A 144,179-nucleotide genomic window follows, 5' to 3' on the forward strand; every position below is an offset into this window, starting at 1 on the left:
TTTACATGGCTCCACGAAGAAAGATTTAAAAACTCATGAGATTTCCATTGATTTCTGGTCCTGTTACTGTCAGACATGCAGAGATGGCACTTTGTCATTGCAGTATTGAAGAAAATTGAGGGCAGGAAAGTATAAACTCCTCCTGAACTCAAAATCCAGGTTCTGCTTTTGCTTCTCCTTTCCTGACATACACAAACACACATACCACACAGACACAGAAAATCTCTTTGAAGGTAGTTGGCACATAATAAATATCTTTGTTTTCAGGTGTCTACAGTAAAACTTGAATCAAAATCTGTTTTGAACAGCATTATTTAGTACATAAAATTCAATATTGGCACCAAATGTTCTATTTCTTCAAAATTTGCATTTTCAGTTTTATGATATTCTATTTTTTCTTTTGGCAAAGTGCTTAGGAAAGCATAGCTCAAAATGCTGGATTTTTCATTTTTCTAGGTTTGGGTTTATAGCAAAAAATTCAAAGGCAAAGCTCAGGTCATATTCCCAAAGGTCAGACCTGATGGTTTCATTCCCTACCACAGAAATACAATATCTTTTATATTAATTATCCTTATCTCCCGATCTAGAAGCAGAGATAAACAGAACATTTTAACAATACTGCTCTGCTAAACCTGCAGCCAATGGGATCAAGGAACAGATAAGAAGCTTCTCCTACATACAAAAACCTGAATATTCCTGCATGGCTGTTGGCTCTTACTTGTCCATCTACTTTCACCTCAAGAAATAAAGTTGTTTCTTCTAAAGGACCAAAGATTTTAATCTAAAACAAAAAGGTTTTGATAGCTCTGGAACCATAGTTTATCTAGGCTAAGATTTATTTTGACTTGTTTTCCAGACATGTATGAGGAATGCTTGTTGTAAGTTTCAATAAAAAGAGAAAGGAGAGGAAGGAGAGGAGAGGAGAGGAGAGGAGAGGAGAGTAGAGGAGAGGAGAGGAGAGGAGAGGAGAGGAGAGGAGAGGAGAGGAGAGGAGAGGAGAGGAGAGGAGAGGAGAGGAGAGGAGAGGAGAGGAGAGGAGAGGAGAGGAGAGGAGAGGAGAGGAGAGGAGAGGAGAGGAGAGGAGAGGAGAGGAGAGGAGAGGAGAGGAGAGGAGAGGAGAGAGAGAAGAGAAGAGAAGAGAAGAGAAGAGAAGAGAAGAGAAGAGAAGAGAAGAGAAGAGAAGAAGGAAGAGAAGAGAAGAGAAGAGAAGAGAAGAGAAGAGAAGAGAAGAGAAGAGAAGAGAAGAGAAGAGAAGAGAAGAGAAGAGAAGAGAAGAGAAGAGAAGAGAAGAGAAGAGAAGAGAAGAGAAGAGAAGAGAAGAGAAGAGAAGAGAAGAGAAGAGAAGAGAAGAGAAGAGAAGAGAAGAGAAGAGAGAAGAGAAGAGGAGAAGATGGGACCTTTCCTGAGGTCACCAAATATTCAGGGGTCACAAGAATCCTGCAGTATGAGCTCTCACATAAGAGAGTTTAATATTTTTTAAATCTGTGTGGGAGAAAGAGAAATCCTTGCAGAAATACGAATAGAATTTTTCTGTAGTGGATTCAAGTGTTAAGGTTCATGTTCATCCAGAAAGCCTTAGCACACTCCATATTCCAATTTTACTTTTTTTTTCTTCTAAAAGTATGTTCACTCTGCTTTATTGCATGTTTCATGCTTTGACTGAGCAATAAACAGCTGTAGGCAAAGAAACACAACACAGCATGAGCTGGCAAGGCCTTGACAAAACAGTTCTGCCACCACAGCTAATAACAACCAGTCAATAAAAATCCCATGCCACCAGCTCTCAGAACTAAGACATCACCTCTGCTTACCTCCAGCCCTTTCACTCCTAGAAAATAAAATTTTCTGCAGCATTTTACTTATTCTTTAGCAAGATTCCGCAGTAAATGTTCCTGGTTTACTGTCTCAGTTAATATCATATTATTTAGACTGAGGCTCTATAATAATATCTGAGATTGAACTTGTGCCTTGTACAAATTTTATGGAAATCATCAAGTCATGGGGCTGATGGGACCCTTAGACATCATTGTTAACAGCTATGAATTCCTTGACAACAAGTGAATAGGAAAATAAAGTTACACTTGGATAATCAGAAGAGACTGTAGAATGTTTGGAACATACAGCATTTATTACTGTATCTACTGGCTTTGTAATGCTGGGTTGTAAAACAGCAAAAACATTTAAAACAGATTTAAAGTTTTATTCGCTGCTAAATCTACTCCTCTGTTTAAACAGCAAAAAAGGTTTAATAAAAAAAAGATTATTTTTCCCTCTAGATTATCACCAATGCAATGACTGTTTAATTTTGAGGGTGGAAGAAAGAAAAGGCAACATTGTTTATTATATTTAAAATATTAATTAATTTTTTGCTCGATGTGGAACAATACAGAAATGCTGGTACTGCTTTCACCTTTTTCTGCCAAGTCCACAAAAAGGGGTTTGTTTATAAAAGGGTTTGTTTATAAACTCCCTGGCAGAGCTTTGTTGCACATGGAATTGTCACACCAGGATGGGTGTGAGAACAGTGACCCTTGTCACCTAAAGCACAGGACAGGCAGAATACAAAAACAGGATGGGATAAATGCTTGGATACCTTTTCAGAATGGATCTGCTCCTTTGGGGTTGGATGGGTTTTCAATGGATTTCTGGTTGAAATTTACATTTTTACAGCTCACTTTGAAGCACTGGAATTCTTGCTCTCGTCATTTCTGGGGTTTTCCTTTCCATCTCCTCCACCCTGTGATCCTGGCTCTGCTAAAATCTCTCTTCTTGCTCTATTTTCTCACAGATTCAAATTCCCGCTCTCCCTTTTTCTCCCACCGGTATTCCTTATTGAAAATAACATTTCTCTGCCACACCTGAGCTCCTCTGAGCCACAATCCTGCACCCAGAATTCCTGCAAACAGGAAACCTTTTTCTTTGCTGCCGACATATATTGACTTTTTTAAAGTCCAGGTGTCTCTTAAGAAATAGGCATCTATCAGCCCCTAATAAGCAACAATGTGGTATTCAAAAGCTTCTTTCCCTCAAAATATTATTTAAACCCTTTCCTACCAAGGCAAAAAAAAAAAAGTGTCCAAGTGGGAATCTTGAAAGAAATCAGAAATCAGAGTTTTCTCTTGATGGCAGGAGCCAGCAGAGACTCCATTAGAGAGTCTCTTGTGATGGTTTATTTCATTTCACAAGAAGGAAGAAAGAGAAATCCATGAGGCTGCTCTACAGTGAAGGGGAATACACTCTCATATGTGCACCACATTTGAATTTTCTTTTTACAAGTGGCAAAATGCCAAGAACCAGAGTTAAATTCTCTCCCAGCTCACTCTTTCGTCACCTACCACCATATAAATCAATTTATTACCAAGTCTACACAAGGTTAAGTAAGTACATGCAACTCAGGCTCAGGTGTGAGTTCAGATGGGTTTTAATCCATTTCACAAATCCAGCCACAGCTATATTGGTTTCACAGCCTAAAATACGACTCGGGAGAGGAGCTGATGAAAGACTACATTGACTGATTATCTCGCTTTAGTTCAGTCCATGTCATCTCCCTCACATCTCCAGCTCCCATCAAACGAACCAAGATGCAATGGAAATAAAAATAAGCATTTGAGACCTGCTTCTGAGAGCTGCAGGCCCAGTGGAGCCACAGAGAGGTCGGTGCTCACTAAGCAAAGCATTATTCAGAACATCTGCCCATCCAGTGCAATGTGAGCTCCTGTCACTCAGCCCTGACGTGCCCAGCTCTGATACCCCAACAGAACCTCATTATCTTTCATGAGAATATGCTAATTTCTTTTTTATCCCTGATACACACTATCCTCTGACATCCCCAACATGTTCTGGTGTGATGTTTTAATTCAAGATTAAAAATAAAAAGAAAGAACTGTGCAAAGGCAGTGGTAAAGGCAGCATATAGCTGGTAAAAGTGGATTAAAAGAATGAAATCATTCTCCCAGTAAAATTATTTTCCCCATGTAACAACAGAATTTTTTTCATCACTCTCACAGGTGCTAAGACTCTACCTGATAGCCAGATTTTGGGTTATTAATTAACAGCAAGGCACATTATTAGCTGTGCTACTCTGTGGCAAGTAAAATTTTAAAGAGCTTTATCTTCCTATTAATTTCTATAGAACACATCGACTAATTAGCAAAATAACTTCTCCCCAATTCAATTATGATTGTGTATTATCAGACCACAAAACACAGACATTTCTGCCAGCATTTTCAAGCAGTGAGTGACTGTAATCACAGGTACTTGATACACATAATTACAACACATTATTCTACAACTAAGAACGAGCAGGTGGGACTTTCACAGAGCCTTCTTATTATATTTTCTACAATGGATCCCTTCCTTTTCATATTTGACTTCTCTGCCCTTCACCAATGTCCTCAATGATTTCTTCCACCAAGTGCTTCTCTACTTCACCTCCCCTAATTAATTCTCAACTTCAAATTCTCCCCTGACCCTCACATAACTCTCTGTAGATACAAAAGCTTTGAAACCAAAATCCTCAGTGAGCAAATGTTGGTCAGAGAGATTTTCTTCAAGCTTCTGCAGCTTTCAGTCTGATCACGCAAAATGCAGCCCCAAATCCTGCTCTGAGCAGCACGTTACACTTTTGTACCTCAGTGGCATTTTCCCATTGTTGGACTCCAGAAAAATCACAAAATTAGGCTCTGGGTGTGGAGATAAACCTGCAGGTTCACTCTCAGCAAGGAGACTTTGCAAAGAGAGAGTCTCCTGAAATTCCAGCTCTTTTTTCCTTCACTTGCCAAAAAGAATCCTCCTCCTCCTCCAGCATATGTGTAAGCAGAGAACACAGAATGAAAAGTGCTCAATTCCAAAACTTGGCTGAACAGATTTCTAGTTTTACTTCGCTATCTTTAAGAAAAGATTTTTTTTAGAAAATCCCTCAGGTTAAGGGGAAATTGAGAACAGCTGAGATAGACACAGGATGGTGAAAATTACAGCGTGAACAAGAAAAAGGCACCATCCTGTCTAATTCTGCTTGATTTACAATCTCTGTCATTCCTGAATTTAACCTGTTGTACAGGAACAGGCAGCTGATATTGGAGGCAGTTTTGAATGATACTTGAAGGACCTTGGAATCAATCAAAAAAAATCAAACCAAACCCAGCCCAAACAAAATCAACCAGCTATTAAGTCTCTATAACCTATATCCAAAGTTAGAGTTCAACTGACACCTCAGGGAAAGACAGAAATATTTTTTCTCCCAATTTGGTCTCTGGGCACTGTCATATCTGGTACAATATCTGACTCTTTCAGAAATGACATTTTCATGTCATAGAATCTAATTGATAGGCACTTCCAAGTGCTATATTTAGAGATAACATCCAAGACTAGCTAATGCAATGCACTAAGAAGTTTATATGAAGTTAAATCAAGCTGTCCTGTCTGTGTTCAAGTTGTGCTTTTCTTGACAATAATAATAACAGCAGCATTCCTCAGATTGGGAGTTTCTGACCCTCATCTTTGCCTCAACTGTGCTTTCACTTGAGACAATATTTACCATTGACTTAAAAGCCCAGAGTTCTCCTGTGCCAGGTAATTTTTGTGTTTTGTTTCATTATCCTGGACCCCCCAATCTCTGGATGATTTATCATTGTGCAGTTGATACAAGATCAGATCAGTCCCATTTTCTGTGACTTCAGAGTCAATTTTCTCTTTTTTTTGGAGGAGCACACCAGGCTGAATAAAGACAAATTCTATTCTGGGCTTACTTCAGTCTTTCACCTTTCACAGGTTTATCCTCGCATTTTATGCCAGATTTCACCTTTTCTCTCATTCCAGCAGGAAACTTTGATACATAATTTTTACTTTTTATCCTCAAATGACTTCAAAAAACCTGACTACAAGAAGCCTTTTACTACAAGGCAATAGAGTCCAAAAAGTGAAGTGGCTCTGCCTCATTCACCCTCACATGGCTCAGGTAGGTTTGTGGCTTCTTCCCTCATGAAATCTAAGGTCAAGTTTCTTTCATGGCTTTTTTTCCTGATTTTTCTCGCTGTTTGCATTGTTGGTGCGTTTGTACACCTGCCTGTAAAGATTCCTCACACAAACTGCAAAACATTTAGCAAACAACACTAAGCTCTTGATGTGTCAGATTTTAAGGAAAGTTATTTTTGATACTTTGAAAAATTAAATGAATAGCAAGCAATATATCTGCCATGAAGTGTTTTCTACTCTAGCATAGCTTCAGAAGCCATCCCTCTACAATTGCCTTGAACCTGAATAAAAGAATTACAAATAAAAACACATAAACTTTCCAGCAAACTTAAGTTGACTGACTTTAAGCCCATTGACTTTTGTTTAGTAAAGAGTCAGTCAACATAATTATACCAAGGAGTAAGGAAATAATGAATAAACTGATCCTTGTGGAATTTTTCTTGCCCTAAATATCTTTAAGACATTTCAAGTGAATTAATATTCATAAGAGCATTGAAAGTGAACCTTGCAATCTGATCATTTTGAGAAGGTAAATAAAAATTCAGATTTTTGTTGTTGTTATCCCAATATTGGGAATCTCCTGATCCACTCTGATCACACAAAACAGACATCCTGACAACTTCTATTAACTGATTCAGCAGGGATAATTCCAGATATTCATTTGCTCAATAGGAATGGCACTTTTCAGGGTGCCCTCCTCTCTTTGGAGGTGGATCCACACAAGATCCCCAAATTTCTGTCCCACAGACCCACAAGCCAAGAGCATCAGCAAGAGCCACCAAGAATATTCTTCCAGTTCCTCCATTATCAAGTGTCTTCAAGCATATTGTATCTGCATCACCTCTTCTCCATCCCAGCTACCCAAAATAAATTGTTAAAACAAAAACCAGACTTTCACCTCACTTAAAAACCACTTTCACCTGACACAGAACCAGAAGGGGCATCCTGATGGCTCAGCTGGAGTTCTGGAAAGCAATTTCCATATGGAAATACAAGATACTGATGTTAGTGAAGCTCCAAGTCCATGTACTCCTCAGCTACTTAATAATTTCTCCCAGATTTCATTAGAAATAGGATCCAGACAAAAAAGTCTACTGAAATGTGAGACACAAAAATGGTTTTGGAAGTTCTAATCACACATCCATAGCAGGACACATGACAAATGATTCAGCAGGATGTCAGGAAAAAGGACATCACAGTTAACTTCCTACTGACCTAGAATACAGAATTTTCCACCAGAACAAAAGTAGGAGCAGTAGTTTTAAGTCAAGTTGACAGATCTAAGTCCAAATCATCACAAACTTCAAACCCAAGTATTTAAGGGTTAAATATTAAATAGCCTCAAGAGAGCTCTCCAACACCTTCATCCTTTTTACAATTAGCAAATTGTAATTTTGCCGAGGGAAAATGCTCATACAAAAATAAAATTAAGAAAAAGGCTTAAATGTGCACATTATACTGGTAAAAAAAAAATAAAAGAAGAAAAGCAAACAAAGTCATGAGGATAAAAGTGTCAAACGTAGCCTGAAGTTTGGCAGCTGACAATAATAACCTGTAGGGAAGTCATTTGGGAGCTCTCCAGATTCATCCTGGCACAGAGCACTCCCTTTAAAATGGCAATTCACCCTAAGTTCAGCTTTCCAGCCACTAGTTGGAAATATTTATCACACTACAAGAAATAAACAAAATTTTACCTAAATCAACATAAATCATTGAGAACAGTGAAGCTGCAGTTCATGGACGTGACCTTGCTAACAGATATATATTTTTTCTGGTTAAATGGGATATATCTCCCTAATGCCTTGTCAGGGGCTCTGCAGTTCTGGCTTATCTGAAATTCCACCCTTGGACTGGCTGTGAAAACAAGAATAAACTGATATAAAGTCAATTTTCATTGTGTTCCAGCTCTTCCTTTGGAAAGGTCGGTGCCCCTGCAGCATGTTAGTTATGTTTTTAATTTGTTAGCACTGCTATTCAAAAATAAGCCAATTTCTTTCACACAGCTGCAGCAAGCACCAGAAATAAGACCAATAAACAGATGGCAGAGCACAGTCTAAAGGTTTGGTTCAGCTATTGTACATGGAGGTATCTCCATTTTACATATCTGGCTTCAGATGTCCCAAAAAGTTAAAAGGGGTTGGTTTGAATTTTAAAAACATTTTGTCTGCAGACATAAAACTCCAGATCTACTCAAGATCCAAACTCTTCAGAGCCTTGCTATGCTGCACTTTCTTGTTAATATCTTTAGTGCTGATTTTTGAAATAAGTAAGGATGTAAGTAGGGGTGAGAGGAGTCATCAGAGCACATGAGTTTCAGATTGCAAAGCTTGCCCTTGATGGTGTTAGAGAGAAATCCATTTCAGCTGGATTTCTTTATGCTAACACAAAGCCCCTAAGACAAACAGAATTAAATATAGACAATTCAAGAAAGAGTATAATGCTATTATCCTAATTTGAAAATGAAGCTGTCAATAAAAGAGAAAAACCAACTGGAATGAAATCAGAGTAAGAAACAACAAATGAACTCTGCATTTTTATTTTCATCTGCTCTCCTCTATGGTAAAAAGGGTGAGAATTTCTTTTATTGCAGTTGGAACACTTTGATAAAGTGTTTTCACTTTCTCTCGTTCTTCTTCTAGAAGGAAAATACCCAACCCACTGTGGTTTCTCAGGTTTCTCAGGCTACAGATTCTTCTGCCCTGTAAGTTCCTACAGCTACAGAAATAAATGGACACAAAGAACTTGGATATCACTGAACAAATCTTCACTGTTCTATGTCAGCCCACTCCTGGCAGCCTCTGGCTGTGCCTCACTGTACATGGAGTGACTCTACAAAAAGGAGAACAGAGATAAGAGACATAAATAGAAAATGCAGCATTGGAGAATGTGAATTACAGATCTTTATTCTCCTAAGGGCCACCTTATTGGCCACTGGTTTGTATTCAACAGCTGAAATACTGAAATATTGTGTAATAAGGAAAACACTATGTACTAAGAAATGAGCTTTGTGTTTGCCACCAATTACTGCAAGCTGGGAGCAGAAGCCTGTCAGCAAAATCTGTGGGGTTTTGAAAGGACAAAGCAAAACTGCAATGGTCTTCTGCCTTCCTGAGATCAGCTGAATCAGTTCGGATATTTAACCAAGGTTACCTTAAGAAAAAATGAATAGAACAGCCAAAAAACCCAACAAGATCAGCTCATACTGGATGTACAGAAGTTTTCTGTGCACCAAATTTAGCCCAGATAAGGGCTAAATTTAAGAGGGTGTTTAGAATCCCTTCTGATAACCTGCACTGTGTGCATGCATCTACTGGGCCAGCCTGCCACGAGCAGACAATTAAAGCACGGCAAACTTGCAGGATCAGCCTTCTGTCCTCTCCACATCTGAGGGAGATCTGGGTTTGTGCCTGGTCAGCACTTTGCTAATTAACTCCATTCTGACTATTCTGCAGAAATGATGTTTTAGTTTGTAGTGTTTCAGATGAATATCATGGGCAAACAAACTTACACTGTCAGCCTGCTGCATCTTACCCTCAGAAGGAGCCCAAAAGTTGATTATAACAATATTATGCCCTCTCTCAATATGAGGAATTTGAACTCGTACCAGAGCTTAGTATTTGAACACACTATGAAATCTCAAACCAAGAAAATTAAAATACAGGTGTCTAATGAGATAAATGCAATGAAAATCTCAGGAGTAAGATGAGTTTAATCCAACTTTCTCCAGGATTCTCTAAAAACTTGTCATCAGTTTACTTAAAAAGGAACATGCCTTGTGCTTGTAATTCCATGTAATTCACAATCAGAAATATAAAATTCATTGGACATGTGTTGAAGCAGGCCCTTCAGGACAGTTCTGACTAAAACTTACTGTTTTTTGCTTCTTCTTCTATTTTATTGGCTCAGAACAGAGGCCAGTACATGAGGTAAAGCTATTTTTCTCCTTTATCTGGTACAGTCTTTTATCATATTGTAGTATGGTTGTAAAATAATTCTTCACCCAGTGCTACTGGCTTTGTCTATTAGGATTCTGTGCTAAAATTTCAGAATATAAAAAGGTGAAAAGAGAATTTCCCACATTTGAAAGCAGCGCAAACAATCTTTGCAGCGAGCTCGTACAATTCACTGAAAGCAGAAACAAAACCCTGACAGAACACAGGGGCTGGAAGCTGGAGGATAAATTATGCTTGCTGTGTTTTTCTGAATTGAATCCTGCCTGCATGATCAGCAGCATTCAGACTCCCAGCAGGAAGCCTCCAAAAGAGAGGCAAAACTAGGCAGGAGGTTTAAAGAAAGCCCAGAGAAATGCACTGGAGGAAATGCACGGAAGGAAAATTCTGGTTGAGAAGTGAAATTGGTTAAATTGCCTACAGCAAGTCTGTGCAGAAGAAGGGTCTACACTGATTTCCCTGCTTTGAGGGGTGGAGAGAAAAGCTTTGTAGAGCATGAAAGGCAAAAGCCTGTATGGGAAACTTGTTCATTATGGACAATTTCTTTACAGATAATCTGTTTTGGAATGGGACAGAATGAGGGAGACACCAAAGAAACCACTGAGACAGAGGGAAGGGATGTATTTGAGGGAATCAGTCAGCAAAAGAACCACAAAAAGCTGTGAATACAAGAACAAACTCCTGGGACAGAAGATTCACCCTCGTCTGGGCCTGAAAACAGGATTGGGAATGGCAGAGTGGGAGATTCTCCCATCAGTTTACCCCAAAACCAGGAGTCATTTCTGCTTCATCATTACTGGCCAGCAGGAGCTTGGAAATATTGAAGGCTGGATTAATTATGAATTTTTAAAAGTCAGATCATGACTGGGAGGTGGGAGGAGTAAGCTAAGCTCAAAAGCAGCTACAGAAGGAAAATGAGCAGCAGCCCTTGGCGATCACTCAGGAAGAAAAACAGGAGCTGCATTCTGAAGCAGCTGCTTGTCTGAGAATTAAACCCAGCAGCCACCCAGAGACTGATCCCAAACGCTGCTCCAGGCTTTAACCTGAGAGCATTTGTTTCTGTCCAATAGATGGAACCAAGGAGCCTAAATCCCTTCAGCAGCTGAGAGAACCTCAGCCTGGCTCCGCCTGTCCAGGTGATCTGCTCCACACCACCGCAGCCTGCCTTTGTCACACAACCAGGGACTGCTCTCCCCAGATATCAGGGCAATTTTTCAAACAGCAGAATTTTAAAAGTCTGTCTTCCAGGCACCGTAAAAATGTCAGTCTTGGTGTAAGGCATAAAGTGACCAATTTGTCTCCAGGCAATTCAAGTGTACAGAAAGGGCAGAACAAATGCCTGGGCCAGAGCACACGAGACAAAATAGACTTGAGGACAGACCACTGAATTTCTCAGATTTGCTTTGTCTTCTGCCCAATTTCACTGCAGATCATATGCTAAGGATAATGCTCAGAATCATCCATTAATTTAATGAATGACACTCAGCAAGGGTGGCTCTCCTCAGAATGGAGACATCCAAAGCTTTAGGTTGGAGCTCATCTGAACCAGGAGTGTTCAGTTTAAGTTTTAATAGACCCAGAACTCTTCCTTGTGTAGTGCACAGACAGAACTTTATTCTGAACACTGAATAACTCACTAAAATTCCACCTTAAGTTCCATTCCTGTTTGTGAACACTTCTTAAAATGAAAGAAAAGCTATTTTTTCCAGGATTGGACACTAGTGACATCATACAATAAATCTGGCCTTTAAATGATTGGGTTTTTTTCAGTATTACCTCAATACTGAAATATTACTGAAATATACTCAATATTACCCCATGAGTTACTTCTACCCTGCTTTTATGCCTCTGTTTTGTGAAGAACAGCAAGAAGAACAAAACCTGAAGAATGAATCACAGCTGGGTTTGAATGTAAAGATGTCACCTTTTACAGCAAACATGCTCACTTTTAAAATCAGCTCCTCAGACACAAGATAATAGGTTTCTAATGACCTCATTAATTTTACACTAAGTGTGTTTTGCAAATATACAAAGTTAGACAGGAAATTCCTGTCTGTGCTTTGGTAAGTCATGGCTGTCTCCAAACAAATCTCTAAACCAGTGTGCAGTAATTCATGCCAGCAGTTTATTCTAATTACAGCTGAATATAACGGTTCAGCTGAGATGCCAAATTTCACTGCAAATAACACTTTGCTAGACAGTAAATAAAAGAAAATGAAAACTAATTATGAATTCAAGTTATTTTAGCTGAAACCTTGGGTGTTTTTGAAGTGCATAAAGCTACTGAAAGGTATAATGTAAGTAATGGGATTATATAATTCAGGAAATTAACATCGATTTCATAATATTGACACTCTTTTTCCTGGATTCCCTGAAATTGTGATGGGGAAAATTATCATCAGCTGAGTAAAACTGAGGTATTTGTAGTTCCCCCTCTGTGACCATGCAGATTCTGGTCTGGCAAGCTGGATTTCAGGTGTTGGTTAAGTCCTGGTGCAGAACCAGGGTAAATTGTCTTTATTCACTTCTGTATATCAAAACTTTCCCTCACCTGTGTTTAGGAACATGCCAGGGCACCCCAGCAACACAGAGACATCAAAGCAGAACAAACAAGAAATGCAGCACCTCAGACAAGGGGGTTTTCACAAGCAGATTATTTGAAAATTATAGCTTCAGGCAAACAGCAGGGCTGAATGTTAAACAGGTTTTATAGTTTTTATTTTTTAAAATGCCTCAGCAAACTTCTGTCCAAGTAGGAAAAAAAGTTTTGGAAAAAACATAACAATAAGTAAAAACTATGTATATAGAATAAAGATGTGATGCACAATAAAAAAGGTAAAAGGACTTTACATCTTAATAAATTTTAAGGAAACAAACAAATATTCTACAGGACCATGTTCATACATAGGGAGAAGCAAAGACTGAGTTGTTTTTTCTTTGTCACTTTTAGGGAGACTGAGCATTCAACATCTACATTTGAGATTTTTAAAGATTTCGAGGATTCAAAATTTAAAGACTTTGAAATCAACATTTAAATAAATAAAACTACAAAAATAAAGGGAAAATAAAAGCCAATACAATCCAAATAAAGGGAAAAATAGAATCAAACAAAACCATGGAAAAAAGCAGGTGTAAGAAGTGGTATCCAAACCAATGGAAGTATGGCAACAGCACCACCATATGTATTTTAAGCATTTTTTTAAAAAGACCCCAAATTCACTCAACAGAGGACAAGAGCCCAAATTCTCTACACTAGAAGAGTCCCTCCTTTTTCATATTGGCACCCTGCAATAAGAATATTCATTATAAAAAGGCAGAAAAATTCTGTAGGATAATATGAATGAGGCATGTAGTTAATCTAGTAAGATTCCATTAAGAAGTGAGCTGATGTTCAGCCAGCTAATTACCCATTCATTAAAACAGAACCATAAATGACATTTCCAACATATGACAAAACCCCTCTGTAGTAATATTTTCCCATCTACATCTATTCTGACATTTATATTCTATGTCTCTTTCATAATTATTTCAAATAATTCCTCTGACATATTGAGGGGAAAATAGCTTAAAAAGAGATTACTTACCACCTACCAATGGCTCACAAAGAAAGGAGCAGGACAAAGTAATTATGTTGGGGTATTAATTTAGAATTGATGTGCTTGTAGTCCCTGATAATCACTACTGTTTTTTAATTTTTCATTGGTGAAAATTTTAAGGTGCTTGAAATTATTTGCACACACCTATAACTCAAGATTGTCCCTTCCAAAAAAATGAGCAGATGTGAAACTCACTAATTTGAAACACAGAAAGTGGTAAAGATTCACAGCAAGCGCTGATAAATTGGCATTAAAAATAAATAACTCAGTCCAGAGGAGGTATTTTCATAGTTCTGCTGCTGGTGGTGCAGCTGCTGCTGTGCTCACCAGAAAAGAGAAGGGGAGAGAGGGGAGCACAGACACCTCCAGACAAACACAAATGTGGTTTTGACCGGAGGAGAACTTGATTCTCAGCACAAATTTTTGTTTGTTGTGTGTTCACTCAGGCACTCCCAGCACCTCTTTGGCTGGTAATTAGCAAAGCCACAAGAGCTGACAGCTTGCTGGAAATGGTACAAGCTCTGGGATATTTAGGCCAACAAAAATCTGCACTCCTCTGAAGGACTTATAAGTGGTTTATTTCAGCACATTTTCGTCTCAAGATTTTTGTATAAAGTTTATTTCTTTGCTGTAACACTATGACATTTTAAATTTCTTATTATGATTAATAAATAAATAACATTTCCTCTTCACCTAAGGTCTATGCTCTGCCTTCCACACTGCCCTTTGGGCAGTCTTCTCCATCTTTGCATTTTTTATCTTAGCCCTCTTTATCCCTCTTCCACTACACATTTTTCTGACTTAACTTCTAATTCATATTTAAAATCCATCAAATTTTGTCCTGATCCCAGATTTATTTCCAATCAAGAAAATGTAGCAAAAAGTAGAAAAACAACTGCAAGAAAACCAAGTCAAAGCCAGCAGAGCATTACAGCACACATCTGATGAGATAAGGACATCTGAAAGGTAAACTAGATTAAATGGCCCCAGCGCAGGTTTGCAGCCCTGCAAATGTTCTCAGTGCCATAAAAAGCAAAAGAAGGTGGGAAGCCACGGTTTTATCACGTGCTGTTTGGGATAAAAGAGGCTCCATCTGATACTGAAGCTACAGCTCACACTGCATCTACAAAGAACTGACCTACATACCCAAGAGAAGGGGTATGTAGGTCTCTTTCCTTTTATTTTCTGCCATTAAAATAATGGCATATTATTATCAAATGCACAGGAGTCAGAAAACAGATTGGTCAAGTGATTGGGACAGCTGACACATCCCTGGATAGAAAAGTGACCATCCTGACACCCCTTCAGCTGCACTGCTCAGCACCCCAGTATTTCTGGAGGTTCCAGCAGAGCTGGGCGTGGAACAAAGGTGAGGTTTTACCAAATGCCAGATTTATCTGCAGGCTGAAGTCTGGAACACCAACAATGAGGTCTGGTCACGAGAGGTGCTGGAATACAAAGAGATGGGTAAACATATGGAAAGGAAAGGGAGAAAAAAAGATGTTGAGGTGCAAAGGGTGCCGAAGGTGTCACTTCGCAAAAAAGAAGGTGGGACTTGTGCAGAAGCACCTGAACTCTGCAAACCCTCACAGGGCATAAGGAACACACTGGGAGAGGAGCCCAGATGGCATCACACAGCCACCAGCACTTATCAGCCAAATACTGAACCTTCCAAAACAGACACAAACCTCCAAAGGTCATTAACTGACCTGCTGTCCATGCTCAACATTCATTTTTAAGGGAGCTTTCTAAGGAATACAGGTGTTAAGAAATTCACACTCAGAAGTGTAACATGGACACAGATATGAAAAACACTTTCAGAACTTTGTCCTGAGTGACTTAGGCTTGATAAAAAAAAAAAAAACAACCAAAACCAAAAACCCACTACTCAAAATTTGCTGTTTGTAGTTTCCACCAAGAAAAACAAGGGGAGGCACAAAGGCTTTAATGTAAAAGAGATTTTTTTGACCTGCTTTTATGCTACATTAAATTAGATGTTAAATTAGTTGTGGCCAAGGACAATATATTGGTGGCAAGAGACAACTTGTAATGTTCCTTGATTTCCTGGTTCTGTGTAACAAAAGAGAAACATGGAAGCAGCCAAAACCTGTTCCATTTCCCCCAGCCAGCCCCATGGAAGGAGATCCAGGACAGGAAAGAACATTCTGGATTAACCTGAACAAAACTAAGAGGATACAGAGCAGCACAACCCCTGAAAATTCTGCTTCCCATTCAGAAGACATCCAAAAGATTCATGACTCTAGACAGATACAGATAATTTAACACATCTAAAGAGAAAAACACAGACAAGTCCCACAAAAAAAACTTTATAGAGAAATCTCAGAGATTTAAGCAATGCCTCACAATAATTTGTAATAGGATTATTCTCACACAGATCTCTTTTTTCTGCCTGAAAAAATATTTTACATTGGCTTTAACATATTTAAAGGGCCCCACATAGACATAATTTATTGCAACCTGTTAGGGGAGCTTTTCCTGCGAAAATGGGCTGATCAAATGTTTCCAATATGGGTCATGATCATGCACTGGTGTACTTTCATTTCCTTGGTGGGAAGCTCTCACCAAGTAAGGATTTCAAAAAGAAACCATTCTGTGGCAAAGTCACTAATAAGGAAAACAGTCACAGTGTCCTCTTTAAAGCACGTGGCATTTAGTTTACATTTTAATTACTGAAAATTCCACCACAGTAATTTAAAGGAGAAACAGTTTTCACATTGTGCTCAAGATTTTTTTTCCCCTGAATTGCACATTTGGACACAGTCTCACCGAGAACTTAAGAACAACTCTCTTCGAAATAAATTGGTACTAAACAAAATGTGTTTACTCCGTGTGTATGAAAACGCATTGTTCAAAACCAGAATGTGAGCAACTTGGAACAAATTTTAGAGCAGATGCACGGGGTAGTGCTGTTAAACAGCAACGCTTTTAAGGCTCTTCAAAGCCTCAGTCCGCAGGCAGTGGGAATGCAGCTCCAAGATAAAATAGCTATCAGTGGCACTGGAGTTTGCAGCAAAAATAATTGATGGGGAGTTGGGCAGAGTGGATTATAAATTGCAGGGTGCAGGCAGTCATTTCTGGTCAATGTAGATGTTAGATATAAAGACAGTCACTGGTGCAATAGAGGGCAGAATAACCCACTACATAGGAGGATTATATTTTATTGATTGGTAAGAGATAAAACACCTATATTATCCCAAATTAGTTTTTACTGCCTTATGAAGAAAAAAAAAATCTCTTTTTGCAAACCCTGCATCAAATATTAATCGAGCAATAATTAAATAGGATAAAAAAACCTGTCCTGATATATCACTTGCAATCATTTTCGTGGTGTGTAAAATAAGCCAAGCATGACTGAATAAAACTGCAGTACTCTAACACAGGATTTTTAAATTTTAATGTTCTGTTTTATTCCTAAACCCTTATTAGAAATACCACTTTGAACTGGTAACTTCTGGTAGTCTATGGAAGACAGTGTTGCTCATCCTCAGTGCAGTGAGATTTTAGAGCAGGACCAATACAGTGAAATGAGGCTTTAGATTCCTCTTTGGTATTACCTGAACCATTTCATTTGCACTGCAGGCTTTTTCAATTCTGTTTCTATGACAGAATCCCGAGGTCAGAGAGGCAGATACAAGAGGGCTTTTACCTCCCCTCTCAGCCAGAGTTACACATGTGCTTAAGTACTTTTTAAAGGCAAGAACTTCTTCAGCAGATGCTTGAAGGGTTCCTGGCCCACTGAGGGTGCACAATTAAGCAGTCAAGTTGCAATTATGAGCTCAGGTTCTGCAGCTTCTGTGCTGGACTCTGCCAGTGACTGTTTCATTACCTGTTAATAAATCGCTGCAGGTAGAGTGGGCTGTTAGATTAATTGTGGTTAATGGGAAGTTCATGTCTGACATCACAACAAAGTGGGATCTTTAACTTACGATAGATAAGGTAATAAATATCAGGAGTAAAGACTTTAAGAGATGCTGTTTTAATTATCCTAATTCCTTTGATTTGCACTCTGGAACCCAACTAACTCCTCCTTTTAATGCCCATGGATGCCTTGCCGATGGTACACACCCATAGAGTGACATTTGTAGATCATGTTACAAGAACAAAAGCAAAGTATTCATGATTCCAATTACAAATCCTTTAGAAAGACTCTAAGATAGAGAAGTTATAGCCTGTTACAAGTAGGTTGAGTGAGAGTGGAGCTCTCAGCCTGGTAAAGAAGTCATGGTCAGCTCTACATGTGCTCCAAGCATCTGAATTGAGAACTCATTATATGAACTATTTTTGCACTTAATCCTCTGCAGAATCAGGGTCTTAAAATGACAAATACCTTAAAGATAATTTTCAGAATTATTGGTGATGAAGGGGGGGAAAAAAAGTGCCCTAAATGTGCTTGTTTAATAATTAATTCAGAATTTGTGTCGTTTACAGAGATCACAACTGATGTCCAGCACAACATGTCCTCATCTGCACCTCAAAAACAAACTGACTTTTGCTTAGTTTGAACCTCCACCTCTCACTGTACTAAATTTAAATAATACATAAAACTTGTAGCTCTGAGAAAAGGCAGCCACGAGGCAGCAGTCAGAGCCAGAGGGATCCCCGCTCGCGGCTGAGGGACTCTGCTGGCTCAGACACCAGCAGGGCTCCCTGCAAAGCTCCAGCCCTGGCTCATGAACAGCCAAACTGGCAGCCTGACAAGATCCTGCATTTCCCAGCTCTGCACTCCTCCAGCAGCCAGTGTGCAACCTTCCTGCCCAGGGAATTCCTACAATTTGCCTTCCATCAAATCAGTTCTGCTGTGAAACATCAAAATCCTGTGAAAACGCAGAAGTTGTTTTCCTGCAGACTTGTACAGCTCTGAATTTTTCCATGCGTTACACCTTGTTCCCACCTCTGGGATCAGAGAATATTGTGTTTGGGAGTGAATCTTTCCAAAACTCTGTTATGGCTGCAAACAGATGATGCCCATGGAGCTGAACAAAGCTGCACCTGCTGCCGAGACACACCTGCACTGCAGAGGGATTTGGCTCCACACAGGCCAGGACAATTCTATTATTTCCCCCACTGCTCAGCTGAAGGCAAGCTGCCCAAAAAGCAGAAAAGTTCTCTTTAAAAGAGCAGGAAAAGAAGCAGATGGCCCTGCATAAAGATATCATACTTCAAGAAAATGAAAGTTATTAAAAATGAAAACTGTAGAGTTAAATCTGAGGAAATAAAACACTTTAACTTTGCATGGATGTAATTTAAAGGCTCCATAAAAGACTTGAAACAAACGTGGAGGAGATAAAAAAATAGGCTGTAAGCTAGTGACCAGAAACCTTCTCTATCTACTTTCAGAGCACTTAGTTTGTAGCACATAAAATATTGAGCTAAAAGAGAACTATTGATGTAGATGTAATGGATGTGTAAGCAAACTTGCTTTTTGTGTACATCTTAAAAGTAATTTAGAGCCTCATATGTTGGGAATTGCTGAGTCTAATTTTTAGCCTGGAGCAAATTTTTATAGCTAAATATCAAACTCTAATGATAAGGGTTTCTAATGGTCAGGCTTAACTACTTTTCTGCTGCCAGGTATTCTAAATATCCCAGCCTACCTTTCCCAGAGCTGATTCCACAAAACAGGCCGTTCACATTCTTCACATAAACTCGAAATTTCTGCAACTTGAAATTAGGCATTATTTGGAGACATTTAAATCTCATCTGTTTTAATGGAGAGCATGTGTTCATTTTCTTTCCAACTACCTTTGAAAGGATCACGAGCAAGTAATTAAAACTATTAGTTGACATTTCAATTCTCAACAGCTCTATCTAGAGTAAAATTGTTCTCTTTAGAAATGGTAAAGATATTCAAAACAAATAATTGCAAGTTACTGAGAAAATCGAAACTCTGAGTGCTCTTCATTCCATTCACATTAAACTAACTTCTCTTGACCTCTCAGTTTAAAAACAACACTTTTTTTTTTTGCAGTTGATGTAAAATGAAGTACAAAAGTGCCTGTGCTTTTAACCAACTGGAGGCAGAAATGCAAACATAATTTCCTGTGCCTAATAGAAACCAGTATTCACATTTGTGGTGGCCAACCTGAAATAAAAACACTGTTATTCTCTGATGTCATCATTCAGAGATAGGGGTCCTTCAGAAATGGCACTATGAAGATGTTATTAAAAACACATTGCCCATTCCACAAGAAACTGTATTTTTTTAATCCTATAATGCCTCAGGTTTTGGCTTTTATATATTTCAGGTTCTGTGCTGCTTTAGCGTGTGGGTCTGGGATTCACATCAGGGCATGGTGAGCTCTGTGCACAGAGCAGGGACACAAAACAATTCCTGCTCCAGCTGGGCACCAAGGACAAATGACCCAAATCTCAGCCCAGGAGCACAAACCCCGTGGGCTGGAGAGAGAAAAACAAGCAGGGTGGGACTGCAGGGCTAAAGCTGCAATGGGACAATGAACTGCAAGGTGCAAATGGAGCAGAGCTGATCCCAGGGACAGAGCCCGTGCCCGGCCGTGCATTTTGGGGCCATTTTGGTTCATCTTGGGTTCATTTTGGGGCCATTTTGGTTCATCTTGGGTTCATTTTGGGGCCATTTTGGTTCATCTTGGGTGCAGCCCTGGCTGGGCTCTGGTGCTGCCCAAGGTGCATCCATTGAGGAGATGCTTTGAATAAATCCCTGCTTTATTCTCTAACTCTGTCCAGCCTCTGTTCCAGGGCAGACTGCACAAGGCATCACCTGGACAGGTCAAAGGACCTGGCAATAAATCAGGGACAACCCAGGAGCAGAGTTCTGCCTTCTGCAGGCACCAAAAGACAAAACCACCCCACCAGGACACACAGACATTGCAGGATGCAAAATTTCCAGGGATGGCAAATCTTGGCTTTCCCTTTTTTTTACCTTGCTGTCTCAGGGCAGGGGCAGAACTGGAAATAAACCTAAGATTTCCTCACTGCCAGTTGTGTCACACACAGAACATTCAAGGTGTTGCCAGCTGCCAGATATTCTCTGAAACCCTGCCCTGAACACCCAAAAATTGATGAAAAACATCAGCACTGCAGTCCAAACAATCAGCTGGCATAAACTGGAATAGAATTCTTGGACTTGCATCCTCAATACCTTTTGATTTAATACAATATATTGAGCACACAGAAAATACTGCCTCGATTTTACAATTAACTGCTGTGGACTAATTGCAGTGCTATGGTTTATAATCAGCAGAAGGTCCAGTTTTAACAACAGTGTGCCAGAGCACAGCATTATACCTCCTTAACTCTTGAAAAAAAACCAACAAAACCTTATAAATTATAAAAGGACTGAATTGTATATTTTTCACTTAAATGGTTGAGACGATAAATCACTGAAATCCAATATTAACTAAAAATAATTTTAAAAAATCAGTGATTTAAGTCAGTTGATTGCCAAATTAATTGTATTTGCACAGTAATGTTTAAGTACTAGAAACTGCAAAGGAAAAATCCTGAATATCAATTATGTTAATTATGATTGCAGATCATTGGGAAAAAGGAAAAGATCAGTCTTTTTCCCCTTTATTTTATTTAGTATGTGCTTTTCTGTGCACAGTGGTGAGATGAGAGCTCCAGTTGCTATAACAACTTAACTCTCGATTATAATCAACAATCATCTAAGTTTAATTGCCATCCTGCCCTTCTAAACCAACATGTTCAACAGCAGTTGTATGAATTCCATCAATTCTGCTGCTAAAATCCATCCAGCACCTCAAAACAAGCTGGAGAATTCTCAAACATCAGAGTCAGCCTCAAGTTGTGCTTCCCTTCCTTATGGTGGCAATGCTCCATTCTAAAAGCTTTACTCTGTCCATGAGAACATGGCCTTGCACACTCTGATTAAATCCAAAATTGTAATGAAACAGAACTGAAACTCCATGAAACAAAACAAATTAAAATAGCACTTAAAAATTGAATTTTAATTTTTTTTCTGAGAGTATGAATGTCCCAATTTCGTACAAAATTCTAATTAGGTTGCAGCAAGAGTTAAGTCAGACATTAAAAAATAAAGTGATGGGAAGAGAGGATGGAGGACCCAATGAACTTTAAAATCTAGTGTTGCAAAAAGACTTAAAAGATTATTCCCACTTTATAATGAAATATGAAAATTTCTATTGTTGGTCTCACTAATGTAAAAAATCATATTTGAAATATGGGAAATTTGTTACCTTTCTTCAAATATTCTGTAATTCAGGCCCTGTGGGCTCAGAATAAAATTAAGCCTTATCATTTACCCATTAATTATGATGCTGAGCTGTATTAACAGCCCTGGTAAGTGACAGCAGAAACAGACAATCAGAGCAGAAGGAAAAAAGGATCAGCATCAAATAAGCCATGGTTAAACAGAAGATAAAAGAGGTTTTTTTCAATAAGGTAGGAAAGATAAACAAGTGATGCAGCATTAACTGAGATAATTGTTTCTTTCTGAACAGAACCAAGGCAGGCTCAAATTGCACTCAAACTCATGGACTTTTGCAGTCACTGTTTCCTGCCTCGTGCCCTACATCTCTTTCATAGCCCAGAAACTTGCAAATAATGCAGCAGCAGCCCAGAGCAACACTACAGCCATCAGGTGCACGACCTCACCTTCATTTATAGCACAAGCTGAGATCCCAGACAACGGTTTCAATTCAACACTGGAAGCTAAACCAAAGAATAAAACTGAACACAAATAATTCAGCCCCAGCCACAACTTCTGGCAAAGCAGGAATTTGTTAACTGCACCTCTCTGAGTGTGTAACAGTGAAAATGCAGCAGATGCATGAGAAAAACCAGAAAGGTGGAATTTTCCTGAAAATGAGGGTGTGGGTGCAGCTCTGAGAAAAAGAATCGTCCACTGTGCAATCCTATCAGGCAGTAGAACAATCAAAAATATGCAGTCTATTCAAGCCTTTTAATCTATTTATTTGTCTATTTCATGCCATTATAATGAATATTTACAATTAATGAATATTATTTATATAGATATAAATGCATAAGGACTTTATCAGGAAGTCACAGCACTGTAAAAACAAATTGTGCTGAAGTTTTGGACAGCGACTGAAGGGTTCTTTTACCAGAAATCAACAATTCTAAAACATAATAATTAAATAAGAACAACTGATAGTGAGGCCCACTTGGCAGAATTGCAGTATTGAAGAAATGAGCTTTGAGTTCTGTTCCAAAAAGCAGCATTTCATAACACAGCAAAAAACTGGCTTCCTTTTGATCTTAGTTTATTAGATCCAGATCAGAGAACAGAACGAACTATTTATCTTTTAAAAGTAATATCTTTTTGATTATATGTCACAGCAGAAACCTTATCTTTGTCTGGGAAGTTGGAGACTAATGACAACAACATCAGGAGCCGTGTGAACCCTGACAGAGGCTCAGCCAATTAGGGGATGAACGATGGAGATGGAAACTTCTCCCCTCCTCTGCCACGTTTCTGCAACCATAATTCTGCAAATCTAAATGGAGTCATTGCTTTTCAGCCCCGTGGGCAGAGCCATAATTCCTCACATCTCCATTCTAACTGCGTTTTCTAATAGCTCCATTCATTTCTCAATCTCCCTAATAAGATTGCCACGGAGGACAGCTTGTCTCTGGCACATTTCTCTTTTAAAAGGACAAAAAATCATCATTCAGCCTCTCAGCCTCGCATTTGGGTCATCAGAACTTGTCAAATTAAACAAACTAATATTGCAGTTGGAGATGAAAAATGGAAGAGACAAAAGGAGGCTCTGTGCCTCTGTGAGCTTCCACACTTGGTCAAGTCAAACATGTTGGAAAAGCAGCTCCTCACCTCTGCAACACAGAGGAGCATTTACCAGACTGAGGTACTTGGAATTCTCAGTTCTGGGAATTCATTGTGTGCTGTGGAAATCTGCACATTAGAACTAAAAATTGTAATCTACAACTGCACACAGTGATAGCAGAATGGAGAAAACAATGTTATGAATGAGCATGGGCAGTTTTGAGGTAATTTTTTCAGGCAAAACAGAAGCCAAAAAAGTCTCAGTTGAAAAAAAATCCCAAAAAACCCCATAAACTTTGAATATTCCCAAAAAGGCTACGGGGAAAAAATACAGTGCAGAAATAAATGCATTTTCTAGTCAAGTTAGGGAAAACTATTCTTGATTACACCAATGATCTCTCACTACAATATGTGACATTTTTAGCTCAGAGTAGCAACACAGAAATTGCTACAAACTGTATTTAAAAACATAACAAGTGAGAAGCTTGCCTTAATTTTTATGTATGTGAAATACCTCTGTCATCTCATTTCACCTAATTATTCTGCATTAACAGACATGAACCATCCCCACACATTGGTTTAAAAACTGCAGAAATTAAAAAAAAAATCTATTAAAAACCTAAAGCTCTATAACAGCTTTAATTCAGAGACTGAGAAACCAACATCAAGTGGGAAGGATCTGGGTGTAATTTTTCTGCTACTCAGTCAACAAATACATTTTCCTCTTTTAATTAGATATTCCCAGTCATTTTATTTTCTCCTAATTCCACCAAATGTGAGAGTTATTAAAGCTAAATTAACACACTTTTTGCTGTAGTGGTTTCTTTTTAAATTCTCATTTCTCACTGTGTCCAAGTTGCCATTTCAAGCAACTCTTGAGGAAACAGAAAATTATTCACATATTCTTCTACCTGCTCCTACCATGGCAAATTCAATTGCCTCACAGTTCAAAGATTGAGAAGAAAAGGAATCTTCAGATTCATTGTTCATTTGTGAAGAGCAAATGGAAACAGAAGCTGAAGAGAGGACTTGGGTTTTGATAGAGTTGACTTTCTTTGAAGGAGAGAAAATATCAGAGAGTGCAAATATTGCAGGGAGTGAAAATAGGGTCGACATCACAAGGAATGTTTGTCGCCTGATAGAAAACGTGCCTTTGAAAAGTTAGCAACAATATCAAAAGCTCAGGGATTGTCTGCAGTGCTGGTACAGGCTGCTCCAACCCAAACCATCCAATTCCTTTAAGACACTAAACTCCAATCACTTGGAATCAGATGCAGTTGACTGCAGTTCTTTGCATGACATTTTTAAATTGAGAACAAATCCTGTTTGCTGACATTCCACAGTGCCCACAGTCTGAGTGAACAACAGCGTCTGGATCTGAGAGTACAACAATATAAAACAATGGAATTCCAAATGCAGCTCTGAAGTGAAGGATTCTCAGACAGAGCCAAGGAACCAAGCAGTGCTGGGAGAGCATTTCCTTAAATAACTTATTTCACACATTACCTTGATTTTAAAAGGATCTTTTGTTCTAATGTTAATTTCTTATTTAATCAAATACTGTTTGCAAAAAAATCCAAAGCACTCACTCATTACTTCTAAGAGGAAGATTTTTTTCCCCCAAAATGGTTAAAATAAAAAAATAAATAAAAGTGAGTATAAAATACCAGAATATTTCCTGGAACTTGTGGAATAAATCTACCTGAAGGCACCTTTTTCTTTCATGAGCTGTTTGATAATTCTGTGCATGACCTGTGTATTTTTGGGCAGATGGACAGGAGGCAGGAGGGAGGCCAGGCAGGCCAGAGGGACAGTCCCTGCCATGCCCAGAGTCACCAGGGGTGGCTTTCCAGAGTCTCCCTTGCTCAAGGACAGGCTGGGCACTGGTGTCCCTGGGGAACTAGCACTCACCTGTGTTTTCAGTTGATTTTTAATTCCTCTTTATTAAACTTTGCCTCATCAAATGAGTTTTCTTTCTGTTCCCCATTATTCTCCCCTGGGGACAGGGGGTGGGACAGTGGCTGTGCCATCCTGGGCTGTCTAGCAAACCCCTTGGGGCTCCTGCTGGGTGGGAAATGCCCCTGCTGAGGAATTTGGGTGGAAACTCCCAAAAACTGCCCCATCTAGGCCAACTGGCTCAGCCAGCTTCATCCTGATTTGACTTTCAACGTTCATGGTACAAAATTCCTCCTAGCAAAGCAGAACCCAGGACAGAGTAAAAATTCAGTATATGCAGAATCATAAGAGCCAGACCACCATTTTCTATTATGCTCAAATGCACCTTTTTAGAGGAAAATGTACTGATTAAATCTGGAGCTCCAAAATAACACCTTTTTATTTATTTATTTATTTTTGCTTTGCTATATGCATTTCAGTGCTTTTGTGTAGCTACTTCCCAACTTGACAGCCACCTTCATGATATTTTTAATTAAAAGACAATAAACACTTCAAAGAACACCTAGCCAGACTCTGCAGCTTCCTCTGTTCTGCTTGGGTAACGCCAGGAGCTGCACACCACTGACACCTTCCTGGGATGAGTGGTGCTCTGAAAGCTTCCACCAGTTCCAGATTTCTCAAATTACTAAATTTAAAGTTTTTGGTGATTTTTGGTTCTTTTATTTGCTCTTGTTGGCACCAAAAGGGACAATCTTCAGAAAGAATTAATTGTTGGGTCAAGAAACACAACTGCATCAGCACAGGCATTTCACATTCTCACTTTAGGTTTAGTCTTCAAATAAAAACGTTGGTTCTCTCACAAAAAGTACATATCTTCAGTTATAAAACATTTCATTTGCTCTCAAAATGAAGAATAATTTGATACATTTCTCTTAAAGCTATCTTAATTTGTAAATCTTTATTGGCAATGTAGCCAGACACCAGGAATTTAAATTCTACACAGCAAATTCTGCAAATGGCAAATTGATTTCAGATTCAGCCCAGGTGTTTGATCCCCTCCTGCCATTCAGCCAACAGTATCAAAAAGCCATTTATAGAATATTCCCAATGACCATGGGGATAATAAGAATAATACCCTACTAATACTCTTTGCCCAAAGGTGAAGGAGGCAGTTAATATAAACCCAGGTCTTTGAGTCTTGCACTTGGAGTTTTGTGCCACTTTTGGCAAGAAGAGTGAATTCTGCATTTCAAACACTTCACCATTCTTTTTATGTTATGTATATTTTCACCAACAATCGCTTATTGAAGTATAAGAATCAATTTCTGCCTTCCCATTCTGGCTGCAAAAAATCTCCTAATTCCTAAATTACATTGTTCCTGCCCACTGCGTGCTAAAACCAGGTTAAGTGAGATTAGTACTGAAAACAGGTTAAAAATAGATTCCTACACCAGAGAGAGATGGATTTAAATGTTATATATTCTGAAGGAGCAGCAGGGGAAGAGGGGACTAAGAGGTCTCACAAGGGGGATTAGACTTTGCTACTTAATAAAATATTGAGTGACAATCAATCAAGCTGGAATATGAGGGAAACAGTTTTGCAGAACTGCTCTTTTAGGATTTGTTTTCTCCAGAATTTGCATTCCTTTCTGCATGCTTGGGAGACACACGTTTGTTGGCTTTTTAATGATTAGAAATGGCTTTGATCTTGACTACTTGAAGGAACATGAAGATATAAATAGTGTGAGTGGATACAATTAATCCCAGTCATGACAAACAGAATAAAAAATCCAAGATAAGCTTTTCTGAAATTTTCAAATGCACCTTCAGATGTTCAAACTTAAGCTTGTTCCATTGCTACAGGAATGATCTGTGGGGAAGGTCAGGAACACACCATGTTCAGGGCCCCAAACACCACCAGTGCCAATTTACCAAAGATAGGAAATCAGAAAAATCAGCTTTCTGCTTGAGGGCCGCCACTTTGCTTTGAGATGGATGAGGGAGCAAGGAAATAATTCCTACTGCAACATCACTGCCAAAAATCCCAAATAACCTGGGATGGCCAGGTATGACAATGAAAATAACCCACAGATAAAAAGAAATGCCACCAGGAGATAATGAGTGCCCAATTGGCAGGGTTTGGTGCGTATTGGTGAGGTGTGAATGTGGAAATCTTATCAGAGGAATTTTATCCAGACAGCTTCAAAAAGTGGCACTAAATTGTCACTAAAATGATGAAATTTTCTGTATCGGTGAGAGGGCACTAAAGTGAGATGAGAGGACCAGCTAATACAATTAAAAGAGGAAATTTTTAAAGGCAAAATGGAAAAACAAACCAAAAAAAACCCACAAAAACCCAAGAAAACTCTACAACACTTTAGTTGGATCTTGAGATCTTGGCAAGAGCCCAGAGCTCCAGGAGATGCCTGGCCCACAAAGTGATAACTTTGAAAGTCCTTTTGTCTTGGGACAGCATTGCTGAAACTGAGCTCTCAGCTCCTCAGGGGCATAAGATATGTAAAATAGCAAATCAAAAAATAAAAAATAAATTATAGGTGTGTATGTGTGTGTGTATATATGTGTGTGTGTGTGTGTAATCTGACCTAAATCCTCAACCTACTTCTTTTCAACAACACCTTTAATGCATGAAGTTTATTACCTCCAATGAAACTATAGAAAATTAAATGGCAAATCAGAATTAAAGAAAAAAGAATGGACCAATTGCTCCAACAATTAGAGTAAAATTTTAGAGAATTCTGCTGCATTTCTCAGTATTCAGTTGACTGAAGGACAAATTCTCCTTCCTTCCCTTATGACCTACCCTGCTCTTTTTCATGGATTCTTTGTATTCAGGTGCTATTCAGCTAAGAAAATTAACCTGCAGACTAAGTACAGTATGGCAACAAAAAAAAATTAAATAATCAATGAAAAAATTCAAAGCTCTTGTTTCAATCTAAACTTCCAAGTCATGGAAGAAAGAAAATATAATGCCATAGTGAATATTTTCAGAGCAAAACACGTGAAGAAAAAATATTAATTAATTACGTTACCTTACCCCCTTTCTACTTTTAATGCATTCCCACATTAATGACTTCAATTTTAAAGAGAAATATAAAACCACAAAGCCTACACCACACTCCTCATAAGCCAATGGATGTGTAGACTGAAAAAATTTCATTTCTTAAAATAAAATAAATAATTATTTGGACCATCCCTATGCAAGCTGTTTGTTACAAAATACTTTCACTAATTGCAGTTTGAATAGCTGTACACAAAATAGCTGTACTGGGCCTTGCTACCCAGGGAATTCTGTATTTCAGTGATATCTTTCAATACTAACCATGTTTGTACTAGTGCAGGAGCAAAATCCCTTCATTAAGTTATTTGTGCAATCTTTAGATATCCCCCACAAATGATAAAGCTTTGATCTTCTAGAAACACAACAGATAGGCAAATAAGATGCTAATATTATGGGATTGTTATTTTCAGGCCATTTGAGAAAACTTCCACCCACCCAAGTGCACACACATCAGAGAATGCTCTATCTATAAAATTAGAGTTCACAAACCATTGAGAAGATGTTGGAATACAAATTCCTCTGGTTCACTCCTGAATTCCTCCAAAGACCAAGAATTACTTTTAAATTTTGCTCTAACAGCTTCTTTTATTTGGTAAAATGGGAGGAGGATTTGTCCTCAGGATGATGCATCGCCAACTTTCTCCTTGGAATTGAAATTGTCTTCCCAAGTCTCCCTGGCTGCACTTGGACCAGAAGAGCCATTTGGTCATAAAACTGAGAATCACAAACAAAATCAGAGTTCCAAACCAAACAAGCATGCCAAAGAGGAAACTGAAGGGCCAGCAGAACAAACAGACAAACAAACAATTCCAGCAGCTTTGTTTGAGCAGCTCTTGACTTGGATCAACCCCTGGAAACATCTGGAAGGAATTCCTCTCTCTGATCCACATCCCCAGGGTTTCCCTCAGCCCAGCTCCCCAGCTGATCAGCTCTCCTGGCTTCCAGATAATGTTCCTCATCCATCTGGAACTGTCTCTACAAAGCCCTAAGGAAGTTTTGTAACATCATAAAGGGTAATTAAAAATGTTCTCCAAACAAGGAACCCTTCAGGGAGCAGGGTGAGGAGAAACTTTGCTGTGTGATGTGATCACAGGCAGAATTATACCAGCACAGGCACTGAGCAATAATAAAAACCTTCTGATAAAATATACAGAATTTACCAGAGGAGTGCACGAGTTTGCTGACCCACAGCTGGACCTGATGAATTCTCTAAACCTAAATGAGTAATTAGGGGTGCAGCTGGATGGTGTTTGAACATCCTGTGACAGTGGGATAAAACCAGATAAAGATATAGATAAAGAAAAGATAAAGATAGATAAAGAAAACCCAAGCCCTGCATTTAAGTGAGACAATGACATATTTGTGCATTTTGTCTGCAGGAAGTTTTGAGTAAATTTGAAAAGAACACAAAAATTAATACACTTCTATTTATAAAGCAAATCTAACAAAGGGAAAACAAAGCTACCAGCACCCCCCCAATAAAACCCACCCCTCAAACAGCAGATGATATAAATTAAATCACTTTTTCCTCTGAGGAATTGTGCTCTAACCGTGTTCAGGGCATGCAGAGGGATTTTAGCCTGACAGCTGACAAGGCAGGGTGCTTACCTGGCCTGCTCTCAGCCTGGCACAAAGCCCCGTGTGCCTCCTGCAGCTCCATGGCTGGCCTGAGACTTGAAATTCCCCCACTGCATTTTACAGCTTCAAAGACACAGAAATTTAATCTTTGACAATTAGAGATTAACTCTGCTGCTGGTGGAAGGAGAGGTCATGGCATGAAGGGTACAAACAAATCACGTATTATGCACATGGTGGCTCTCTAACATTAAAAGAAAGCTTCAAAACTATATATTTATAGATCTCATTGTTTGTACTCCTTGGGCTCAGGATTTCAACTATCTTTTGCAATTAAATCTATCAAACTTCAAGCTCCCAATTAAAAATTTTCAAATGCATTATGCTCCAGGGTGTCTGAAATTAAAAACCACTTTACATGTTTGTCAAGTTCTCTTGTAATTTTTCCAGTGTTGCTCTTTCTACTGCGCTAAGTGCTGCCAACCCCTTTCCATTTATGCACCACGACAAAGGAGAAAACAAACAAAACTCCTTCAGACAGCTCACTCTGGGTGATGGGGTTTTGTTTCAGGCTGCTCTGACCCTTCCCAGACACCAATCCTCAGGAGAGGCACCAGGAGGAACCAGAGGGTGTCTCCATGTGGCCACTCCTGCTGCAGCTCCAGGAGAGAGAAGCTGGTGGCAGGAATGAAATAATTTAAATTTTGATTTTATTCCACATTCTTTGGTGGAGAATTGATTAAAAATGGTGTTTGCCTGCTCATTACAGGGTCTTGATCCCTGTGTTTTCCTTGAGCATGAGGATTCAGCCAGTTCCTAATTTTTGCTAAGCATATGTGGAAAAAAAAAACAAAAAAAAAACACAACTAATTCTAAAACTGAGAAGTCACTAAACCTTTAGTTTGTTTCCTCAACAAACTCTTCTTCTGAATGCCTCCTACAATAAGGTCCAAGTAAATACGTTTATAGATAAAACAAGTTTATTTCTGGTGTGTTACTAGAGTATTCCTGAAATACTCTTCCATGGGGATTTTGTGACACGTGTCCTGCCATGGAAATGAAAACAAACTTTGGGTCTTGTGCTCCCCACCTCTCACAACTGATCAGCACAAGAGAGATCCTAAAAATAATGTGGTTTCTTAAATAAGGCTTGTGGAAGAAGACATCTATTCAAAGACAAGTTCCTCAATTCATATGAGTATAAATTTACAAAAAAAAAGAAAAAGAAGTGACCAATATTGTAATTGTCACAATTCATATGAGTATAAATTTACAACAAAAAGAAAAAGAAGTGACCAATACTGTTTAGCCAGCAGTGGACATTGAATGGAAAAGTTCCAGTGGGAGATGCTGCACAGCTGCACTGGAACTGCAGGAGCTGCAATTCCCTTTTTCCTTCCAATGGCTTCACTCACCTCTAGAGAAAGATGAAAAGAGTTCAAAACCAAAACCACTGAGGATGAGAGGGACAGAAAATGATCCAGTTGAAATCTTCCTTTGCCATGGAATAGCTCTGTAGGCAACACTTTTAATTAACTGATTTCATTTCTGTTACCTTCAATGGTTATTTTATCCTTAACACAAAAAGACAGAGACTACAGAGGGCCCCAAACTGTACTGTATTTCCTGTAAATACCAAATATTGTGTATTTAGGAGACCAATAGCACTTAAAAGAGAAATATGAATGCAGTTTATATGAAAATAGTGCAGTTCAAGTCACATACTGGGCATAAAAGTAATATGCAAAGCCTTAATTATGAATTACACTCAAATTGTATAAGGCTAGAGGCAGATCAGATTCCTTTATTTTTCTCTTTCCATCAATTATCTAAGGCACATTTTGCCCCCCAACACAAGTTACATTTTGCCAGCAATGTTTACGATCTGTCTGTAGTATTTTGCTTTCTTACTTTTGCAGAACTTCCTGGTTTGATATTACATCCCTACCACAGGCCCTTGGAAATCTAAACACGCTCAGAGAGAATACTAAATACATTTTCAGATATCTGGGCATGACTTTTCCTAGTGAGGAAGGAACTGGAAGGGATGACAGGAGGAAATGACCCGTCAGTTGCCAGAAAAGAACTTTAAACCAAGTCATGCACTTGCTGCGTTTATGATGACAGGTCAGTTGTTCCTCTGGGTTTGAGGGATGTGGTTTTTTTTCCTGCCACCAAGACACACATCTTGTATTTTAATATTATTAGACTGCATAACACAGTGCCCTCTCCCTAGTAAGGGAATTCATTTCCTGAATGCAAACGAGATTGCAGAAGAGGTTAATCAGCGGAATAGAGAATTATTCATTTCATGTAGGCTATGAATTTAACAACATGCACTTGTTTTTCTTTTTGGCTCCTATCCAGATACTCTTCTTTGTACATGAAGCTTTGGTCCCCAGCACACCAGTGAATTGTTGGAAAAAACACAAAATGTTCTGAAAGCTCATAGAAAGAGAGAAGAGCAGCACCAATTAGAACACCTTATTGAACGATCTCCTGTAGGCCTGTTCCTCAGAGAAACCAGTTTTATTTCACTTCTAGCATGACTCCAGCACAAAATGACTGACCATTGCATTAAAGGTTGCCCAAAGCACAAATTTTGGCCAGCTAATCCAACACAACTCTACATTTTTATCAATGTCCTACTGCATGATGAGCAAACTGTCAGCCTCACTGTTTTGTCACAGAAATTAAGTTTATTTTGATGATAACAACTCTGAAGTTTAGGATTATATTCTGTAAAACAAAGTCACATCAAGCAGTGGGGGAAGTTTCCCTCTGAGCTGCCTGCTCCTCACCGCAGACTGGAGAGGGATGAAATGGAGCACCAGCCTGCACTGGGCATGTCATGAGGGAGCTGAACTGAGCTCCAGGAGAAGAAAAACTCCTGCAGCACTTCTGTGCTTGCCCAGGAAAGGCAGAGAATCAACACAGCAGCAATATCTGGGGGCCTGTCCATGCTGTGCACCCAGAAGCACAAAGGAACAAACACTTCCCTCTCCCTCTCTCTTTATAAAAAGATCCAACACATTTCTTTTTATTTCAGGCAGCTGAGGAGTGTTAGAACTAAAACAACAGCTCTTTAAAACTCTAAATGTACTAGAGAACACTGGGGAACTGAAAAGCACCATATCCTTGAAGAAGGGAAAATACAATATAAATCCAAAGCTTAGGAGCAAGGCAACATCATCAAGATGATGCTGTCTTAACCTAGGTACAAGCAACTTCTTTTATTTACAACACAGAAACACTGAAATGCAGTTTTTGAGATGCTGATTAAATTCCAAGTGTATTCACAGTTTTTAAATCTCACCTCTTCAGCTGCTGATTTGGGATTTCAGCACTGCAGAGCAGCCAAGTTCAGGCGAACAAGAGAACAAATGCTTTCAAGACTTCCTGTTCTGCTTGACTTGCTCACTTGGAGAAAATTCAAACCAATAAAAGAAAACAAAGGGGTACTTTTTTTCCCAGGCTATAGTTGCTCTGTTTGACTGATTCCTGACCATCCTATTAAGAAATCTTCCAAGCTTACCAGCAAATGCAATGAACAATACTACTTCAGGAATTTGTTCCACAAACTTCTGGCCTTAAAAGTTTATCAGTAGTCTCTGGGTTGGTGAAATACTTTCAGATTTCTTTCCTTCCACATTCTTTGGTGGACAATTGCTTAAAAATGGTGCTGGCCTGCCATGATTGCTCATTACAGTTTCATCTGCTCGTAGTTGTGGTTTTCTTGGACATCAATCATTTGTCAATCCCCCCTCTCAAATCTCCTGCTGAGTTCCCACCTCAGTGGAAACCCCAGAACCAGCCCCTATTTCAGGCAGGATTTCAGGGTGCTCATGCTTTAAGGAACAAAAGATGCTGTTCCAGTCAGGCACAATGATTTGGTCACACATATATTTCACAAAATGCTTCTCTAAGGGTTGCAGCAAGATTTCTCTGCAGGAGCACATTCCTTTTTTAAGCTCCTGGAATTTAGGAACAGCTACCAGTGGGTAAGCTGTAAACAGAGGCAATTCCCATGTACTGCTTGGTATTCCCAGAGTTTTGTGGATTTATTGTCAGGAATGAGATGTTGGGAGTCCTCCTTGATGGGAGTTACAAGTAAATGTGTTAACTGATCTCATTTAAATAAATCAATATTAAGCACTTAGGTGAAACTCCTCTGTATAGTTAAAGCACAGAAGAGAGTGTTTGGTGCTATTCCCTGAAGGAAAGCAGCCAGGGAGAAGCCTGTAGCTTACAGGTGAAATTCCTGCAACATTCCACAGGTGCAGGTAGGGACAGAGAGCTGAGGCAGCTCTGCACCTTCTATAGAGCCCTGTGTCCCCCCAGAAAAGTTACAGGAGGAATTCTGTTGTTTGTTTTGCTCCTGCCACTCTTAAAGGAAATAGAAAACATTCCATTCCTTTAGAAAGAAATGAATTGCAGGAAGAAAATCCCCCAGCTTGCTGTCACAATTCCTCAGCCAAAGAAGCAGCAGCTTACACGAGCAGACAGGAATATCCCTATCCAAGCTCTGCTCTGAGCCCCAAGGGCTTCCAGGACCCAGCAACTTGTGACTTTCAGCAGGTTTTCTCATTGAGGGGAACAAATCTCCTTGCTGCAACTCCTCATCTTAAAGAGCTTGCAGGAGTTCTAGTTTCCAGGCTAAAAGAAGTGACATTTGACAAGTTATTCCTCAGTGAAGCATAACTGGCAGGGTTAGTGGGTCACTGGTGAGCTTGTTCCCTAATTGCACAGGGGACAAGGCTTGTGCTTCCTGAATGACAAACTCGCCAGCCTGGCCAACACCATCCGTTCCTCCAGGATACAGCTCTGCCCTAAAGAAAGCACCAGTGAAACACAGAGCCTGACACACAGAAATCTTGACACACTGGGTAGATTAAACTGACCTATTTGTTTTTCAAACCCTGTGTTTTCATTCCTTAGCAGTGAAACGTGTGAAAGGTAAATCCTTCCATGGAAAATTATTTAATTTGCTTTTTGGACTGAAATAAGTTCTTTCAGCATAAAAGAATTTTGCTAAATAGAAGGGTTTTTTTTTTTTTCTCTTATAGAAAATACCATTTTGTAATATTTTCTCTCATTTTTAGTGGAATTTCACCACAGATCCTTCACAGGGATGCAGTCTTACACTGCCACCTCTGATGAATGCCACAGCTGGCACAGAAAATCACAATATTGCAACATCAAATGAAAATGAAGGGAGACATGTCAGAGGCAGTGGTGCCCTATTGAAGCAGATTAAACCAGCAGCTGAAATTAGTAGCTCTGTAGAATTTATTTGTACTATTTTATCTGTTCCTAATTATCATTAACCTGAAAACTATGACATTTTTCACTGAGTGAAAAGCCATATTTTAATACCTGCTTCCTCCTTTTAGACTGACAATGCCATGTTAACGAAACAGGTTTCCCTAGTTTAGAACAAATGCAACACTTAGACTTTTCAAGGACATAAAACGCATTCAGATCTTACTTCACATTCAAAAGCCTCCATGCACACAACATCCATTAGACTGAATTCAAATGGCCATTCTGGGTGCCAGGTCAGCTGTGTCTGCTTTTGAAGTTGCCCATGAAGAATAACAATCCCAGCTTTTGTCTGCCTGGCAGACAGACTTCCCAGCACAGCTGAGCCAAGGAGCAGCTCCCAGGGTGTCAGAGTGTGACCAGCACACGCTGGGGGTGCAGCAGAGCCCCCCAGAGCCCTGCAGGGACAGCAGGAGCAGCTCCCAGGGTGTCAGAGTGGGACCAGCACAGGCTGGGGGTGCAGCAGAGCTCCCCAAAACACTGCAGGGTCAGTAGGAGCAGCTCCCAGGGTGTCAGAGTGGGACCAGCACACACTGGGGGTGCAGCAGAGCTCCCCAAAACACTGCAGGGTCAGTAGGAGCAGCTCCCAGGGTGTCAGAGTGGGACCAGCACACACTGGGGGTGCAGCAGAGCTCTCCAAGCCATGCAGGGACAGCAGGAGCAGCTCCCTGGCCAGGCTGGCAGGGGCTGGATCTGCTCTGGGATGTGGAGCTGAGGCTCAGTGTCCTGGGTTGACTATATGATGCTTTTATCCCCTATTGTCTCGTTCTGTTATGCTGAATAATAAGTTTTGTATCTTTAAGACTTGTTGCAGAGAGCGAAGGGGGGAAAGAAGTGCACAGCTTTTTTCCAGACACTGCTCTCAGTCCCCCACATGCCTGCTCCTGGCCTGTGCTGTCTGCGGATGGACAGACAGCGGGAAAGAGCTCTTCTTTTGTCTTTAGTTAGTTTAGCTAGCTGAGGCAAAGAAGTTCCCTGGACTGTGGTTTTTTCCCTTTTCTTTGGCCCTGTTTAACCTGCTCTGGCCTGAACAACAGCAGAGCACTGGCAGCTGCACCTGAGGCCCACCAGGCCGGGCCTGGCCTGCGACATTCCCAGCACTGAGGGACTGATCAGAGACTGAGTGAGATGAGCTGCAACCCAGAGACGGGGTTTTCTCAATTTGTCATCTCTTTTGGAGTGGCAAGGGCTATTATTGTGTAATATTGTTTAGGTTTTATAGTTTAATAAACAGTTTGTTTTCCACTTTTCTCCAAGGAGGTATTTTCTCCCGGACCGGTTGGGGGAAGGGGACGATTGAATTTGCTTTCCTACTGGAGCCCTTTTGGGGATTCTCTCCCAGATTTGCCCTAAACCAGGACACTCAGCAGCTGCTCAAGCTGGGTCTGCACTGCAGGGGCTGGGACAGGGTGAGCTGAGGGAACAATTTCTTGTTGTTCCTCCCTGCAGCCCACACAGGCAGGAAGGTGGGACAGGGATGTGTGATCTGAGCCCTGTGCCTCCTCCAGCTGGCAGCTCACACTCCTGCAGCTCCTGCCTGCTCTTTGTGAGCCTGGTGAACATTCTCAACCTAGTGAAAAAGTGCCATGATTCAGAGGAGGAAAACAAAAATTATCTACAAAGCTGGAGCCACTGCCATGAGAAAGCACCAGACATGAGCGAGATTAGAGGGTGGGTCACTGAAATCAGGCTAATTTCAGGTTAAAGCTGTTCTGAGAGAGGATATCTGCATATTTCCACCCAGGAACAGAAAGGAAAGTGCACAAAATAAAAAATTCTTTCATGGTTTTCAGAAAAGTTTACTCTGAATGCACCAAGGCCACCTAAATGTTACAGCTCACAAACTGCTCAGGGTTTATAATGTTCCTAAATTTCACAGGTAAGCTGGATTACAAGAGCACTGACCCCTTTTTAAACTTTGTACTTATGTAATAAGAGTATTATCTTCAATCTAGTTTTGACTGGATTTCAAGTTTTCTGTTCTATGAGCCTTACGTAGCTGATTCGTGTATTATCAGTGTTCTCCTGACCCCTATCACCCTTTTTTTCTCAATCATATTCACTCAAAATTCACAAATAATTTGGTGACATTTAGCAAGCCATATCAGCATCAGAGTGAAAGTTTTTTTCAAGAAAGCAGTTGAAAGAAAATGATAGTGGAAGGTTATCAAAAGAGAAAGAAAAGTGCTTTCAATATCCAAGAGTACACAAAACAATTCAGTCCAAACATCCTAAAATACTGAGATGCAAGAGATCAGTTTTCATGTCAAAGGAAATTGGACAAAAAGATATGGATGAAATGGATGAAGATATTTTAAGAAAGAAGGGATTTCTGGAGAAACTGGTGAAAATAGGAATACAACAAACTATTTCTGCTAAGAAATGAGCTATTGAATCTCTGTTCCACTAGTGTCCCTTTAAACAATTCTGCCCCATGCTCTCTGCTTAAAAACAGGGCTAAAAATTTACTCAGAAGGGCTGAGATAGAGAGAATGGCTCCTGCCTTTTCTCTCATGTAGGTCTAATGTTAGTTCTTTATTCATTTATTCCCCCTTTTCTCATTCAATCTAAAATAAAAGCAGCTCTGAGAGAAAGAGTGTTTGCTCAGAGTAAACCTTGTATCAGGAACTTGGTGAGGAGAAACAAAGGCTCACAGGAAGTGAAAACAGTAATAATTCATTTAATATGTGCTCCAGATCCTCTGCACAGCACATCAATATGAGCCTTTTAAAATTGAAAATTCATCATTATTTTGTATGTCTTTTCCTTTCTGGCCTGTGTGAATCATCCCCCTCTTTTGGACTAAGAAAAGAAGGCAATATTATCCCCACTTTATAGGTGAAATACAGAAGATGAAGTGTCGTGCCACTAATCAAACAAAAGCCTTCAGAAGAGCTCCTGAAGCGAAGTCTGGCACTTTAACCACATGATCATTTCCCTGTGCCAGGCATTTCATTTTTATCCCAGTGGTTCAGGAGTTCCCATTAGCACAGAATTCATCCCAGCAATGGAAGGGGAGATCAGAGCTCATGGAGGGGATCCCATCCTTCTCCTCATTCCTTGTTCTCCCTTCTCTGGGGATGGGACAGGGCTCCAGGGAGGGAGCTGAGAGGGTGAGAGGAAGGCAAAGAGCAAACAACACATTGCAGAGGCCACAGAGATTCCCAGCACATAACACAGGAAGATTTTGCAGTTTTTGCCTGGCTCTGCCTGACACAGAGCCCAGTCTGGACCTTGGAGATAATGAGAGTGAGAGACTTGAGAGTGAAGACATCACAGGAGGGGTTTCAGGAGAATTGCCACTTCATCTTGGCATGCATCCATTAGATTTTACACCAAGGTGACAGAGGGCATTAATCTGAGTTTCTAATGTTTTTATAAATAATTTTCCATTGCTATTCTCAGGCACTGAGTTCTGAGCTGTGCAACAACTGGCTTTGCTTTCCATGCTTGCCCTGAGATTGCAGAATTTTTTAAAGTGAGACTCCTGCCCTGTCCTTAACCCTTCAGGTGATGTGTATTGATCTCATTCAGGTAAAAATCTCAGCAAGCAGCAGCATAAAATGTAATATTTGACAGGGATGCTGCTAAAGCCATGCAGGGGAAGGGCAGGTCCCAAAGCACACAGCTGCACCTTGCTCTGAGGCTTTTCTCTGTGCACGTGAAACAACATCACTCCAGGAAGGATTTCAGAGCCTGATTGCAGGGTTTCCTTGACACAAGGGTAAAGGTGTGAAACACCCTCCTAAGAAACCCACTCTTCAGGAATTCCCAGGTATATGTGCCTTGGAATCAAATGAAAACCAAGTTAGGAGACTTTCCTGCAATGTGATTTTGTTATTATCATGATGTCGTTGTCTGCTACTGAAATAATCCTTCCAATCTGCACATGGATGGGGCAGGTGGTGCTTCTGCGTTTTCCAGAGCACTGTTCCTGCATGGCTGTGCATGGATTATTTACACACCTTCCTGCCTTGCCTTCTTCCAAGTCCTGTTCCCAGTTTTAACCTGATACTGATCACATCTGCCCAGAAAACCCTATTAAAAATCAAAATAGCTTCTTGGGTCCATACAGGTATGGTTGATCCCATACAAATAGAAGCTTCTCTTTCTGGTAGAAAGAAATTTTCCTTCCATTAAGTCCAGGCTTCACAAATCAGTTTTAATTTTTGAAAATGCATTTATTAATTCTCACCTGATTTAAAAGGATAGAAAAGTAATGAGGTCTCCTCAATGATTATTTCCATGATGAAGAAATAACATCAGTGTACATAAACAATCAGCCATGGGAGTTAATTTCATATTCTAAGCAAAAGTTATTTACAAGTGTTGATTTATAAACTTTATATAAAAATGTGACCAAAGTAAAACTCAGAACTGAGCAGGGATTGCCCTGGGTGAGAGAACTGTGCTAATGCCAGAGCTCACAAGTGGAATTTGGGGAGATGCCTGTGCAAATCCCAGCCTCTCTGGCTGTATTAACTGGGCCTGCTTTATGTCTGCACACACAGCACTCACTGCTGGGTTAATCTGCTTCAATGCAATTTTAGGTGGGTTTTGCTGGGGTTTAAGCAAGGTGAGCATGGAAATTGCAGCCTTTCTGTAGCATAAATCTGCTTTGCTACGTGCTATGGCCTCTGAGGGTCTTTGGGCTCAGAATTAAAGCAGCACCATTTCCCTGTGCTCCAGCTGCGGGAAGGGCCTGTGGCAAGACAAGACAAGGCTGGTGTTCTGTGAACTTCCACAGAAGTTAGTTGTTCCAATACCAGTCTCTGTGGACAGCAGGCATTAGATATTTCCAGATCAAAAAGTTATTTTTAATCTAGCAATTAATCATCTTCTCAGCATAACATGCGCAGTTAAAATCTTAATGCCAAGGTATTACCAAGTAGGCCTGCACAGATCCTCCCTGCTCCAGCAACACAAGGCCAGTCTTTGAATTGCTTGATCCAGACTTAGTGGTGCTGATACAAGAATTACTGGGATACACCTCCAGCCTAATTAATGCACCACAATATTCTTCCCTTTTCTTTACTATTCAGCACCCAAGAGCAGCAGCAAAATCAGCAGCTTGTCCTGCCATTGGCTGAAGGCAGACAACAGACAGATCTCGCTTATCCCACTGTTTATGGCAATTTTATTTCCCTCTCTTTAGGGGTTTGTTATAATATCAATAAAAGTTTAGATGGCCTCAAAAAATTCAACAGAGAAAATGCCAAAGCCAAACTTAGGGCAGAAAATGCCAAAACCCTTCCACAGGTGAGGAAATTCAGCCATTTCATCCTTCCCATGCACAGTAACCAATTTAATATTTGAAAATGCATTTAAGAATCTTGCTTCATTTAGAAGGACAGAAAATTCAGTGTGTGTCACAGAGCAGGCTGCAGGACAGAGGAGCATCTGGAGTTAATACCTGAGCACACTCATGGATGGGAGGAGGGACCTGGCAAAAGTAACACCAAAAAGTGCAACAAGAGATGCAGGAAGAAAGAATTTGTGTAATAAAATGACAACAAAACTAACAACAGTACTAAAAGTAGATGGGACTGAGGCAGGAGAATTGCTCTCCCTGTAGCAGCAGAACACATTTCAGATTTATTCATATTTAGGAAGGGTTCTACGCCCAAAGTTTTGGGGCCTTAGCTTGTATTTACCAGCCTGCTGCACCAAATATTAATGAAGACTCTCCTTGCTCTGAAGGCATGAAGGTTTTTGTGGACAGAATAGTACCAGAGAAGAGTAAACATTATATATTATCTAAACAACCACAGCTGGAGCTATTACAAATTCAGAGTAAAAATAATTGCTTTCAGTTATAAATAACCAGGACACCTCCATCCACACTGCTCAGTGGATACACACAAATACAACATGCAGAGCACACTCATCAGTGGAAAAAAGAAAAGTACTCCCTGTTCCAGGCATATTAGAAGATGAAATCAGAAAAGCACTGCAAGAAATATATTGCTATAAACACCCAAAGGCAATTGTTCCAGTATATCACTTTAACACAGAAAATGTCAGCAACAGCTGAAGTTTTCCAGATCACCTCAGAAAGTTCCTTAAAAGATGCCCTGATATATCATAATGAAGAATGACAACATCTCCATTGCTGGCAGTGGTGCTGAATATTTGCTGTGTGGTTTTGAGTGGAAATATTGAGATCCCAGTTTTCACCTGATCATATATTTTTCTGTTCAGATTTTTTTTAATATACAAATAAAGAAATAATTTAAAAAATCCAGTCACTTAGTGTTATTTTTAATTCTTTTTGCTACATGCAAACTTAATGCATTTTACTGTGAGGACTGAAGGTTCTGAGGCGAGGGCTTGTCAGGATTTTCCTAAGGAAGAACAAGAATATCCCATTGGCAAAGCTGAGATTCCTGCCTTGGGAAACAAACTGCAGTAACTAAATATGAAAGAACTTCTCAATAATTCTTTAAATATGTCCATAATTCCATTAATTTAAAATTGTAGGATTCATCAAAATATTTTAGAGTCCCAAGAACAACAGGAACAACAGCATTCTCAGGATCTGTAAAAGTAATTTAAGTTTTTGTAGCCTTTCAGTCATTTTTATCTCATTTTATCCCTGCGAGCACTGTGCTGTTGGACACAATACAGCAAACACTGCACTCCTGGGAATGGCTGGTGCAGGAAAGGTTCCACACTCACAGACCCAAAGGATACACATATAGGATTAAATTCAACAGCACAAAGGAATAAACAATTACTGGGACCAAAACTCAATTGCCTATACTATGAAATTGCTAAAGTAGTTCTGGTAGAATTATAAATAAATCCTGTATCAGAATTTAGCTCAGTCCATAGAGTATTCCCAGTGGAGTCTAACTTTTTCTAATCTGTTCTGGAAGCTCAGTGAAGTTGATACTGTGAACACAGTGAGTTCCATGCCTCTGATTTATCAGCATAGCTCCAGCCTATCAGTGCATAAATGAGGGGAGCAGGGTGGGGTGACCAACCCCAGAAAATGAACACTCAGTAAATGAGCACACATTTCACTTTACACTGCTGAATGGGGCACACCACGTTCAAAGGCAGCAGGAAACCATTGCCAGCTGGACCAGCACAGTTCCAGAAACAAGCAGCAAAGTGCCTTGAATGTAGCAAGGAAATGTCAGGAAATCCCAGAGGACCGGGATTTTCCAGCAGTGAGAGAGCTGGAAAAGCTGCACTGAGATGGTCAGCATGGATGGCTGTGCTTAAAACACATTATCAGTAATGAAGGGTGGTCATTTGTCACCCTCCACTATTGACTGCTTTGGAAGGAAATCTGGATTAGAAGGGATGTAGGAGATGCTCCCATTCCACCCCTTCCACTGCCCCAGGCTGCTCCAGCCTGGCCTTGGGCACCGCCAGGGATCCAGGGGCAGCCACAGCTCCTCAGGGCACCCTGTGCTCCTCAGGGCCTGCCCACCCTCACAGGGGTGATATTTTCCCAATATCCCATTTTACCCTGTTCTCTGTCAGCCTGAAGCCATCCCCCTGTCCTGGTCCTCCCCAACAGCCTCATCCCTCCTTCCCTGCAGGTACTGGAGGACCAGACGTGGATCTCACAAAGCCCCTCTCCTCCAGACTGAACAACGCCAGCTCTCCCAGCATTTGCTCACAGGGAAGGTGCTCCATTCTCCTCATCACCTGCTGACTCTCCTCTGTCCTCTGTCCTCCTGTTTGGACCCTTTCCATTATAAAGCATTAATTTCCTGACTCGCGGTTTTCAGAACACAAAGCTCACTCTTGCTGAGCCCAGGAGTCTCTTAACAAAGAGAACCTGACTTGAACATTCTGCAGAATCTCCCTCTAATCAACTTTTCGCTGCAGCACCCCCAGCTGCCCCCAGCCCTGCTCACACACAAAGAGCTGCTGTGTACCTGCTGGCTCACCTTGCTTTTTGCTGCCACCTTCACCGTTGTTTGCCAGGGTCACACATAATTGGGTGAGGAAGAAGCCCTTACAACCACAAATGGAATTAGAAGCCAGTAAGTAGAATTTTTTTCTATACATTTCTATATTCCCTTTCACTCCAGAAAAAAAAAAAAAAGAATAAAAAAATCAGAAAACAAACTAAAAATCACATTTTTAGCTCAAAATTTGTGTGAGGCAGGGACATATGCTTGGAAGCCTTTTGAAAAACTTAATTAAAACTGTTATATAAAAATATACTTGACAACTAAATCAGCATTAAAATAGTTTCTAGGAGATAAATAATTTACAGATTTTCACAGTTAACAATCTGCTTTCTGGAAATAAACTTCACAGTTTACTATAAAATCATCAAAGAGGGATTAGGTAGCTATTCAATTTACTGGAAAAACCTTCCACCATATCAATGAGATTGGGAAAATGACTAAGGAGCTGAATGTGTTAGAGAAAATGTAATGAATCTAAACAGTAATAGAAATTCACTGGGTATAGAGTCATTAATGTTAATTTTATGAATATTTAAATCACCGAGGGGAATAAATTTGCTGGCACTAAAGCTGATAACATCTAAACAGTCCAAAAGATTTAACTTCTTGAAAGTTTAACAGACCTGTTTTGAACTCTGGATTTGCAGGTTCTGAGCAGTGGCACTGAAGTGACTCAATAATAATGGTCAGGTTTTTATTATTGCAGTTTACCAGGAGAAATCCCATTTGGAGTCTAAATGAAACTACACCTCCCCGTATTTGATCCCTCCTGGCCATCCCAGGAAGGAATGAACCAGAGAAAAGCATGTGGGAGTGCTCCACATGAGATTTGTGATAACACAGCTGATTCCACCCCACAACAGCTGAGTGAATTTACAGGCGAAAGAATTAAGAATATTTTTTCCTTTTGATCCCAGAAAACTTAGTGCTATTCTCTAAAGCAACAAATAATAACTGGGAAATAGGAATCCTCCTGGTGTCCTGTTTATTCTTCTCCATTTTCTGTGTCTTGAAACACAGTAACAGCTGGAGATTTGATGTGCACACAATTCAAAATAGATCTTTTACATCTTAGGATTCAATACTGTCAGGGAAACTTCTTTTAATATGAGTTTCTCTTCTTTTTGGATGTGGATCTCAACAATAATTTATCACTTCTAATGTCACCTTTGGAAAATGATGGTTTTATCCCAAATTATCTTGAGTTTCTATAGGAAGGATGTTATTTCTATGTGATCATCAAAATCCTGCTTGCCATGGTAGAGGAAATTTGTTTCTTGATTATGGAAGTAGAAAGGAATTTATATCAAATTTATTAATATACATTGAAGGTGTACTTGGCAATCAGTTTTACCCTGAGAAAATGATTACTTTAGAATCTCAGAGGTCATAAAATACCAAATTTCCAACTCTAAGCTGCAAACTGAAAATTAAACAAGCACAACCTGAAAACACAGGGCCAGGAACTGTTACATACTCACACCAATGCACATTTAACCACGTGGGAATTGTGAATATTTGGCACGATGGCCAGCAAACATGACTGGCACCAGCAACAGCAAATTCATACCTGCTGATGAAACAGGACATCCCCAAAGGTGCCACTCACTCTCCTGCTGCTCCGTGCTGGGCACTGCAGTGACATTTCCAGGCAATTTACGCTGCCATTCTTTGTTCCAACAGCTGCCCCAAACCCACCGCAGGACTGACGGGTCTGCTGCCTGATCACACGTCCAAACTTTGCGATGGACTTTGCAAACCAATTTAAAAAACAGACTTTGCTGGTTGTGGACCAGCCCTCCAATATTTGCCTGACAGTCCAGTTTGTGGATCTGGTTCCATGGAGGGATGGATTTACACATTCCATGCTCAGCTCTTCCCCTCAGCTCTAATCACCCTTTTTCTCTCTTTGTCGCAGACATTTCTCCACAGAAATCCTTTCTTTCAGATTTCTGCGTCTTCGGGAGGCCAGAGGCCCCCGAAGAGAAGGTAAACAATTATTGTCAGCTGCTGTGGAATGCAATAGGATTCACCTTGATTAGCTCATTTTCTATGTTTATAATTAAGAGCCAATCACCAGTGCAAGCTAGGGGACTGAGTCCTTGGCCACAACTTTGTTGTGGGTTCTTTTCTATCTATTCTTAGCTTAGCTAGCAGCTCTGCAAAACCTCTCTCTATATTCTATTTAGTATAACTATAATGTATAATATCATATATTAATAAATCAAGCCTTCTGATCAAGATACAAGATTCACCGTCTCTCTCTCACCAGCTGCGACCCACACAGGTCGCACTAATATCTCTTCCCAAAGAATTCTGTGGTGTCTCCATTCACTAGCATTACTCAGCAAGCAAGAAAATTATTACTATTATTACTTCCTGAATAGAGATATTTGGAAATTACTTTTGAAGCCTTATTTCCTGCTTTTTAAAACTTATTATAATTCAGAAACAGCAAGTAACATACTGAAATTGAAATAGCATGCACTGAAGTGTATTGCAATGCCATGAAAGTTTCTTGTTAAACCTTTAATATTCTAAATTTATGCCACTAAAGTGTCAGCCTGCTTTCATTTCCCCACATCTTCTACTGGAAGACAAATGTGGGAAGAGAATAATTAGTTTCTATTGTAATGAACTGTAAAATTTATAGTAGATTATTAAATTGAGAAGCACAGAACAATATTATCATTAAGGATTTATAGGTTATAAAATTCAAATTACATATATTTCATAAATTCTCTCTGATTTTCATCGCTGTTATGACTTTCCCAAATGTCCTTCCTGTTTCTTATTTCCGTCTGGCATCCTCTCACAGGTGAAGGGGATCTTTCAGAGGCTGCACAGATCTAAGGACGGAAAGAGGAGTTTTTCCCTATGGAACTTTGCTGGTTTTGCTCAAGCAGGATGTTTTGTGTTGGTGCAGGTGGGATCTGCAGCTCAGAAACAAACCCCTGCCTTGGTACAGACCATGTTTGGAGCCCCCTCCCCAGAATATTTGTGATTTAGAGTCATCACAGCAGCAGGAACCTCTCAGCAGAGACAGAGAATGAATTCCTTTATCCCAGAGGAAGCAGCACATCCTGGCAGGAGCAGTGCAGAGTGGGTTTAGCTGAGCCCCTTTCCAACCCCAGCCCTTCCCACCTCTCTGGAGCACAAACAGCTTAATGGTCCCTTCCCAGCAGCTCTGACACTCCTGAGAGCAGGCAGCCACTGCCATCACCCACTGATCTCCTAAATTGCCATTTTTCTTTTTCAACTATCTCTACTATATATCTTCTGCAGAGAAAACTACCACATGAAGTGCTTCTGAAGTAAAGAAATTCACTTCTGAGGGTTTGGAGGTGTTTTTTCCTCCTATTTTTTTTTTCCTTAAACTCGTGGCTCTAAAAACCACTGACAGTTTTGATGGAAGAGGTTGCTGCCAGCAAGAAAACAGATGCAAAACTGAGGAAAACGTGTGAAATATTGAGAAGAGTAAATCAGTGCCTCAGTGTCAGAGCCACTATTTCATCATTCAGATGCAGTAGGCTGAGCAAAAAAGGATGAAACATGTCAAAATAAGAAGGAGGTTAGGATTGAAGTTCGCTGAGAAACCTCAGCATCCAAGGCTTCTGCTTTGTAATATTTATAATTATTCTCCAAAATCCTTGTGCTCCTCTGACTCACATCGTTTTTGATCAGCATACCAAAGCGTTTTACTGCAGTGTTTGTTTCACTGCACTCTCGTTTCTGCCAGCCCTGCTCAATTTCACCACTGTAGAGCTGAAGCTGCACTGCAGTGATTCAAGCCCAACACAACTGTACAGAAAAGACGATGCTGAGAGGATGTCTCATGTTTGGGAAAGTTGGAGGGAGCCAAATTTCTTTTAGGAAAACATCTAAAATGCATTGGCTGCAGTAGGGTTGGATTTGCTGCTTGCAAATCAGAGCCCACAGGGCTGAACTTGGTTACAGATGGGTGATGTCAGTTTTGTAGGAGAGAATCTGCATTCCTCCTTTTATTTCCCTTAATCTTTTTTTTTTTTTTTTTAATTAACATCATTATCATTATTTTGCCTCATGACAGAAATAACCTATAGAAGAACAGATGAAGGCTGATTTAAGGACCAAACCCCACCACAGCCCTTCCCCAGACCACAAAGTGAAGCCTGGCAGAGCTCAGCACCACCTCAGTCACACTGTACCAGAGCAAGGTTCATTTTTGTCCATTTTCTTTTACCCCAATAGCCTTCACTTTGCTATTTCCAGCAAGGAATTCTTCGGAGAGAGGGAAAAAATACCAGAGTAAACTGTAATCTACCTGATCAGTTACAAGATCTGTTCATACCCTAAAATGTCACTTCAGCTGGGTTCTGCAGTGTGTTGTGCAACTCAGTCTTAACAAGGGAAACCTTCATCACTGTACCCCCCTAAAAAAGAAATTAATTTTGTTTTGAGAGGGTGTTCATGAAATGACTTCCAAAGCTCTTGCAAGTTCACCTTAGGTTTTTAAGGTGTGCACACTGGAATGCTAATATGAATTTTTTCTATAAAAATGACAAAAAAATTCATTTTAATGTTTTCAAATTAGTTTTTCTTTTACTGTCATTCATCCAATTAATTTTCTCATGTCCAGTTTCATAGAAAAAAAAAAACAAAAAAACCAACACCAAAAATGAACAGAAAACCCCAAAGTCCTAATAAAGAAAATATTTTAAAACTATAATTGATTCAGTTCTGAATATCAAGATTTTTGTGTAACTTTCCACAAAACAACAACAAAAAAATTTAGTTGTTTGCTTATTGAATTATCTTAACCTTTGTTAGACATCATGGCAGGAACACCTCAAACTGAGCCATGTTTTCAAGAAAAACCTCAGATTCAGTAACTTGCTTTTCCAGACCTGTTATCCAACCAGCCCATTGAAAATCCTGCAGTTTTTGAATGATGTCTTCTCCTGCCTTAGTGGCCAAGTCTGCACTAATCAATACATTTTATCTATCATTTATAAATGCATTTCCAAGGATCTCTGAGTGCAGAGGTGAGGCAGCAGCTGGAACTGGAAGTTCTGACTGCTTTTCCTCCCCTAATAAACCTTGGTTATCCTGAAAGATTTCCAGCCTGACAGTAACCTCTCAATCAATCACAGGGTTACACACTGTTTATACCTCGTGAATTAACAGTTTAGAGCCAATATTGTGCATAACAATTTCCCAGTCCTCACTCCAGACAAAAGAGATGCATTTACCATTTCCAAGAGCAGTGAGTTTTATGCCAGTTTTGAAGGGAAGGGCCAGTGCCATCCTCAAACAAGCACAGAGGAAGGGAAGATGAAGGCAGGCTTACAAGAGACATAAAAAAGACATTTTTTAAAAGCATTTTCTCTTTCCCCTTGATCAATTTCTTCTCTCAAGGTGCTTTTTAACAACGAGGCAGGGCAGCGTATTTGGCTCTGTCAAAACCAACATTCCCTCAATGTCACTTGAAGAAATAATGATTTTCTACAGGAGAAAATCCTGTAGAAAGGACTCGACAGATAGTCCAGCAGATGCATTTTTCAAGGAGGACAGACAGGCTTGCAGTTTTATATCAATTTTTGGAAGGCAGTTTTATACCACGAGAAGCAGGAATACAACAGCTCAGCTGAAAATTCGACCTCTCCTCCTGGGCAGGTGAAAGCAGCAAGATTTTGGAAAGAAAAACAAAACAGAGGAAAAAGAAAGAGAAGAACCAGTAATGAACAAAATCCAGGCTGGGAGGGTTTAACAGAATTGATACCAACTGAAAGGCTGTTAGGAAACCTTCCCAGACAAAACATTTCTTTTTCTGTTCAAAGCCTCTCTGCTGCCCAGGCGATGCCCCTGGGTTCAGCGGAAGGAGGAAAGAGCTCCTCCAGGAGGGAAAACACCTCCCTTCCTGCTGACCTCCGCGCTCCTCTCCTCCCAGAGCCTTTTCCCAAGGAATCATCACAAGGAGAAGCAGCCTGGCTCCCTGCCCTCCCTCCTGGGCAGCTCCGGGGCACAGCTGAGCTGCTGAGGAGGAGGAGATGCAAGGAGAGCTTCCACTGAGTGCTTCAGCAGCTGGGAACTCCAACAGCCCCTTCCACCACCATCAAAATCCAAATGGATTCAACAGGCTCTGTCCCTGGAGCAGGCTGGCAGAGCTGGGTCTCACAGCACTCCTTCTGGGCCCAGGGAAGGAGTTTCAGAGGCACATGGCACCCCTGGCAGCGTGCACAGCTGTGCGGCACAGCTGGAGCCAAACACCAGGGGAAGCTGCAGCAGCAAAGATGAGTTTGAAGTGCTGCCCACAAAGGGACATCGTTCTCTGTCCTCAGGAGAGCCCAGCCCAGCCCTCAGGAAGGGAAATCAGGGCACACAACAAGCTCTGCTTCCCAGGAATGCTCCAGCTGCTCTCTCCTCATCCTCACCAAACCAGGACGTGTTTCCCTCAAACAGAGCGGTCTGAAGTCAGGCTGGGACCACACACTGCCTTGGCTTTGGGGATAACTGGGGAAGATGCTCTTGGAGCAGATTTCTTTGCAGCAGACAGTGAAAAACATCATTTCAGTGGTGTTATTAATGGCAAATTTAGGATTATTTAAATATGCAAAGCTTCAAAGGGTGAGCAGGGCTGACACACCTGCAGAAAACTCACAAGGGTTGAGGAACTTTTTTCCCCCTAAGGAGTTCCAAAAGCTGTTCTAGAGGTGGGATGTCCCTGTTTTTTCATTAAGGTATTGAGAAATCTATCCTATCTATATTTTTGGAGCAATTTTTCTTTAATATATGACCAGATTAAATATTGGGTGGGTGTTGGGTTGAATTGGGCTGATTGTCTATATATGCTGCAAATAATTTAACAAGCACCCTCATGATCCTTGCTGTAGGCAAACCATTCATTTTCTGCTGCTTAAAAGTAATGATTCTTTTATTATTTCCTTTTTACAACAATTTAGAAAAAAATATTTAAAAGAGTGTTTCTAGTATAATACTTTATGGAAGAGAAAATGCCACAAAACTCACTCCAGACCTCATTCCATTAAAATCAAGCTATGCCAGACACTTGGCCACCACGGATTGCAAGTTCTAATAAACGCTGGAAAAATCTATTGAGATTTTGATTATTAGAAAAGTGTTCAATGCACAAAATTCCCTACACAGAAATATGTAAAAGATTCCAATTTACACTATGCTGTCTTAACACTTAATTAATATTTTTGCTCTAATTAACATTTACTGAGTACCTTATTTGTGATTCTTTTTTTTTTTTTTTTTTTCCTTCATCAGCTATCCCCTTTCCCTCTCCATCTCTGAAGTATCAAACACTGATATAAATATCATCTTTCTGGACACTTAGAAAAAAATATTATTAGCTGTATTTTGCCCAACATAACCACCAAAAAAGTCACACTTTCATAGTGATTTTACCCACCTATATTTTCAATACAATAAGGAGTTATTATGCTCTGAAACTCTAAAGGATTATGAACTGAAAGAAAGCTAAAAGCTGGAATATACAAGATCCTCTTATGGCACAGCCCACAGTAACCCCAAGTGGTGTTTGTCTTCTTGGACACAACAAAATTAAAATGTTTTGGAAACATTGCTTTCCCCACACTCCTGTCCTTATTAAAACAAATATTCCAGTATTGAGAACACTGGAATTGAAAGTCATGCTCTGACTGCTCCAGAGGTGTAAATCAATAACCTCATTGCACTGATAGGAACAATCAGTATGAAGTGGAAAATCCTGATAGCAGAAGTACCAATGTAAATCTGATAACAGCAGTGATTTATATTGCTTGTATCTGTTCTTCTTTCACTTTGAAAACACCTTTACTTCTCACTGACAATTGCTTGTATCTGTTTACATACTTTGAATAGATAATCAATAAAGTTTCAGGATCATCTTTGGGGTGGGGAATGTTGGTTCTGCAGGGAATGAAAATAATGTGTGAGTGTGAGTTTTTCAGTGTGAGTTATTTCCCCACAGCCTGTGCCTTGTGCCACACGGAATTCCTGGGGCCGAGTTCCTGCCCTGCAGCCAGAGAGTTTTCCAGAGCAAAGGGATCCCAGTTTGAGCCCAGGAGTTCCCAGTTCCCAGAACAGAAGGATCCCATTAAATGAACAGCATTCCCAGTGAATGGCTTGGGCTGGACCTGTTCCATCCCTGGGAATGCACAGCCCAAGGAAATCACCAATAATTCCCTTGTTAGAGGCAGAATAAAAGACAAACAAGGAGTTTTGCTGTGGTTCCCAAGTTATTTGTGACCAAAATGCACCTGAAAAGTTGGTAATTAGTAAAAGAATTTGTTCTTTATAGGGCTCTTGAAAATGCCATTAAGTCTGTATTTACTTAGCATTTTCTCTAACTGCCTTATTGGAAAATCAGGCAATAGGAGTTTCAGAAGAAGTAACAACAGAATTAAAGCCTATTTTCTATTCTAGTGCCACAAGAAGAAGGGGTTGAATTCCACGGAGCCCAAATTAAAACTGGACAAATGTAGTGACATGCATTCCAGGTTCCAGCACAGAACTCAGGGCCAGAATAAATTCATTACCACATTCCTTCCAAACAGAGTCATCCACTGCAGACAGCACAATCCTGCAGCAACTATTGCCTCAGGTTTTTGAAAGCATGGAAGCACTGCTGGATTTCAATGCCCTCAGTGTGGAGGAAAGAAGCAATAGATTTGAGCCTGTGCAATTTAAGGCAAGCAAGCACAGATTCAGCCACACTGCTCTCCTTGATGTAAAACCATAAAGTCACCCAGAAGTATTCAAAAAATGCAGGACTGTAAATTCAGACCAAAGCAGAGTAATCCACTTTTCAAAGTTCCCTGATAAGAGCTGCAGCCTTTTGAATTTGCCTTGAGTTTCAGTTTGAAGATCTACAAAAAGATATCTATCTCTAAAGGAGTCTACTCAGGAAATGTCAAACGTAAACAGACTTTGAAGGAGTTAAACAACTGTTTGCAGAGCAGCAATGATCAATTTTGAAGCCTATTTGTTGTTTTAGTTTGATTTAGCAGCACAGAGCAATGCCATGCAGTGGTGTGGGAGGTGCAGTGGTTGGATGTTGCTGGTCCAGCATTAATTCTGGGGTGATGGATGTACATAAAGCCTTTTGCAGCTGGATTCATTTCCATGTGTGCAAATTCATGGAGCGCATTCCTGACAGCTGGCACCACAACCAGGTGGCATACAGGTAGGGAGAGAGGCAGCTTCTGTGAGGGGGCACCAGAGGGGAAGAAATAAATAAATAAGTTGAAAAGAGTTGCTTTTATTTAAAAAGCAGCAGGACAGGGGAAAAATAGGCCTTTAAAGAAGAACCTTTCATCTCACAGTGCAGCCTTAGAAGATAAAAATGCTTCCCAATTTTCATATATGAATATCTAAACTCAATCTGCTGACAAAAAATTGAAACAAGAGTGGCCTGGTTTCCCAGTATACCAAACACTTTCAATTCTTATGCTCTCTTTTATTTTTTATAACATGCTGGTTTCTCAGGTATCTCTAAAGTGCATATTGCAAGTTTGTTGTGTGTTCAAACCCACCAGAAGTGAGGCAGCTGAGGCTGGGTGCTGGCTAAAGGATGGATGCTGCACCCAAAATTTCACCCAGGACTTGTTGTTGTACTGGAATATCTCTGTCAGATCAGCTAAACCACAGAATTCAGAATGGTGCCCTATTTACACCTGTACATTGCTGATTAAAATGGAATATAGCATTTTATTTAAATAATGCATTTAGACGAAAAACAATCAGGAATCCACAATGGAAAATTGTTGCCCTTAAATGCAGCCTAAAGAAAACTGATGGCTGATAGAGAAGTGAATATTTTGTTGTTTTTTTTTTTTTAATGAGACAAAATAAATTCTGTTGTTCCCAATGTCAGTAAAATTTGCTAATATTCATCTAATCAATGCCAGAAAACCTATCAAGTCTCCATAAATTAACAGATCAGCTATGGTAACTATGACACTGCACTATTCTGTACTCTGAAAGAACACCAAGTGTAATTCTCTAACATTAAACCTCCCAAGCCCATACCCAAGGCTTCTTTGGCAGTGCAAAGCAAAAAGCAGGTTTGTGTTTCAGCAGACAAATGACTGATGATCATTATCAGACATTTTCCACGAGATCTACAACATCAAACCTCTCCTCTGAGAAATTTCAAAGATCGTTCCCAATGTTCCTGAGACACATTTATGGATAGTGTATGACTCTCAAAGAAATTGCACCTCAGAATTTTGTTTCTATGACAAGAAATAAGGTTTCAACTCTTTGCTTAGTTTCAGCAGACATATTAAGGGTCAATATGGTGCACATATTTAGACCTCTGGAGAAGGCAAAAAGCAAAAAGACAAGTAAATCATGTTTAAAATACTAGAGCCCAACCATAAAAATCTATTGTTTCTCTTTTGCAGTGATGGTGTTTTACCATCCAAATAAAAATCCCAGCTCACCGATGAACAGAATGATTGAAGCACCACTGTACCACACAGTTTTAATTTCAGGTATGTGAAAAGATGATACCATAAAATGATCTGGAATATTGTTGCAGCATAAATCTCCCAGCACTTTCCCTGTCCTTAATGTTCAAGCCTAAAATTGTTCCATTCTTTAGCTGACAGTGCACATTGTAAAAGTTGCAGTTTATCACTTCCCTTTCATTCCTCCCCAGCAGTCCCATTACCACATTCCTTTTTTTATTACAATCGCCGGGTGTCACTACAGAAGTGACATCACGAGGGGAGAACAAGGGTTTGCCAGCAATAATCAGAATTTCTCTGCAGTGCCAGGGAGCTCTGAATGCAGAGCAAAGGGAGAGCCCTGCATTTCAGCATGCTGAACATGTGCACTCTCAAATCTATTGCCTGTCACTGGAGTCCCTCGGACTGCAGGAATTACATCCCACAGTTGGGCAGTACAAAGGTAATTCTGTTGCCATATGTTGTGCCAAAGAGCTCCCGCCGTGACAGGGTGCATTACAGATGATGCTTTCCCATGTGATGCCAATTTTCTCCTTCATCTGTGAGGGATAAACCTTGTCTCCATTCAGGTTTTAACGTAGCCAAAATAAAACTGTACCTCCAACGAGCTGGTGGTGCAAATTCTGCTTTAAAAGAGAGGCAGAAGAAGCCCAGCAATTTTTCAGATATTGGAAATTGCTTTCATTTTGCACCCAAAATTCACTTTGCATCAAGCCCATGGGAATTCCAGTCCCAATTTAGGAAAAAAATGGAGCTAGGAACACTTTGATCGGCCTCACACATTTGCTTCATCAAACACTGCAGTGTTTTTGAGTTTCTCTGGTTGGTTGATTTTGAATGCTGGCATGGGCAGCAGCTCACACAGACAGAAAGGAAATACCAGGAGAGCAGAAAGAAAATAGGTAGAGTCCCCCAGAGCGTGTTTAAGAGATTCTGCTTGTCTGTCCTATTTATTACTGGATTTCATTACTTAGCAGCACTGAATTGAAGAGGTTGATAACATGCCACAAATTATTTCACCCATCAGTGTCCAGCTCAGCTCAGGAATCATCAGAAACCTGTAGTTCCCAAGCCTGGGCTTGGGCAGAGCAGGGAAATCAGATGGATTCCATCTTGGTGAGGCCATGGCACGTGTGAGAAAAACCCAGTGAGCACCAGGGCCTCAAAATCATCAAAAACCATTGGAATCATCAAAAACCATTGCCACAAGCCTGGGCTTGGGCAGAGCAGGGAAATCAGATGGATCCCATCCTGGTGAGGCCGTGGCACAGCATGTGAGAAAAACCCAGTGAGCACCAGGGCCTCACCTCACAGGGCAGAAATGGAGACTTCAGGAAGAACTTTGGGCATGACTACAAAAAATAACTCCTAAAGAGGGGAGAATGGGCAGTAAAACTTCTCACAATGCAGAAACTGCTCCTAGAGGTAAAAGGCTGAGGCAGAAATGCACAGACAAACTCTTCTCATGACGAAACACGGTCAGGTGTGCTCACAGCTCAGGGCTTTGGTCATTCTGGTTTTCAAACTCTTGGAACAGAAAGCGACACTCAGGGAGGGTTCTGCACAACAACAGCCTTTGGAATTCAGTGGCTTGGCAAGGGAAATCTTCAGGGAAATTTGCTCAGGTGTACAAAGCCACTGTCACACCAGTTCCTCCTCTATCCATACACCAAGAAAGACTGAGCTAGGATATTTAGGATTTCAAGCATCAGGCAGGAGTTTAAACCTCAGGCCCCTCTGCATTCATCAAGAATGCTGCTTGCAAACCCAGGACTTGAGGAATTCTCATTTTACCCACCAAAAGCAAGCCTAGGCCTGAGAGGATGCCCTCACCCTGGGGATCTCCTGCTCTCACTTTTTCAAACAATGAGTTTAGGTATTTTTTGAGGCAGTAGGCAGCCTGTAACCCTCACCCCAATTTCAAGGTTACTGGAACAAACTCCTTTTGATTTAAGGCCTTTTGCCTTCAGCTAAAATGGAGCTTATTCTAATTATCTTCATTATAGCACACATCACTGGGGGCTCCCATGGGCACTGAGGGTGTAACGAGGATGGCATTTTACATCCTCTGACCTCTAAATTAGTGCAAGCTTATTGCACCAGGAGAGAGCACCAAGGAAAATACATCCTTAGCTTTCCACTCAGTTTACAAATGAAATTTTGTGGTTTGTTGTGTGAGACCCTGTCATCTGCATTCCTGTTTCTCTGGCACTGCAGATGTCCAAGGCTGTTTTATGTGCCACTTTCATGGCCACATTGCTGTAAAGCCCAGGAAGGTTTATGGCCACATTAAAGAACATTCTCCCATCAAGCCATCCAACTTTTCACTATACAACAGCTCCTGGACACCACCCCCTCAGTAAACTTTATGGGAGACCCTCACATACAACAGGAGGCCCAAAACCACCATTTGGTCTTTTGCCATCAGAAAATATTGTGAAACCTTCCTTTGTTTGGTTTGTGGGTCCTCTCTTACCCGTGAGGTCCCAAGACAAAAAAAAAAATAATTAGAGAATGGAAAAAGTATAAAAGGTGGGGAAAATGGAGAAGAATCATTGTTCTTCTTCAGATGTGAGCTATTCTAAAAGAGAATGATATGCTCCTAGATGTGTGAATTGTTCTGATAGAGACCCCAAGCTCTCTGGAATCAGTCACCACAGTAAATAGTGATGGTGATGTGGAGAACACCTCGAGATGAAGAAGAACAAATCACATTATGTTCAGTAAACGCTAAATTTATAACAGATCAACATATCCAAATCAGCTAATCCCCTGTTCAGTTATTTAAAAAGGAATATTTAATGCCTAGAACCTGGACAGAGGTTACTACAGTTATTTCACAAATTCCACCAGGGCCTGTCAGACCAGCTGGTGCTAAGGAAATGCTGTAAGTGAAATCTGACCGGATTTGTTATTTCAGTGTTTCTCTTTCTCCTTTCAGCATGCTCCACTAGTTGGCAATTACTGCCTACTGTACAATCTATTAAATATTCATGTCAGATATTATTTGCATAGAGCAGCTTTTCTCTGATAAAAAAATATGTTATTCATTCACTGCTTAGAAGATTGACCTCAGGTCCCTACTTTAAACACACAGTTATATTGATTGTGAAAATACTCCAGGAAAATTATGTAGTTTATATGCATGCATTATTTCTACTGAGTCATCCTGAAGCTTATAATTTAAGCCTCAGTGTTTCAGGTAAAATGAAATTGCTTCACCAAGTAAGGCTGCTTTGATTTCAGCTTTGCTCTGAGCTCTGCCAGGCAAGCAGAAAATCTTCAGAGTGTGAAAGGTCTCGTTCATCTGGAATGTACAGTCATGCCTTGAGAGAGCTGTGTGCATTCAAAACACACCAGGCCTTTGTCCAGAGGTTGTTTTACAAACCCTTTTCTGTTGCTTATGGAAATAATCCCACATCCCATATTAATGGAAGATCATCATAAATGAGCAATGAATTTAGGCTTCCAAAGCACTGCAGTGGCTATTGTGTCAGACATGGAGCACAAAGAACAAAAATAAATTTAAAAAAACCCAAAAAACAACAACAACAACAAAAAAAAAAACTAAAAAAAACAAACCCAAAAATACCAGAAAAAAACCAAACAAAACACCACAAAAAACACCAAAAAAAAAAACAACAAAAAAAAAAAACCCCACCAAAAGTACCCCCTAAGGATCTTGTTTCAAACAGGAATAAAATCCCCAAACTGAACCAAAGCAACCCCAAGCAACAACAGAAAGATAAGGTAACTGGATTCCAACAAAAAAAAAGTACTCTTTATAAGTGTATCCCTTTGAGGAGGAAAATCTGATATACTCCAATTTTGAAAATATTACCTGTATGTTACTATTCTGTCCCCCTCCAAAGACAGAAGTTTAAGAGAATAAACACAGTAGGAAAAAAAGGAAAGGGAAAAAAAAGAGAAAAAAGGATGGACATGCTCTTTGCTTTCCTTTCTCTTTTGCTATTTTATTCCATCCACCTCCTGTATTTCCCAGCTCCTCTCCACATTATCTCTCTCACCTCCTTGCCTCTCACCTCACGACTTTTTGCTCCTCATTTCAGCCCTCCTTTCAAGACAACATCACCAAAAAGTCTCAAAAACCAGAACGATGGGTCCAATCCCAGTTTAGCCCTTAGAGGAATGACATCCCCCTGGCACTGTGGGTTTTTTTTATGGCAGCAGATCCATGTCACAGGGGTGCAGATGCCTTTAAAATGCTGAGCTAAACTATGGGATGAAGGATGGGCTCCCTCCTGGAACTCTGGAACAGACCTGATGGGATCGATGCTTGTCCAGAATATGAAGCCCAGGATTTGGTGTTCTACCAAATCATAAAGCTAAGAGAAAAGTTCTCTGAAGACAACTGAAATTGCTGTCCTGGGGTGCACAATATCCTGCAAGTTGGCCCAATGTGCGCCCTTCTGTATTTCACTGATGTCTTCATTTAGTGCTCTTCAGAGAGTGAAAACTTCAGCCCCAGTGCAGCTCTGGCAAATCCCTGCTGAGCTGCATTACCTGGGAAACACCCCCAGCCTCTTTCATTCATCAACAGCAAAGGGGTTTGCTAGCCCAAAATAGAAAATTCAGGTTTTAGCGAGCTTTTTTCCTCTCCAAATGCAGCCCTTCAATTCTAACACTCAATTTCCACACATGCATATCCCCTTGTTTTCCTTAACCCCCAGTGATTATTCAATTTCATTAAAAAGCTGAATGATCTAGGGAATGCAGAGATGAATTTCAACCTCTCTTTGTAAATGCAAGTGATACAGTAAAGATTTGCCATAATTTGTACTTGCTGTGACATGATAGAAAGCCAATCATCATAAACCAGGCTGGAAAACAGATGCAGAGGCTGTTGAAGGTCAGGATGGAAGAATAACAGGTAATAAAATCCTTTACCTATTGACATATTGCAGTGTGAGTGTTAAAATTTATAATAATAGCTTTTAAATTTTGTGTCAAGACTTCCTTTTTCCTTTTGTTTTTCTTAAAATGAAAGGAGGGAGAATTAAACCAGTTATTTTTGTGGAATCCTACTCATGTGAGTGTGGAAAAAGTCACCCTGACCCGTGCCATAACCTGGGCACTGCCTTTTCAAGGCATGAAGTGCTCCAGACAAACAAATCAATTATTGGAATATCTTTGTATTGTCTTCTACAGTGCCCAGAAATAGTCAAAAGTGAAACAAATCTGTTGTTAATTTGTTCACAGGTTTTGACTTTTGGCCAGTAAACCATTCTTTTCTTTATGGAATTGTTTATTAAAATGCTTCAGTACAACTGTTTCCTGAATGTGGCCACTCCACAGGACCCTCTATCAAACTAAAACTCTTCCTAAAATACTTCTCCTCAGTGGATCTGAGGCTTTTCCCTAATGTTTTTATTCAAGCCTGTTTTATAGTGAGAATGGATGTTTTTGCAATATGGAAATGAGTCCCAAGAATGAATCTCTAGAAATAAATCCATAGGAACAATTCACATCTCATCCCAGTGAAAACCTGGAATATTTCCAATACATTTCTGAAATTATCTTAATGTACAGAAGGAATAAGTAAGAGAAAATACAGAGCCTTTTGTCTCTGAGGTCTATTGCTCTACAAATAATTAATTAGTGGAGTTGCTGTGCTGCGGGCCTGCCTGTCTGACCACTGAGCAATTAAATAAAGTGATTCTAGGAGCTACAAGTGACTTCTGGAAAACAGAGGATCCTTCAAAACAAGAGAAAAGCATTCTTTACTAATTCAATTTTTGTGTAATTATAACCTAATCAATCTTTTACTGACTTTTTGGAATCACTGCTCTCTTACTGCTATAACATTTCATAATTTAGTCTAGCAGCAGCTATCTTAACAACAACGCTTGGACATGATCCAGGCACAAGGGCAAGGGACAATTTCTCCCAGATAAATTCTACATTTTGCCATTACATAATATTGCATGTAAGAAATACACTTAGAGAGAGAGATATTTAGATTTACTTCAGAGAAAACTCATAGGCACTATGATCATTAGCTAAATTTCCACCAGCTGCATTAGGGAATACATCATCATTTTGATTTCCCCAGAAAAAGCCCAAAATTCACAAAAATAGGAATGCAGGATCCTTATTTATGCTCTGCTGAGAGAAGGAATTGGGACTGCAATTCAACAGCTATCAGCACACACACAGAAATTCAGTTTGTCATCAGATATTTGGATATCCTGTCTCCAGGATCAGGTGAGGAAATTCTGATCAGAACAGTTGATCAGAGGCTGAAGAAAACTGAACTTAATTCACACCTGGGGCCTCTCTGCCCTTCTCTGGGGTTCAGCAGGGCAGGGGATTGTGAGAACATTCCAGATCAGCACATTTCACCCTGTATCTTTGTCTCAAGCACACAAGACTGTAATTGGGAGTAAGTCTCAAGCAGGGAGCAGAAAGGACTGTTTCCAGACAGTGCATGGTTGTCATTTAAAAGAAAAAATAATAAAAATCTCAGCAGTTGGGCAGACTCCACATATTTGCTTGTAGATTATATCCAGAAGGATTTTTTTGCCTGTTTCTATTGAAAAATCATGTTTAAGATAAAATGTGCTTATTGCAAATCCTGTGATACTGTATAAATATCAGGGCCTTTTGTACATTTTCCATAAACAGGGACTAAAGCTGGCAGCTCTGAAAAGTTACCATTTATAAAGTCAGGATCCCATTGCACGTTGCACTGCAATTCTAGTGGATCTTTGAGCCACAGCCCCCTGCTGTCAGCTCCAGGGCACAAACAGCAGCAGAGGGAATTTTCTCCATGGAACATCATCAAAAGGATGTTTTCCCAATTTTTCCCAAGGAACATCTGCTCCTTTGGAGCCACCTCCACCTGCAAACGTGTGAGGGAGCTCACTGAAGGCTGCAGGGGAGTCCCCATGAGTGGATTCCTTCCCTCCATCCACTCAAAGAGCCTTTCCAGCTGGCATCTGGAAACATTATTGTGAAATAATAATAAGAAATATTATCCCCCCTCATAGCTGGGATGCTCCCAGGGCAGCCAGGGAGAAGCTGCATCCCTTCCAGAGGAGCTGCAGGGCTCTCTGAGGTGTGAGCAGAGCTGATTGCTCGTCACTGGGAAGGGTTTGTTTTGCAGCCACTGCTCAGGCAGGGGTTCATCAATCCTGTGCAGATTAGGTTTAGAAAATCCCCTCCTCACTGGGGAGTGCTTAGTGCAAGTAGACAAACACAGATGCTTCCCAGAAATCCCCAAACGCTCCCCTGTTCAAAGAGTCCCGTTTTTCACATCGCCTATGCTAATCTCTGCTGTCCAAGGGGGCAGGGCTTGTCTTCAGCAGCATCAGCTGTGTTCAGGTGTAATTGGAAATTATGGGCATCTCTGCAATTCATCTCTGCCACTGAACTGGCCCTGTCACTGCTTCCAAGCAAAACCTTGGAAAATTACAAAGGAGCAGTGTGGATTGAGGGAGAAAAAAGTTTGAAAATGCAAAAGAGAGAGGAACTGTTTGCTCAGCCTTGTAACAATTACCCAGATTTCTCCTGCTAGGCAATCCTCACAGATTGTAATTGTCATTCTTTGTCTTCACTGTGGTGTTTTCATCTAAACTTCCATTCTATCCTCCTCCCTCTATGTGGCTAAATGCCATTCTTCTCCCTATTTGTGGCCTGGGGATTTTCAATGGTACTTGAGATGTCAAGGAGCTAAAAGAACCTGTCCATTTTTAATTTTGACCAGCCAAGGCTCAAAAGGAGCCATATGGCAACAGTGAGGAGCTGCCATTGCCTGCCTCTGCATTCTCAAAGGACTCTGCTGGGAGTTGTAAAGGACTCTGCTGGGAGCCATTTTCCAGGTCACAATTTCCTCATGGAAACCTATCCATCTGAACTTAACATTAAGTATAAACAGATGAAATGTTTCTTAGGCCAGGTTTTAAATAAAAAACCTTTTATTTTAAATCCAAGTGTTATAATAGTTATTACCTGTGCGTTGAGGCACACCTGGAGATTGGAAACTTGAGAATCCATTCACAGCCCTGCCCTCCCTGCTGCAAGAGCCTGTAACCTATTTACCCCATTCTGCTGGAGGTGTGAATTGAGCCTGCATGGGTTTTTCTTCCCTGTTAACAGCTCTAGCTTTAATTTTCTTACTCTTTAGTTTGAATAAACAGTTTCCCTTCCACACTCTCCTTCTCTCTTTCAGATTATTCTTTCTTTTCTCTTATAAGTAGAAAATAGGGGCAAAACATGCCAATGTCCATGCCACGTGTGTTATTTGGAAATAAAACCTTGTCAGATTCTTTTTTGGACCCTTTGGCTTTTTGCCTTTCCTTTTGACCCACAGATATATCCAAATTTATCTCCAAATTTTGGGTGCAGTCACTGCCCTGAACAGCACAGCACATCCCAGCTCACTCAGCAGCAAAAGAAGAACAGGAAAGGTAAATAAATAAATATCCACTGTTTCATGCTGAAGAGATGTGCAGATATCACTGAATACTAAAGGAGGTGTAGAGATTGTGAATTATTGAATGCCAGGTGCTTTGAACCCTAAAATGCACAGTGGACTGTGAAAGAATTTCAGGAGTTTGGAAAGGTGCTTGTGAATCTGGATTAAAAAAAAAAAAAAATCAAAAACAAAACAAAACAGCAGAAGTCTTGTTTTTTACTGGTTCCTCCATAATCATGTCTTGTATAAAGGAAGGAATGGCTCTTGTCACCTGTGGGATAACAGAGTCCACCCTGCTCTGGTTTGAGGCATGTGCTTGTGGTTTCCAGCTAATCCCCTAATCCCTGGTGTGAAAATTGCTGGGGACTTATCCAGACAGGACAGCTCAGATCCTCAACACTGCCTCATCATCTGGGATTTCAAAGAACAAGCACAGCTTGAAGAATAAACAATTAACATTTGATGTTACAGACTTAATTTAATTTAGGATAATACAGTGATATCGTTATATGATACTTATTGTAAGAAACCAAAAAAAGGAAAAAAAAAAGAGGATTTGTTCCATTCAGCACAGAAAACAGTCACTACACAGAGGGCAAAAAGAGGATTTTTTAAAAAGAATTTATAGAGTGAATGGCAGAAATGCCACTTACAGAAGGCCCTCAGCAAGCAGAGATCAATCTGCTCTCCTGCATGGCAGAGGAAATTTGGAGTACTTGCAAAGAACCCCTCAGTTCAGGCTGTGTAAGACCAAAGTCAGAACAAATGACATTAAAAATCAGGGTAAAATCAGAACAAATAGCATGTGCAGTATAAGAGGCATGCATGAAAGATTAAAATACCTTAACCTGGCAACAGAGAAGAAATAAAACAATGTAAAACAGGAAAAGAGATAATGAAATGTAAAAGACAATGAAAAGAGTGCAGACTCATGGCAGCAATTTAACATTCCCTGAGTTCCACAAATACTGGAATGCAGATAATTTAAAATCCAACTTGGCAAAGAGAAGTTTTTTATGTATCCTATCTAACCAAATAAAACTGCTTTGATTATGGAGGGATTTGTGTTATAGAATACATACAACACCCAGGCCTGCATTTATCTGTTCGTGGGACATTTTCACCTGTGTGGGGAGAAACTTTTCATGGCCAAATCTCCATGTTCCCAAGACAAAAAGCAAAGGAGAAGCAGAACAGGCACCTGGAATTCTCTGGAGGAAAATTCACTCTGGATTCCCATCAGGGCAGGCAGAGCAGGGAGCCCAGGGCACCTCCAGAGCTCCTCCAAAGGATGATGGAGACTCTGCAGACTCCTTGGGAAACTCATTCCAGTGTCAGATCACATCCACAGGACAATTTTTTCTTATGTTTAAGTAAGAACAGCTTCAGGAAGCACAGCAGCACCTGGCTGATTAAATGCAGCTCACTTCTTAAGCTGAGTTTCTCCCTCTGAATTCTCTCCTGCCTCCAATGCTCTCAGTAAATGTGGAAACCATTTCAAAGCACCATATGCTGGTGTTTTCTAAACTATCATTTCCTGCAAATTGCCATTTCATAGAAATTTAGGTGAAAATGCTTTTGTTCTTTTTTGGATGAAAACTCATTTAGGAAGATGAATAAATTCCCTGAACATGCAACTCCTGACATTTGGCTATCTCTAACAGAAGATAAAACTAGCAAGTCAAGCTCATGATTTTCTACTAATTTACCTCATGTACAGCATATTTTTCAACATCTATGCTTAAAAAATTAATGTACCTTTGAGAGTCATCATTATTGTTACACCATAAACAAGTTCTTTTGTTGGAAATGGTAATCTTCAGAATCTCTCTCCTAAGAAAATGAATTTTAAAGCTAAATACTCCGGGGAAAAAAAATAAAATTGGTTCATTGTGCTTTTGTCATAGGGCTTTTAGATAAAGCAGCCCCAGATTAATGAAACAAGTTCCTAATTTCTGGTAATTTGATTCCTTAATTGAATTAATTAACTGGCTTTTTCAAAGTTTTTACAAGGAAGAGCATGAAATTTCACAGTAATATTGGAGCAGGACTCAGAGCCTGAGTCCCAGCTGGACCAATGCACCTCACTCACCCTGAGTGGGTCTGCAAACACTCAGCACCTCAGGCAGCATCGGCCAGAGGGGTTTAACCAGGCAGCAGGAAGGGAACAAGGAGAGCAGAAAAACAGGAGAAGGTAAAAGAATCACAAAGATCACAGCACGCGGGGCCTCAGGTGAGCCATGCCACACTTGCCCAGAGATCCTGTAATTTATTCAATGGCCAAACAGGGCTGGGAGAACCAGAGATTGTTTTACTGGTTTTCCTCCAAAGGAAGTTCTGATTCACAGAGTGAGCATCTCCAGCAGTTTGTCTGTCTCACTCTGCACCCAAAAGGTGTTATCTTGTTCTTTCCCACCGCTGGATAACAATCTGCTCCACAATGCTCCACATTCCCCACAAAAGCACAGCTGGACCCTTCAGCTCTCCCTCACACAGACATCAGCACAGAACCAAAGGACACGAGATAAATCACCTGCAAAAGTCAGGTGAAGTTTGGTGATATGGTGCTCTCACAGCCTGGAAATTCCATTCCAGGGTTTCTCCCACCCTGCTCATCTGTTCATCCCTGCAGAACAGAGACTGGCAGTCTCTGCCTTCCATTTGCTCATCTCTTTGGGCACAGGAATACTAAAGAATTGGCCCTAAATAATCAGAATAAATAATTTCTAGAGTATTTGTGATTAGAGCACTATAAATCCACAGGACCTGATCAAAGCCACCCTGTATTCATGAGCAAAAATATTCTTGATTTTGGTGCCCTTTGGGTGAGGCTTCAAACCCTGACACCTGACCTGCCCCAAATACAGCCTGGGAAACAACCCAGTTGCAACTGAGAACTGAGAATTTTTGGAGTAACTTGGTTGTGCTCCAGTCTATTATTATTTAAACCTTTATTCCTGACTACCTGAGCTGCGTGAAAATCAAATTTAAACATAAAAATTGCACTCCCATATGATGGAAGAGAATTATCAATGACAATCAATGATTCTGTGTGGCTGCAACAGCTGAGACAATGAACCTCAGACCCGCAATGAAAAATAATATTTAATGCTGCCTTTTGCCATTTATTCTGATGTTCTATAAATTTTGAATTGTGCTCCATAATATCTTTATATATATATATAAATATTCCTGGCTCTCAGCCTCTGGCTCTGAAGCTGGTTCCTCGAAAACTGCCCTGAAGTATTTTTATTTCACAGAGAATGTGAAGAACCCCAGAATAACTGTCCTTTTCATGATCATCTGCTAAATTACAATTTCTCAAAAACCAGCATCATCTAGAAAATCCCACTACAAAATTCCACAGGAGATGCATTTAATTCAGAAGGATTGAATGACACATTACAGCAAGACCTGATGGTTTGAAAGAACCCACTGATTTTCAGTTCTATATTCTTAGCACAAATCCTTAGAATTTGAGAATGGCTTCAGCTGAGAGGAGCCTTCAAAGACTAATTTAAATGTTTGGGGGGATGTTGATGTAATTTGATAAAACAAGTTTTTGTTTACTTTGTTAATCACTTTTTAATTGCACTGCATTTTTCTCTTTGATAGATAAATTTGCATTATGGAACACAGTAGAACAAGAAAGCTGAATGTTATTAGTTTTCTATAAATTAATATACTTTACTTCTAATTCCACTCAACTGCTCATTTCCTCCAAAATCAAAGCCACTGCAGCTGACTCAGAGAGTCAGACCCAGTGAGGTGAGATGAGCAGGATTCACACTTTACATTAAAACACATGGCTTTTAAAATTTACTATTTAAATAGTTTGACATATTAAAAGCATCCTTCATTTCTCTCAATTAATAAGAAAATTGAAATACACACTCCTGTGTGTACTCTACCAGAGTAATTAATTTCAACATTTGCTAGCTCTGGATTACTCCAGATTTTTCTCCTTAGTTGTTGATCACGTACCAAACCACAAAACCAATGGTGATTTTTGGGTGGGAAGCATGGAATATTCAAAGTCTGAGGTGTTTATCATGGAGTCAGTTGCCTTAAGGCAAACATTTCCATAACGAAAATACAAGTTGTTATCTTCAAACTGTGATTTTTCACATGTAGCTGGTTTCAAACATAACTGGTTTGCACAGACCATGATCTCTGGGCAAAAAGGAGAAGCAGGAAATGCAATGGCACTGAGAGCTGCAGTCAGAACATGAAGGACCCTCCAGGACAAAGGCAGTGAAATGGGGCTCAAATCATTCCCAAAATCCATCTGAGGGACAAAGTTCTTTATTCCAAAAGGAGCTCAGCAATGCAGTGAACACGAGTTAGCCAGCAGAGGGACAGGGACCAAGGCAGGGAGTTGAGGCAGACATGGACTAAATATCGACAGCTCTGTTTATTTTCCACTTCACAGCTATCCAGCACAACGTGTGTTTGCTTTGCTGGAGCTTTTATTGTTAAATACCTTTAAACTGGTAAACATTTTGCCCCTATGCCAAAGGAGAGAAAAGCTATTTCCATTGCAAGTATGAACTGTGCTCCAGTGGCTGTGCCCTTACAGAACACTTCTTGTACCTGAGAACATCTCACACCTCCTGGCAGAAAACAACAAAACACCTTCAATTACGATTCCATGAATAAAGACAACCCTCATTATAAACTTTTGCTACAACACTTGCACTCACACAATTCCTTTGTTCTGAGCTGGTGTCTGTAATGTTGTAAAAACCTCTATTTTCACTCACCTGAGTGCCTTTCACATCAGCACAGATGAAGGTCAGTGCTTTTATAAGCTTTCCTCCTCTGTAAGCCCATAATAATACTCTTATGACATTAAGGTATGTACTTAAAGACTTGATTGCTGCCTTTCATTTACTTAATATCTTGGCAAGTTTGCAGTACTGCCACAAAATCTGTTTAGTAGCAAAGCACACAACTGTTCTGCTTTTTAAGCTAGGCTTATTTATATAAATTTATTCCATAGCCTGCTCATCTTATTTTAATGGCCAGATGTTCTTTTCTCTTCACTTCTTAATAAACAAATACCCTTAACTAACCAGACATTCTCAAAGATCTTCATCCTAATGGCTTTGATATTTCCAACTTCTTTCTGATTTTTTTTTTTTTTTGGCTACCTTCTCCTATGAAGATTTAGGGGCACTAAAGGTATGTCCAACATAAAAATATTCATTTGTAAGGGAAAAACAGGAATATATCAAGCTCCTGCTCTCAGAAATAGTTTACTTCAATATCTAACTGCAAGCTCACCACTTTTCCTAAAGTGAGCCTGACATCTGTTTTTGTTTACCATTTGGTAATGACATGAATTCATACTAAGAGGATGAAGCAAAATTTAAATATAAGTATTCCCTTAGATGCACTGGATGGAGAATATAACATTTCCAATAGTCTATTCATCTCCTAGAAGGGGACATGGAGGCTGCATGATGGCTTGGCTGTTTTAAAAACAACAGTTGGATTTACAGAAAACAATGCTGTGGAAAACATTTCATACAAAAAAACAAACCCAAAAATCCATAAACAAAAACCCCCTCACATAACAAAAACAAAGAAAAAGCTTCACTCTTCTAATGCAGCATTATTGACCAGTTTTAGTTCTGAATGTGAGCATTCTTTTAAGGATAAGCAATGGCTCTGCTCATTATCAAAGTCAGGCTAAACCCCACTGTGAACCAGAAAAGAAATAATACTCATGTAAAAGACAATAAAAGAGCACAGACTCATGTGAGTAACAGCTTCACAAACCTGCTATCACAGAACCATTGTCAAAATCCCAAATAAAATAGATTACAAATATATCAGACCCCATATTACATGTTTCTGTAGCACAGAGTTGTTCTCCCTCCCTCTAAATCACTTGTTAGTGACTCTGCTCTGGAGTATGTGGGTGACTGAGGCTGGGGGGATTTTCCAGAATCTCTTCCCGGCCTGGTCATTCTGCCTCTGGCCATTAACACTCACAATGAGGGTTAAAATTATGTGTGAGATGTAGATTAGAGCACCACAGTTCTGTCTAAATGGCACTGTCAGAAACAGCCTGTGTTTTGCTGAATTATGTAAATTTACCACTGACAACACATTTGTGAAGTTCCTTAAAACAACTCTGTTATGCTCCATTTTATAATTAAAATGGGAATTGAAACATCAACACAAACTGAGTTTATATAGCATCATTCCTCCTGTCCTATTTGGCTTGCACATGAACAGTGAATAGTTTTTAGAAGAGTGACTGATACCGTGCAGACAGAGCTGCCCTCACCTGTCCCATCCCTGCAGGACCACAAACCATCTCCAGCTCCCAAAGCACAGTGGTTTGTACAAACCAGGGCTGGCCCAGCAGCAGCACCAAGGTCCAGCTGCAAATCCCAGCTTCGCAAATCCCAGATTTCCCATCTCGGGCAGAATTCCAGACAACGGAATCGCCCAGCCCTTGGGGCGGGAGGCTGGCAGCATTTGGGCACTGCCATTCCCAGAGTGGTTTGTGGGGCAGAGCTGAGCACCAGGAGATGCCGCTCATCACTCCCTTCATCCCCCTGGATGCAGTGAGGGATCAAAGGGGGGAAGGCAAGGAAACAATGAACCCTATGCAAAACCAGCAAGAGCAATTTGCTGCCATTGGAATACTTGTTACATCAGAAATAGAAGGCATTGTGTGCTGCTCAAAGGTGCTGATCACACAGCCCTGGGAATCAAAGGCACTGATGTGCTTGGAAGGTATTAAACACCCAGCTAAAGTAGAATTTCCAAGTGTCTTTTGGTTTCTGAGCATCAGACAGCGTGGGCTGAAGCATGGAGTGGTACCCCTGAAATTAATAACTTGCCTTAACCATAAGATCTGAGTCTTGTAAGTCCTGATTAATGAATTTGGAACTGAGAATTCAGGAAATTGTTCAGTGTAGAAGGAGTTTAGATGAGTTTAACTCAGGATAAAGGAGTGAGGAGGGTTTGGATTGCCTGGAGGTGGTAAAGGGGATACCAAGAGATCACCAACACCAAGGGCAGCAAAACACCCAGGCTCAGCACCTGCAGTGACTCCTTGAAGCCTCTGAAGGAACATGAAAAGAAAAAAAACAGAAAGAAGAATAAATCCATTGGATCCTTTCTTTCCTTTTCACAGCCAAATTCAAGGAAAGGAAAGTCTAATATTATGCAAAAAATATAAGAGAAGGATATTGCAATCATAGAGGACCTCAAGCACTGATTTAATTCCCAACTGTAATTCTAATTACAGACTTTATAAATTAGTTTTGATTCTTCCTGAAAAGTTCTTCATGGGCTGTGTTCTGAGGTAATAATATCTGATGTAATTGATAGTGTTAGGAAAATTCCTTTACAAGTCTCATATGATTGCCTGCAGTGAGAGTAATTATTCCCTTCTAAATTTTTGATTTACAGGTCTTGTTCCAAATGAAGGCTAAAAGGTTAAAGCCAGGGCTGAGATGGTTCTGTCTCCCTTGGACACGAGGGAAATGCTCTTTTAGCCCTACTGAAACAATCTGGGATTCTCACAGGGAAGAAGACTTTTCTTAGTCACATTTTAAAATTTCCTGGCTTTGATTCGGGAAAGAAAAGCTTTCCACAGTTTGCTGATTCTCTCAAGCCCTGAATTGGTAAACCCAACAGTTAGATTGTGATTGTAAAAAAGTGAGTACAATAATCATAAATTCTTACAATGATTTGTGTTGGAAGGGACCTGGTTCAGGTCCTGCCGTGGCAGGGACACCTTCCACCATCCCAGGCTGCTCCGAGCCCTGTCCAACCTTGGACATTTCCAGGGACCCAGGGGCAGCCACAGCTGCACCAGCACCTGCCCACCCTCACAGGGAACAATTTCTTTTGCAATTTCTAATCTAAATCTCAATTATATCATTCTAAAGGCAACACACCTTGTCCTTTCTCTGCATGACTTTGTACAAAGTCCCTCTTCAGGTTTCTTGCAGGACCTTTAATTACTGAAAGGTGCCAGAAGGTTCTTCATGCTTGAGCCCTAAGGAAGCGTTCAGGAGGTCCTGCTGAGATCATTTACATTATTTAGATCCTTACAGACTTTTCTTCCCTTGACACCAGCAGATTCCCTAAGCCTGGTCCCACCTGAGTCCTTTTCCTGGATCTTTGTCCTTCCCACCATCCTGCCCCATTCTGTGTGTTCTCCCTGAAAAGTGAGAGTTCAGTGGGAAGGATTTAAGTGCTCCTTTCTCTCCAGGCTGCTGATGTTACAGGGAAAATACCAGAGCTAATTCTCTGCTTACACAAATTGTCCTTTTCATTCCTCTGCATCTAACTGATATGAATGTAATTAACTCCATTAACTTGCACGGTCATATTCTCTCCCCTCCTCCCCTTTTTCTTTATTAATACTAATGAAAGAGGATTTGGATCCTGTTTTGTGAGGCCAGTGCTGCAGAGATTGGTGCTAGGGAAGGCACCTGGCCCGGGAACACACCTATTTACAGTGCTGTCCACACCAGGAGAGTCTGCCACACTCCCACAGCCAACCCACAGTGCATTTTAATTTAGATGAACCCTTGCTTTAGAGAGGATTTAAACTATCTCAGCGATGGCTGATTGACATAAAATTAAAAGGGAGAAAGAGTGGCTTTGGAAGTGGTTGTGAATATATTTAACTTGGTGTGCACTGAGGGAATGGACGGACTGCCTCTCATGACCTGTGTGGAGAGGCAGCAGAATGAAAATGTGGCTCTGCACTTTGCCTTTCCTTTTCGTACCTGTCACGTCCCAGATTTGCCACCCTTGGATGAATTGCTGTTCCTCCCATGCATAGGGTGAATTGTTTGATGTATCTCTCAAGGAGCTGTTAAATCTGGGCTACAGTAAAGTTGTGTCATTTATCCTGAGTCAGGGGTGACATTCCACCCAGCAGCAGGACAGGGAGACACAGGAGCTTCAGTTTTGTTTATTTTTAAGGAGAAGCACCTTGCTCCATTTATTCAGTTTAGAATAAATTATTTTCCTATCATGTGTCCAACTATTTATTGGAGGCAGCAAAAAAAAAAAAAAATAAAGAGAGGCGAATTCACAACACCTACAGGCACTTAAGGGAAAATACGTGACCCACCCCTTTTCTCCTCATATTTAGATGGATTCCATCTCCACACAGGGGTGTACAAGAAAATACTGAAACGCAGCTGTCCATGGAAAGGGTTTTCTACAGGGCAGCAATGTTGTTGCCTTTAGAATAAATTCAAATTGTGCATTGGTGGGAAATTCAAAGAGAAAAAACACCACAGCACCTGAGATTGTCACATCTGAATGTTCCAATCAAAATAGTCATTCCCATGGTAATTTTCTTTTAGCCTTTAATTTTCTTTAGTTCCTTTCTTTAGAAACTGTGCCTCATGAAACAATAGTCCTTGTACAAGAGTTTGCAAGCAGAATCTAAAAAAATGTGCTGAGTTATCAATTTATTTTTTCACATCTGTTAATATTTGTGCTTGATAAGTGAAAACAGTTCTGGTGTTAGGGGTGGATTGCATATTGTCTGCACCCAGAGTTGTTTTTTAGTGGTGAAACATTCTATTTTGGTACATTGTAAGTGAAGATAAAGACAGAAATTTCAAAACAGTGCATAACAAATCTGTAAAGATTATAAACAGATGAAGCTGACTGACACCTGGTTGAATTCTCTTTACCTGACTCATCTATTTTTTCTTTACGTAAAAACAGCTAGAGAGAGCTTTTATCAAATCCACAACACTGATATATAGGACACAGAGGTTCCATATGATACTTTTACTGTTTTCAAATCCTGTAGAAAAGGCAAAAAATCCAGTGAGGGCAGAGTGCCCAGGCATTTCATGGAACACAGAGGGATTGTACCAGTTCATGTTTAGAGAAATGTTGCTCAGTGCTCTCCGAATTCTCTCTCGTGAGAGATGGGACATGGCATTTACAGCCAGAACAGACAGGAATGGCCACGCTCAGGCAGCACCCTGCAGGACTGGCAGGAGCAGAGGAACCAGAGCCACAGAGCTGCACCAGCGCCACCATCTCTAATGGTGTCTTGGGATTTGAGATTTTGTATTTTTAATGTATTTGTAATCCTGCAGCTCTTTAGCGTGTAACTCTGAACTCCACACACAGTGGGAGCTGCTGCTTCCCCATTTGGGGCAGACACAACAATTCCTCTCCAGGCCTCACTGCCTCAGGGCCCAAGAAATGTAAAAACAAGTGAGTTTGGAGAGCAAACTTGGGGTCAACGACTTCATTATCCTAAGCTATAATTGGAATATTAACCCCTAAAATGCAAATGGACCAAACTAACAAAAGTATGAAAAGCCATGACCCCACATCCATTTTTGGGTGTAGGCGGCCCTGGGGGGCCTTGTCTGCCTTAAATGTACTTGAAGGCCCTTCAATAAATATCACTGCTTTTTATTCCCTTATTTCTGTCTGGCCTCTGTTTTTAGGTAGCCCAAAAAAACATCAGCCCCACAGAGCTGCACCAGTGCCCCCAGTACCCCCATCTGTACCAGTGTCACAGCTGCAGTGCCACGTTGGAGCTGTGAAATGAGTGGAAGAGCTTTGCCCAGCACACATTTAAACCCTGCCTTAATTGTCTCACCAACGCTGTCACCCCTCAGCACAGCTCTCTGGATGTGTCCTCTGACACAGTCAGTCTTTCTAAAAAACCTCAAAGTGAAAAACGCAGGATGTAGCAATCCCCTCCACGTTAAAAGCTGCACTTCTGAGCCTTTCATTAGTATACAGAAGGTGAGCCTTTAATTACAAACCTTTCACAGTCTGGAGCACCCTAGGGCTTCCAAACATCCTGGTGAAGGCAGGAAGGATATTTCAGACTTCATTTCAATTCCCTGAAACTTTTGTCAACAGCCTCATTGCAAATGGAAACTGCTCAGCGCTGCTCAGCTGTGCTGCCTCAGCTGCTAAACCAGCCCAGTCCTGAAAAAAAACCTGCCCTCATTAAAAGAGACAGGCATGAAATAAGACTCAGCCTCAAAAACCTCTAAACTACTGCAGCAGTGAAGGATGAATATAAACTTTGAATATAAACTGAATATAACCAAATCTCACAAAGACATTTGGCCATAAATGCATTTTCTGTGCCCTGTGTTTGGTGGACAGGAGGGGAGCAGAGGTGTGGGGGATGTTTTTGGGTCCCTGCAGGGCTGCTCTGCACATTGACACCTCAGGGGCTTGCTCACACCTGCAGGGAGCCTCTCTGAAGGCTGCTGGCAGATTTCTGTCACCAGGAGGAATTCAAAATCCTCAAAATTCAACAAATCACAGCACAATGGGTTGTTCTGCAGGCTGGCAGGAAGTGATTCCAAGCTTTGCTGCTGTGATGTGGGCACTCCTTGCATCCTCTCCCACTCCTCACAGGCTGGGGTTTGGACAGGAGCACAAATCCCTGAAATCTCAGAGCAGGCTCGGCCACACCTAAAATAACCCTGTACAAAGCAGGGCAGCTCCCCCAGCCAAGTGATGGATGGAGCACGGCAGGATAAGTGATGGCTCCTCCTGGGAAAGACACCTGGGGTGAATAAATGATATTTCTACTTCATTCTTAATTCAAAGCAGATTATTACATGTGCAGTTACTCATGTTGTACTCCCCAGCTTGAAAAATGAAGGTAATGAGGTTGGAAAGCTCTTTAACCATGCCAAGGCAGAGACACACAGGTATTGCACTGAAACCAAGAAAAAGGCACTGAAACCATAAGAAAGGCACTGAAACCTTGGAAAGGGCACCAAAACCCTGAAAAAGGTACTGAAACCATGAAAAAGGCATTGCAATAATAGAAAAGGCACTGAAAGCATGGAGAAGGCACTGAAACCATAAAAAAGGCACTGAAACCATGAAAAAAGGCACTGAAACCTTGAAAAAGGCACTGAAACCATTAAAAAGGCATTGAAATAATGGAGAAGGCACTGAAAGCATGAAGAAGGCACTGAAACCGTAAAAAAGGCACTGAAAGCTTGGAAAAGGCAATGAAATCATGAAAAAGGCACTGAAACCATGGAAAAGGCAATGAAATCATGAAAAAGGCACTGAAACCATGGAAAAAGCAATGAAATCATGAAAAAGGCACTGAAACCATGGAAAAGGCACTGAAACCAGGAAAAAGGCATCTGCTCTGAGCCCTTTTCAAGGTTTCAGTGCCTTTTTCAAGGTTTAAAGGCGCCGAAACTGTGTTCAGTGCTCTAAACTGAGATTTCAAAACTTCTTTACTCATTCATGTTGACCTCCAGTGTGAATTCTCAAGATCTTATCACACTGCAGCCCTTCAGCAGGGACAAATCTCTGCCTTGTAAAAGCCCTGATGTAGCATGGACGCATCAGAATCGGCTTCTGTGGGCTTGTATAATGTTTGCTGCCTGTTTATGAAGCTGTGCTAATTAACAAGGCAGAGTGTTGTAAAATCTGCAAGCAGAATTATTTTGAACTTTTATTTTTTTACCTTTAAAAGCCAGTAAAATATTTCATAGGTGCGTGCATATGATGATGTCCGGTTAAAAAATAAGAAAAAAAAATTATAAGGCATTTTTTGTTTGGTTGGTTTGATGGATTTTTTATCTTTTTTTTTTTTCCTTTTAAATTAATAGGGCAAAAAATGGCATTGGACTGCACAGTCTCTAATGTCAATGAACTGGCTGATAAAACACCATTGACACTGATAACAGCAGCAAACCATTGTGTACTATGCTTCCTATTTAGTGTTCAGGGAAAACATGATCTGCAGCAGCTCTAAAGAGTAAATCTGACCTCTAGAGAGGAGTCTCAATGATCCCATTAACATTGATCATATTTGAAGAAGTCTCAGGCATAATACATTATTAATACAGCCCCCTTTTCTGTTTGTTTTTTTTTGTAATGGTTTAAAAGAAACAAAGGACATTAGATAGAAATGTCTCCATTAAAATAACGTAAGTGGTTGGGCTAAAACCCTCCAATGACAGGAAATCACAGGAAATTCAGAATTCAGGGCTGCTGCTCCCCCTGAATGTCTCCAGACACCAGCTGAGCTTGTGTGCAATACTTTGCAATATTGAATAAGTTCAAAACAAGGTGACTAAAGATGAGTCACCTCCTTCCTGCAGGTTTTGTCCAGACCTAATGCATTTTTTTGTGTATCAGACCAGTAACTGTCTCCTGGCTCTCACTCCCTCCACACATGGGATTGTTCTTGGGAATTTCATCTGCCATGAAAGACAATATCATGCTAAGAGTAAAACAAACCCAGAAATTCTCAAGGGATTTGATGGAAAGACTTTGCTTAGGATGCTCATCTCCCAGGATAGATGTAATGAGTACAAAAACATAAAAAAATCTGAAAACCAAAATTTATTACCTGACCTGACTTTTTTTAGGTAGTGGAATATAATTTTAAGGGACCAAGTCTGCTATTTATTCCTAAGTTTAAAGCAATCGTCATGATCCAGAGCAAATATTCAGCTAAAACCAGATCTGTTCCAAGTTTCCCAGCAGCAGTGGCCTCCTGTCAGTGCCAGGGCTGCCCTCAGGGGATGGGGTGGGAATTCAGGAGCCCTGCACTGAGCTGGATCCAGCTGAAGAGAGCCAGGCTGCTCTCCAAAAGCTGCTCTTGGAACAGGGAGGTGCTGCCTTTTCCAGCACAAAGGTGCCTGATGCGCTATCACTGAAGTGATCAGGGTTATTCAAGAGGCAACGCTCACACAGCAGGGCAGAAAAACTCCCTGTGAAAAGGAAAATGTTGAGGAAATGCTCCCCCAAATGAATCTTCCACTCTGAAATTTAGAGCATCTAGAGACTCCCAGCCAATGGACAAATCTTATTCTGTTTTTATGGCCTGAGCAGGACAGAGCCCACAGCACCACAACACAGATTGGCATCCTGGGTCACCGACTGGGACTGCCAAACCCACTGCAAATTCTTTTTGCAAGTGCTCCAAAGTAAAAGATCACTCTGGCATTGCTAATAGGTTTATTGAAGGGGCTTACTTAGCTGACAAATCAATACAAAACAGCAAAAATGCCTTTTTCTTTTACCAACAGCAAAGTTTCCTAGTGGGAATGCCACTACCCACAGAATTATAACTGTGCAGGCTTTTTGAGCACAGTAAAGTCTTCAATTCTCTTTAAAAAATGATACTTTAGGGAAAAGCATTCCTGCTTTGTTGTAAAATATCTCCTTATTTTTTATTTTTTTAAGGTGAACCTTCAAAGATTTCCACCTAGCATTTCTTCTAATGTGTGCAGACTAATATAGATGGTTTATGGTCCCTTGTTATATAAAATACAGGAAAATCTTATTTAATTTCCAATCTAGTCTAAATGATTTGGCTTTCAGTTTTCACAGTACTCTTTGTTGAATGAAAAGCAGCTTAAATATGGAATTATTCACGTGTTCACCTTGATTTCACATATGTATACGCAGGCACACAGGTATCACCACACCTGTGTATATCTACATCTAAATATGTGTAAGATCAAAGAAATGTGGTTGATAAAGTTTCCTTTCAGAGAACAACAGCAAAAACAGCAGGGGGCAAGCAGCAGCAGCGAAATGGGAACAGCTTTGGAGTGCAGAGCATGAGAAAGATCCCAAGCACATTAGAAAGAGATTTGGGTAATGGCATTCCAGTATCAGGGAAATATCTGGTTATGCTGCCTTTTGAAGGTGCATCCCTGAGCAGTTGGTATCAATTACCACTGGCAGGTAAAATTCCAGCTCTGTTTTTGTGTAAAAACACAGATTTCATTCTTTAGGGAAGGTGTTGTCTGCTTGCACCCACCAGAAGCTGTTTTCTTAAAAAAAAAATGAAATTCACTCTTTTTTTGAAAATGCAATTCAAACCAAAGTGCTTTTAGTGATAGGTAGTTTTATATTTGTTGTGTGCATATTAAACTAAATAATACAAATAGTAGATGTTTCTTCTAAGAAAACCCAAACCTTCATAACTGCATGCCCTGAAAACCCAATGAAACCCAGACACCAGAGATGATGGCAAAGACACTCATAGTGGCGTTGACTTCAAACAGCTTGATTTAAAAAGAAAATAAAAATTCAAAACAAGGCTAGCTGTGACCTACTGAATATTAAATCTTCTTGCAAGTCTTTCCCCTGTAAAACCTGCTGGCAGCTGTGGACACAGCTCAGGAAGAGCAGCCTCGCATCTCCCATGAGAAGGGAAAGGACAAAGAATGCCATGGATTCCTGGGAAGATGCATCAACCCAGGGAAGGATGCTCTGCCCTGGCTGCAGCTCCCACATTAACCCAGGAGGTTTTTCCTCACTTTTTTCTCCTTTCCTCTTTATCAGCCCACCACAGAACCTTCCTGTCCATTTCAGAACTGAGGGACAGCTCTGTTAATAAGTTGTAAACCCCTCTCTGTTTAAAGGCAGACTAATTTAAGTACTCAAAGCCCACACATCTATTTGGAATTTCCTGACATTTGATATTTTCTCTGGAGTTCAGCAAGATTAACATTTCGAGGTCAAAGTCATTCAAGTCCTCAGAAAGTAATGCTTGTAATAAAATCCATGCCTGCCTTTATGCTGGCAGATGTTAATTATGTCTTTTCTACAGCACCAGATAGCAGAAAAGGACTAGAGCCTCTTATAAAATGGTCTTGAACATTCAACACCTACCCAATTAATTTTAAATATGGAAAATGCTTTAAAAGGAATTTGGTTCCCTAGAGAGCTTCTGTGGTCTAAGCAACGCTGCATGCCCATCTCCCTACTGCCAAAGTGGGAGATGAAGAAAATAATCTGAGTATTGAAAATAAACTCTACTTTAGCCCCAAAATCTCTTTTACTTGGGAGCAGAATGGGTGGGGGTGATGGTGGTATCTGCTTCCCCTCAGCTGAATTTGAGTGAGAACTTAGGAGGAGAGAAAGGTGGAGAAAACCACAGCAAAGCATCCTCATTGAAGTTTTTCAACATCTCAAAATCACACATGCACATAAACACATGGAGGCTGGAAAGGTGCTGCTCTACAGAAAACTGAAATAATCCAAGCCAGAGATTTCTTTTTCCCGTGTCCCAGCCCTGCCACCCAGATGCATTTGGATGGTTCAGAGAGCTGAGCAGCTGAAAAACTCCCAAAAACTGATGGGAGGAGGCAGCTGCCTGTGTGAGCCAGTGCAAATTCAAGGTTATCAGAGGAAAAGGAGCAGAAGCACAGCCCCTCTTTGCTGAGCTGCATTTCTGTCTGGTTTTAGAGGCTCCTTCCAGTCCTACAACAGCTTCAGGAGTGCTGAAGCCTGGAACGGATTGCTGACCTTTGCCTGGACATTTGGTGGGTACTCAGCTTGTGCTGCTTTAATTAAATGCAGGGCTGATAGCCTGGACCAGTGGTCAGAAATTCATTAAAGTAATGAGAATGCCTCTGCAGCTACCTTCCAGGCTATCTTTGTAAACTCTTCAGGCAATATTAGAGATTGCAGGGTTGAGAACAGGTCCAGAAATCTACTAGAGGAATAAATGATGATAGGGACTCATTATCAGATGAGAGGAATGAATCCAGATGGCTGGGAGTAGGGATAGGGAAAGTTCACCCTGGTTCTGTTTATTTCAACTGAATTTTTTCCATCCCCAGCATATCAGGGAATGGAGAGAATGTTTGCCTAAAATTCTTATTTATAGATAGCTCTGAAACGTCCAGGGAGAGCATCTGATTCGCAGACATTAAGATTTAATTAAGTTCTAAATTCAGTTAATAAGATGGAAAAGTCTGAAAGATTAGACATGAATCCACATGTGAACTTCTCCCAAAAAGCAAAGTTCCTGTAACCAGAGGTTCCCCCAAGATGAGCACCCTGAGTATCCCTTCCCTCACATCCCCTGTCAGATCTCTGTGCAAAACCTCCAAAAACCCAACAAAGCCACAGAGCTGTGAGATTCAAAAATGCAAGAAGGTTTCTCTGCAGTATTGCTTCACAGCACAGGCACTTGTTAAACTCACAGTGGAGCTGGTTTTATTAGAATAAATTGTGAGCAATCTCACAAAAGCCTTTGCATTATCATTTAAAACTATATTGGCAAAAAGGCTTTTGAGCTTCCAGTGCCTTAAATTTTCCAAACAAGAGCGCACAGCTCATCAGTCCGGATGTAAAAAGTTTGCCTGGTTGGTTTTATTTCCCTTGGCATCTTTCCCTTGTCTCTTGACAGAAGACAGCTCCATTGCTGTGCTGATAAAAGAGCAGCAGAGCTACATGATACTGCCACCTCCATCAAAAATCACTCCTTGTCAAAAATCTCTGTATTATTGCTGCAGCTGAGCGTGGCTTTGGTGAGGATTCAGGGGACTGTGCTGTGACACAGCACCTGTGTTTGCACTGGGCCTTTTGCTCTGCTGGTAATTGTTCCAGGCACAGAACCCTTTACTTTTGGTCTCTGCTCTACTTGTCAACAGCTTCGTGGGCAGGCTGCTGGGAGAGCTGAGCCTTTGAGAGCCTGTTTTCCAGGTAATTAAAAGTAAAGATTTTTCCTCTTGTCTTTTCTGCTGCCCCAGGATTTTTGCTCACTTCCCCACTGAAGTGAGCAGCTCTTTCGGGAATGGCACCTCTGGTCAGCACAGCTGCACTGCTGCAGCACGGATTTCATTGTGCGGGGCTGTGTTTGGCCAGCTGAGAACGAGACAACAATTAGAATAAAGCCCTTGTAAAGTGCCTGCATTCAGGCAGATGTAGCACGCTCTTTTAAGAGATAATATGCCTGGGAGAATGAGATGGCAGAACTGAGCTAAGATGTAAGCTGCTTTGAAAAATACCCATCCCCAGTTCAGCTGTGCCCAGGGGTACCTGAGCTGCTGTCAGCTAAATAATCCCACAGGGAGCCACGACAGTGCAGCTCTGTGGCAGAGGAACAAAACAGGGAAGGAAATTCATGATGTTTTCTCTGGCAAGAACAGTTTAAATTGACCCGTTTGAGGCTGAGAGCCAGGAAGGATTTGGGGGTGAGGGTGGGGCACGTCCCAGCCCTGTGCCCTGGGCTGAGCTCAGGGAGGGGATTCTGCCCCTCTCAGGTGGGACCCCAGCCCAGGAAGGACCTGAAGAGAGCCCAGAGGAGGCCACCAGGATGCTCCTGACCATGGAAACAGGCTGGGAGAGCTGGGGGGTTCACCTGGAGAAGATTTGGGGTGACCCAATTATGGCCTCCTGTACTGAGGGGAGCCTGCAAGTGTCACAGACATCTTTTTATGAAAAATTCTTTCCGTAGGGTTTTTCCTCCTGAGAAGCTGAGAAGCTTCAAGAAGAAAATGTAAATATTGATTATCTGCTGCTGTGGGATCTGTGATTGGTCTCATGTGGTTGTTTCTAATTAATGGCCAATCACAGTCAGCTGGCTCGGACTCTCTCAGACACAAACCTTTGTTAATCATTCCTTCTTTTTCTATTCTTAGCCAGCCTTCTGAAGAAATCCTTTCTTCTATTCTTTTAGTATAGTTTTGATATCATATATATAATAAAATAATAAATCAGCCTTCTGAAACATGGAGCCAGATCCTTGTCTCTTCCCTCATCCCCAGACCCCTGTGACCACGGTCACATGCAAGAAAAATGGAGAGAGGGATAGAGTGATGGGGGAATGGCTCAAACCAAAAGAGGCTCAGATCAGATATTGGGAAGGAATTATTCCTGTGAGGGGGGAATTCCCAGAGCAGCTGTGGCTGCCCCTGGATCGTGGCAGGGTCCAAGGCCAGGCTGGACACTGGGCTTGGAGCACCCTGGGATGGTGAAATTTGTCCCTGCCCAGGGCAGGGTGTGGGATGTGTTGGGTTTTAAGGTCCCTTCCAACCCAGGTCATTCTGGGATTCTATGATGAGACCATTTCCAGCTGGATATACAACTTAGACCAAGATCAAATATTAATAAAGACTAAAACAGAAGCTCTTAACTTTACCCTGCACTGTAGCCATGATATTTTATGAAAAATCCTTTCCTTAAGATTTTTCCTCATGAGAAGCTGGGAGGCCTCAGGAACAAAATGCAAACAATGGTTATCTGCTGCTGTGGGATGCAACAGGTGCAGCTGGGATTGGTCTCATGTGCTTGTTTCTGATTAATGGCCAATCACAGTCAGCTGGCTCGGACTCTGTCTGACACACAAACCTCTGTTATCATTCTTTCTTTTTCTATTCTTATCCAGCCTTCTGATGAAATCCTTTCTTCTATTATTTTAGTATAGTTTTAATTAATATATATCATAAGATAATAAATCAGCCTTCTGAAATATGGATCCTCGTCTCTTCCCCCATGCTCAGACCCCTGTGAACACCGTCACGCTGCTCAACTCTTTTTAGGCTTAGCCTGGACCTTTTTTCTTTTTTTTTTTTTTTTTATTTTTCCCTATCTTTTCTACTTTATATTAGTCACTAAAAAAATGGAAAAATAAAAAAAAAGTACTTAAAAAAATAGAGCTGCAAATCTTCTCATGGTCTGGCCTCCCACCCTCCCCTCAGAACAGGGTCAAGATCCAGCGGTAAAGGCAATCAGCAGCCACCTCCGGAATGCCTTCATTTGTAACTTTGGGAAATGAGGTCAAGAACAACTTTTTCAAATTCAGAAATAATTTTTCAAATGATTGCAGTGAGGTTCAAGTGTGACACTTGGGGGTCAGTCAACAGGCTTAATAAGCACTGATCAGACACTGGCATGCCAGACTGAAACCCACCTTTGGCTCCATGAAATTAAGAATTTAAGGATTTGGGGACACGATGACATAATATTTTCTTTGAAAATGAGGCAAAGCACATTTAGTATTTTCAGCTATACTTCTGCCACATAAAACAGCTGCAGAAAAGTTTTATTTTTATATTTGGTGCCTTAATTTTGGCTTTTTTTAAAGCATCAAGTAATTTCGTGCCACCACAAGTAGGAACATTCAGAATTAAAGGTCAAGGTATTTCATTAGAGCCAACCCTTCTGAGCAGCAAGAAGGGAATATCTTTCAAACATCTTTCAAAATGTCTCTCAAGTGCTCTGTATTGCAAATGCCCTCTGCTGAACTTGTTTTGGTTCTGCTGGCCTTAGAGAAGCAACAGGAAATTTTTGGAGTTGTTCTGACATAAAATGTTTGTTATTGGCACATAGATCTACAGAAATGATTGCTTAGAAAAGCTGGAACTGCATTGTTTGGTGGTTAGAGACAAATGACACACTGATGTTATTTGTTACATCCTGTCATTTGCCTGATAAACTGCATTTTGGTGAATAAGCTGTCTATTATGAAAGTAAATATAATAAAAAAATAAATACTTACATATAGATAGATATAGATATAGATATATAAAGACCAGAACCAGAAAAATGACACCACTGTAGAAGAAAATCTGAGTTTTCAGCATCAGGCTAATTTAAAAATGAGTTGATTTTACTTCAGGGTTAAGAAAAAAAGTGCATGACTTAATTACTTACAAAATACTAATAAGGGCTTTAATGCTCAAAGCACCTCACAGTTATTTCAGAATTAATAATTTTGATTGCATCTTGTGTTTGTAACAATTGTAACCTCATTTAATATCCTTATACCAACTTTTCCTTTTAGATGAGCCTAAAATTTCAGCACCTAAGCCTGTCTTAAAATCAGGAGCTCGACTTTCAAAGACACTGAGTACAGAGAACTCATAATGCAGTGAAAAATCAGTAACTTTGGTCAGGTATGCAAACTTTAATAACTCATCCCAGTCTCTGGAATACCCTGTAGGACATCTCTTTTCCTTTGAAATTCATTTCAATTCAAGCTGCATTGGTCAAACTTGACCCTCACTGTCTGAAGCTGAGATATTTCTATATATCCATGTTAATTCCCATGCAATGAAGAATGAGTCACTCCAGAGCTCAGGCAGTTCTGGAGTGTGGGCAGCTTGATTGATCCATCTCTGAGAATGGTACAACATGCCCAGCTACTGTAAATATCCATAAATCCAAATCTGTTTGAAGCGGGTTGAGGCTGGAGCAGATAATTTAGAATTGAGTGGCTGTCTGCTATGAAGTTTGCACAGACAATCTAATAAATAACACTTTCAAAAGTCTAAAAATGTCAACAATTTAAGGAAACAAGAAAAAGAGACAACTTTCTCTGCCAAATATCAACTCCCTACTGCAAAAAATTAGCAGTGCCAAGTTTTCTCAAAGAAAGAAACCCCGTGGGTCTTTTCTGTTTCAACTGCAGCAAAGAACACTTTATTTCCTTCACTTGTTCTGGTACATGTGCAGAGCATTTTAGATGCTTTCTGCAGACAAAATAAAGAGGAAATATTTTCTTCACCTTGGTGGTTTGTGCAGAGAATTGTATTCCAGATTGCTGGGATTTTGTCCACTCAGGATACAGGTAGGTTGGCATTAATAATGAACTGGAAATTGCCAGTTCTTAAAGCAGGATGGTTCAGTGAAAACATCTCATACCCTGGTAAGCAAGACCATGTTTTGATATTTAAATCCATATTCATTTTGGGTTTCAGCTCATCATTTTTAGTTTTGCAAGTGCCTGAATATAAGTGAGATCTGCAGACAAAAGCAGCTTTACATCAAGAGGGGTGGAAATACAGGGGGAGTTCTGAGCCTCATCCTAAACTCCCTATTCCAGCAATATTCCAAATGCCATCTGTTGTTGCATGTGAATGTTGTTAGTCTTCTAACATTAGCTGATTAGTCTTTCCTTGTGCATCCAAAAGAATGGAACTATCTCAAAATACATTTTTACAGTAGAGACTGCACTACTAAATGGAGGGGAAAAATGGCACAGAATCAGTTCATTCTAATGAATGGCAAAGGAGAGAAAATAGCAAATTTGGCTTTCTTAATTATTAAAATGCAATTAAGTATTTGCACTCAGAATATTTAACGTATCATTTAAATCTTTACTCTCTATATATATATATAGTAGGTATACACCCCTCATGTTTCACTGTATATGATTTATGGACAGACACTTCTGGGGACAAACCTGGTATTTCTGTGGAGAGATAAATGTAAAATGACTCAATACCTAGAGATGCAGCAAGAAAGAGAGCAGCAGTGATTTGCTTCAAGCCTTGCCTGGCTGGGGTCCAGAAAGTGTCTGTCTGTCTGTCTGTCTGTCTGTCTGTGTGTACCCTGAGGGAAGCAGATTAATGTTGACCAAGCTTCCATGCAAAGGAGTGCAGCAGCGTTTGGGAGTTGTGACCCTTGCACAGAGAGATGGAAAGATCTGATTTAAAAAAAAAAATCCAAAAAACCAAATAAACAAACCCAAAAAACCGCAAAACCAAAGTCCTACACGAAAACTGCCAAGGCACAGACAGAAGGATGCTCTGGATTTTTCCACCATTGTCCACCCACAACTTCCAAGAGTCCTGGAATTCCAGGATTCTCTATAGATTAAAGCATCACCTCTTTCTCTGGAATTCCTGCTCCTTGGGCTGATTACTATAAGGAAATAGGAAGTTCAGGAAGATTTCTATTTTCCCCTCAATATTTTGAAAGTTGGAATTTGCATTTAGCATCTCTCTTTAAACTTCTGACTGTCTCTAATTACGGATGATGCATGTTGTAACACTGAGTGCCTTGCTGAAAGCACTTGCCTACAGCATCAGGCATCTCCACCTGTGGATCAATGCTAATAAACATAAATATCCTTAAATAACCTTCTCACCTGATGGCAAATGAGACAAGAAGAGACAAACAATCCTGTTTAACCCAACTACATCTTTGCCACCTGTGCATAATTGCATGCAGTATATGGGAGAGGGTGAAATACATATCAATTTTTAAAATTTATTTTCAAGATTTACAGAGAATATAATTAAACAGTTACTAATAAACTTTTTTTTTTAAAGAGAACATTATATTCTCAGCAAGATTATACTTATTTTCAATCAATGTAAGTCAGATGTGAAATTCCTTGAAATATAATAGTCCTGTATTTGTCTTCCTACTTTGAAAGAACCTAAAATACATTCATATGGTAAAGCTTATTCAGGGATCATGCAAAATAAATGCATTTTCCTGAAAGATCCATTTCAGTCTCCTGCATACAGGTGTACTGAAGTCAGGCTGTGCATATTAAACCTCCATGTAAAAAAACATCAGAGAGAAAATATTGCTCTGCCAGCACTTTGTGCCGTTTCCAGGAGTAGCTGGCTGTGCAGATGCACAGGACACTTCGGCAGAAGCAGGAGAATGTTTACATTATTCCTTTTTCTCCTGCTTCCTCTCCTCATACTACACCTAAGAATGAGAGAGAAGAAAGAACTTTACAAATGGTGCCAAATAACATTAATCCATTGAAAAGGCCATAAATTAATCCTCTCTTTTTGGGGACTAAAAGCTTGATATCTCTGAGCAGGTATTCTAGGAGCTCTTATTTCATTCCTGAATTGAGAAACCTTCATTAATTTGGGCCATTAATTGTGGAGATTCATTACTGACATATTTTCATCATTTCAGTTTCCTTTTAATGTATTCTTAATGAAATGCTTCTATTTTCACACAGGCCTTCTATAGCAGAATTAACTCGGGCAGCTTTGCAAAAGCTGCACTATAAAAAAGGCAGATGAATGAGCCATGAGCTTATCATAAACCACTGTGATTTACTAATAATGCTCAGCACTCTGGTATCAGGCACTGCATAATAAAGGCCCTGTGAATTAATTGTTTTCTGTACTGTGACAATTCTGCCCTTTAAAATACACAAATCTGTGAACTCCTGGCTTAGAAGCAGCCAATTTGTCTCCTGGGTGGTAAATATTAGTTTCAGGTGCTCTTGCCCCAGCTCTGTTTTCCTTCCAGAATTCCCTCTGGCATTAATGGGATGTGAAACATGCAATTCAGAGAGGAAAAAAGGGCTCTGCAGTGGGGGGGTGGATCCAGGAAAACCTGGATGAGCAATATCTTAATTATCTGCATGTCTCAGACATTCATAAAATATGAAAATGTATAAGAAAAAACCCCAGACAAACATGCAGCCAAACACACACATGGAAATAACACACCCACACTGAGAATGTGCACAGCCTGTTCAGGATCCTGAGACAAACATCTAACAAGGTTAATTGGACTGAAAACCCAAATTGTCTACAACAACTCCTTTCCCATTCTCTAGACCTTTCCCTGCATGCCTTTATTAGGGTGATAACACAAAGGAATTCAGATTTTATTGAGAAGTCCTTCAGGTGCAGTTGATGGCTGCAGGTGTGCAGCGCTGCTCACCTGCTGTAGCAAGGTGTGTGACATCTATCCACTGGTTTCCCAGTCTCACTGGCAAATTCAGTTTACAGAAAATACTTTTAAAATGGACTTTGTTTCATTTATGTAACAACCATAAATGTATTTTCAAATTTAATTTCACATCCTTAGCTTTACATTTCAGTTAGTGAGAGAAGTATAAAAATCCTCATTTGAAAACACCTTTGGCACTTCACTGGGATATATTTTACAGGGTTTTTTTTTCCTTCCATAGGTACATTTTTAGCCATCAAGGTATTAATTAGATAGATGTTTTCAGAACTTAATTGTCTATAAACTTTCTCAAGTCCCACTGGTGAAAGCCCAAAACCACCTGGACCTACACAAATGCTCCAGTGCTTGGTACTGGGAGTTGCATTCAGCACCCATTCCTAATCAGCACATTTTAAAATCATGTTGCTTGTATCAATCACTTAATTACAGCCCTAACACTAATGGTCCCTCAGATTCTTAGATGAGTAACCTGCACTTCAGCTTTGATTAAATTTTTTCCCCAAAATTTAGAACAGAGGAAGGACAGAAAAAAAAGGGAAACTTTGTTCACTCAACTTTTAATTTAATTTCAAAGCCAAAAATCTGCAGCTTGCTCAAACTGTAACCCAGATTTCAGAGAACAATTTGTCTTGCAACAAACAAGACTGGCAGAAACAACACAGTGTTAAATGCAATTTTTTCATTAAAGAAAAGTATTTTAAGAATATTTTTGTGTTTCACGTTCATGCCATAACATTTCATAGTGCTGAATTACTTTTGGCACAAATGTCCTTAAATGTCACCAGCTCATTAGTACAAACATACTCGCTCCTGCTTGTAATTCCAGGTTACTTCTGATTAAAGTGCATTTTTCAAATGGTACCTGCTCACTGAGGATTAATTAGAAGCACCTCCTTGAGGAGTTGATTTCTAAAAGCTGACCTCCACCAGTATTTGCACACAACAATCACAGAGCTTAAATGATGAATTCCAAATTATTTGCAGTGCAACTTCACATCAGTCCAGGTTACTAATCTTTCCTAGCAACTTATATAAAAACCAAAAAAAAAAAAGTTATCTGTGTTCTGTGTCCTTACACAGAAAGTTCTGTTTACTTCCATAGAAAAGATAAAGTTACCTAGAAAAGATAACACAGGATGGAAACTTGAATTGAAGTGGGACAGAGAAGACCACAACCTTCCCAAGACAGGAGATGATGGGTGTGAATTTTTCCTGCCAACAGAGCCACTTCTTGCTGCTTTCCAGAAGCCATGAGGTTTAGGAATGCTTATTTTAAAAAGGGCATTTCCAACTATTTCACCCAAAACCTCAACAAGATCCATCAAGAACTTGTTGAAGTTCTCGTTTATGAAGTTATTATTTAACCTGGGGTTTTTTCATGTGTACAGCCAACCTGAACTGGCAGAATTCCCTGCACCTAACCAAACTCCCGGCTCCTTGGGCTCCACTTGGGACTTTTTCATTCTGCAAGAACACTCACCCCACTCCCAATATGATTTCAGAGATCTCCATTTTCCCTGTATCGACAGAGTTGTTTGTGGCTCTCCTCGGGCACAGGCCTTGGGCCCCATTCTGCATTTATCTGCTCCCATTAAGTGGTGCCATTAAAGACATTTCCACAGCTCTCTTGGCACTCCATGAATGTTTGTGACATTAAGGCTTGAATGTCTTCAAATTTCCTGCAGCTAAATGTTGACAAGCTTGAATTCTTATTTATGGGTTCCCTGCAGTAACAAAGTGCATGTTCCTCTTTGACAGTTGCTTTCATGATGAGCTCTGCTCACAAAAGGTTGATGTTTTGAAGCAGCATTTGAGCAAAGCCCTGCATTTTAAGGACCAAATTTACTGCAGCACTAAAAAAAACCTTAAAAACACATCGGTATAAAAGGATGTAATCAGATGTTTAAATGGTGTACTGAATTATGTGGGCTTATTTCAAGCAAACAGCTCCATCAGAAAAGAAATTCTGGCTTTTTTTGAGTAAGGGATGAGGATAGAAGTATCTTAATTCCAAGCTGTATTGAAGGACAAGGCTCCCACAATCATAAACTAGCAAATGCAGATCAGAATTTTATATCACTGTCCAGCACCCACAAAAAACTCAGAATTTCCAAATTAGTTTAGTTTTTGCGTAATTTCATTTTAGATACATTCCACTAACAGTCAACCAAACAAGCCTAGCCAAGACCCGAGCTCAGGGAATTTTTTCCTAATTTTATATTAAGCTGAATGTCTTAAACAATACAGAAGAAAGCAGAGTAGTAATTTATTGTGTTCAGCAAAAGAAGAAAAAAAGCTCATTTAAGGTACAACTAATAATTATAAAGATAAAAAGAAAAAAGACCTAGAAAAAACTATGGCCAAGTTATCATAAACTCAGAATTTCCATGTTAAGCCAACATATAAAGTAGGATATATAGAAACATAAATGTTCCCTAAGTAGGTCAGAGATTTTTAATATAGACAGTGTATTGGAATATTTGTTTACACAGAGCCCACCAACCCTGTTTGCACCAGCAGATAAAATTGCACTGATGTTGTATTCACTGCTGTGCACTGGAAATGTCCAAACAAGGACCAAAAGGAGCAGATAATCAAATGATAGTGCAAAAACTCTGTTCTGTATTCATTCACCCTTGGAACATGGGTGACATGAAAATCTTCATATCCTGAGCCTGCCCGATTCCTTCAGCCTTGTGCTGCTGCGCTCAAGATCCAATCCTGGGTAACGTTTTGCTCTGGAACCATAAATCACTAAATCTACAGGTGGCAAGGGCAAGAAACAGGGTACCCAGGAGGCAGAATAAGTAATTCACAAAAGCCACAAGGCCGAGGTAGGAATGTGTTCTCCTCATTTTCTGTGCTGCAGCACTTTTCCAAAGGTTCAGAAGCAGGTATTTACAAACAAGAGTCAAGTGACTCGACTCTCATTTTTTTTCCTGTGGTATCAGCAGGATAACATTGATTTATTTGGGGACAAGTTCAAGCCCAGCATTTGTTCTTTGTAGACTGCCTTTCTAAAGGTGAGACTCATAGTTCAAGTCTTATACACCAAATAAATTCCACTTAAATCTACTTTGATGGCTTAATTGGGGTGTATGACTCGAGCTGGTCTCCTGCAGAGTGCTGAATTTCACTCTGTGTTATTTGACCTTATTGTGAGAGCAGTGTTGCATCTTTTACTGTTTGTTTTATTCATGATCCAGAGGTGAATACAATAAATAAAAGCTTGGAAAAGCATACTTGAAGCAGTCTAAGCGTTGGAGGAAAACCCTTTTTACCTTAGTGCTGGGCAAGCAATGGGACTGCAAACACCAGCAGTGCTCAGGTTAAGTGCTCACTTAGAGACATGCTTTGACTGCATTTATGATTTTATCAGCACCCCAAAATCCCAGCCTCAGTCTGCACATGACATGAGGTGCATGAAATACAGAACACAGAGAATACTCCCAAAAGGAATTTCCTTCTTTACCCAACAATTCTGCCCAGGTTATGGGAAATGGTCACATCCAAGCCAAGCAAGGGGAACAATTTTGTGGCTGGTGGCCGAGCAGGATTTCACACAAAGTGCACACCACACTGCATTGGTTCCATCAGCACACAAACCTCCTTTTGCTTGCTCTGCTGTGCTCCAAGTGAACCAATGTGCATGGAGGAGCCACCTTGTTTCATTAGAACACAGCTGGGCTGTGACCGTGTTCACAGGGGTCCCAGGATGAGGGAAGAGACAAGGATCTGACTCTAAGTTTCAGAAGGTTTGATTTATTATTTTATGATATATTAAAAGAAAATGATAAATTAAAACTACACTAAAAGAATAGAAGAAAGGATTTCATCAGAAGGCTGGCTAAGAATAGAATAAGAAGGAAAGAATGATAACAAAGGCTTGTGTCTCAGACAGAGTACGAGCCAGCTGACTCTGATTGGCCATTAGTTAGAAACAACCACATGAGACTAATTACAGATCTACCTGTTGCAGCAGATAATCATTGTTTACATTTTATTCCTGAGGCGTCTCACCTTCTCGGGAGAAAATCCTAAGGGAAGGATTTTTCATAAAACATGTCTGTGACAACTGTGCTCTGATTAATAAAGATCAGCATAGGTAACATATTAATAGACATACTAGCAACAGAGGCTTTTTTCCTGAAGCCACATTAATAGGTAAAATCTTTCAGATATGGCTCACTCAGCTGCCTCCTGGAGGGTTTTTAACTTGCCCACCATTAACATTGGGTGTGTGGCCAGCAAGGAGAGGGATCCTGGAGGAGGGTGTTTGAAAAGGCATCTCCTGTTGGCATGAGCTCCACACCAGGATGGCTCCAGGCATTGAGTCTGCATGTCCCCATCCCCCTGGCAGTGCAGAATTGCAACTGCAGCTCTGCAGCAAACCTGGGGCTCTGGCAGTGCCCCATGGCAGCCAGGACTCAGCCCCAGGCTGGACCAGCAGCAGAGCCAGAGAAATGCAGAGCCCAGGGATGCACACACCTGGATTTCTACTGCTGAAATCCACCCATGGCTTCTGCCTAAAAGGAAATTACTCAAAACCTCAGCTCAAAAAGCTTCATACAAGCCATGAAATCCTTGTACTGCTCTATAAAGTTCATGTTTCCAAAGTGTGTTCTGCTGTGCAGACGGAATTGTGCTGAGCCCTTCTGCAGGTGCAAAACAAATCTCTCTCCTCTCCTAACACTGCCCTCAACCCCACTGGTCACAGATCCTTCAATATTGACCCAGGTGGAGCAAAGGAACACGGATGTTTTTGGAAAAGCAACGTGACACAGTCCTGCTGAAAGCACTGCAGCAAACGGCTGTCAAAATTCAGCCTCAAACTCTTCCCTTGGTGCCACCCATCCCCTGCAGCCCCTCTCACAGAGCCCGCAGAGATTGTGTAACCTTGGAGGAGCAGAAAGGCTCCAAATCCCCTGATAAAAACCATCCCCATAAAACAAACACTCTGCTGCCCTTTAAGGGACATGACAGCCCATGACCCCCTGTTCCAGGAGATTTTTGTGCCTGTTACATTTTTTAAGCTACAGATACTAAGTCTGGAGCAAAATGTCAGCCATTCATATACTTTAGCAGTTTAAGGAGAAGAATTAGTCGATGAAGAAGAAGAAAAATCCCCTAACCTTGCAGTTTTACTCTATTTCTAGATATTGATTGCACTGAAGCTCATAATATCCACTTTACCAAGAGGAGAGGGGCAATAGCAGCAATTACCTGTTCACAAAGAGAAATATAAAAGCTCTGCCAGGAACAGTAGCTGAAATTAATTTAGGAGTAGAGTTAGATTAATTTTTCAGTCTGAAATTTTTAAGGGACTTATAAGCTAAATATCAGCTTTATTAACTATTCAATATTTCACAATACTTAATGAAGTCCATCAGAATTGTTAAAATAAAAATATATATATTTCATATTGATGATGCTAATGAATTGTCTTTAATCTTTAATACAAGTACTCAGAATCCAGGTGTCTTCAAACAAGATCTCAAACTTCAAGGTAAATTTTAGAGATGCCCCAAGTTCCTACCTGATTTTTGGGGCATTTTTTGGCTGGGAGGTTTTTGTGGTTTTTGGAGGAATGAACAGAGTTGGATCCAAAGAGTAATAAATATTAATAAATATTTCTACAGTATAATACAGCAGGGAAAAAAAGGAAATACTTTCTTATCACCAGTTAGAGTTCTCCATCTGAGAGATGGAAATGATGCCTCAGTCTGGCCTGGAAATCAGCTCTTCTTTGCAAAAACCTAGAGAATACACGCAACAATCGCTCCACCATGGTTATCCCAAAGGTCTAAAGGAGGAGAACATCCAGGACAATCCAAAATTCTGACCACAGATACCAAACAATAAATTCCAGCAAACTCTGCAGGAAAAAGGAGGGAACGAATAAATTTTCGTATCGCGCATTTTGACTTCCAGTCTCAAGGTCCATCCAGTTTGCACTCACTCTGCGAACAGAGCTCCCTCCCTTCTGGAAATGACTGTGACATTGTCCTGGTGTCCCCGCAGCCAGGGAGGAGCTCTGCTGCTGCCAAACCCCTGCCCAGGATCTCCAAGGTTATGGGCACAGGGTGGGTACCCGAGGAAGCCCCGATGCCGCAGAACAGACCCAGAGATGTTCCTCGCCTGGGCATAAAGCACATTTCAGTTCAGGCCCAATAATTCATGAGTTTAAAGGTTCTAATGCATCACAGTTAACACCCAGCTCCCTGAAAAGGCTGCTGTAAAGTCAGATATAAACACATTAAATTCTAGCAAGGAGCTGCAGAGCCACTGAGATCACTGTACCTCAAAAGCACTTATTAGTCATCCTAATCTAAGGTAACACTCTAAAAATAAGGCTGCTCTCCATAGGGCTCCGCCATGAATCACCATAATATATGAATCATAACTTCAAATGCAGTAATGAAAAGACATGGGGAAATAATATGGTTTGTTCAGGAGAGTGCTTATTATTCCATTTCACAGAAGACTGAAAAAAAGCTGGTTTCATTATTTTTATATAATCACTCTAAATTGCAAAGTCCTCCACACAGCCAGGCTATTTAAATAGCATTTTAACAATGTAATTGCTAGAGAGATTTCTCTCTGTCTTATTAAAAAAAAAAAAAAAAAAAAAAAAAAAAAAAAAACCAAAAAGAACCAAACAACCAAAAAAAGAAAAAACTAACAAAAAACCCCCCAAAACTCTACACCAGTAACATCATCTTAATTTATTTTCTTTTTCATTATTCTATGGGGCTGACACCTGGCACCTGCATTCCTTCCTATCGGGGTGCTCAGCTGGAGAAGGCCCAAGTGAATAATTAACTAATCAGTGGAAGCACAGAGCACTTCCAGCACGGAGAGATCTTGGGATTCCCAACCTGTGACAAAGATAATTTCACATGCAAGCACGAATGTCTCCCAATTCCAGATCCTTAAATACAAAATGATTAAATATTTGTTCCAGGCTTTGGCTCTGGCAGTCAATCTTTTATGCATTTAATGGCTGTGGACTGTGCTCATCTGAGCTTTTATTTCTGCAGCATGGCATGAGGAATTTAACAACGAATTTAACAATAAATTCCATTTGACAGTTGGTGCCACCTCCAAGCCAGTGAATCCAATCCAGTGACAGCTCCTGAACAAACATTTTCCTCTGCACAGAGGAGTCAGTGGAATTCCCTTATGCACAGGAGGTTACATGCTTAATATTATCCATTTTTTCATCATATTCCTTTGGAATTTGAAAATCTTTCTGTACATTCGTGATTCAAACTCCAATTGCTACCCAGAGGAACAGAATAGAATTTTTTCTTTTTTTCAATTCTAACCTCTCCTTTCAGGGATAAAGTGTCCAGGGACTGGAATCAAAGGTGTTCAGCTTAATTTGCTTAGACATGTGCTGACCTTCCCCATGAACTACACAGTTACTATATTAATTATATTATATTATATTATATTATATTATATTATATTATATTATATTATATTATATTATATTATATTATATTATATTATTATACTATATTATATTATATTATATCCCAGATTTTGGGCTTGCACCCCAAGGCCAAGCACTCAGAGATTGGACACCAAACCCCATTTTCAGGTTTCTCAATCTTGAACACACCCAGTCGTTTTTCAGACAGAGAATGTGTTGGAACCCTGGTTGAACACTGAAATATGAACCCTGGGTATTGAGAATTTGAACACTGAAATATGAACCCTGCTTATTGAGAATTTGAATACTGAAATAAGAACCCTGGGTACTGAGAATTTGAATACTGAAATAAGAACCCTGGGTACTGAGAATTTTGAAAGGTTCATGCAACACATTCCATCAAGAATGTGTTCCATCAAGAATGGATGCTTGTACCAAGGTTTTCAATAATTTCAGGGCAAGGAGGGACAGCACAGAGCTGTTCACCTGTGGCCTCTCTCAAACAACAAATCTCTCACACATTAAAATCTTCCTTGTACAAAATTACAAATTACCCAATGTAAACTTGGGTACATTCATACCCCCCAAGTTTTTTGATTAAAAATGTAACTAATCTCACATTACAAGTCTTGTCCAAATGCAATCGATTATATTTTGTTCAAGATGAGGCTGTAGCAGCTCTGTGGAAGAACAGTGAGAGGAGATGGTGGTTTGGGGAGGCTCTCTGTTGATAAATGCACAGAGAGCTGGGAACACACTTCCCTCACTTCACTGCTGCTCCAGACAAATTAAAATGATTGCGCTGCTTTGTGTTTCCTGAACTGTGCCCTTTCTTACCCCAGAGACTGAATAATTGGATTTTAAGTCTCCTGAATGATGCCAAAGATGGACTAATGATCCATAAAATTTTCATCATGTGTTTTCCTGCCCTTTTATAACATGTTAAAAATATAAAAATCAGAATACTTCAAATAACAGCACTGCAGAACTTGGTCACCACTTCCTAGGGCCAACAACCAGGGGGTTTAGTTTTACACAGTGCCAGATTACGTGAGGCTGAAGCTGATGAAACTACTCTGAGCTAGATAGAAATAATTGATTCACAAATCAAAGCTGTGAAGCACAGCCACTTTTTGCCTCTCAGAAATCACGGTGAACAGGTACTAACAGGTTGCATCTGAAATTTGTGCTCGCTTCTTCAAAAGATATATAGAAACTCCACATCACCCACAGCTATCCTCTGTGACAGGCAGAGCAAGAAGTACTAGAGAGAAATGAAAAATAACACAAAAAGACTGGAGGTAGTTGCCTAATTTTCTAGTCTGCTGTGGTGTAAATGTAATATTATTTTTAAAGGTACCTTAGTCAAGAGGCAGATCCCAAACCTTTGCACTTCTATTCACATCGCTGGAGTGCTGACTACTTAAAATAATTAAATTAATTACTCTCTGAAAGTGTAGTAATAGAAAACTTCATGAAGGCAGTGGGGAAAAATAAAAGTATTCAGGACTAATCAGTGGAAACTCACAGTGAGAAGTTGGTGATCCAAAAAATCCTTCCCTTCTAACAGCACTGTAAGGAATATTGACTAATTTGAAATTATAAAAGAATATGTGCAATCTTCAAATAATTTTAAAGAATTGATAAATAATCACTTCAAAAAATTTTGAATTACATCCCTATCTTTTTTTGACCTTCTGGAACAAAACACTGAATTAAATAGATCCTCTATCTATGACTGTAGTACCATGCTACATACACAGGAGGTTAAATAAATTTAATTTAGCAGTACACAGACTGAAGGTTGAATACATTTGATTTAACAGGGCCCCTTTTGTCTGTCTGGCTGAATGTTTAAAAACAGATTACTGGAAGACGATTTTGACAGGGTTTTTATTAGCTAGTTTTGCTTGTGAATAAAAGTTGGGAAATTAATTAGCTCCAGATGAAAATATCACAGACGATGTGTTACAAAAACATCACAAACCCAGTTCTCTAATTTAGAATAGTCTCTTACAAAGTGTCAAGAATCCTGGTTAATTTTTATTTATATTTTTTATATAAGCACCCAGCAGATGTGTTTACTGGATAGGGCCACCTCTCCCTTGGCTGCACCCAAATATTTCTGAGTTTTCTGAACCATCTGTGCAGGGCCAGCATTGGGCTTTTTCATTGGCCACTTCCAGTTCAGGACACTCAAAGATTCTATCATTTTGTTAGACAAGGCACTATTTTAGACAAAGCTGCAGCCACAGCAAAGTGAAACACAGAATCTGGTTTTATCAGTAATAAATTACAGAAAAAATTCATTTTTCCCCTCATCAGGCAGAGACTGATTGATGGCTCAGCAGGGACTGCATCAGCTCAACCCTTTTAGACCAAGAAATAATAATAAAAATAAATCATCAATTATATTCTTACATGACTTTGACTCTTAAATTGCAAGTTTACTGGGGAATTATGTTATACTTGGGTCAGACTTTGGTTTTACTTGGTGCAAGAAAAATAATAATGGGTGTTACTCACTAAGCGAGGTTTTCTATATTTTTAAGGTTAATTTATGCTTTAGTTTGAAATTCTGCTGAATCCTCAATTAATAAGGAACTTCCAGTTGGAGTAACTTTGCATTGCACATGTGAAATACCAATATTTTGGACATGTAACATATCAGTAAATGTGGACATGAAAATATCAGTATTTTTGTCATGTAACATATAAGTATTTTGGACATGTAACATCAGTATTTTGGACATGTAACATATAAGTAAATATGGACATATAAATATCAGTATTTTGGATATGTAACATATCAGTAAACATGGAGATGTAAATACCAGTAAATATGGACATGTAAATATCAGTATTTGGGACATGTAAACATCAGTATTTTGTACATGTAACATATCAGTGAATATGAACATGTAAATATGCGTATTTTGGACATGGAACATATCAGTAAATATGGACATGGAACATATCAGTAAACATGGAAATGGAAATATGGACATTTAAATATCAGTATTTTGGACATAAAACATATCAGTAAATATGGACATGTAAATATCAGTATTTGGGACATGTAAATACCAGTATTTGGGACATGTAAATACCAGTATTTGGGACATGTAAATACCAGTATTTGGGACATGTAAATACCAGTATTTGGGACATGTAAATATCAGTATTTGGGACATGTAAATATCAGTATTTGGGACATGTAAATATCAGTATTTGGGACATGTAAATATCAGTATTTGGGACATATAAATACCAGTATTTGGTACATATAAATATCAGTATTTGGGACATATAAATACCAGTATTTGGGACATGTAAATATCAGTATTTGGGACATGTAAATATCAGTATTTGGGACATGTAAATACCAGTATTTGGGACATGTAAATATCAGTATTTGGGACATCTAAATACCAGTATTTGGGACATGTAAATACCAGTATTTGGGACATGTAAATACCAGTATTTGGGACATGTAAATATCAGTATTTGGGACATGTAAATACCAGTATTTGGGACATGTAAATATCAGTATTTGGGACATGTAAATATCAGTATTTGGGACATGTAAATACCAGTATTTGGGACATGTAAATATCAGTATTTGGGACATGTAAATACCAGTATTTGGGACATATAAATATCAGTATTTGGGACATCTAAATATCAGTATTTGGGACATATAAATACCAGTGTTTGGGACATGTAAATATCAGTATTTGGGACATGTAAATATCAGTATTTGGGACATGTAAATACCAGTATTTGGGACATGTAAATACCAGTATTTGGCACATGTAAATACCAGTATTTGGGACATGTAACACATTCACCAAACATCTCTGCTCCCTGCAGTTGTCCCCTGCCAGTGCCCAGCACTGATGCTCTCAGGGCTGTCCCATCACTGGGGCACAGAGTGGAACCCTGCAAACAAACCCAGTTCCAGAAGCAAGGCTGCACCTTTGAGGAGAGGCTTTAAGGCACAACCTCCTGACAGTTTTACAGTTTTTCTAACACACCAAGATGACATTGGGTGCTTGAGGCAATTGCCAGGGGGGAGCTGTGCACAACACATTTGATATTTTCTTGTTAGATGGAAGCCAGTGTATCAGTGCAAAATGAGATACGGCCTTTATGTATTTAACCATAAATACTGTTGTAACTCTGATAGCAAATACGGGACTTATTACAGCCTTTTGGATTGTCCTTTTTTCTCCAGTGCTCATAAAATCAATATATTAAACATGAAAGGACTTAAGATCACATCTCCAATATTTAAGGAGCAATTCATGCCCTTCTGGAAATGCTGCTGGTCTTTAAATTCAACAAGCCAGCATCACTCTTTGTCTTTGCTAAATTTATACAAGTGGAAAGTCACAGAGAACATCTACAGGGGAGAAAAAAAAAAAAAAAAAAGTATGTTCTGAATATTTTTAAACACAGCTAATATCAGAACAGCCTATGCAATATGTAGATTATTTTTTTTTCCTCCATCTTTTGACAGTCATTGAAATGAATTCCAAGTGGGGATCTGAAAAGCTGGCATAAAGCTATTTTTCCCTCTTGATTCTTTTATATCCTACACTGAGCTCAACTGAACTGGAGAGAGCAGTTCTGCATATTGCACTGAAAAGAGCTGAGGACACAAAATGCAGATCTTTCTGGGAAGGAACATGATCACTCTCTCCATGCAGAATGTCAATTTGTCTCCTTTTGGCATCCTCCACAGTGGGATCTAGACGCTTGAAGTTTTTATTTTCTTCTCCTCACACCAAGGTAACCAAGTGAAGCATCACTTCAAAATTAATTATAAAGTCCACACTGGTGAGGAGTCTAACTCCTATCCAAAAGATTAATTTTGCCATTAATTTGATCCTTTTGGACAAATTTTGGGTGTTTGTAGGTCATTGGTGTTATGCTTGTTATTTCCACAACTTACATGAGAATATAAATACTGTACAAATACCAACATGGATTTTGAGGGAAGTACAAGATCTGAGAAAGCTCCAAGCCTTGGGATTATTTTGAAGTCATCCCAAAGGCAGTTCAGAGCTGGCAGCAGATGCAAACCAAGGGATGCTCAAGGCTGGGATTTAGCAATTACAGAAATTCTGAATTATAACAACAGTGTATATCCCTGGAAATTATAACTGCATCCAGAATCTACTGCCTATGGCTCAAACTACAAAAGAAGTTACTCTGTATTTGCAACAAGTTCAGAAAGCAGAATTTTTAAAGCAATTCCATCATTTTTGAGTTTAGTTGTAACCTGGGTTGTACTCTATGCACACATCCCTCTCTGCTCATTGCAAAAAGATTAAAGCTTAAAATTAAAAATGACATCTCTGTCCTGTACCTTTGCTAGATGTCCACATGCACCAAAAGAACCAGTGATAACACCAAAATAATATCTGCACATGTACACTTATAAAAAAATAATAGTGACACAAGAAGTACAAGTTTGAAAAGGAATTGAAATATTTAATATATGGATAAATGCTGCACCCTCATTGCTGCATGACTGAAAATATACATCAGCTTTTGTTAAAAAAAAATCAGAAAATGCAGAATATTTGTAATACAGAAAGAGAATGTTCCATGTTTTATCAGGCTCAGAGGAATCTTGTAAAGATTAAATAGCACCTGTATGTTCTCCATGGTATGTTGATTAAAAAAAAGAGCTATAAGAGGAAGTTAAAGAAATTCAGGACTAAATGTATATCTGATATCCCTAACTGATAAATGCCAGCCTGTCCTTGGTAAGGGCTGCAGTTAATATTTAATAAAACATTAATAGATACAATATAATTAAGATGATCTTCCCTAAAATGACCCCCAAAATGTTCAGGTCTCCAGATTTCCAAAGCTTCAGTGACCATCAGACAGGGAGCAAACTGGTCAATGTCTTTTTTTCAAAGCTCACTGTGTTTCATTCTGACATCTGTGGTCAGGTGTCCTCCCAACAAATCTGCTGAGAAACAATGTAGGATAAGGAGAGAGGCAGTAAAAAAAGGATTTATGGAAAATGGCCTTGCAAAGGGGCTGGGATGCACTTCCATATAGAGAGGAAGGAAAAAAATGAGACTAAAAAAATGTGAAAAAAATGTCAGCTTAGGAAAGCAAAACATATAAACCAAAATTTTAACTCTAATTCTTTTCTTCAAAAGAATAAAAGGAGAAAAAAATGAGTAAATGAGGAACTTTGTCAGAACTTTTCTAATTTTCTCTTGCTCCCATAGTTTTTTCCCTTTTAATTCTAATCATGCACCTCCACTGTGAAGTTATTTACAGTTTCTTGCCAGTTATGAATAAAAAGCAAAAATAAAAGACTACGCTCTGAAATATCTATTTACATCAGTATCTCTGCAGACAACATTGTTATTCTTTACTTGAGCTATTTCCAATTCGGATTAAAGTGAAAGTATATCAGGTCCTCACTAGCAATTTAAAAATCCTCCACTCATGTGTGCCAGGTTTTATATATTTTGGAACATATGCCAAAACAGAGCTGCTTAAGACAGGTTGCTTCAGGAGAGGGAATTGTGTGAGAAAGAAAATGAATAAAACAATCACAACAATATTTTATTCTTCTGATTTAATTTTTATCTCATCTCATTTCCACGCATTCTTTTTTTTTTTTCCTCCTCTCTAAAGCCAGTGATACTGAATGCTGATAAGATTACACTGGTGCAACTCCACATTATTTAAGAAACTTGTGCACATACACTTGAAATAAATAAATCTGACCCAAAAATATTTCCTAACAGGCTAAGGACTCATCTGATTACTACAAAATAATGTAGAAAAAGGTGGTTGGTGGCAGATGATGAATTTCCTGATTATTCTCTGTTCTTGGACAGTTCTCCCTTAGAGAACCCAGTGCCATTCCTATTTGCTGGCCACGCCCAGGAAAGTCAAAAGCTGCACCTTAAAGGCGAACATGGAAAATAAGTTTACAGCAGCAGAGAAACAGAGATCTGAGAGCCAGGGCAGGGAGAGGCTTTCCCGTCACTCAGTGATGAAACCTCTCCCACACACAGCTGGGGTTACTGACAGAGCTCTGAGCTGCTGGAAAGCAAAGTTCACTGTCACTCAGCAGCTGGAAAACAAGGAGGGAACGCTTAGAGCACTTCAGATCGGAATGTTTCAGGTTTTTCAGCCCTGAGAGGCTGGGAGATGTATTGTCAGGGAAAAGAAACAAACCAGGTGAACCTTAACTCTGTCCCTTCAAGTGGCCCCTTGGAAGAGCCAGTGCACTGATGATGGCAGCAGAGGGTCAGGAGGGACCTGCTGGAGAGGCTGCGTGGAGAAATGAGCTCCAGAGACCCTGAGACTGTGACTGTGATGGGGAGAATTCAGCTAAAACTCTGCTCACCACTTTCCCTCCTCACCAGAGCTCCCTATGCCAAACAGAACACATATTGAAAATAAATAGTTGTATTTTGGCATGCCAAACTTACTGCTTTTATTATGAGAGTTTAAAATACTTGACAGGTGTTCTTGTGAAACATGTCCGTCAGTACATGAAACACATACTGACATTTATAATATCTGTGCAGAAATATCCACTTACACATCATCTGATCCTTCATGTTGCTGATTGCAGAAACCCTCAGTGATGTTAAATGATTGCATTGTTTCTGTTGGTGAGCTGCAGCAGGAAAAGCAGGAATTTGGTTTCAAAATGTATCTAATGTTTTTAACCAATTCAACCAGAAGCACAGCTATTAAATCAGTGCCATGGGGAATCCTCTAGAAGTAATACAGGGAGACACTAAAATAAAAATATTTACACCAGAACTGTTCACACAGTTGCTCAAAATGGCTGAAAACAGAGCAAAGTCATGCATTGTTTTATTTGATAAGAACAGAAAAGAATTTACTTCTGCATCTAAAACATTCTGTGCAATTAAAGGAAATCTCTAAGCGATATGGAAGATATTTCATCTTCCACTCACTCCATATATTCTGCATTTAATCTTCATGAGTCCCCCAAAGCTCCTTTGAAACCGTGCAGCTTCTGGGTTTGAAAGGAAGATAAATTTCATGGGTGAGCTCTCCCTAACAAACGTGCTGGGCCGTGTCACTGTCCTGTCACTTCTCCTCATATTGACAGGCTGGTGATGAGAGCTGGGTGTGCTCCCCCTGCCCTGATCTGCTGCAGCTCCTCAATCTCAGACATGAAAGGCATCCAAGGTGCCACATCCAGGGTGTGCCAAGACCTCTGGGGATGCAGTGAACAAAGGTTTGTAGGTGTCACTATTTGTGAACAAAGGTTTTGTCACTATTTGTGAGACATTTCTGCTTTATGTTGGAATGCGACTGTGGTCACAGGGGTTTTCAGGTGAAGGAAGAGATGAAAATGTTGACTCTATGTTTAGAAGGCTTGATTTATTATTTAATGATAAATATATATTACATTATAACTATACTAAAAAAAAAAGGAAGGAAAAGGTTTCTTCAGAAGCTAGCTAAGCTAAGAATGGAAAAGAATGATAACAAAAGGCAGCTCTCTCGGATTCTGTCATTATTGATTTTCCATTAATTATAAACATCTAAGATGGGCCAATCACAGGTGGACTTGTTGCATTCTACAGCAGTAGCTAATAATTGTTTACATTTTGTAGCTGAAACTTCCTTCTCAGAAGGAAAAAGCTTAAGAAAAGATTTTTCACAAAAGTTGTCTGCGACATTGGAACACATCCTATACAGCTCAATAGCCACATCACACACAGCAAAATCCTGCAGCCTTAATCAAATTTATGAATCCTTTGTTAGGAGTAATTGGAGGATATGATATGGGTTAGTTGAACTGTCACAAAAATCAAGAGTGGCTCCAAAGTGTGGATCTACACTGATTCCAAATGAACTTTTCTATCACAAACAGAAGTGGCCCGGAGGATTCTCTATTTACAGACACTCACTCCTGGCTCAGGGCTGCTCTGTGAGATCAGGGTGTCAGGGATGCTGAAATACAATCTTTTTCTCACTGGTCACGAGTGTCTGAACTGAGAAATCACAATGGCTCTCACCTCAGGACCACTGGGAGCAGAAGGATTAGCGGAGCCATAAAAATGACTGAAGAACTGGGAAACCAGGCTGGGTGCAAGATTTAAAACTTGGGCCTGTTTATCTTGACAAGGAAAGCTTAAAAGAAACTCTGAATCCTAAATATCTAGGATATATCTGAGCCCAAAGAAAACAACAGCAGAGTTTTTTACATGTATGCAGAATAATTATCACCTACAGGCACAACCACAGCTCCCCAGAGACAAAACTGGATTTTCTGTTATGTGCAACTGCTTCAAAAAGGTAACAAGTCAGACTTGGGCATAAACAACAGGATGTCTGTAAATAATAATGTGGGGAAAACCTCCCCTTTTTCTGCTCATTGATAAATCTCAAGTAGAACACCACAAATCAAGGAAAATTATGGGATTCCTCAAGAGATTAATGCAAGAATGAAGAGTGTGAACACGACTTTCAACAGTGTGTTAGGGAAAGGCATTTATCAGTCTAACCCATTAAGCCTCTACATTTAAAAGGATATTCAATACAAGCAATGTTCTCATTTGTAGGATTGATGCCACAACAAACAGGAGATTTTAAAGGAGCTGTGCCTGTCAGAGCCAACACATTCCTTCCCCATCCCATGTGGCACCAGCAGCCAAATGGGAGCAGGAGAAACTCAGCATTATTCCTAACAGGGTGAGAGCCAGCAGTGCTGGGAAATGATATTCAGTGCTATTAATGAACCTTGAGCTAGAATTTCTCCCTTCAGAGCAGATCAGAAGAAATGCCACCAAATGCTATCTTGTGCAGCAGGGAGATGATCAGTATTTCTGGATGACTTCCATTACTGGGGTCTCACCACTGTGGATCATTACAGGTTTCATTTTTCATAAATTTCATTTTTTAGTTTGGCGGGAGATAATAACATCCAGCCAGCTGACCCAACCTCAGATAATTGCTATCAAAATTGGTCCTGCAGCTTCAATTGGAAAAAGTTTTCTTCTTCACTTCCTGCCTGAAACTACTGTGCTGCATGGGTGCACTTCAGCAGCACCAAAATAATTACACCAGGGTCAAAGACTGAAGAAATAATTCACTGCAAATACCTCTGGTTTTTTTCTGATTGTGAAATATTCAGTGGTTGTGCTGTGTTTGCATTTGTTCTTGTACTCACTTTGATGACTGATCATTTACAACGCTCATTACTGAGTATGGAAAATACAGTATTTAGCATCAATGCCACATAGTGGAATCTGCTTTCACTTTTAGGGCCCAGTCATCACCCCCAAATTAATAAATATTTTGCCAATGATTTATGTTGGTACTGAAACAAGGCAAATAAGTTGAAGCAGGTTCATATCTAAACAGAATTTGGGCTATTTAAGAGAGATTTTAAAATGCCTTTTTGGGCTTTACCCCACTGGACTGCCCGAGGCAGAACTTCCAGAAAAAATGGTGACAAATTTCTTGAGACTGCCGGGTTAATTCAGCATGCAAAGCATTCCCTTGTGGACCAGGAAAAAGAAATGTCACTTCAGTAAACAGTTTCAAAAGTATTCCCAGGATCTGAGCACTACTTGTGAGGAAATTTCTGGGTTTTTCAGGATGTGCAACCTTTCTGTTTTTTTGACAATTGGGGAACCTTTATAAGCACAAACTTTTTTTGTCCCAAAGTGTGGATGATTATTCCCCTAAAATAAAAATCTTTAAAGACACAGAATGATTTAAAAATGTATGAAGGCACACTAGAATACAACAGGCTGTATCACAGCCAGAGTATTTGGTCTGCAGGTCAGAAAAGAAAACCTGAAGGAAAAAAAAAAAAGTCTTGCTGACAAGACATTTTCTTGTTCAGGTACAAAGTGTGAGCACTCTATCAAAAATGTGTTTGCCGTGGCCCAAAGAATCCTTTGGATCTCACAGTTCTATCTGAACAGAACACTTCAAAACTCTGCAGAATAAATTGCTGAGTAGCACTGAAGTTCCTGACAAAACCACAGAAATAATTACTGGACAGAATCAGAAGATTGCTGAAAAATAAAAATGGGATTGGAAACAATGGAATGGAAACAAAAGCAGTAAGTCCAGAGCATCAATACCAACTGGATAAGCCTTAACAAGGAAACACCTTGGCTAGACTAACATAAAAATGGGCTTAAAATAATTGTAGTTCTTGGTTGTAACATCCTTAAAATCCACAAGAGCACAGCCAGATTTGGGCTCCTGTTCAGAAAATACTGAAAGTTTTGCCACAGAAGTGCCCACGTGTATCCTCACTCAGGCAGACTCCAGGGTTTCTGTCCTTTCGCATGAACAAACACTGCATCACTAAAATCTCCTCTGGAACTCACTGGTGCCTGCTTTGAAGTGAATATTAAATCAGTTTGCAGATAACTTGCAATTGCTGTTGAATTTCAATTGTTTTCCTGCCCAGGCACCCAGAGTGCAGGGGCACTCAGAAAGCCACAGGAAAATCCAGGGGAGAAAAGCAGATTTGCACAGCTCATCCTCAGTGTTTGCCCACAGGGATTTCTCATACCACAAAGCTCAGGGAGGGTGATCAAAACATCACAGAATGCTTTCAGTTATGGCATTGCTTTTGAACGAACTGAATTTGGAAGAGATTAAAACTGGAGATGCTCATTAGAGATGGCTAAAGAAATGCTGAAAGATTTGGAGGAGACCCACAATACAATTTCCATATGTCTAACTCTTTGATGTACACAGTTGAGAATTGTTTGCCATCAGAGTACCAGGACACAAAGCATCTTCCAGATCCAAACGATTTTCATCTTAGAAGGAACCCAGCTATAAAGAAGCTACAGTAGAATATGAACAATATTAACAGAAAGTGATTTTTTTGCTTTAATAACTTCTCCTTCAGTGCGTTTCTCAATTCAATAATGGTAGGAAATTAATGGACAGAATATCATGTATAGTTTTAATTTTAAATCCAAAATAAAGCTCCTACAGGAACTTACAAGTTGCATTTGGAAGATGTGCTCTAGTAATGAATTTGTTTCTAGTTAACAAAAAAACAGTACTGGAAAAACGTAAGCATGACAAAGGAGGCTCACGCTGAAGATAAAAGTTTTTAACAAGCTCTGAAATTTTCAAAGAAAGAAAACAGCCTGTTTTTTGGTTTGTTTTTTTTTCTCTTATAAATATCATGGGTACATTGCTCACTTTAAAAGCAGCATTTCACTGTGTGCCTCCCAGAACTGGAAAAACGACCAGAAAACCAGAATGACTTGCAAAGCAGGGTCACTCAGTGCCAGCTCCATCAGCTGCCTCTCCCATTTCTATCAAAGCCTGAAGGTTGCACAAAAGCCATTTTTACTGTGCTGTTAATTCAACTTTCAGTGTGTGATGTCTTGGCTATATTGATCATTCATGCTCTCTCCTCTTTGTTGTTTTATGGAGGTAAAACATTCAAAATCCTTTCCCACATCAGTCTCAGCCAAGGAATCTTCATTTTCCTGGAGAAGGGTTCTGCTTTAAGGTAGCAGGGCAGAACTGATGAGTGCATGAGCAGCCATCAACACCCCAAGAAAGCTGATGATAATTTTTGGCAGGCGTCTCCATTAAATAGCTTCTATCTGGGATGAAGCACAGGCCAAGGAAGTCTGAATTTCTCTGCTGATAAGTCAGCCTAGCCCACAACACAGACTCATTTTTTGGTTCTCAAAAAGATAAAGGACTGTTCTCTGGGATTTTTTGGCAAGCTGTGCTGGAAAGGTATTTTGGCAAGGATACAAGAGAAAATGCTCATTGAGTCTGAGCATACCTGGAGATAAGCAGTATCCATCTCCCAGAGAAGGCTCCATTCATTGCTATCAAAATATACTTGGCAAAAGTTCTCAGTTTACTTCAAAAGTAATGAGGGCTAGAACATATTTGAGATGAGGAATAAATTAGATGGGACACAGCATTTTTTTCTCAATTTTAAGCACTTCATTATGAAGGCATATTTATTAACTGATACTTTTACCAGATTCTGACTGCTATTAAAACAGGCAGGATAAAGACAAGAGACAGGAGCTGCTTCCTTGTTCAAGTCAGAAGAAAAATGAAGTTTACTCAGGAGATTTCTATGCTACAACTCATGTGATTGATATTAAAACAAAACAAAATAAATAATAGAAGTGTAACCTTCCCACTGTTCTAGAGATTAAAAGATCATTCCAGAGCCCAAGGTGAGAGGATTGGGTATGACCAGCTTTTAAAAGGATCTTGTGCAGAAAGAAAATCCTTTCAACTGAAACTGGCTGGTAAAATCTAAATGTTCTAGCTTTAATTAGTGTTTTTTAACTCATCTGAAGCCCTTTTGTTGCAGCATATATGGTGCTGTATTTTTAGTCTCAGCCAAAAAATAACAATGCATTTCATCCACATGAGAAGGGATGGTGGATGGGCCAGAGGGGGAAAACCCAGACAGGGGAAAGAACCAAATTAACACATTTGGAAAAAAGAAGTAAAGAACCAAATTAACAAATTTGGAAAAAAGAAGGAGAATCCTCCTCCTCAGGTCTAACTTTGCGCTCTCTGCCCCCTGATGCATTTATTTGCAGGGCTATTTTTCTTGGTATGAGTCTTCTTGTCTGAATAAAAAATTGCTTCACTGACGAAATTACTTCACATTCCATGAAAAAGACTTAAAATTCACAATCTCTTTAATTTTCAGAAGCCTACATTTCAAAATTTGGTCCCAGCAATGAAATGCTGATGGGTATTCCTCTCTTGATAACTAGCAGGAAATACATAGCTCCATTTGGAAGCGACATGAGGAAATAAGAAACAAATTCCTATATCAGGCCAGAAATGCAACAGTTCTGCCTCCCTGGTGTTGCTTTGGTTGGTCAGACTCTTGGAAAGAGAGAATGGTTGAATCTTTCCATATTTTGGAACTACATTCAGCACCACTGTTTCATTTTTGAGGTTTTTTGGACAACATATCCCATTTTCTTCTCTGAATATCCAGGTTGGTTTTGTGGTGTCTTTGCAAAGAGCATCTCACAGGGTTGGCAAAGAATTTAAATCTCTTATCTTGTTTCAAACTGTAACTTTGATGCTTCAAGGGGAAGTTTTAAAAGGATATTTAATTATAACTATTTCAGGAAAACCTGATGAAAATGAAATATAAAAGATAAGGGCTTTTTGCATTTTATAAAGAAAACGTCCAGTTAGGATGAAGAAAAGTGCTTTCCTTTGTACATTTGATAATAAAATAACCTTTCCCTCTTTCATTAGTAAACCTTGGCAAGGTTACTTTCTCTTAACACTTTTTAACCTTAAATTTTTTATGAAAAGGATTTTACAAATGCCATGGGCAGCTCAGACCAGCTGCCAGCAGGAATAATGAGGGATGGGTGCTGTACAGAACCTGCTGCAATCTGCACTGCTGGTGAACCTCCAGGGTGACCTGTGGCTCTGCCTTGGAGCTCTGGCTCTCCAAAAACACAGGGCAACAAAGGAAAGTGTTATTTCCAATTTAAAACCTCCCTTCAGAGCACTGACCAGCACAAATACAAAAAGGCTGGCTGGTGACCTAGGGACGTGCTGCAGAGCTAATCTGTCACCAGCAGAGATGAACAAAGCAATCAGAGGAGCACAAGCAAAACAATTGCATCCTCTGCTTTGTCCCCAGCCGCACCTGCCCCTAATGGAGTCAGACTGCAGGGAGAGATCTCCATTTTCTCCATTTGTTTCTGGGTGTTAGTGTCTCCTTCAACAAAAATAAACAGCAATAACACAGGCAGGAGCTCTGCTGCTGGGGAGTGCACGGCGTCTCAAGGGGATTTGGGAATTAGGATGTCTTTAGGAGGTCTTCCTAAAACACAGTGGCTCTTGAAATCTCAACAGTTTTCCAATATATGAGATCTCAAAGAGAGGCAGAGAAGTCTTCCAAGACATCCTGTAAAAGCCCCTTAAATAAATAGAAACTCTCAGACTGAGTATTAAGAAGCAGCTGTCCTTGTTGAGTTTTTTTTAATCATTAATTTGGCTGTTGTCACGATGCATCAACAGTGCTGGATGACCCTCAGACATTCAGTGACTGCTACTGCAGCCAAAGACTAAAATAACACAGAAAGAATATGAAGTAACACAACTCGAAATTTCAGAAAGCCTTATTATGTTTTAACAGCATATATCAATTCTGTGCCATCTCTGGAAAACACACTAAAAATACCAATAAACAGCAGGAATTACCAAGCAGATTAGAGGCATTCAGAGAGATACTGAGGGGTCCTGTGGTGAGTGGTGAGGAGCTGACTGAGGGTGTTGGGTCTCAGAGATGGCATAAAGAGAAAACACTTCCACAGGATTGCCAGTCTGCTCCCCCTAAGGAAAACATGTCCTATAGATTCATGGACTGCCCCTGATTCACTGCTGATAAATGAGATTTTCACCTGAAAAGCAAAGGAGGGAGCCAAAAGCAGAGATCTGTGGGCTGGTCCACAGATGCCCAAGGAAAGCTTCATGTGGAAATGCCTCCCTGCTGCCCAAAGCAGAGCAAAGCAAACTCAGAGCAGTGAGAAGTGAAAGTGCCTTGACTTCTTCCACTGACAGCAACCCAAATTAAAACTGTACCACATTTATTACCTTTTCCATCACATCTAATAACACATGATCTCACTATTGACAATTTCCCTTTAGTGCCAACAGAATATTCCTCACAAAGTGATTGGTAAACACGTTCTAAAGGAGTCCAGAGCCATGCAAATGCATTTGACGTGGGTACGTGAGTTATTTTGCCATCACTGGAGAACAAGCAGCAGTACAGCTCTGCCTGTTTGATCACTGCACTGGATACCACGGAGTGTAATTGATAAATGTCAGATCTGCTTTGTACATCAAGAGTTTTTACTGTGAAACATTGCTCTTTGAGCTCAGGACAAGAGTTAATTAAAAAGTTGGTACCAAAGATAACATCCTCAGCAGGGAACATCTATTGATCTCTCCAGCAGCGTCAGAGACAGACTGATATGAGATTATAAAATGTGCACATGGATCAAGGCTGATTTCCACAACTTTTCCTTATCTTAGAAGCTCAAGACTGGATACTGCAAAATATTAAAAGTATTGAAAGAGTGGCAAATTATCAAGAAACAACAACAACAAAAAAAGAAGCCATCAAGCCAATACTACAATACTACTGTTTCTCCAAGTTATACTGCTTATCCTTTTTCAAATTCTGCATGAAGTTCCCATTTTCTTTAACATGTTTATCTTCCCTTTTCCTCCTACAGGTCTTAATTTCAATTAAAGATTGGCAATTTATTAAAGGCCTTCACTGCATTGTGAGGCCTTATGCTTCTTCCCACAGCTAATTCCTGGAGACCTGATACAGCACTGCATACCTGAGCTCTGCTTTATTTCCTGTCCTGTTCTACTGCTTAGAGACTGAAAAAGGCAAAAAGAAATAATATCAAATTCTTCTCTAGACTGTGCTATTTTATTTTCAGGAGCAATTTCTTGTATTCATGTTTTTTTTTTTGTAAAACTCAGTGTATGGATTGCTCCCCCAACACCTATATTATTGAATTTGGGAACCGACAATTGCGTAAAAAATTCTCTTTTTTGCAATTTTTAAAAACAAAAATCAGATGTTGGTTTCACTGCTTCTGTGATTTAAAGTTTGAAAGAGCTGCTGCACTGCTCCAGTGGGGCTTTCAAAAGAGCATGTCTCATGATTAAGATTGATCTCTCCATTCTTTAGTGATTTTATAGTCCTGCAGGTGGTTCTGAACAGGAAAGCTGCTCTCACCTCGTGGGCTCTTGCTGACCCTGCTGCTTTTTTGTGGCATTTAGGAATCTCCAGAGCTGCAGGCCAGCAGATCCCATCCCTCCACAGCTCCTCTGCCTGTTTGAGCTCTCCTGTCCTGGTGTTCACAGGGGTCTGAGCATGAGGGAAGAGATGGGGATCTGACTCCGTGTTTCAGAAGGTTGATTTATTATTTTATTATATATATTATATTAAAACTATACTAAAAGAGTAGAAGAAAAAGTTCTCATCAGAAGGCTGGCTAAGAATAGAATAAGAAGGAATGATAACAGAGGTTTGTGGCTCGGCTCTCTGTCCGAGCCAGCTGACTGTGATTGGCCATTAATTAGAAACAAGCACATGAGACCAATCCCAGCTGCACCTGTTGCATCCCACAGCAGCAGATAACCATTGTTTGCATTTTGTTCCTGAGGCCTCCCAGCTTCTCAGGAGGGAAAATCCCGAGGAAAGGATTTTCCATGGAAAGATGTGTGTGACACTCTCCCTCCCCGTGGATGCAGGCTCAGCTCACTCCTGTCAGAGCCCAGGGCTCTGCCCCACCCAACAGCCAAGCTCCAAACCCGCAGCGAGCACATTTCTCTGGGAAATATCCCCAGGCACTCCCTGCCCAGCTATTCCAAACCCTCAGACTGCAGGAAAGCTGAGTTTGAGAGCAGCCCTAGCCCTGAGCTCTCAGGTATTTCCCCATTTCCTTCCCCAGGGATTCCCCAGCTATAATCCACACACACCTGGAGCACATCTGGAATGGTTATCAGGGCTGGCAGTGAAGGGTGCCAAAGGAAATGGCATTTTCTGGATTTTTAGAGAGTTATAACAAATGCTTTTACTTTCTGGGTCAAGCAATGACAGCTGAGGTAACTTGAGTGAGGTGGACTTGGATTCAAGTGTAATCCTTGTCCAGGGAGAGCAAATTCTGCTTTCTGCTACACTTCTACCATTCTCTTTTTAGTATCTTTTTTAGTATCTTTTCATGTTCTGGATGACACCTTCCATTTGTGAGACCTTGCTTTCTACACTGGCCCTTCTTGGCATGCCCAGGGAGGTTCTCTGCTCTCTTCAGAGCTGCCAAACCCTGACCTTTTTATATCAAATTGCAATTATTTCACATGGCAGGCTCTTGGAGCAGCATTGTTGCAGCTTAGTACTTATATTAATCTAAGTTAAATTACCTCCTGAGCCTTCCAGCTGGAAATCCCTCTTTATCAAGGCCTTCCTGTTGGAATTAGGGCGTAGCTCAGAATAAAAACCAACCCAGACCCAAGAGCATTGAGTTTGTTGGGAACATCAAGGTTATGTCAGAATGGTGAGGGAGTGATCAGCCCTGAACGGGGCTGGGGATAAAGCACAGACAAATGGGGGATAAAGCACAGACAAATTGGTCTTTCCTGGAACTCAGTCTGCATATTCATGCAATCAGGGTGAAAAGGATCAGCACATTTTAGGATCAAGACTCTTAGCCAAGCTGACTTGACTCTTTCTCATGAGTTAATTCAAACTGAATAAGAAACTCAAAGGCAGAAGCCATCAAATGCACCAAGAAAAGGAAAAGGCCTGCTCGCTGCATCAAAAATAAGCAGACAAACCCATTTTTAGAACAGCCCAAATACTGAGGGGGACTCTGCTGGTTTTCAGACAGGGTAAAGGAAATCTTGCAAGGAATGTGAAGAGACAAGCAGGCAGAGCAGCTAAAAGGGCTTGGAGAGCAGCAGAGGATCCCAGAGACTTTTTATTGTTGTTGTTTTCTGGTTATGCCCTGAAAACCTGACTGTCTTTCTTTACAGAACATGCAGACACATTATGCTAAAAGACAAATGTAATCAGAATTTGTCTCATCCTTTTCTGTTTTCTCCTGCTATTACTAAAAATGGTGGTGAAGTGATTTCAAAGGATTCCCACCCTGATTGCACATTAAATCAGCATGGTGGCCTTTATTGTGTATTTTTGATGCCCTGACAGGCAAAATGTTTTTTCCAGGGCTGAATCTCTTCAAAAAATCCCAAAAACTGCAATCTTTGTGGAGTGTGTTAGGATTTTTCCAGTTCCCCTGTCAGTGCTCTCAATTAGTGACCATAAATAATTCCATTTTTATTATCTTCCTTGTGCATTTTTGAATTCCCTAAGGCTCTGGTTTGAGCTCTAAGATTTTGTGTGTTTACATGCATCCCAGGGGTGTTATTTTCCAACAACCTTGCTTCAGTTTGTGTTGTTATGCAGATGATGTGAAAAAACAGGTTTCGGCATTTTCTCTGATCTCTCAAAAACTATCTGGGCTCACACTTTTGCTTTAAAGCTCTGCCATAATTTTTTTTTCTTTAAATACTGATATAACTAAAACCACATTTCTTAAACTCAGAGTATTTTTCCTCCTCTCCTATTTATATTTCTTATGAATTAATATAAATTTTAAGAACACCTTCACCTGTGAACACTGGATTTTCTAGTTCCAGTTCACCTCTTAAGTGACCAGATAAAATACATTGCATTGCACCATCTCAGCATTTAAATTTAAATAACTCTGTCACACTTTTGAAGATGCTGTTGCCATCGTGCCTTGGCAAGAGATCAAATTGAAGTGATGATTTTTACTGCCATGTCCTGGTGGCAGGACAGACCCATGGGTTCCAACAGATGAACTGAATTTTGGCCATTCATTGATCCCCAATGCCATCAAAAATTCCATCCCTTGTTTTGAGCAGCATCTGACAAGATACACGGAGAGGTCATGAAAACAGAACATTTCTATTTGCCACAACAATCCTGGTTAAGGATTCACCCCCTCATTAAAGTTGTGAACCAACCCCAGAGAGACATCAAAACCAGATATCCTAATTCACAAATCTTGATGTTTATACAAGCAGCCTTGCCAGAACAATAACCCCAAGCCTACACAAGCAGGCAGGACCTTCAGAGGTGTAAAGCAGCAACTCCCACACCTGCTGGGAAGCTGCAACCTCATTTTTCACCTGCTGAAAGCTCAGAGAATTATCCACATGGATTAAAAGGTGTTTTTTCAAGACTGGTTAAATTTTACAACCTTTGCATCACATTTGGATGCAGACATATTGTTACTGCTAAATCGTATTTAACTTATCTCACACAGGAATTGCAGTGATTGCCACCCAGAGAATGACACAAAAAACACAGCATTTTTCTCATTCCCCTGTATCTGTTGCAAATTTTTTTCATCTACCACTCAGAACTAATGATAAAGAAAATGATAATGAATAACCCATATGATAATGAGAAAGAAAGAAAATAAGAGAAAGAAAGGAAAGAAAGAAAAAGGAAAAGGAAAAAGGGAAAGGAAAAAGGGGAAAGGGGAAAGGGGAAAGGAAAAAGGGGAAAGGAAAAAGGGAAAGGAAAAAGGGAAAGGAAAAAGGGGAAAGGAAAAAGGGGAAAGGAAAAAGGGAAAGGAAAAAGGGGAAAGGAAAAAGGGGAAAGGAAAAAGGGGAAAGGAAAGGAAAGGAGAGGAGAGGAGAGGAGAGGAGAGGAGAGAGAGGAGAGGAGAGGAGAGGAGAGGAGAGGAAAGGGAAGGAAAGGAAAGGAAAGAAAGGAAGGAAAGGAAAGGAAAGGAAAGGAAAGGAAAGGAGAGGAAAGGAAAGGAGAGGAGAGGAGAGGAGAGGAGAGGAGAGGAGAGGAGAGGAGAGGAGAGGAGAGGAGAGGAGAGGAGAGGAGAGGAGAGGAGAGGAGAGGAGAGGAGAGGAGAGGAGAGGAGAGGAGAGGAGAGGAGAGGAGAGGAGAGGAGAGGAGAGGAGAGGAGAGGAGAGGAGAGGAGAGGAGAGGAGAGGAGAGGAGAGGAGAGGAGGAAAGGAAAGGAAAGGAAAGGAAAGGAAAGGAAAGGAAAGGAAAGGAAAGGAAAGGAAAGGAAAGGAAAGGAAAGGAAAGGAAAGGAAAGGAAAGGAAAGGAAAGGAAAGGAAAGGAAAGGAAAGGAAAGAAAAGGAAAGAAGGAAAGGAAAGGAAAGGAAAGGAAAGGAAAGGAAAGGAAAGGGAAAAGGATGAAAAGAAAGGAAAAAGAAAGAAAGAGTCATAATGATAAACCCACATGATGATAAACTCACATAATTTTTAAAAAGTAGAGGTGCTATTCTGAGCCATGTGTAAATTGCAAAAGTACACAAAAAATAATACCCAAATGTATCTGTTATGGCAAAATTCTATACCAGGAACTATTAAAAGAGAAATTCAGGGATGCAATAATGTTTTAAACACCAGGATACACCATAAAGTGTTTCAGAGAAATTTAATCCAGCTATAATATACAACTAGATAAAAAAAGCTAATTGTGCATATATAATCAATAATGTGATGTGTGCCAGTTTTATAGGATATATAAAATCTTTATGTTTTCTTCCAAAGTCTCACTTTAGAAAAAAACCCAAAGCACTCTTTTGCTAAGCTTACCAAAGTGGTCGTTAAACATCCTCAACTTAAAAGATGCTGTATTTTACATAATGTAAAGAAATTACTGAATGACTCCATTCTTCAGAACTTTCCCCCCACATAATTTGATCCAACATTATTATCAAATGGTTTTTGCAATTGAAATTACCGCAACAAAGAAATAATTATCAAAGCCTGACAGAAATGCAGAAGCATTTTTCATTTCCCCCCTCTGCTTCCTTCTCCTCAGGACCCCACTCCTGCCTCGTAATTCCCTGGGAAATCAGGAATCCTATGAGAATGTTCCTCAGAAAGGGAAGATTAAAGAAAATCTGCCTTGATGTACAGGACAGGAGACTCAGTGGGTCCCTTTCATCTCAAACCACTGGATAATTTCATGATCCTCCCAAGAAACCCAAATCAAAGCCATCACTGAACAGCCCCGATGCTCATCTGGGGACCCGCTGGCCTCAGCTGTGCCCACCATGCACAGGCCTGTGTGGGGACTAATTGTGGTTTAGGAACGGCCCTGAGTCAGAAAAAACAAACATTTACAGTGATCTGGTGAAAGGAATTGGAGGGTTTAGGAATCAGGGCAGTTTGTGGCATCTCTTTTTGGTTTCTGTAGCTAACAGTTCATGCCGTGTGTGCCTGCTGGAGCAGAGTGAAGCCCTGCACAGCAAAGGCAAAGAGCATCAGAAAAACACAAACTCTGCTGCAAAGAGAGCTGGTGGCTGATTTGCTAAAAGCTTTTGACACCAGCAGTAATAATACTTAGCAATAATAAAATTATTATTAATATTAATAAGAGAAATACCTATGGAAATGCTAGCAGTGGCTGTCACTTAAGAAACTTATCTGTAATACATTTTGGTATCAGTCTGCTAAAAATTAGCTTGAATAGAAGGGTGACCCTTACAAGCGGCAAAGAAAGGAGAGCTCAGTGTCATTTTAAACTGGACACAACCACTTCTCTAAACTGAAAGAAAAAGGAGATAAGACTCTAATTAGAGACTCTGCTTTGGTGCTAAGGACAGCGAAGCATGGAGCAGATGGGCTCTGGAATCCCTGGGATCTCCATCTCAGCTTTCAGAACACACAGGCAAACATCCAGGGCCTGAATTGTCAGCAAAGCCCAAAGCAGTTTGGCCAGGGCTGCCACAGGATGCCTGGGCATGGTTTGGGGGCTGCAGGGACTCAGAGTCACCAGCCAGGAGCTCCTGCTTCCACAGCAAGAGCGTTTGGCCATCTGGAGCCCAGCCATGAAATTCCATTTCATCTCAGTGCCACACAACAGAGCCTGGATTATTTCATGTATTTAAAAAATGCAGTTTATAAAGTCCTTCCTAGCCTGGTTTTCCAACAGTTCTGTCGGATGTTTAATGCTCCTCACTAAGATGCAGCCACAAAGCAACGTTACAAAGAAAGCCATGACATGAATTTTGAGAAGAAATTATTCAGTTGCTCAAAAGAGCAGAAACTTTTAGAGGCAATTAGGCAGAGGCTTCATTCTGTTCCTCATCCCTGTTTTATACCTTGTATTATGAAATGGCAACAGCACAAAAGAGTAAAGACTTGCCAGGGAGGAAGATCTGAAGAGCAGAAGAATCAAGAAGAACAATACAAAATTGTTTGGGCTCGAAAAGAGTTAATATTATGAAGTAGGATTTATTTATTAAAAATACCTTGGTTTCTCCAGAATTTCTTCCTTCCTCCCTAAATAATTCAAGCAAAGTTCCTGTTGTTGCTGTTTGTTCAAAGTACATTACACAATTTCCTTCTGTATATGTTGAGGTTTTGTAAATATATGAGTAAATATACTTCTAAATGGAAAGTATTAACGACAGATGAAACCCACATCTGATACTGACAGCACTGTGTGAGCCTAAAATTGTAAATTAAATAATGGGAGTGGTAGAATGCAGAATCTAACAGAGGGTGCTTAAAATCTGGATTTTTAGTCTTTTAATAATTTGTTCTTTGGGACTACAGATATGGAAAAACTATGCCATCAAACCTAATAATGTAAAAAAAAAAAAAAAACAAACAAAAAAAAACCAAAACCCTGTTGTTAGCTTGAGAAGTTTTGTTTAAATAGAGAAAACAAAGAAAGTTTAGCATTTTTACTTTCCTTTGAGCTACAGAATTTCACTGTAGCTGTGTCACAGTGGCTTTTCCTTCTGACCCCCCAAGTGCCCGGCTGGAGGAAGGGCAGCTGCAATGAAACCTCCTGGTCCTTGCTCAGCTGGGCCAGGCTGTCACGGCACGGCAGAGTGACTCTGAGTGGTCCATGAGCATTTATTTCCCTGCTGCTGTGAATGTCAGCACGGCAGCGATGAATTCTCAGTTTACTCTGAGCTGAAGCCTTTAAAGGCCTAGGGAGGGATGAGCTGTGTGTGCCTGAGTGTCCTGGGGCTCCTCGGGTACAAAGCTCACCAGGTTCCAGCAGAGTGTGAGGAGAGGAAGGCACCAAGAACAAGGGCAGCTGGAAAAGCAGCCCCAGGCAAACGTCCTGCAGTGAGGAGCACAGAGATGCCAGGAGCCCAAAGCATGGTCCCTGGGATTGTATAGAGAAATGTAAAATTCCCCATTAAATCACAGTTAGAAACGCTGCTTTTGTTACTGGCTTCTTCCTGGAAGGAAATTGCATAATTTACCCCCTTTGTTTGGGACAACAATCAACCCTGTGTGAGTGTGCCCAGCACAAAGCACATTCTAATTTAAGTTCCCAAATATCCTGGCAAGACAGCCTCCAGTGATGGCCCTGCTTGTGGGGCTGAACTTCTCCAGAGGATTGTGAGTCCTGGAATCCCTCCCAGCCATCAGAAAAACATTTAACAAGAGCACTCAGTGCCAACTTGACCAAAGACTGCTGATGCCCAGAATTTCCATCCAAGGAGGACCAAAGATAGGAGGGCAACAAATTGCATGGCACTGCAGTTTCCATGGAATTACAAATCCAAGATTTCCTACAATGAATACCTGGCAGGCAAAAATCTCCTTGAGCATGGATCATGTGCTGCATTCCAGCCAGAAACCTGCACTCCCTTGGAATAACACCCAATGCAGACAGCTGGAAGTGAATGGCACATTCCTCAGGAGATCATTTTATTTCATATATAACCTCACTTAGTTAACATTTATAATATCTCCATCTTGATTTGGGATTATTAAGAAAAATAAAAGTTGCAAATAAATGTTATCCTCTACAACAGTGCTTGAGAGTGCCATGGCCTCCAGATACTCCTGATATTGCTTGTGCTTTACAAAAGAAAAAGCTATCTAGACTTAACAAGAGGAAGATGTCTTACAAATTTTTTGATGTATTTCCACCTATTCAAAGACTCTGAGTTCACAGAGTTAGCCAGAAGCAGCATGGCAAAGAGCATTAGAGAGGATATTTATTTTTGCTTTCAAGATCACAAAAAGGGGCAACATTCCATTATCAACATATTGCTAAGTCTGCATTACCAAATGCATGAGGACATCAAATATTTCTTTTCTATGGGATTATCTGTATTTTCTTTATAGACAAATCCCTACAGTATCAAGTTTTGTGCTCTCCAGCAGGCTGCAGTTCACCTTTCACACAAACATAGCAAGATATATTTAATCTTCTTGTTCTCCTCAGAACCAAGGAACAGTACAAGTCTTTACACACTGCATTGTTTAAGCTGTACTCAAATAAAGACTAAATTTTTTACTCCTGCTAATACAACACATTATTTTCTTCCCATTCACTTCATTAAAGTTTTTGGGGTTGTTATATCAGTTTGAGATTCTGGCGGGAACAACGTGCTCATAATGCAGAATGCAAACTGATCTACTGCCAGCTGGAGCTGCTGGATCTGAGCAAGGCTTTGTTCTCCAAAAAAACCCTTCAGTGACAGTCTCAGGCTCCAGCAAACACCTCAGATCTGTGCAGCCAGCACAGCCCTTAGGGAGAGCAGTTAAACCATGGGAAGCCAAAGGTCTGATGGATTATTTATGAACTACAGCAAACACAAAGGACAGCACTAAATTCTTGTCACCTGCAAATGGACTAGATGGCTGCCCTGGATAATCTAACAGAGAAGGACAGGGAAAAGTATTTCTCATTTAAAACTTGTGGATTTAGGCTGTAATAGAGCAAGGCAAAACTGGAGGCAGGCTCCTGCACTGCTCCTTGCTCCTACCCAGGCTGCTGACCCCTCACACCTCCTGAGCATCCCTTCCACAAACTGCTGCTCAAGCTGAGCAGCCAAACAATGCTGCAGTTCTAGAAATTAAGCTAAAACACAATGGGACTAAATTCATGTGCTGTTGTGGGTCCCTTTTGAACAGGGATTTGACAATAGCTCTTCAGAAATAAAGAGCTGGAACGCCACCCACCCATTTTGTGGCCTCTGCTGAAATAAAACAGAGCAAAATAACAATAAAAATTCCATCCAAACAAACAAAGCAAACACAGAAGCAGAAACTCCCAGCATAATTAGGAGGAGGGAAAACTCTGTTATATCCCAATGTTCTCAAATCAGAGGTTGCCTTCGCAGGAGATTTGATGGGATGTTCTTGATACCATTCACCTCATTACTGAGGCTTAATTACTGCCTCACTCAACAGTACCCACTACCCATTCCAGAGACACAAACTATGCCTTAACCTAACCTAAAACCAAAAATATTGCACTGAGAGAGCTTCATCTGCATCCCATCATTGGCTTTTCCTCCAGTACATTCACAACAGTTGGACAAGTAATTCCAAATACTCTTAGGAGCAAACTGCACCTCCACAGAGACTTTTGTCTTTTGCCTTCCATCATCTTTTTCTTTGCCATCCTTCTCTCACAGCAGGTTTTCCAGGCAGAGGCACACACTCAGGAAGTTTGTTTTCTAAGTCTAAATACTTAAGACAAGAAAAGAAAAAAGTATAAAATCCAGATGGCACAGACGTTAACGTCAGAATCCCACTCCTTTCAATAGTTCTTCATTCAAGGTCTTTTTCGTACCCTTTTTCACATCTTTGCATGAATTAATGCAATGCCACGTCACAGCACTTCATCTCAAAAGATTGTCCTTCCATTAAAGAATAATGTGCAAAACTTGCAAATGACTGTAAGAAAACTGGGGTTTTTGGCATTTCTCTGTAGGAAAAAGAGGGGGTTTTTTTGCATCTCCCTGTAGGAAAAATTGGGGTTTTTGGCATCTCCCAGATCCCTGACACTGCAGTGAGGTGCCAGGGACACCCTGGTAAAGGTTACACCACAGGGAACATCAGGGGATGGTTCCAGCTGCAAATACAGAAAGACTTTTAGCTTTTTTTCCCTTCATTAATCTAAAATATGATGCACAAGGCTCGTGCTTTTTGAGTTTATGAGCTTTCACCTTGACATCACATCACAGAATATCAAAAGCCTAATGCCACCATTACTTTTGTCCTACTAAATTCAGATTTTGGATTGATCCAGAAATGGAAAAAGTGCTGGGAAGGTTCAGCTTCCTAAATACCAGCTGAGTGTTGCTGTTCTCATGTTCTCAGGTAGGGAAATACTGAACATTTTCAAACCCCCCATTTTTTAAAAACATTGTTCCCTTTAAATTTGAGTGAGTCTTCATTCTCGGTTTTCTGCTGGTAATTTGCACCTTTCATTCCAATCTATTAAATTATATTTACTACAATTACTATTCCTACACAGTTTTTCATAGCACATCACTTTCTCGCCATCACAAAAGAATTTAATAGCAGTTTTTATTAACTTGTTTATGATAGTGTTCATTAAAGTTTTAAATGAGCATTCTAAAATTACAATGTAATGTACAGAAAAGTTAGAAACAATTATAGCACTCACCAAAAAACTACCAGCAACTGCATTAACGTACTGCCTGTCTTAATAAAAAAGCTAACTTAAACTGAAAGTTTAAGATAAATTGAAAGAAAGTCGCTTAAACACTTGTCTGATAATATGAATTTTCACTTCAGCCATGCTCAAGAATGTTTCTACTCAAGTTAAATGTTCATCATGTCCCTCACTCCAAATGAGCACATGAAAATAGGATTCTCAGAACAATAGAATATTTTACACTAAAACAAATAGTTTGACACTGAAGTGGCTGAAACAATTCCCATTAAAGTTCTCCTTGTGTCGTTGCCAGGGCTCAGCACCCTCAGCTGGGCTGCTGCACCCCACTCAGAGCTGGGCAGGAAGAACAGTGATGCTCAAACCCATCAATCCCCCAGAACAGGATCACTGCATTCATCGTGGGAATATCCCAAACAAGAGAAGCAGCCCCGTGCAATGTCTACAGAGCAGATACAAAAATAATGAATAATTACAAGTGGTGTGCCAGTGGCCATCCTCAGAGAGAGAGAAGAGGGGGAAACAGGGCTGCATCATTTATTTAACTTCTCTCATTAATGTGTCTGCCTTTTTATTTTCTAGGGGTTGTCTGCTGAACTTTCCTCAGAAAACCCACAGGCTGCACTCTGACACTGATTTCCAAGCAGGAGTCTCCAGTGAAAGCAGACAGGAACTTTATTTATAAATGTATGCTTCAGTATTGTCAAAAAAAAATCAGGGAAAGCTGCTGGAATTCCTAAAAACATTGCACAATCTTATCCCGACTTCTGTAGTAGGAAATGTGCCCAGCACATCAAAGGACACTGAAGAGTTCTTCAAACCTTTTTCTCACATATTTCTGATACCTCCAGTAAACAGATTTCTTGAGTGCTTTGATTAACTCCACTTCTTATCAATTTCACACAAAGCTGCACATGGATGAGCTGCTCTGCGGCCAAAGGGCTGGGGAAACTCAGGGCCACTCCAGCAGGTCCCTTTTCCTTCTCCCTTTCCTTTTTCCTCTTCTTTCTCCTTTCCTTTACCTTTTTTCTTTCCTTTTTCCTTTCCTTTTTTTTTCCCTTTCCTTTCTCCTTTCCATTTTCCTTTTCTTTTTTCCATTCCTTTTTTCTTTTCCTTTCTTCTTCCTTTCCTTTTTCCCTTTCTTTTTTCTTTCCTTTCCTTTTTCCTTTCCTTTTCCTTTTTTCCTTTTTCTGTTCCTTTTTTCCCTTTTTCCTTTTCTTTCCTTTTTCTTTTCCTTTTTTCCTTTCCCTTGTCCTTTCCATTTTCCTTTTCTTTCCTTTTTCCTTTCCTTTTCCCTTTCCTTTTTCCCTTCCTTTTCCTTTTCCCTTTCTTTTTTCCCTTCCTTTTCCTTTTCCCTTTCCCTTTCTTTTTTCCCTTCCTTTTCCTTTTCCCTTTCTTTTCCTTTTCCTTTTCCCTTTCTTTTTCCCCTTCCTTTTCCTTTTCCCTTTCTTTTTCCCCTTCCTTTTCCTTTTCCCTTTCTTTTTCCCCTTCCTTTTCCTTTTCCTTTCTTTTTTCCTTTCCCTTCCTTTTTGCCTTTTCTTTCCTTTCCCCTTCCTTTCTCCTTTCCTTTTTCCATTCCCCTTTTTCTTTTTCATTTTCATTTTCATTTTCATTTATTTTTTTCCTTTTTCCCTTTCTTTCCTTTTTCCATTCCTTTCCTTTTTCCCTTTTCTTTCATTTTTTCATTTTTCCTTTACTTTTTCCATTCCTTTCCTTTTCCCTTTCTCCCTTTCTTTTTTCCTTTCCTTCCTTTTTCCAGTCCCAAACCTCAGCACAGGAGGGCAGGGGAAGCCCCAGAGCCAGCAGAGAAACTGCAGAGCCTCAGGTGGTGCTGGATCTCAGACAGGGAGGGCAATCAAAACCACACCAAGGAGATGATGCCACCAACACCCAAAGTGTAACACCCTGCTGAGTGCATGCCAGCTGAAAAAATGCAGGTGGGATCCTCTGGATTGCACTTCAGAGTCAGATAGGAAGGAATAAGTAATTGAGTCATTCCTCTAAAATCAGATAATTCATTCTAACACAGTTTAATAAATAAATTTTCCTGCCAGCCATCATTTACAGAATGACTTAGCTACTAATCCAATCAATCAATAAATAAAAATTTCTTTAAAGGTGATAAAATGCTTTTTAGAAAATGTACACACACACAAAAAACCCCCACACCATAAAAAAAACAACAACCCAAGTTTTAACTGGAATTAAGTTAGGTTTTGAATATTTTGAACAGCAAGTAAAGATTTTTTGAGATTTTGCATTTTGTAAGATCCAGAAATGCTGATTTCCAGAAAAAATTCTGATTTCCAGAAGAAAGGCAAACAGAAAAGAGAATCTGAAAACAAGAGGCTTGGCATCCACTGAATGCCCTGTGTGCATTTAAATCTGTGCTGAATTCTGTACATTACAGCACCTTCCTGTGCTCAACAGGGAGGAAAAGGAATTTCAGGATTCATCTGGGGCCACTGCAAGCCCTGGGGAAGAAAGGGCAAACAGAATCCATCCCACCTGCTCCTGACCCCAAACTTCAGCTTGAAACTTCCCCCAGACACTGAAAATAGAGATAAATCTGGGAAAAAGAAAAAGAAGAGGCAGAAAAGGGAAGAAAAAATAGCCTTCAATATTCTACAGTGAGGAAAAAGCAAGTATATAAATCAAAAGGCTGACTTATCAGTATAGAGATTTTTAATAGAAAAAATATCAAGGGGAGCACACCATATGGATCAAAGTGCTCTCCACATATGTTACTTTTTTTCATTTGAAAAGTAACATATGTGAGGAGATGCAGAAGAAGTCCTTTCTAAAGATCTCATCTGGTTTATTTTTAATTGGAATTATATTAGATTTTCTGTCTAACTTAATAGCAAATGACAGTTGCTGCTTCACTAAGTACTCCTGTCAGCTACAGATTGATAGATTTGGATTCTATTTTCTTGACTATGAAAGTTTTAGTTGTTACTAAAATAACTGCAAAAAAAAAGGAGGAAAAATAGAAAGTACAAAACACAGGGAAGTCATGGAATATTGTGTATTTATATAATTATAATTTCACTGGGCCTTTAGATTCAAAGGACTTGAGGACTTCAGCAAAGCCATGAGATGTATAATCAAAGGTACACATTTAGAAAGTCACAGCTGCACATCTCCAAGCACAGCAGCTTTTGGATGTTTTTTTGTGAATTCTCTGAATTGACTGAAAGTTTATTGCTAATGAATCTCTCAGCCCCCAGAGCTGCAAGTCAGTGTCCCTTTGTCATCATGTCAGAAACTGGGAGCATTACCCACACATCAGCTTCTGCCTTTGTTTCACTCAAACGTGCAGAAAAAGTTTATTCTCATTATTGACAAGGTGGTGATCAAAGGTTGGACTCCATGATCTCAGAGACCTTTCCCAACCTAAATTATTCTGGGATAAATCAACGGTTTTCATTTATAAGCGAACAATCCAGTAATTTCTGCCAAAAGAGAACTCTTCAGATCAAATTACACCCAAGATTTTACTGCAAATCTACCTCAAAAAGGTCTGTGTCAGTAGGACCTGTCCATCTCAAGACATCAGGGGCTCCTTTAAACGATGTGGGGACTCATGAGAAGGTTTCAAAGATATTACTCAAGCTGGTATCTGCAAAAATCTGACTTAACCCGTGATGTGTTTTCTGAAGAAAAGGCAGGATTGGTGTTTAAACAAAACCAAACCCATCAGCACTATGAAATGTGGTACTTCAGCAAGGTCCTAAATCTGGAAGCTCAGCTAGGCCGAGAGTGATGCCAGGCCCCAGCACCACGAGCGGCTGGTTCTGTGAGCCAGGGTCTGGGCCAGCTCAGTGCCATTAATGTTTTACTCCATTATCTGAGAGCTGACATCTTTTTAGTAATTACTGCAGATGATACCACCTCTAGTGTAATTAAAGAACGATTATTTAGAGCGAAGTGAGCCAAGATCATCCCCATCCTCTGTTTAGGCCAAAGCCAACGAAGGCCTTGTCAAATAAAATGGATGTTTTGCATTAGGGAGCAAAGAAGGGGTGATGTAAAGAGTCAAGTAATTTGATGGGCAACGCTGCAGTGGAATTAATTCAATATGTTCAATAGGGCCAGCTCCATGAGCAGTAATGTTGGACAGATGGGGATGATGGCTCTGTGCTCCCCCTGCCTTTGCATTAGTGATTCAGGACTTGCAAAGCAAACCTCAGACAGAGCCTGGCTGCCTGCCCAGCCACACAAAGACTGGAAGCAAAGCACATTAAATGCCCCTGCAAATCTACATCCTCTGCAGCCCCTCTGCAATGAGTCTCGTTCTAAATGACCCCTTGGACAGCAACCAGAAAAATAATCATCGTCGTTACACCAGCCCTTAAACTTCTGGGATTAACTGTTAAATAATAACCAACGAGAGCTGAAAGGAACAATTCACTTTGTGGGAATGCTAATGAGGGAGGGCTGGATGCATCCTTTGTTTTTGACAGTAACTAGGTAGAGGGACTAATTGCAAGTCTTACTTAAAGCATAGATTGCATATTTTAAAGAACTGCTGAACAGAAGAATGGAGTTAATTAATGCATTCTATCAGGCACAGGAAGGGAAAAGATCCCATCTGAGCAGCACATCCATTTCCTAATCCATCAGGGTCAGTGTTTGTACAGCAAGGGTCAGCCTTGGTCAATTGACAATAACTGCTTTTCCCATCAGGAGCTGATGGAAAGACAGGTATTCCCAGATTTATTGGGAAATAAGTTTAGCTCCTTGGACAGTGCAGCCACCTTTTCAGGTGTTGAACATGGATCCTGTAAATACCATCCATAAAATATGGGCAGGTTCCCCTGCTCTGAAAACAAACATGTTATTACTGACGTTTAAGAAACAGATGTAAGAAGAAGTAGAATATTATCTGGAAACCTGGATGTTGGTGGCCTTGCTAGGACAGTTGGATTTTCACTGAATTACTGGCCTTAAATAACCTGTATTTAGAGCCTTCTTAATTAAGTTATCCTTAATTTCAAGAGAAAAACAACAGATGAGAAATACTGTTAACTTTTGACCACTTCATTTTTCAGTTTGTTAAATTCCAGAATAGCTTACTATTTTTAGTGGATTCATTTTTGTCTTCTAACATCATGTGAGGAAAGACAGTGTGAAAGACAGTGTGATATTAAACTATCAAAGCTGTCTCTCTCTTGTAGCAAAATATTGAAAAAGTGGGCTTTGCTTTGCAATTAAGATTCCTGAACTGAAGGCTGGGCTTCTGCTTTGGTTATGTGAAAAAAAAATATTTTAGAAGTTGAGGGGAAAAGCTTAAAATTACTCAAAGAATTTGCAGATATCAAAGACAGAAGGTGATGCAGTGAAATGAAAAGAATATTGACATTGGGTAACAGTTCTGAACGGGAAGGAGGAGGGGGCTGAATATCAGCAGCTTCCCTGAGACACATCCTCCCTTCACCAGCATGAGAGGCTGCAATCCTGCACTGAGAAAGGCTGAGATTTGAGCCTGACAATCCACAGAAAGCTTTTCTGGAAGGAGAACTGAGCAGCCACATCTGTCCATTTACCACAAGGAGATGAAGGCGCTGAGGGACACTGAGATGCCCTCTGTGAGCAGCAGCACTCCCAGAGCTGGGAGCTGAGCACAGCCTCTCCTGCTCTCCTCAAACCACTGCAGGACCTTTCCTGCAGCTTCTCCTGGTCCAGGAATCAAGGAGCAGCTTCCCAGAGGTAAATCCCTGCAGCAGGGATGGGAGAGCAGCTCTGCCAGTGTCCCACAGCCCTGTGCTTAGAGAGCACACAGAGGATGCTCCTCTCTCTCTGCCAGTGTCCCACAGCCCTGTGGCTTTAGGAGCACACAGAGGATGCTCCTCTCTCTCTGCCAGTGTCCCACAGCCCTGTGGCTTTAGGAGCACACAGAGGATGCTCCTCTCTCTCTGCCAGTGTCCCACAGCCCTGTGCTTAGAGAGCACACAGAGGATGCTCCTCTCTTCCCCAGCCTCAGGTAAGAACAGAACCAGAGCAGTCTCTCCCCTCATTTTCATCTCTCAGCCATCTCATTATGAGAATGAGAGGCAGCTTTTATCTGAAGTTTATTCTGCTTCATTTGCCTCAGGAATGGGCATCAGATCAAGCAAAAGCACAGAAGAGCCTCTAGACTACAGAGCCCCACGAGGCAAGGCCTTTTATTGTGCCAATCCTGCAAACAAGTGCAGAATAACTAAACTGAAGGTAACTGTAGACTGTTTGCAGCAGCCAGGATCATTAATTTCTAAATTTGGCTGGTAACTGTGTGTGCTCTGTCTGGGTGATGTTGTAAACCTTGAACATGTCCTTAAAACTGCAGAACACAAAAGCTGGGCCATGTACTCTCCCAAAAATCTGAGTTTAAACTGGGACAACCTAGAGATGGTCACCACTTTCACCACTTGCAGAGTTCATTTTTTTCCTAAATAACTTTTATCCATCACTGCTGCTTCCAGTGAGTAAAACAGAGCATGGAAGGCAGACAAGGCTCTGGATGAAGAGCAGCCAGGAGTCAAAGCAAGCGGTGCATTTTGTCTCGCAGCCAAACACGGGAGATGTTTTGTACAGGAACATCTCGGAGCAGCACTTGCAGCCTTCCAGGATCCCACACATGTGCTCCACTTAGGGCAGATCAAAGTCTGGTGTCAGAGTTCTGCGCATAATGCAGAACAGCATCCTGAGAGACAGCACCCAATGCGCGCTGCTCTTGCATTAATTTGATTTTAGTGAGTGATTTACATTTGTTTATTTAAAGCAACATCATCTATCTGGTTTGTAACAGCACTCAGCAGCTCTCAGGAGACAAGGAATAAATGGATGACCTCTGACAAGAAAAAAACATTGGCAATATTTTAAGGAAATAATGTCCTAGGTGCCTCTGTGTGCGGTCCTGCACAGGAAATTAATCTGGGGATCATTACTAGTTAGATGCCATTAAAGATAGTAATTACAATATGGAAATGAAGCTCTGTCATTTCTGACATGTGTGCTCTTGTTCTCATAAAGGTTTGCTTAAAATACAGAAACAAAAAGTAGACTTTAGGAAATCTAGAAATTTTTGCCATTTCATTTCCAAAATGACTGTGATAAACAAAATACAGCATATATTCTCTGTTTTAAGTGGAAAGTCAAATTTGAATGGTGTAAAAATTGAAAAAGTGAAAATGTTACATTGTAATTATACATTAATTTGGATTTGTCAGAATCAAATGAAGCAAATTGTTACAAAATTCTGTAGGATAATTCCTCTAAACCTATATTGAATTAAGCAAAATCTCACACACCTCCTTCAAAATTCTCAGAATATTCAAGTTCTCCAGCCCTAAATATGGCAATGGTACAAGGATCATACAGCTTCATCGGGAGCTATTCACTTCATGATTATTTTTTTCTAGATGAAAGAAAAGAGATATCCCTGAAATCCCCCATGATTATCTTGGAAAAATCAACACGAGCAGTTATTCACTGGGAATGCTGCCAGAGTAGGATTTATAATAGAATTATTATCATTTCACACAGTGAGAACCCGTGTGGAGCAGGGTCTCAGCAACCCAAGTCCTACAGAAGATCCTGCAGCTTCAAACAGGTGGGAAAACTCATGGATGTGTTTTTAGACTTAATGCAAAGACCCTTCAACATCTGTCCTCCCTGTTTCACCGAGGCATCATGAGGTATGTGCCTGCACATCTGGAATGGATCAATAGAAACAATAATTTTGGGGGTGCTGGGAGTACTGAGGGATTTTATCCCACCTTCTCCCCATCCCACCTGCCTTCAACAGGTGGCAAAGACCTCCCCAGGGCATTCCAGCACGTCCAGGCACCTCTCTGGGGACTCTTTTGCCATTTCTAGTCAGTTAACTGATTAGTGATATAAAACTTCAGAAATATCTCTTCATAGAAATGATGATGTTTCAATGTTCTGGCCCTTCATTCCCATCCAATTTCCAATTAAAAGTCACATCTCAACTTGGCTAAATCCTGACCCAGAGTTTTGTAGGGATTCACACTGGAAAGTTTGTTTACAGCTTCCTTTTAAGGTTATGAAACCTTTAAAACAACAGCATTTAAAATATGAGCCTTCAACAGCAATATCATCCTCCACAAGCAAATTTCTGCTTTATGCAAAGTGAAAAGTCGATGTTACCTTAGGCTGTGCTTCTTATTTAAGTTCATATAGGGCTGCACCCTCGAAGAAAGTTCCCTTTCTGAAATGTCAGAATAAGACTGGAATAAGGGGATGACTTATTTTCTGCCTGATGCCATCTGATTCTGAATTTAAATGAGCAAAACCTCAGGAGACTGGTATTTTTCCTAGAGAATCACATGGTGCTTCCAATGGGGAAATATTTACAAGTGAAATGCAGTTGGAAGGGGCTGATGCTAAATGCCTGTGTCACCAGAACTGCTTGGATTTGTTCAAACAGTTGTGCAAGTCCAAAATCATTATTCCTCTTTGTTGAGGAGGAAGTTTATAAAGTAAGCAACCAAAAAGATGCTTTTTTATATAGCAAAAAAAGTATAGATCTAGCTTGGAAAATAATTTCAGCGTTTTAAAGCCTAAATCAGAATCATGTCCATTGTCACTACCTCTTCCTCATACAGCTCTCTGTAATATCCACATCCCACTAGGATAAATAATATATAATTAATACAAGTTTGTAAGGAGCTGAATTTCTGTGGTGGGCAGATGCTTTTCAGAGGAAAATGAAATTGAGCTTAAGTAAGAACACAAGTGCATTTTGCAACCTTGGCACCACCAAGGAGCTTTCAGAGAGGAATTATAAGCTGCCTCGTGTATTAGCAGCATAATTACCAGCTCAACCTTAGTTCCAGTAAGCTTTTTGTGTGTGAAAGGAGGAAGCTGGGGGCTCCTCATGTCCCAGGATGTGGTGATGATGTTGTTCCCCCCGGGCTGGGAGATTTTCCTGTCCCCAAGGATCAGGAGAGGCCCCTCTGCTGCCTCCCCTGGCTGTGGCACATGTGCTGGAAATGGGGATTTAATTTGAATAAGTGCTTTCCTGATTGCTCCCTGCACTGAAATACCAGCTGTGATTGGGGACTGCTGCAGCATCTCACCCTCAGCCTGGTAATCAGCTCCACGCTTTGCATGTGCCTTAAACCAAAGCTGAAGGAAGCAATAGATTTCCATTTCAATGAAAAGCAAAATCTTTTAACTGCAAACCAGCTGCAGCGAGTGAGAAAGAGACGCAAAGTTTTTTTTTTGTTTCCCATTGGAAACTCTCTGCTATCCACAACAGTGGTCTTACTCCTCTCCATTTAAAATTCTATTATAGCAACCAACCAGAAATACACTTTGCAAGAGGCTTCGGAGGAGCTTTAAATACATATTTTATTTTTTCCCCAGTTGTGCACCTCTTCCAACTATTAAATATTAAAATTTTACTTTGCCACTCAGGTCAGTTCAAGAAACCAAATAAACTCCATGGAAAGTAACCTGGTGGTTTTTTCCAGTAAAGCAGAAGTCTAATATGAGAACTGAAAAGGAGGCAAGGGGTCAGGACCAGAAAGATTTTATTTGAATAGCATTTCAGTTTGTTTACCCACAGTTTATATATCAGCCTACAGCATTTTGAATGCACCTCTATATGCTGTGAAACTCCAAAAAGAAAAACAAAAAAAATCCCAAACAAACAAACAAACAAACAAAAAAACCCAAGAAAATCACAGCATAAAGGTAGGAAAGACACTATAACCACAAAATTTAGTGATATTAATGATAGAATTTTCAAGGTTGTATTAAAACCATTTCAAACAAGACCTCTGTTTCAGTGTCCTCTGAAATCCAATGCAAACACAAGCAGCATGACTTCCTTTTGGAATATATTTGCAGTACACAATCTGGATTGATATCAAACTTCAAAAAATAAAACAATGGAAAAGCTTCAAAGGGCCCCTGTGTCAGATATAATTAAAATTATGCTGCTTCAGAGCTAGAACTGCCTTCTGTATTTCACTAATATTCCAAATATCAGGCTATGCATATAAGCTAATTGAATAATAACTTGTCAGAAAGAGTCTCTCAATTTAATTATTTTTTAAAAAGAAAGTTGTTTTCAAGTGAAATAGGTTGATCAAGAAGCTGTGTCAAGGTATTTTCAATATTGTTATTTAACAGCAAATGCCAAAATTCACTGCTCTGAACAGATAAAAAAGGGCTACTCACAACTTCTGCAAAACTTTGACTTTTTAAACCAAAGTTTAACCACTCCCAAATTAAAGCACTGAATTACAATTCAATTTAGCATTAACCTCTCTTGACAAGCAGTCAGAGTGCTGTGTAAGAGCTGCAATTTATTTGCTTTATCCTCCTGCTCCAAAGGGGTTTTTTGGCCTTTGGGGATGACCTGTGGCAATGCTCTGACCCACAGGGGTCACCCCAACAGCCCCAAAACCAGCAGGAACCCAGAAAAGGAAAAAAAAAATCTGATAATATTCTAGACAAGTCCTAACAAAAGGAACAAAAATGTCAAAAATACAGAAATAATCTGAAAACCATTATAAAACACTAACAATGGAACCTTACTGAGGTATTCTAATTTTACTCTAAGTTGTACACCTGTAAAGATCTGGTAGGAGTAAGAGAAGGTATAATTCTAGAAAGTTCCTAAATTATGTTTAATCATAGCAAATCCAACAACAATAACAACAAAGCCTAATCAAACTGAGTGAAACGGACATATTTATCATTCAGTCCACCAGGAATTTCATTAAACAACGTGGCACAGCCAAAATATAAATGAGTTCTTTCCCAAATAAAGGTGTTTCTCTCTGACTGTCTCACCTGTGATGATTGCTCGCCATTTCCAATTAACTTCAACAGGGAAAGATCCTAAACTGAGCTTGTTAAAATGCTACAAACTGCTGCAGGTCCACAAAACCCTGCCCATGGGCAGCAGTTTACATTCACTCACGTGGATCTGTTGGATTGCAGTTGATCTGTTGGTACAGAGGGATTTTGGGAAGAGAAAATCAAGATCAAGGTGGATTTTAGGGAGACACCCTGCACGAAACATCCACCTCTAATAAAACCTAATTCCAAACTGAATTATGGAATAGCTGACTAATAGTTTTAGGGGAATATAATTGTTCCTGCACACTTTAAGCAAATAGAAAGCATAGTGCAAAGGAAAGAAGACATGAACTACATTGAATAAATGCAACTAATTGAAGAATCTTCGACCACAGCTGTAGAAGTAGAACTGTCACCATTTGCTAAATTGGTCAACTGATTTGCTCTCTGGTAAATGTCACAGATCATTGGGATAATTGAGATTTTGGCATTGAGTGGGCAGGCTCTGAAACCCAAGCAGCCTGGAGAGCTGAGGGAGGAGCTCACATCATGAAATATTTCCTTTGAGACACCAAATGCAGCCATATCTCCAGGAGATACCAAGAACGATGGTTGTACCACAACAGAGATTGTCCTGCCAAGCAGAGGCTCTTGACAAAGCCATTGGAATTCCTGGGAAAACATTCCAGGGGATGAACAGCCAGGATGGGAGATTTCAACAAAATCAAGAGGCCTGATACTCACAAATAAATGGCAAAAAGGAGGTAAGCAAAGCTGTTGAGTGTAGGTTCAGAGCAGCCATTAAAACAAAAGGTAAGCACAAGAGGGTCCAGATGTAGCCCATGAAAATGGCTAAATGTCAGGACAATATGCAGAGGAGGACACAGCTCACCACGCTTTATTTATCAAAAAGCTTAAGGTCAAGCCTTTGAGATCAGCTCTTGCTCTGGAGATGAAAAATTTGGCAATTGGCTCAGTCTACCAGACAGAAATATGAGATTAAATGGCTGGAAGATAAATTAAAAACAGTCAAAGAGAAGGTTCAATTTTGTAATAGTGCCAGCATAGGGGCAAACAGAAGATTTTTCAACACTAATCATCTTAAAGATGCATTGGTTTCTTTTTTTTTTTTTCCTAAGATCTGCACCAATACAAACAAAAATTAATTCATGAAGTCAGACTGGCTGACAACAATACTCCCTTCTGGCTGCATAATCTATTACCTAGCTGCTCACAGCCATCAGTCTTTGCATCTTACATAAACAAATATTTCATTTCATTTTTTAAACTGGGAGTTAGTTTTTTGAAAAAAAGTAACTTAGGCTAACTTTTTCCTTTTAAAAAAAAAAGTCTGTATTATAACTGAGCTGATTTTTTTTATTCTTGTATTTCTTTTGTTTCAACTTACTAAATTACATGCAAGCTTCTATTACAAATGTAATACTCTCTAAATTTATTTTTCCTGCTAAAGTAATCTTTTCAGGCTTACATTTTTCATCAAAATATCACTATCACTTTTGACACGATTTATAAAATATCAGCAATACAAACCCTCATTGGCAAAAAATTTCTTATTGAGATCAGACTTTTATTTTATCTAGATGAAAAATAAATTATTAAAAATTAAATAAAAGGGATATAGTAAGAATATTGCAGGCAGCATTAACCTGATCATAACATTCTCAGAATTAATCCCATGCTATTCTTCCATGTCACTCCCACACATTATACTGCCTTATCATCTCCCTTCCTATGTGCCACCATTAATATTTAACTATCAAATGTCTTTTACTGGAAGATGTTTAAAGATTAGACTGTGAGGAAATAACCATTCCTGGAGCTGCTGCATAAATGATATTCCAGATTGGAAATCCCTTCTGTCTAAAGAGTGAATCTGCACACAGCTTTGCAAGGTGTAAAATCTCTTCACACCTGGTGAGTTCTCTGGAGCAGCCCAGTCCAGCACCTGGCAATGACATTTAATGGCTGAGCTCTAAGTTGTCCTATCACTGCCACAAATTAAACATGAGCTTGAATAATGGGTTGAAATCTGAACTGGAACCTCCTTACTCTCACATATCAGGAGTTTTCGGCCAGATGTGGAAATCACATTTAAAGATTTGACCAAAACAATGGTATCTTTAAACAAGGCTGTGATCAGGCACAGGATTGGCTTCTCTGTAAGCATGAAATGAACCAAAGCACCCAAAGTGAGGAGGATCGTGGCCTCATTTTCAGCTCTGCATTGCAGTGTCTTAGTGATTCCATTTATTTAAAGTGCTGTTATTAAAATAACATTTCTTAAATATTTGTATAATTTAATTTCATTTTTTGGACTAAACAACAAGAAGGGACTTTTGCAGAGGCTGCACTCCCACTGTTTGGGAGGAGAGGAAAATTCTGCTGTCAGCTTGATTTACTGTTTGGTCTCTTTCCAATTCATATAAAACAAATAAATACTAATGAACCCACCATGCTCAGCATAAACACCCCTTCTGCTCTAACTGATGAAAGCATTTTCAGTTTCATTCTGCTGCTCCCAGTGTTGAAGCTGTGCCTTTGTGTGCCAGTCCTACAGTGCCAACACTGCAACGGTGACAGAAGTTAAATGGATGCCAGAGATGGAGCTTGTGATTCATTCCAGTACACTGGAAGCTTCCAAAAGCGTTAAATCAATCAATAAAACCAACAGGGCCATAATCTAGTTTCAGGTTTATTTCCTTCAGAAGGTCTGTATCTGAAACTACCATCCTGTCAAAAGTTGCTTTTAAAAATGTTTAGTGAGTGATGAACGCGCTGTTACTTGGCATTTAGAGCTGATGGCCTCTCTAAACCATCCATGCAGACACTCAGCCAGCTCCTCTTCTGATCATTCCAAGCATAATTGATATTAGCTCCAATACTGCTCATCAAAAATTAGGCCCATGTTCTCATGGCAGTGCTGCAAGCACAAGTGCTGGCTGACCATACTGAACATCTTACCTTTCACCAATGATACAAAATCCTCCAGAAAAAAAATGGCAAATTCAAAGGGAATCCATGGTAATTGTGAGAACAGAGCTCTGGATCCAAGGATTTGGATCTACAACTTGCCTAAAAGACAAAGGAATGACCTTTTGGCAAAGCCGACACTGAAGCAGGCACATGATATAAAATGTGTTCCACTGAATCACAGAATAGCCTGAGTTGGAAGGGACCCACAGGAATCCAAAAGAATCAAAATCCAGCTCCTGGTCCTGCTCAGGACAGCCCCAAAAATTCCAGCAGACGTCCAAAAGTGTTGTCCAAATGCTCCTGGAGCTCTGGCAGGTTTGGTGCCCATTCCCTGGGCAGTGCCCAGCCACCCTCTGGGGGCAGAACCTTCTAACACCCAACCTGAACCTCCCCTGACACAGCTTCATGCCATCATTTGGGAAATATTTTATTTGCATTTGGCTCTTTCTTCTTTTAACTGAGTTCTGTTCACACCACCAGACACAAATCCTTGCACTTGACCTAAAACTGGTGGAAAACTGTATTCCCTAAAAGTTTTTAGAACCATCTGCACCCTGGAGTTTAAAACCACTTTTTCTTCTATCTAAGCAATACCATAACAAATGCAAGCTGTGGAAATAAAGCACTAAAAGGTTATCCTTTCTTCTCCCAAATAAACATTTAAACCAATCAACATGACAGAAGGTGCACATTAGACAACGTTTCCATCACTGAGGAAAAGCTACTGAAGTAACGAGATCCAGATGTTCGACCAAAACGAAATTTATCATCCTCAGAAACCCCCAAATTGTGTCTGATGTCTCACACAAAGATTGTCTAATTTGCTAATGTGCATTTTTTGTGCAATGTGAGAGAAAAAAGCACACCTGTCAAGAAACCTGTTTTGCACACACATTGGAATGACATCTGTAGCAGCTCAGCATCAGGGAAATCCAGACACCATTAAATTAATTTGAGCATGCTTTCCTTTGTACAAATTTCTCTGGAAATCATCAAAGTGAACAGAATAAATATGCCTAATTTATTTACTTTTTTACAACATCTAGGGGTAGATTGAGGAGGAAAGAATTGCTGAGGAAGGTGTTTGAATAATACCTTCATAGACTGTTTTTTTACATAGCTTAAATTTTAATCTCTGAAAATTTTGAAGAATAACTTTATTGGTGGAGCCACAGGGCTGGAGAGTCTGGTTCAACACCTAAGTTCAGTATCATTTATGGTCATCTACAACATATATGGAGCAACATCTTCAGAACCGGCCTGGTGAAATACCACCTTGTTATCATCATGTAAACTCCTGCAACAGAAATCTAATTCTCTATTAAATCTGACAGTGGAATTACGAGAATCTACTGATGAGTTCTATTTTTCTCTACCAAAATCAATCTTATTTCAGGTGAACTTTTTCAGGGAAGTTTTGCAATTTAATGAGTTGAGTTTTCCTTCACTCTGGTGAGGGCACAGGAAGAGCTTGCCCAGAGCAGCTGTGGCTGCCCCTGGATCCCTGGCAGTGCCCAAGGCCAGGCTGGGCAGGGCTGGGAGCACCTGGGACAGTAGAAGTGTCCCTGCCCATGGGAGGGGTGGAACTGGATGGGCTTTAAGGTCCCTTCCAACCCAAACCATGCTGGGATTAAGGATCGTAGAGAAGGAGAAAAGAACAGTAGATCCAACAGTAAAAATAATAATAAATATATATATATGGAAAAACAGGGCCATTTTCTTACCCAGTGACACATTTCTACTTGTGAGCGATGGAGCTCTGAATCTTTCAGAACTTCCCTCTCACAGTGGCTGCACTATTGGCTTATTTTTCACTTTAATGTGTAAGGGATTATTTCCACCAAGATTGTATCTGACAACTGGCACCTGCTTTTGTGAAGATCTGCTCAGCAGGATTCACAAGGTCTTTCTCTCAGGGACATCTGAACAGACCTGACTTTTTCACTCAATACAAGAGTTTGGAGTGAGAGGCTTCTGAAGAAGAAAGTTGATCTAATGGCAGAGTTAAGCACATTTTCTAATTATCACAAGGTATATGATTTGTCATTTAATACTTCCCTTCTCATAAAACTGCTGAGATGTTAAACTTTAAAATGCAATGCAGGTATTACACAAGTGAATTATTTTACTTATTTTCCATATATTACAGCTGAATAGCAGTTCACTGCAGCTATGCTTGAAAATTGCTTACTACTTAATAAAGGGCTATTCCAAACCTCCCCCTGCTGACTCAAATATTTTAGAATTATTATGCTTCAAGGTGGTGGCCAAAATATTGAGCAATTTGGAAAACAGATTCTTAAGACAACGCTCCCTTCTCAAATGAGTTTGTATCAGTTTTTTCTCATCATTTTTTTTTTCACAAATTCAGAACTGAAGTGATGGCAAATGACATTTTCCTTATCATGGAAGAAATGCCATAAGATAGGTGAAGTGAACATTTACAATCTAGGCATGAGAAAACGAAGCATAAAGTGAAATATATCTTTAAGTTAACCTAGAAATGGCTCAGCTGAGGTTTACAGCTTTTCCTGGTGGCAGAGGGGATGCTCATGAGGTATCCTGGACGACAGGATATTGCAGTCTATCTGTACCACCAGTTTTCTAGGGGTATTGTGCATTTAACTCAGGCTCAATACAAAAATGTTTTGTCTGGAACTCAAATTTATGATTTCAGTGTATAATTTTAAACTCATGATTTCCCTCAGAGCTATTGCAATGAACATTGATTATTTATGGAGGAGACAAGGAGAAGCAGTCAAGTGGTTTGCATGACTGAGCCGAGTCTGGCTGACAGAAAGAAAAGACCAAATCCCTTGGTCAGGTTATCAATAAACTCCAGCTGGAGCTTGGTTTCTGTTCATTCTTTAGCGGCTGATGCAGAGCTCAGACACAGTCAGGAACAGAGGGAAAGAGTTCAGGAATAATCTGGGAGGGAGCAATGAGAGGCCTGTGATGCTCACACAGTGCCAGGCAGTAATTCCTCACTGTTGTGAACTGTACTTTTCCAAATTCAATATAAAAAATGAAGAACTGATTAAAAAAAAAAACAGCATCACCTTTTTTTTTCATAATCTCTTGGTGAATCAAAAGACACTGAGTCTAAAAGCTATTGTGTGGTGAGAAGTCAAGCCCTGAGCCCTCTGTGACCTTCCTGCCTTTTGTGGCGATGGCGCCCGTCTTCAGACTTCCCCTCCTGAGTAACCTGCCCTTCCAGGGTGCTGCTGAGGTGAAAGGGACAATGGAGATTTGCCAATTCCAGAGCTCTGGAGGATGCATCAACCCCAGCCGTGGCACAAAACACAGAGAAGCCACAGCCACCAGAGGCCCAGCACAGGCACAGAAATCCAAGATCAGGGTGAGGAGCTGAGGGCAGACCCTTAGTACACCCCACACTCCCTCCAGACAGGATGGGAGAGTTGCTGCTCTTCCCACTTGAAAGTTTGAGCACAGCTGAGTTGGGTTAAAAAGTGTAAAATTTCCTCTCACTGATCAACACCATCAATGGTTTTGGGGTACTTGGTTTGTTTAGGTCTTTTTTAAACATCCCTTCAAACCCTACACAGCACACATCAACAACCAGCTCGTCAGCAAAATATCAACAGGGGCAATTCAAACCTTTATGCCTCATTCCAGCAATAATAAAGACTCCAGTTACAAAAAATGTGACAATTCACAGCTAATGGTGAGGAGAGTCAGGACCCCTCTGCAAGGTCAAGAAAAAGTGGGAACTTATTAATATGCAACTCTGACCTGCTGTGGCTTGGTAGGAAAATGCAATCCCTACTAGATCATTTTCTTGCTCTACTAGTCTTAAGTTAAACCTATTACACAATTTTCGTCTATTTTTATGATTTGAGAAAAAGAAGTGTCTTAACTCTGAAGAGAAAAAGATGGCTTAATAAATTGTCTGAGCAAAAACCTTTTTTGCTAAGGGTTATCTAATGCCTCATGCCATTCCAATGTCTCATATAGAATATAAACTAATAGAGACTAGAAAACGCCTTTAAATTAAGCCAAAGATTTGGATAGACAATTGCTTTTTATCTTTCTTAATGATGCTCTAGTGGATTACAGCTGATGAAGAGTTTTTATAATACTACAAACCAATTCTGCTTTGTTGGCTCATGAGTCTGCCTTCAAAAAATACTCACAAATATGATATGAAAACAGTACTGCAACTAAATCTCATGAAGCACTTAGCAAATAAGTAACAACAATTTGGTGGCTTTAGTCAATGTGTTGCATCCCACAGAATTCAGTTAATTAAACAACAAACCACCACCAGCACTGCAGCCCCTAAATCATTTCTGAAAAGTTATTGTTAGCTGACCCTACACTGAGCAGGAAGCTGTACTGGAGATTGTTTTCAATCTGCTGATCTTATAATTTAATAACTCTCAGGAGAAAATTCTTTCCACTAAGACACTACAGAATATCAAATTTATAAGAGTGAGCAGAGAAAAAGAATAAAATACTAATGGCAAGTTCCTGGCGAATGAAGTGACAGAAAGGGACGGAATGAACGGAGCACCATGCATTAGGGCTGCAGCACCATCACAGCCATTAAACTCAGAAATGTCCATTTACAGGTTCCCCAGAGCCACTGCAAACTCTGTACCTTAACCACCTTGTGAGAGAGGATAATGATTTCTAAAGGTGTTTAAAATAAACTGATAGCATTTATGATAAACCATTATGATGAGTTAAAATGATATTTTGGAATGATTTATTATGATGATCTAGGACTACTTAGGTGTGTTCATGTTTGTCTTGAGCTCCAATGCTGAAAGGTTGTCTTGGTATCTCTGTAGACATTCAACTGGCTATATGAACTTAGCAGAAATTCTCTTAAATTATTAATTTGAGTTTAATCTTTCATTACTTTGGAGAACAAACCAGAAATAGAAGGCTTCAACTTACAAGTTGCCTCTAAATTATACACTCAATGAATTAATGCCACTGGCAATAAAGCCTTTTCCTCCACCATGAGCAGCTTGAGAGGACAAAGAATCAGCCACTCATCTCACCAGAGAAATGGGAACAAGGCTGAAGAGTTCTGAGTCAAAACCAGCATGGTAGCTGAAAGTTCAGACCGGCTTTGAGAACAGCAAAATTGGAAAAGAGATGTCAAAGTGCAGATGCATCAAAACTCTGCTGATTCTGGAAAACTCCAATGAAGTTTCTCTCAGCCAGGAATGCAGCGCATTGCCCCCAGAAATGCCCTGCACTGCTGCCAGGCTGCAGAGGAGTTTTCTGACACCTCAGACCCAGAACTGAGGTCAGCAGCTCTCATCCATCCCCTGCTTTTGGGTAAATCTCACCCAGCTCCAAGAATTCCCAAATTCCTCATACCCAATGAGTTCTACGCAAATGCAACCTCCCAGCTTTGTGTGTGGAGGTGAGAACACGAGATGCAGAAACTCCAGGATGCTGTTTGGATACTCTGCTGAACAGATTCAGGTTCTGAGATAGGAGATGAAACTAATAAATATAGAGGCTGCTTCTCTGAAAGGGAAAGTCAGCACTGTTCTACTTTTGCTCAGTCTTTCAATATGATTTACATCTAAGGGTATCTATTAAAAACCCTGTTGCTTTCCTCTTTGATCTAAAGGTGTCAAAGAAGCATAAGTTCTAACACAAGGCTTATTATCTCAAAAATCTGAACTTCCTTTGAATGCAAAATCAGATAGAGTGACACATTTTTTTAATGTATGACAAAAATGCTGTATATTAGGAATTAAAGAGATCAAGACAATTGACAGTAAGACTACAAAGGACTGGTAAATCAATAGAGTGAATGAAAGGTATGAAAAGGCAAAAAGAAAGAAAATCCACAATTCTGTTTAAACTAATGTGGCAGACAATACAGAAGGGAACAACAGAATAAGCTGAAAGACAATAAAAAAGTGGCTGCTCTATTAAAGAATGAAAACTTTTTTGGGTATCAATTAATGGGAAAAGATCATTTTTCAAAACCAAATCAGAGATTTTATTTTACTCACATGAGACTAGAGAACAAAGGCAGCCTGACCAAATCCAAAGATCTCTGGAATAATTTCTTGTAGCTCCAGGTGAGTGAAGGTTTATTGGGGAAAACTGAAGGAAGAATGGAGCACAAGCACAGGCATCACTGTCACTTAACAGTGGAGAAGACAAAGTTACAAACACTGAGAGTTTATAAGGGCTAATTATTAAACTAATGCTCATTAGACAAAATTTTAAACAAAAGCCTTCAACTAAAGCTCAGAAAACACCACCAAAACAAGTTTAAAATTCTTCCCTGACATCCTTCAATTTCCAACAGTTTTGTTTTTTTTTCCCCAAAGTTCCTTAAAAAGCTCAAAAGTTTAAATCCCATTAAGAGTCCCTGGAGTGTCAAAAGATTATTTCTAACCCACCCAAATTAGTGTAGGTTTGTCACCAATGCCACCCAGAAACAAAAATCAAAGGTGACACTTGTGCTCTACATGGTGCCTCACATATTCATCCCCACACAGAGCCTTCCACAGGGTTCAGTGCACTCCAATTTAATATGGAGGTGTTCACAGTGCTGCTGTCACTCAGCAGAGTAAATCAGACATGTTTTCAGCATTCCTTCAGTTGAAAAAAAACACCAAGAAACCACAAAACAACCAAACCCAGGACAAGACTCAGGAATTCACCTTCCTAAACTGGAACCAATGTGACTTGGAGGCCATAGAGGAAAAACAAGTAGAAATTAAGACATTTTTCATCATTCCCGTACTTTTCTTATCTATATATGTAACTATTAAGGTGAGGCCACTTGGAAATGTGTCTCCATTTCTTTGGGTTTCCTGACACACAAGACAGATGTGTCTGGGTTCTGCTCATCCTTCCTGCACTCCCTCGACACACACCCTGCCTGTCCTGGTGCTGCTCACTCATTTGGAATGTGACCTAAAATTGAACATCCTTTGGAAAAAGCTTCCCCCAAAGCACACTCACGTACACATAAGGAAGATATATTTTTCTTTCATTACATCAAGGCCTGGATAGTTCACCTACAAACTAATAACCATTCTTTCCCATGGCAAAATAAATAAACCTGGAGATACCAGGCAGAACGTTCCCAGAATAATTGAACATTTTTTTCCCTTTTGAACATTTGTCAACAAGCAGGATTATCGCAGAAAATAAGTTTCCTTGACAGAATGATTTCAGCTTTTGAGAAAATGTATTCTGTCAACAAGACTGAGTAAGGACTTGACAAAATAATATGTCTGAACCACTGAAGTGTTTTGAGTTTCCTTCTCAAGCATAACAATGAGAGGTTGTGTGTGTGCCGGCACAAAGTCAAAAGTAACTCTTTTGACATTATATGCATGTTCTCTCCTTGGGTGTCAAAGTCACAGGAAAGGTCTGACAACCTTTCTAATACCTTCACATAATGAGCTACAGCCAGAAACCAACAGCATTTACAGAGCCTGACCTCAGCACCCCTCAAGTCCTCTCCAAGCTGGATAATCAGCATAGTATTAAACAGCAGAGCCAAAGGACAGCACTGCCACCCTGTCTAGATAAATAAATAATTCAAAACAAAGCAGAAATGCCTGAACTTTGCTCAGGAAGGGTCTTTAGGCTGAGAAAGTGAAGAGTTAAGCCCTTGTGCTGAGAATGAGCTGGGGGCACTCCTGCCTTAGCCCGTCCCTGTGGTCCCTCTGAGCTCCCCCAGCAAAAGGGAATTTCTGCTCAAGGTGAAGCACATTTGATGGAAATCTGCTGTGGGGACAGAAGGAGAAAGGCTCCAGCCTGGGGTTTTTAATGGATTCAGGCTCTCAGTGAGGGGATTCTGGCAGTAAAATGCAGCACACACTTCTGCACCAAAGCTGAGATTTAAATACATCCCCGCTGTCCTCACTGTCAGATCAATAGGGTGCCAATAATTTATAGATACTGACACAGAAGTGCTCTGATAGAGCCAGCACTGGGGAGAAGCTAATAAAGGGAAGGGGAAAAAAGGAAGAGCATTATTTACAGCATGCTCTGCCTGCACTGGAATGCAGTCAGGACCAACATTTTTCACTGGGATTTGTGCTGCTGGATATACTGTATATTCTCCTGAGTTCCAGTGAGAGGAGGGAAAGAATAAATAAATAAAATCGAGAAGCAGATACTGCATCTGTCAGCTGTAAACAGAATATTCTGGTTTCCTATTGTCTTTATAAACAACTTTCCAGGAAATTATTTTTCATTATTTATTACCCAAAATAATTTTGATACTTAATGGGGAAATTGTTGTTTATTTGCAGAGCTACAGTGACCATATATTAAGAGTCTCTCTAGACTGTAAGTTACTTGTCAGAGGTTATTGATTTCTCCACTTCTGCCTTTGTTTTGATGTTAAATATTCATTTCCTATTGGCCACCTGCAAACCTGGCTTTAAATTTTTTTAAGGTCTGACTGTTATTTTGGCAATTTCTGTACTTACTAATGAAACAGCCAAAAGCAAAATGAAATAGATTTTTCCAAAGATATTCTGGCTATGGTACAAGGGCCATTTATGGAGTCCTCAGTGGATTTTTCATGTCTTTTGTTCAGATGAAGTAACTGGATCAAATAATAAAATGATGACAGGAATATGTGGCATCAAAATCCAGGTACAGCACATTTCACCCCTGGGGGACAAGACTTGATATTAATTTCTGCTTTCAACAATCTTAAAAAAGCCTCCTGCTTGGTAACCTAAGCACCAGGACATCATTTTCAAAGACAGGCACTGGGCATAATTGACACGACTTGAACAGTTGACTAAAATGAAATTAGTTAGTTTTTTGGAGAAAATCCATGATGGAATTTAGAATTCTCCAATGCAGCTCTTGTTCAGAAACTTGATAGCGGTAAAACGAGGCCCAACAATATCATAATAGTGGGAAATCAATTAAAAGGTGTCAGGCTGTATTTGTACATTTTCCTGTATGACCCATCAGAGTAAATTCAATATGTGCAATTGGAATCCTGGCTCTGTGAAGTGCTGGTGACTGTGCAGCAACCACTGCTGTGGGGTAATTAAAGAATTCATGTATTCTATATAAAAAATCAATTTGCTTTTTCTTGTTTTGCTTACAGGGTGATGAGTAGGTGCTGGATGTGTCCAGGTTCTGATTTTTGGTGTGACTCACAGGGTTCTTCTGCTCTGCTTTGTGCTTTCCTTTTCCTGCTGGGATAATTGGACCCAAACCAATGCTAAATCCAGAATGTTCCACCAGAGCTCACAGAGCTAAAAAGCCATGGTCATTATGACACAGAAATAAATGTAAACACCTGCCTGGAATTACTTCCTTTATACTGGGCTTTCTTGTAAAAAAAAATGTTGCATTTAGGGTGGCTTTGATGACAAAGTGTTCCACAACAACTTAAATTTTCTGTTGAAAGGTTAATAAAGCTTTATGGCTCGTGTTTCTGTGCTCCCATATGGCACACTGAAAATTCTGCTCATACATCTGGAGGGACATAAGTCAAAACATCTCCAACACACACATTTCAACACAAATTAAATGTGAGCAGAGTTACATTGTCAGCACCGAATGACTGAAATGGTCAAAATGCAAGAAAAACACGGTCAAATGATAGAGGTAAAGAAATCAGGGAGGGAAAATGTCAACAGTTCACCAAGATG

Source organism: Ammospiza caudacuta, chromosome 14 (genome assembly GCF_027887145.1).
Source record: "Ammospiza caudacuta isolate bAmmCau1 chromosome 14, bAmmCau1.pri, whole genome shotgun sequence".
Lineage (NCBI taxonomy): Eukaryota > Metazoa > Chordata > Aves > Passeriformes > Passerellidae > Ammospiza > Ammospiza caudacuta.